Below are 133308 nucleotides of genomic sequence, written 5' to 3'. Positions count from 1 at the left end.
TGTATTTATACAGTTTCATCGATTATCTTAAGATATGACAAACCACTCACTGCCTGGTTTTCATACTTCATTCATTTAATTTCCATTACAAATGTATGCAAACAAACCACGTTATTGAAGATAATGGTGTTCATAAAATGAATAGCAGAACAAAGTAAATTCAATTTCATAAGCCTTATCATCAACTTTCCATTTGACTGCGTCAACATTCCTTTAGCTCCTGCGTATTTCCTTATCACAACTTATACTTAATACCAATACTTTTGCCAAAATTACGTGGACTTTCTATTCCCTGCTACAATTCTTACATTTATGCATTTGGAGCATTGTTAAATGTATGGTGATTACAATTATGCATTTGGAACATTGTTAAATGTTTGGTGATTACAATTATGCATTTTGAACATTGTTAAATGTTTGGTGATTACATTTATGTATTTGGAACATTGTTAAATGTGGTGATTACAATTATCACAGCAAACATTTAAATGTTGCATGTTTAAGTAATATGTAAATATCAGGTTCAAAATAAACCGTCAAGCGTTTGTCCTGTGTATTAAATGGATCATTTTAGCAGTCTAAAGGTCCTTATTCAACATACTACATAACATTTAATGTATAGAATGGCTTGAATGAAGCACCTTTACGTTGAATCTGTAAGATCATTTACAAAGCATGTTAAAATGGAATAAAATAAAATTTCTAGAAGCATATGTATCGTGTTTTTCACGTGTGTGCAGCAGTACATAATGATTTATGTCATTTTATGAGCATATATCTCATATATGAAATTGTTTAACTTGTTCTTTTGTTGGTGTATATACGTACATAGTCACGTGACAACAACTGCATTTGCACATGCTTAGCACCGATATGAAACATTTCTCTGTCTTAAATTGAATTAAATTTGTGTAGCTCTAGGGTGCCTACATCTGAGGTATTTATGCAAATTTTCAACAAAAAAAAATCACTATGATCATTTGTTTATATTTATGCATATTACCACGAAATGGGGTAGACAATCAGAACTTTAACAAAAAAAAAACATTTGATTTTTATTGACCTAGCATATTTTATATGCAATTTGTAATAAAAATGAAACAATCAGAGTGATTTCTACTTCAAGGTTTTAAAATGCTTACAAAATGTGGAACTCTGTGGTATCCCTCACAATTTGTCACATTGCTCTGATCAACTACCAAACATATTGACAAACTTGACTTACATGTATAAGTATCCAAGTAAAAATGAGGAGGGTAGCAGGGTCATGGGAAATTAAAATTCCTTTAAATGGGATCGCTAAACGACCTAAGGTGAATTACAAATTTCATTTTTCATAACTTATTTTTTTGATATAAAATATACATTGAATATAATAAAAAAAAATAGCACGAAGATGCCTGACTTTATCTTACTAGACAGTTTTATCGCCTATGAAATTCAGGCAACCATCTAGACAGTTAGTCATCAACATTTTTTTTTCAAAAAGTCACTACTGCTGCTTTAAGAAATATGATTTACTTCTATGCCGTCCTAGCTTGGCGTTTCAGGGACAGATACGATTTACAAGGATAATTTTTTTGTTATATTTATTAACATTATTTTTTCCCAAGTATCTACAGGATAACCATCGTCGTTACCATACCATCCAATCTGAAGGTATGAGGTAAGGAACCAGAAGATCAAGACAAGTTATAACTGCGTATGCTCGAACACGTAACTGAAGTTTTTTGACAACTTTTTTTTACAAATATCCACCAAAAGGAAGAAGATAAAATTCGTAATCAATTATTATATCCTCAAATATTATCAAACCTGAAGGTTTGATGATTTGGATGATCAGTAAAAGTATTTGTTAACAAGAAAAATATGAATAAAATTAATTTCGAACTCAAATAAATATGTTGATAATTTGTTTGGAGCATGCGCAGATAACAATAAATTTGTAGCAGCAGTAAATAATAAAAGCCAAAAGTTATGCACAGAATAAGGATTTGAGAGCTTTCATATTCAAACCCCGGAGTAAAAATTTCAGAAGTTGACGTTATTTCTATCTAAATTTGTTAGTTAGGATGTTGTAAGAATAATAAAAGGAACCAAGGTTATAGCGGTAATCAAAAGAATGTAATTCAAGAAAAAAAGACCAGACATGGAAAACAGACATACACAATAAAGTGATTTAGGAATGAAATGTTGGAGGACAATGAATTACTCCAGGATAGGAATTTTTAAAATCGAATTAATGGAAATGATTATTTCAGGGTGTAGTTAAGTTGCCGAAGATACAAATGCATTGAGTGGTATTATTTTATTTTCTAGTTTAATAGGTTATTAATTAGTTAATTAGCTGAAAAACCATTCACACATCATTAAAAAATTGCACGACGAAAATTCGCGTTTTTGACAACACTGCATTGTTTAAGAGAAATGATGATTTTGTTTTTTTAACATAGACTGGTTATGTTTAGCCCGAAATTATATCCCTACTCAACGATGTATACATGAATCAGCTTATCGGTCCGTGTGTTAAAATTCTGTGCCACAAAAATTTTCATCTACTTGACTGATTTACTTCAAAATAAATACAGTTTCTTTATTTAGGATATAAAGTCATTGATAAGGATCATCTGTATTTCTTGCTGTGTAATGTTAGGACATTCATATTGGCAAAAATTAAACAAGGGAAACAATACAGACTATTATCAAATTGTAAGGAAGTCTGTGGGTTTGAGACAAATTACATGTACATTCAATGCAACTACTATACTCAATGAAAATTACCTTGCTGAACAAATAAAAATATATGAACTGGTTAAGTCTCATTGAAGTACAGGTTTCGAAGACGAGTGAGATATTTCAATAAAACAATTAATTTCTTATGTCAAAACTGTGAAGTCACTTTTTCAAGATATGTTTCTAGTACATGTATACAAAAATGTTTCAAACGATCCTTAAAGTTAAATAACAAAGACGTGTAAATCATGTGTGTGTGTGTGTGTGAGAGAGAGAGAGAGAGAGAGCGAGAGAGAGCGAGAGAGAGAAATAATTTAAAAGCATTTAAATCAAGTTTATTTCAGTTTTTAAGTTGGTGGAATGGCAGTGGAAGAGTAATCGAGGCAACTAAGATTCTTTCGGAAATCGCACGAATGTAATCCATGGACAAAGACGTGACAGGGAAAACGGACACACACAACAAAGATTTAAAGAAAACGAAAAACAAATTCTTACAATCAAAGCAACAAAAGTAAATGAGCAGCTCGGACTAAAAAACTGTTAGCATGGACAAGGTGCACCGGTAGGATAAGCCTCCTGTAGTTTTTTTTTTAGAAACATCAGCAAGTTTTCTCATGAAAAGTTACGTCCGGGATAGATGAAAGAAGAAAGGAAAACTACGACATGTTGAACAAGTCTGTTTTCATAGTACAGATGGATACACCGTAAGTGTAGGTCAAGATATGACTTCACAGTGTATATAGTATCATTGATCTCAAGTTCTTTTGGATATAAGTAGAAAATGAGTAATGGAGGTGCTTAAAATATCCATGAAGGCATTAGGCAGCAATCACTAGGCACATGGGTGTGGATCTTTACGAAGTTATATGAGAAAAGGTTATGCCCTATATTAAGTAATTCAGGGTGACAATTCCTGAACTTTAGAAAAACTAATTGCGGCTATTCGTATATTCTAATTTCTAGATTCTTTATGTACATTTTTCAAGTTTCAATAGTGTAACATGTTTTGTTCTGTTATTTAATAATTGAGCGCCCAACGATGTTCTTTTTTGAGGACATTGGAACGAGGAACAGGATAAATGTATCCATAATCAAGAGAAAGCACCATAAATACTAAATTAGTCATGAAAATGACATATATAAATTTAAAGAATCATATTTAGCAACCATGGCTTGAAAAAAATATGGAGATGTTGACCATGTTTATTGCTAGAATATTAAGTTTAACGCTTTTTCTCTCCTTTCCTCTAGCGTCCGTCAATCTGTCTTTATATAAATGTAAAACGAAAATCTGGATGTGTGGCAAATTTCCGAGTAGTAGCTTTTTTATAATCTTCGCTAGGCATTGATTACGGTCTTGTCCCTACCTTTGTATAAATGGAGGGGCGGGCAGGCCCGTAACCCTTGGCTATCTAAGATTCTTTTATATTTGTGTAATATAAAACACATTCACTTTAATTTTGTTGGTATTGAGAATATGACCAATAAGAGTTCAAATGTTAAAATAAAATAAATGTGCAAACAACTTGTCACAAAGTGACAACATATGTAATGACACTTTCTTAAACCAATCAATTCGATGCAGAGAAAAAAAAACAAGCACAGTAATATTAATACACAATTGCTGGCACATTACTTTGCTCTCTATCTAAGAAGAGGAAATTAATGCAAAGATTAAGTCATCAGGAAAACGAATGAAATTTGATATCTGTGATGACATTCGTAAGAAATTAAATTCATAGTATGGATAATTTGTCTACTAGTTTCCCTATTTCCTTTGTAAGTATTTATTGACATGTATTATCATTTATTCAGTCAGGACATGGAACAAGTGAGTTGTTACATGTGTGTAACAAAATAAGTTAATTTATTTCAACTCTATACTTACTTTGTTTTTTTACACAATTGTTCTTCTTTTTGTATTTATTCATTCATTTATCATTTTGATTAGCCATACATGTAAGTGATGGTTTGATGTGTTTATACTGAACAGAGGGGTTTATTTTTTTTTTAAACTGCAGAAACTGTGCGTAATGTTAATTACTGATATTTTTACCATGTTTTGGATTGCTACTAAGCTTGATGAGCTGAAGCACATGTTCTGGGCCTCTGTTGTTACAGCTCCTCAAATCTATCAATCTTTTCAAGCTTACAATATATGGGCATACAGTCAAATGTATGGATGAATGATACATTAATTTTGCATTTTATTTGTGATAATAACAAATCCTTTCTAGGTGTACATTGCATGTAAAATAATATGATATGAAGTTCATGCCTATCGGTATGTACATATAATTTGAATGTACAACATAACCAGTTAAATTTTGAATTTCAGAATTGATAAAGTATGATTTTTGATTCATGTCCCTTTTTACTAGAGGTAGCAACTTTTGATATACATTATACAAGCTATGGTTGTTCTAACCATAAGAAGTCACACACACATGAAGTTGTATTAAATTAAAATGATAACTTCTTGAGTACGTTTCTTTCTACTTATTTTCCTGTGGTGTTGACTATATAAAACATATTGATTAACTTTCAATTACTTGAGTACTCAGTTGCTCAACTCTTACAAGTTAGAGCATATTTATGTATATATTTTCTAAAAAAATGAATTCATTCGCTTATTGAAATAATTGCCATCAATCTTAACTAATTATTTAGAAATTTCTGCAAACAAAATGTCCTATCTTGAGTGTGTGTGTATGAAAGAATCTGTTGTTTCTTTATTTTATTTGGTACAATTTGTTAAATGCACTGTCTTTATCTTGAGTGTGTGTGTATGAAAGAATCTGTTGTTTCTTTATTTTATTTGGTACAATTTGTTAAATGCACTGTCTTGTGTAAAACGTTATCAAATCTCATTTGTAGTAATGAGTAGTTGTGTAGAAATATTATCAATAAATATAAGAGGCTTACAATCAAATATTAAGAAGAGAGTAGACATTTTAATTGGTTAAAAGCAAAAATGCATCCATTATTTGTTTACACGAAACCTATAGCACTGAGGTGGTAGAAAAGAAGTGGGAAAATGAGTGGGGTCATTAGTGTTATTTCAGTCATGATGATGGTAAGAGTGCCGATGTATGTATTATGTTCGAGCCAGGTCTTCAATATGACGTCCATAATTCAATCATTGATCAACATGGTAGATATATCATATTAGATATAACTATCTTTGAGCACAGATTTACTTCTGTATGTTTGTATGGTTATAATTTAGATAGACCTGACCTGTTCGATGAAGTTCTGTTTCATGGTGTTAAATTCAACTATACAATCTATATATTCTGTGGAGACTGGAATGTAGTGCAGGACGGGTATAATGATATGTCGTAACTGGTTGTTTGCCATCGAACATACATTAATGACTTGGATAGAATGTTTTACAGTTTTATATGGGATGGAAAAACAGAAAAGATAAAACGTAAAACTAACATAGAAGATGGGGGATTAAAGATGGTCCATATATATTCTTTTATTATGTATTTAAAATTGGGTGGGTGAGAAGACTCTTTTTACAAAAAACAGGAGAGTTGCAAAGTTTGCTTAATAATGAATTGAAAGACTATGGGGGATGAGAGCCTTCTCTTTACAAAAGGGGACGTTATTAGAATTATAAAAAATATTAAAAATCTGTTTTGGAAAGATGTGTTTTATGCCTTATCGTTATATAAACCATTACAAAACCTTACAGATATTAACTAGTGTTTAAGCTTAGATATTTTGTGCCTTTACAAGATTTTTCTTACTATGGAGGCTTATTTCTGCCATCAAGATGTTGAGCTGTCGAGATAATTATCGAAACATGTCGACATAATTATTTCGACAAGTCGACTTAATTTTCTTGGAAAGTCGACTTAACGCCATTTTTATGTCGATTTGTCACGAAAAATATCTAAACAAGTCGACATATTTTTCTCGACAAGTCGACATCAAATATCTCAAATTCTCATCCTGAGGTCGAGATGTTGCTCGTAGCTGTCATCGTGAAGTTGCGTTGTCCAGATAATTATATCAACTTCATCAAGTTGTATTATCGAGATAATAATCGAAAGAAGTTGACTTCATTGTTTTATACATGTATTGTCAAAACATGTCGACATAATTATGTGGCCAATCGACAAACTAAATCATTTATTATAAAATTATCACATGTTAACATGGCATTTGACCAACCAGTCATTTAAGTAATTTTATACTACACGTGGACCGAGGAGGCACACGGACTAGCGTCGGAGAAAGGGAGCTCTTTGTATTTTATAATATTAATAAAGCAGATAGGACCACTCTGCACAATATTTGGAGGGCTTCAAATCAGGTAAGCTTAGCTAAGAAATGCATGTGGAAAATTAAAACAGGGCAACAAATATATTACAGCTGCGCCCCCCCCCTCCCCCAAAAAAAGAAAGTATGCAGGCAATTTACTCTTCTATCATCAGTTTCCGCGTGTCAAATGTAGCTAGATTTTACTGTCATTTATTGATTGGTGACTTAAAACACGGTGTATATTGCTCTTTGAAATATTTATTATACAAATATCCCATGTTATTGTCAATATACATGAATATTTTCAAGAGGTACCTTGAATTGCATGTTTGTTAAATTGCCCAACGACGTGGGCGGAGGGTAATATAACACTTACATGCAATTCAAGGTACCAAGGGAAAATGTTCTTGTATATTGAACAGATATCTAATGTGATGGAGGGGTATATGCAAAAAATATCAGTCTCAAAACTTTATATATTGCCTGGTGGCGTGGGCTTCGTCTTTCCTGCTTTGACGAAAACGGCAAAATATATTTTAGTAAATCTTACTTTAAAAAATATGGCATATGGTAGTGTTAACATCATACCTTTTATCATCACAGAGGGATAATATAAGGGTTGGCTAAAGGTGTCATGTAATTATTTGTGTATCATATACTTGTAAAGTAAAAAATACCCTCTGAAGAGGCCGGTAACCAGTATAATCATATACTTGGTAAAGATATGTTTTATTTTGCATATATGATATTGGTAGTGGTCGAAGAACGATATACCCAAGGGGTGTAATACGAATGCCATATAACAGCCCCTTCATGGTAAGAGATGGATGTACAAAACTTTTTCAATAGAAATCCACATCATGCCCTAAGGAATGATATGGATTTTCTATACATTTTCATCAACCAATCAAAACTTTATTAAACAAAAAGTGATTGTGACAAAAATACATTCAAATTGTACTATACATAAAATATATACAATATTTCAGTTACATGCATTAACATAGTAAATCGGTGTTAACAAGTAAATGTCTGCGAATCCCCTGTCCTTAGTGCTAAAGACGTTTTAATGAAGGAACTAGATTATTTACTTGTGATGGCGTTGATGGGCATAATATTACATCAAGTGTACCTATAAGGTGAACAATTCTTCGAAAATGTTGGAATTTTTCTAAGAAATTATCTCTGATTGTTGAGTTACATTTACATAACAATAAAAATTGATACTTATCTTCAACTGTATTACATTGGTGATCTCCATTTCTTACCCTGGAGTACAAATATATCGGGTATTTGGTTACTTTGGCCAATTTCGATTTTAATTTTGTACTAAAAATCCTTAAAAAGAATTAGAATTTATGAATATTTCAAGCTTAAGATTTATTGTGTGCTGACACTTCACTGAAAAACTACTGTAACCATAGATTTGAAAAAAGGCCGTAGAACTAAAAAGTAAAATGTATTTTAGTTAACTCGAACAACTTCAAAACCGCACGCAAGGGATCGCTGGTCTATATATACGTTGTAGGCTTTTGGCTTTTTACATGGCAACTTTTTTTTAAATTCTCGTTGTGATGTAAATTTATTCCACATCTCGTTATTATCTATTTCTTTCCAGTTATGTTGATTTAATTTTTAGCAAAATAAATTGTAAGGTTTATTGTGGAAATTACGTAATGATTCAGATATACTAGTATATATTTTCCTGAAATATTAATTTGCCATGGCCACTTCATCTTCCTGGGTTGGGAGGATTTAGTTTTACACATTTTTTCTAAATGTATTGTATGCTTAAGAAAGTTGCCATCTTTGATTTCTCAGACATTGTCAAACGGATATGCCAGCTCTTCTGCCTTTTTCCATTCCAAAATCTGTAAAATATTTTGCCCATGAACATCTACTCAGTATTCTTTTCATATTCCGAAAGCAACTACTTTAAGCGACTTTTTCTTACATCCGTTTGACAGTAACTTATTGTCACTATGGACACATTTCTTTTTATTTGTTCAAAATCTTATTAGTCTGAGAGAATATTTGAAATTTATGTACATCATAGATTAATGATATAGTCAATTATACAACATATTTCATTTACAGAACGGGTCTTTATACTCCTGCAAACCTCAGTGACCAGCAAATTGCAAGCCAAAGGTTAAGCAGAAACGAATTGATTGGAATATACTATCAGAATGGTTACGGAATAAGAGAAATAATAGGTTTTATGACTCTTCGACATGATAGTCCCATCAGCGAAAGACAAGTTCATCGTATATTACGCGGCATGAATCTACTTTGGAGGGGCAATGAATCTCCTCTTGCAGATATTATTCTAGCTGTTTCTCACGAGTTGGCTCGTCAGGATCAACATATTGGTTATCGCCTGATGCGAAGGCGTTTACAATCAACGCACCATTTAACAGTCACTGCCGAAACTGTACGTCAGGTACTTTGTGTCTTGGATAGGCAAGGTGTTGCGCAGAGAAGTCGTCGTTCAATTCGACGTCGTATTTATAGTAATCCAGGTCCGAATTTCGCAATTCACATGGATGGCGGGGACAAGTTGAAACCGTACGGTGTGTCAATACATGCCGCTATAGATGGATTTTCTAGAAGAATTATTTGGCTTAGAGCGTGTGATTCGAACAAAAACCCTCATTACGTCGCATTCTTTTATCTAAACTACATCAGAGAAATAAATGGGGTACCAGTTTTGGTATATAGCGACAGAGGAACAGAAAACTCAATTACTAGGGATCTACAATACACTCTTAGATGGAACCATAATGACCAGTATCAGGGTTTGTCAAGTTATAGATATGGCTCTTCAACAAGAAATACCAGGATCGAGCGGTTTTGGAGAGATCTTACAAGGATGTGTGGTGATACATGGATGGATTTTTTTAAACTGATGACAGATGATGGTTCTTTAGACACATCAGATAATTTGCACCTGGAGTGCATCCGGTATTGCTTCTTGCATTAAATAAATCTAGATTTAGTGTCTGTTGTGCGTCAGTAGAATGAGCATCCTATTAGATACAACCCTAGAAGCAACGGCCCCTTTGGAAAACCTGATGTTCTATATTTTCAACCTGAAACTTTTGGAACTGTGAATCAGAAGATGATGCTTCAAGGAAACGCTGACATACTTCAGAATGAATATTGCCAACGACCCAAAGAGCACGGGGTGTGTCAAGAATTTGAGTGGTTAGCAAATTATATCATTCGTCAACGAGGACTGTCATACCCGCCGAATTCCATTGATGAAGCGGCTCTACTTTATTATGAAATAATCAGTTACGTAAGGGATAACATTCAGTAAAACGTTTTTTCAAAGAACTGTTATTTTACTTGCATCCGCAAAATGATATTCATTAAAAGAATTTATCAATGGCATCGCTGCTTGATTTTAGATGATGTCGTTGTCAGAATTATTATATAAGCGTTTACAAATGCATATTGTTTTGTCATGTCTGATAATTCTTTGTTTTCAGAAAAAAACGTGATTGGTTGATTAGTTTATTCTAATAAATATTCTTAAAGTATTTAACTATTAGTGTTAAATTTACGACATTTTAAAAAATAATAATTAGGAATTCAAAGCTTAGTTATTGCTTTACTCCCTAACAGTGCATTTCGGCTACATCTTGTAGATTAACATGAAAGGGGTGATTAATAACAATGCATGAAAAATGATGATATAAGGTAGGATGGTAAACCTGTTTCTAAGGGGCCGACTATGTGACTTGAAAAGTGGGGTTGTTTTTTGGTCTGGATAGAATTATTTTCGCGCAGAGTGCGAAAAAAATTATTTACTTTTAACATTATTTTGTATGACATAAATCCTTTCTTTTCTTCACCTCTGGTACCAAAATAGAATCAGGGACCATTGATGTATAGTGCGTGCAGTTATAACGAAGAGTTTTTGATTGATCAACATATTATTACCGACGGAAAAAGCATACACGATTTTGCATGCTTTTTTCCTTTTAAAGAAATAATTTTTCATCAATATTCAAATGATGCATTTTAGATTCAGTAATGGAACGAGTAAAAATGGCCGGCTATAAATAAATGTAGATTATTAGCTCACCTGATCCAAAGAGTCATGTGAGCTATTGTCCACACTTGGTGTCAATCGTCTGTCCATCCGTCAGTTCAACTTTTCAAAAATCTTCTCCGCTTAAAATGCTGGGCCAAATGCAAGCCATGGCTAAGAGATGGAGAAAATCTTATGCAATCTTCCTTCTTAGGCATCAAAAGCTCTACAAAAGTCTTCATTGGGTCGAAGCTGTCAAATGACCCCTAATAGGGTTTATGGCCCTTTAAAGTCAAAAATTGCGTTTTTGTATGTTTGTGCTCTATAGAATGAAAACTATTGAAGATACAGAAAAGCTGTTGCTTGCTTAAATGTCCAGCTCATTAAGCTCTACAAAAGTCTTCATTGGGTCGAAGTTGTCAGATGACCCCTTATCAGGGTTATGGCCATTTATGGTAAAAATACGGTTTTTTCGTGGTTTAAGAAAAAAAGGAAGCTATTGAACATACAGAAATGCTGTTGCTTGCTTAAATGATTAGCTCGTAAAGCTCTACAAAAGTCTACATTGGGTCAAAGTTGTCAGATGACCCCTTGTAGGAGTTCTGACCCCTTAAACGTCGAAAATAGTTGTTTTTGCCATATAGATTTTAAACCATAGGAGAAGGTTAAAAGCTTTTGCTTGCTTAAATGTTCAGCTATTTGAGTTATACAAAATTGTTAATTGAATCGAATTTTTCAGATGACACCCTTATAGAGATTTAGCCTCTTAAACGTCAAAAATACTGGTTTTTGCCTTATAGATAAAGAACCACAGAAGATAGAGAAAGATTTTGCTTGCTTAAATGTTCAGCTAATTGAGCTCTACAAATTTGTCCTTGGTTCAAAATTGTTAGATGACTCCTTATAGGAGTTATGGCCCCCTAAAGTCAAAAATAGTCATTTTGCCTTGTACATTGTGAACCATAGAAGATAGGGAATAACTTTTGCTTGCTGAAATATGCAGCTAATTGAACTCTACAAAATTATCAATCTAATTAAAATTAGATCTCTCACTCCGCTCCCCCTTTTTTTCTATGTCGCTGCCTGGGAGATATAACAACATCCTATTAGGGGTTATGTCTAAGGTCAAATTCGGAACATTTCTAATACATCCATACCGCCAGTGCAATCATGTACGCTCTTTTTTATTGGCTAAAAGTAATAGAACATGACCCCTAATGAGATGTCGTTAGATGACCCACGTAGTGACAGAGAAAAAGTGGGAGCTGAGTGTGGAATCTAATTTTAATTAGATTGCAGAATTGTCTATTGTTCGGCTTTGTCAGATCACTTCTTATTGGTGTTATGGCCCCTTAAACATATAAAAATAACTCTTTTTACCATTTATTCGAAATTGTCAGATGACTGCTAACACGAGTTATGGCTCGTTAACCATAAAAAATCAGCCATTTTATGGTAGATTGTGAAAAAGGTAGGTAAAGCTTTAGTTTGCTTAATGCACAGCTATGTGAGCTCTACAACAACTCTAAAGGTGGGAAATGACCATTATCATTTACATATTATACATAGCTAATAAAGTCAGGTGAGCGATTCAGACTCCTGGGAGTCTCTTGTATCATAACTAATCACTTATGACGAATCTCAATCATATTTTTTCTCTCAAAAACATTCAACATAAAGTGTTTATCCCATATATATACTATGGCACGCCGTTTCAGTCAAACGTATGACAACAATCTAATTACACACTCAAAAATGAAATTCAACACTCAAAATTTGAAATTGCACACTCAAAGTTAAAATGTACACTTAAAATTTTACAAATTACATACTCAAAAACGTACATTACATACTTAAAATTTTAAAATACTCAAAACTGAAAATCACTCAAAATTGTGTACATATATTATATTTAAGCTATACTTCTGACAATAACCATGGCGTGCCATACATGTAATTTACCATTCAATGAATTATTTCTTAAATAAAAAATGAAAGGTGTAGTTCCTGTATAATATGCAAATGTTGCTTAACTTGTGTTACTACCGAAGTTAATACTACCGATGTGTCCACGGACCAAATGCCATATCTCTTATACTTGTGGTTGCTGAAAAATTTTAATGTAAAAGGTTTAAACCCAATGGAAGTCTCCATCAGGAAAAGATAGGTCTACGACCTAATTCTTTACAACTGTGATGAATCTACTGTCTAAATATCATACTACCATGAATTATAGTTGTAGAAAAAATGAACTCAATTGACAATCTAAATCATTCATTTCGAAAATGTATTGAAGGTGACCAGAGACGTATATTTTTATCAAATTCCATGAAATGTTGTAGACGGAGTTGCGCTTTAGTCCAAGTATCTCCCCTGAATGAAATCCAAGAGCAATTAAATTTCTTCATGCAAATCTGCAAATGATTTCCTTCCTTTTCATGTAGTTTCATCAATTTCCAGAAACGGTTAAGGAAAAGTTGTGCTTACAATATCCCATATGCAGTATGTAATGTAAATTGTAAGTCGAATGATCTCCCCTGAATGATATTGGAGAGCAATAAAATACCTTCATGTAAATCGACACATAATGTCCTGGCTTGGACACATATGTGAAATATGTAATAAAGATTGACAGTTTCATTAAATTCCAAGCAGTGATGTATGAGGAGCTGTAGATAAGATGTGTACCTCCTTGAGTTACGAACGAACAAACAGCCCCACCACTATGTCCCCTGTTTTCAAAGAGGGGGTAATCAAAATGGGTTAAGGTAACATAACTACAACAAAAACTGGGCGTATGACAATTTTGACCATGATGTCTTTTTAGTACAGCACAATTAGGAACAATTTTGCAATGCTAGCTTGTGACCTTACTATTATGGTTTCTGGATTTTTTTTGTAAACTCGAGGTTCCCAGGAGCCTGCACCGCTCACCCACCTACACCAGCAAACACAGGGCTCCCAAGGAGACGGAATCGCTCCCCTGGTATTAAGCTGTCTATATGAGTATCTTTTTGGGTCGTTATAGGCATTTTTTAACAAATAGAGCTCAATGAGCTGAAGGTTTAAGGAAGCAAGCCGCAACTTTCTTTATCTGCACAAGTATTAATTCATTCCATAGGCCAAAAAACATGAAAAAAACCTTTTCGCTGCCTTTAAGAGGTCATCTGAGAGCTTCAACCCATGGGGACTTTTGTAGAGCTCAATGAGCAGGTTTAATCAAGAACAGCTTTTCTCTATCTGCAATAGTTTTCATTCCATATGCAAAAACATGAAAAAACACTATTTTCCCCTTTAAGGGGCGTAACCCCTATAAGGGGTTATCTGACAACTCCAAGCTAATGAAGATTTTTGTAGAGCTCAATGAGCTAAATGTTAAAGCAACAACAGCTTTTCTCTATCTGCAATAGATTTCATTCTATTGGCTAAAAAGATGAAAAAAAACTTTTTTCACCTTTAAAGGGCTGTAACCCCTATTAGGGGTCATCTGACCACTTCGACCCAATGGAGACTTTTGTAGAGCTCAATGATTCTGAAGAGCCTAAGATCCTTTGGTTATTTTCTATCTCTTATACTTTCAGAGTGATAAGCCCTTAAAGATGGATTTAAAAACGAAACACAAACTTTGTGTAGAACACACTAAGGAATAATCATACCAAGTTTCATTAAATTCAGTTCAGTAGTTTTAGAGAAGATTTTTGAAAAATTGTTAACAGACGATGACAGAACTATGTGATAGCAATAGTTCACATGGGCCTTCGGTTCATGTTTGCTAAAAAATGACAGAAACTGCAAGACCTATATTCGTGGAGTTGTTTGTAGAGCTCTATCTGCTAAACAGTTATCCAATAATAATATGCTTAGCTTCCATTTTTTAAGACAAAATCACAACTTTCAACCTTTACAAGACAATAACTCAAAAAAGAGGTCATCTGGTATCTTGGACCATAAATTTTTTTAGGGCTAAATGAGCTGGATATTTAAGTTTCTCTATCTGCATCTGGCCAGGTGGTTTAAGAAGAGAAGAGTTTTTAGTCTAAATAACAAAAACAAAAAAACAAAAAAAAACAAATGTCAAAAAAGGACAATAACGCCAACATCAGTTATTAGATTTTTAGGAGAATTTGTCTCCTGGCAGATCTCATAATTCTGATCATTTTAACCTATTCCAGAATTTGGCTAAACCTTACCATTTTTGAGTTATTTCCAAAAAACTGCTTTTTGACCTCTATGTTTTATTTTTAGTAATGGTGGCCATCTCTTTAGACAAATAAAAAATGTGAATGATAATTTTGTACACCGTAACTGTGGCCATGTTTTTCGACCAATCAAAATTCAAACGACAATTTTTTAAAGACACCCTAAAGAACAATCACACCAAGTTTGGTTGTATTTGGCAAAGTGGTTTAAGACAAGATTTTATGAAATTTTTTGATTTTTTTGAAACAGTCAAAAAAAGCCAAAAAAAATGTCATAAAGGGCAATAACTCCAACATTGGTTATTAGATTTTTACAAAAATTTGTTTAATGGTAGATATCATAATTGCCATTTGCCAGAATTTGGCTAAACCTAACCATTTTTGAGTTATTTGCAAAACCTGCTTTTTGACTCCTATGTTCTATTTTTTGCAACGGCAGCCATGTTTTTTGACAGACGTGCTCCAAATGATGACAAAAGCTCATTCGACTCTTCAGGTTAGCTAAAAACTGTAAAATTGCCCATTTTGACAATTAAGTGGAAATAACTCCTTCAAGGGGCCATCCAATGGATAGTTTTGTAGAGCCCATCAAGCTGAAGGAGTACATTACCTTACGTTTTCCTCTGTCTATAATATTTTTCGAGTTAAAAGCCAAAAACTTTTTGACAGCCATGTTTTATTTGTAGTCACTCTCTATATGTCCATTGGTCAGTGATCATGATTTGTGCAATATTTGGAGAGGATGGTGTACAAATGATAGCAATAGCTCAAATGACCTTTCTTGTCATTGCAGGTTAGGTGAGCATATACAAGTAGTATATAAACACAATCATTTCTTTAAAGTATGGGTAAAAATGAACAAAATTGAATTTTTTATCGTTTATTGTAATATGCATTGTGTTTTTTTGGGAAAGATTAGAAATATTCAGACTTAAAATGATAAATTATGCAAGTTATGGCATTAGTAAACTACTGTAAAAAAAGCATACAATTATGTGTATGTACAAATAGGTTACAACTTGATACCACTAGTCTTCTCTGGGACATAAAAAAATTGGCAAACAATAATTGTTGAAGTTTTTACATCTTCTAAGTTAATTAACTTAAATAACACAGTTAGGCTTTACAAGTGTAAAATAATGTTTATCACAGATTCTTTTCTGTAAAACAACCTAAAATAATTAATACATGTAAATACAATAATTAAGTACAAAACAGTATTTAAAAAAAGTACCAGTAGAAATAAAAGTTGTTATTAATTTAAAGCAATTTCTTCTTGCTCATCTCGGATCATTGTTTTTCTTTTAATAAAAGAGTTTAGATACTTGTGAAAAATTTTTTCGGCACACTGGGCATTTTGACCCCCTCTCCTCCAATTCTGCAGCACAAATGAAACAAATTATATGACCGCAACTTAGAAAAGAATCACAAAATCTGTCTGTACAAACAGTACACTTTGGAATTGGTGGAGCCTTCACAACCTGTAACAAAAAATAATCTTAAATATAACATGTATCTAACCCATATCTTTATGGTTTCACCAATGTATCAATTACATTTTTTGTACCAGTAAGCAATCATATTTTTATCATAATTTCAGTGCAATAACAGATCATATTATAGCCTTTAAAGTTTCATTTCAAATTTAATTGAAAGCAGTGGTGTAGGAGGAGTTGTGTATAAGAGTTGAGTAACCCCTAGGATTGACAAAAGTACAGACACCCCAATCACTATATCCCCTGGCGGTACAATAACCTTACAGAGTTTTTTTCATTATAATGTCGGCCATTTTGAAAATTGCCACCGGTCAGAAGTTGACATTATATAGAAAAGACAAGTATATCATGTCCTATTTCTACAACCAAGTTTATAATCATTCTGTTGACCCACTGAATTGTAGATTTTTTTTCCAAACTTTAAAAAATTTTTAATGGTCACCATTTGAAAATGGCCAATGATCGTAAGTTGATATTATATGTAGATAGTCAGATAAACCATGTCCTGTTACTCAGCCAAGTTTGGAATTTATTAGTTGAGCAACTGATTTTTGAAGATTTTTTTTCAGTTTTTTTTATGTATTAGGTCTGCAATTTTGAAATGGCAGCCCACCTGGACTTGTTAATATGTGTCCTTAGTTAGACATTTCATCATCTTTATGTTCTATATTTCTACCAACTTGGAATTGATTGGTTGACCGGCTGATTTTTAGGAATTTTTTTATATTTTTTTTCTTCAAAATTTTGTCGATTGCCATTTTGAAACGTCGAACGACCAATGGTTCTGTGTCGATGTTGCACAACTTCAGGTGGGTCTTTTTTTTGTGCCAAGTATAGTAGCAATTAGTTCAACCATTTCAGAGGACACCAAGAACAATTTAGTGGTTAGAAGAATAACTAGAGGCTCCTAGAAGCCTGAATCGCTCGCATGAATCAAAGCCTAAAAATGTTAGCTATTTTAAAAATCACTGGTTAAAAATTTGGATAGAATATGGCCATTGTCACTAATTGCCAACTTCTAAAAATCTCCATTGGGACTTTTGAACATAAGAGCATGAAACAAATGTTCATGGTGTTTGTTTGCATTATTCATGATTAATATCACTAATACTTTTCTGGTTCCTTACCGCATCCAAGATTTCTTTGTTAAACCTTTCTATTATAAAACAATAATTTGTTTCTATCTAAAATGATAAGACAATAATTTGTTTCTATCTAAAATGATAAATAGGATTGGTGACAATCAGGTGAGAAGATGCAAGCGATCAACTTATAGCCACAGCGACCATGTTGGTTGGTCAGCAGCCATGATTGGTGCAATCGTGATAGAGGACATTCTTGAGATAATTCGATGTGTGCAAAATTTCAAAGCAATCCCTTCAGTGGTTTTATAGAAGAAGATTACATACAGACGACAGACAAAAGAGACAACAAGCTATGGCAATACCTTACATGAGCCTTTGGGTCAGATGAGCTTAAAATGTTCAAATCAATGTCACCAACACCCCCACTTCATTTGAGGAAATTAATAAATAAATGTTACCACTGGTGAAGACTCTGAACCATAGCTATGGATCACTGGATACTGTTACTGGATTAATATGTGGAGAATTTAATGCAGGAATTCCAGGTAGGACTTCCTGACTATTTTGGGAATTCAATACTGGGATGTCAGCTCCTTGTTCTTGGTTGCCAATTGGAGAATTAAAAATGGCAGTTTCAGGTAGGGCATCATCAGAACTACTATCTGTAACCACTACTGGGTCATCGTCAATTCCAGTTCCTAGCAGGTCAGGTAATTCAAAATCCTGACAAGAAAAAAATAAATACAAAATGTATAAAGTATATATAAAGTAAATATAAAGTAGCTCTTTATCTTTTCCCAATGTTATCATTCGCATTACACCTTACCAACAGAATGTCTTGTTATTTCCCATAACAATTGAAGATAGTATCACAAGATGTGAGCAGCATGACATGTGAACAAAGCTAGCCAGAATCATATGTGTTATTCCTGCATAGAATTGGCATTGTGCATCAAACCTTTAGCAATTTACATTTATTTGCAATAAGAAATCAACAATGTGCGGCTTGTGCCTATGAACAGTATTAAACTGAATTTTAAAATCACTGCTTATAGGGGTTGTGTCACATACACTTATTCAACATCTTATCATTATCTAAAATGTTTAATACCTTTCATTCAAATTTTAGGTAAAGTGCCAAAAATGTTATATCGTTTTCCTCGAAAGAGTTTTGCCTTGTCATGTTGTAACAATTGGCTGTTATGTCATAATTGCATTAAAGCTTCTAGCACAGAGTAAAAACAATAAAAGGAACAAACAACTGCATTCTAGTGATGCCTGTTTGATGGCAAGCCTTTACCATATTATTTATTTATTAGTTTGAATTTGTGTGTGTAGTATCAATGAACTAGGGAACCTAGAGGTGCCAAGTAGCCTGAATCTCTTACGTGACATACGTGTTGCAGGTAAAGTAGAAGGGGCAATAAGACCTGTTTTTGGTCTAAAACTTTGTACTCAAGCACGTTGGTTACTTCCTGACAAAATGTCACCCCTATACAATTTTAGTTGCTAAGATGTAGTTTTATCTAACAATGGAAGTTTATGTTTATCTTGAAATTACAGTTGTTTACAGAAGCAATGATTCTGATTGGTTAATTTTTTACCAAAAAGTATAAATGAATGTTGTAAAGGTTTTGAGGAAGTGAGACGTGGACTCATTATTTTCCAATATGTTTTAGTATTGTTTGCATTTTCAAGTATAATGTGGTCTAAATTCTGTTGCAATCTCTCCTTAGCAATCTTTTCCAAGTAATTCACCTTGTTTCTCTTTTTTTGTATTGTAGCATGGCAATGTCTATTTTTGATTTTAAAGATTTCCGTCTAAGTCTATCTCGAATTCTTATTTCTTTTCTAAGTTCATTATTAAACCAGGGTTTATCTCTGGTTCTGACAGTTACATATTTTGTAGGAATACATTCTCTAGCTATATCTATAATTTTGTCTGTAAAAATTGTGCACATATTATCAACATCATCAAAATGTAGGATTGTCTCCCGATCTACATTATCTAACTTATCGCCAAATCTAATCTTACCTCCATTATTATAGAGCCATATTTCCCTTTTAAAAGATTTAGAATGATTTATTTTCGTGATCACTGATTGTTCTAGGGACACATAATACATCAGAAAAATTGCAATTTAGTGTATTGCTGATTAAAATTAGGTCTAAAAGTGTGCTGCTGTGACCTATAAAGATCGTCAGTCCACTCAGGTCTATAGGTGTTACACAGAAAAAACTGTTCACCTTTAGTACAGATTTCAACCCAAATCATTTTGTCAAGCTGATTTCCAAGTTCCATTATACGCTTTATGTATAAATGGTCCTTAAAATATAAAGCTATTTCTGTCAAGTCTTATTGGATTTTGAGAGTTATTCATTATTTTTTATAAATGGATCTAAATGTGTTTCCGTGATTGCCAGAACACTATTTTCTTCTTTGAAGTAGTTAAGAAATTCAAGTTTATTTCGAATATTTATTGCACAAATACCTGAATTTGTTGTTTAGGTTGATTAGTGTGTTGTTAATGAACAATCTATTTTCATTTCTTTTTCAGCCGACTGTTTTAAATAAACTGCTATTTTACTACCTCACGTGCACTCCAAAACAATTCAACTGTCTGATTTCAGTAAAATTAGGTTATTATGCATACTTTGATGTAGTAATTGCAATAGAAAATTATCCAAGGTCACTTATTGGCAATTTGTCGTTGGCATCCAAACACATTTATTTCTTGTTTGATTCTAATATTTACCCGTTCTTCCAATATTTCCTTAGACATAAGGTAGATTCTAGGTTTCAATGTAAGACAGTGTCTTTGAATATATTGCTCAAGGCTAAATCCTGTAGATAGAATATTGTTCTGTTTGAAATCTCCAAGCTGATTTATAAAGGAATCCCAATGTCCCTTGGAAGAAACATCTGCATAAAAATAATATAAACTTTATTGAAAGTTTCAAGAAATTTGATTTAGTTATGACGATTTTCATTATGTAAAGTAGTTTTAGTAGGAGTTGCACACGATAATAGATTTTCAGAAAAATCCTAAGTTTAAAGGGCTACAACTCCTACAAAAATTAGAGGATCAAATTTTCCGTTCACAACTACATATGATGTATTTACTACAAACCAAGTTTCATTCAATTCTGATGATTAATTCAAAGGACTTGCATTGAATAACTTTGTTACGGATGGATAGACATGACAAAAATAATAAAAAACAATATGCCACCAAAGTAGGCAAAGACATCCCCCAAAGTGTGAGGACACATAATTTCTAAGGTTAAAAGGCAATATGCCTCCTGCAATGTATAAAAAAAATCAAACTTTCATGTTGATACGCACAACTACATATGTGTACTCACTATAAATGCCAAGTTTTATGAAATTCAGTTTATTAGTTTCAGATGACTAAGATTGACAATCTTTCAGATGGACAAAGGGACATGATAACAACAGTATGGCTCTCTACCAAACTTAGAAAGAAAAATTGTGAATACATTGGCATAGTTTAAAAAATTATAATTCTAAGAGGTTTTCAATTTTCATATTTTTAATTTATTATTTTACATGAAATAGACAAAACATTGGCCCAGGGGGCTTTAATCACTCTGAATGTTTAAGATACGATGTTTTGAAAGACAAGGTAATAGACAACATTGAACAGGTTTTGAAAATGCTTTGACCAATAGTGATGACCATTGTCCACTTAACCCTCCAGATCAAAGCATCTCTAAAACTACAGGATAAATCTATAATCTTATAAAATTTTACAGAACATGTTGACAGCTATTAGAAATCATTAAAACCTTCCAAAAAACAAGAGCCTCCCAAAATCCTGCATCACTTTCCTGACTTAAGAAACACTGTAAATGACAACCAAATGATCATTTGAGCAAGCAGAGCATTTTTTTTTTATAATATATCTGTAAATTGGTTTAAAATTTTAAGGCGAAAACTTCCACAGCACAGTTCTGATATTTCAAGAGCAATAATTTCTACCAAAACATAAAACAATTTTACCAAATGAATTAGCTTGACATTTAAGCAAGCAAAAGCTTTTTATTATCTCCAAAGGTTTTCAATTTATAAGGCGAAAACATTAAAAAATGTATTTTTAATCCAACACTTTCAGAGGTCATGTCAAAAAGTTTGATTCTGAACAATTTGTGCTTTGTAGTCAATTTGGATGTGCCTAACACTTACCATATGAATTTAAGCCTTTACAATTATGACAATAGGTTTTAATGTAGCCAGTAATTTTGCAAGATTCTATATTTTGCTATATTTCTAATGACCTTACAGTCACGAAAATAAAAACTCACTAAATGTAGGCTTGCCATACATTTGTTTTGGAGAATTGAAAGTCATCTTAAATGGAATACCCCCGTTTTTGTTAAAAATCATGAAATGTGTGGTCCGGAAAAAAACTAACTATACTGTAGTACAATTTAGGTACATTATTGGAAAAAATTTAAAAAGAAAAAAATCCATTACTCGAGCATGGACACTTAAAATAGTGTTAGTTGCAAGAGGAGAAGATGTGTACCAACATGGAAAGAGGAGGAATGGTACAAGTCACCGTGTTTGTGCTGTGTATCAAATTGGAAACCAACCCCTTCAGAGTAAAAGTAAGAAATCAGTTAAAAATATTTTTCCACACCTGCCTGCCACCTAATGTTCAATCAACTTCACCCACTTTGTGACAAAAACTGCATTTAATCACAGCTATGACACCCATGTTTTTGAAACCAATCAATAATTTTGTAAAAGACACAATAGAAAACAGCTGCACTAAATTTTAGTATATTTAACCAAGTGTTTTCTAGATTTTGAAAAAAAATTAGTAGAGGTATCAAGTGATGACAGAAGCTCACAGGGCTTTCTAATAACTTTTATTTAACTTACTATTTGGGAAAACACAATTCCTTTGCTTTTTGAAGTATATCTCCATATGTGCTATCCCATCTGAAATCAACAACTCTAGTTCCACCCCCATTTTGACAAAAACCATCATAATACAGCCATCCTAAACTAATCTTCACATACGTTTTTCTTTGTGGTGTCTTCCTATTTAGCTAAATAAGAATAATATACATATGACATAAAGAGGTGTAGTTCTTTTAGTTTTATTTTTTCACAAAATAGGACAAGGTATACAATTTTTTTACAACAGATTTGGCGATTATATTAAAGAAAATGAAAGAACCACAGTGAGCAAGATCACAGTACCCCCATACCTTCCAAAATATATTGTGGTGGTTACAACAATCTTCACCTTTACCTTTAACTTCCTGAAAATTTATACCTTTTGAAGAAATTAACTGAAAATCAATTACATCCAAGTCTGTACAATAATAAACCATTTCTCAAAGTTTTGTGAAAAAAATGCCAAAATACAAAACAGTTTCATACAAACAAGTTAAAACTTTCACTGTCTTGTGTTATATCCAATAAGGAGGTGCATGACATTGATCAAAATAAAACTTCAGACTATTGAAGAATTATTATAGAAAAGATTTCCAGGTTTCAAAATATTTGTTAAAACATTCTTAATTTTGTGTCTGTGACTTTGGTTTTGATCTTGGAGAAAATGAACAATTTTTCTAGTAATTGTTTATTTCAGTTGGTTAAAAAATGTCATTAACTGATTGAATTTTCCTGCAATATTGCTAAGGGAGGTAATTTGTGTCCAAATATGCCAATTTTGATTACTTTTGAAAACTAAACATCCTCTTTTTTTTCTAATGCAATGTACTAGTCAATGTAAAAAACTAACAAAATTTCAATGACAAAATTTTTATTAACATTTTTTTATTGAAATTTTCCATTTTCTTTAACATTTCAATGAAATTCAACCAACCCTTGGAGTTATTTATTATGAAACTGAGTTGGGAAGTCAAAATTCAAAAAACATGTCATGACATATTTAGTTTTAAAGAAAATTCAATGACAAGAAAAAAATTGCTTAAGGGTCATGTACCTCCTTAAACATGTTAAACACTCATCAGAGATGCTCAAGTCAAAAGTTGTAAGGCACCAGTAAACTGGAAGATGAGCACAATATAAAATCCAAAAAAAATGACAAACAGGGTGCCAAATTCTAAACTAAGAGCACCTTATGTCTGAGAATAGAATAATCTTACGATTTAAACAAGAGGCCCCTAGAAGCCTGAATCGCTCATCTGACTCAAAGTGCACAATTTGACTAAAAATTGTCAGTTATTGAAAAAATGACAAGTTGAAAATTTGAAGGGAAATGTCAAATTAAAAAAAAAATTGTCACTGCCATTCAACTTAGCATACCATGTTTTCGATGTATACCAAATTTCATTGAATCATGAGCAACATGAAAATATATGCAATTAAATGACTGCCAACTTGAAAATGGCAAATCAGAAAATAATGTTTCATCAGCATTCAACTTGGTATACCATGTTTCTTTAAAATCTGACTTACTTATCAATTTGGCAGGGAAAAGGGTAGCAATCTTGAAAATGAAGAGTTATATTCTATCTTTAGCTATGGTGGCCATCTTGGTTGGTCAGCAGCAATATATTTCAAAAACTTGGTACAAGACATCCTAATAATGAAGTACTCAAGTTATAAATGAATTCCTTCTGTGGTTTTAGAAAAGAAGATCTTTAATGTAAAGAAAAGTTAATGGACAGATAACGGATGACAGACCTCAATTGATGGCAATAGTTCACATGATTCTTTGGGTCATGTGAGCTAATTATAACTACATGTAGTTGTCATGTTACCATTAAAATTTTGGTGGTTCTATTTAAAATGTTTTTAAAATAAATGCTTTGTAATTATCATTGAGAAATTAACAAACGAAAACATGATACCAAGTACAGAATAATGTACATGCATATGTACATGATATACCCATAACAAATTTAAAGCCTAAAAATATATATGTACTGGGCTAAGTATTGGCCCAAAGTTCTAGTTTTGGATAGTGAGATAACAAAACAATGAGTAACATTATAAAGTTGAACACAAACTTTGCTGGCCACTTAATAATTGTCATGTCTTAATTGGTACAGGTATCTACCAATTGTGTCCACAGGACATCCCATTACAAATATATATTATAACACTTGGCTAGCAAATAAATTACCATGAGGAACATATTGTGGAACCCATCTTTCATCTCCTTGCAGGAGCATTAACTTTGTATTTCCTGCTAACAGTAGAAAATAATCCTCGTCTATTTCCACCCCATCACTGTTTAATACTATTGCTAATGTTTGATCAACAGTCATGAATTTTTCTTTGCCTGAATTGAAAACTACATAAATCATTCAGTATCTTTTTGTGCATCTGGTTCAATTACTTCCTTCAGTTCCCTTTATATACTACATGTATTTTACAAAACAAAAGATATCATTTACATAAATTTCAATGTCTTTTAATGAAAGCTGCTTAACTTTTGTTTTGTTTTAGATTAAAAAGTTCTTTTGAAAAGACTGGGTAATCTTGTTTGATTGGAATAATTATTTTGCCTTTTGGCCAGTGGAACCTACATGTATTTGAAAAAGATTAAACATTATTAAGCATCATCAAACTAGTTATTTTTAAAATCATTTTCATCAATGTTTTCTTCAGATTCTCCAATTTCAGTTTATATTTCTTACTGTACAAATGAATTACTCATTTTCCATTCATAAATCTGGCCAAACTAACTTTAATTTCTACATTTTTTTCCTCTATAATTTAAAACTCCTAACATCTGATATGCACCAAAAGGAACCTAATATCCAAAGCAGTTATGAAATTTAATTGTCTCAAAAATAGTACCCTGGGTGTAAATATGCAATATTTTCTCTATATTTCTATACAAATTATTCAAAAAATTGTTTAGTTTATCTCAACTTCAACTGCCTTGCAAAGTATGAAAAAATAGTTTGCAAAGAGTAGGCCAGGTCAACCTATTTTTTCATCCTTTGCAGGCAGTTGATGTTGAGATAAAGTCTGCAGAACAATTTAGGTTTGGTACTAAATTGTACTTATTTGTACCATACTGGAACATTATGAAAAACATCTGAATTATACTTAACTATACTTAACTAAAGTCTGAAAATTTTGAAAATAATTATGAAAGTATCCCTCATGTAGCAGCGGAGAAATTTATTAAGATATTTACAATAAGGTAAATACATCCTGAAAAAATAGGGCATCTAATGGGACATTATATGATATTCTGCCATGTAAAATCCAAAATTCAAAATCAATAATTACATGAAATTTTAAATATTTTTCAGATTAAGATGAAAATTTAACTTGGTCTTTATTTTATTGCATTTTACAGCTGTGTAAAATATAAGGCAATCCCTTAAAGGCCTTGACGTGCTTTAAAGTTATCACATAGACACTCAAAAATACATTCACTTTAGTTCTTCAAAGTGACCCAACTCAAAAAACATTTCTCAGATTAACCTGGAAATTAAACTTGACCTTTATCTAATTGTACTTTACAGCTGTGCAAAATATAATTCAAATCCCTTGACACGTTTCCAAGTTATCATCTGGAAACTGTGCGGGGGACAGATGAACAGACAGACACCGAACCAAACGGAGGATATAACATAATATCTCACCACTTGATGTGGCAGGGTATAAAAATACTAAGGCTAATGGTTAACAGGAAGTTGCTGTGCCTTTGACCCTAGAAGGGGGCTCAAGTCACCTAGTCAGTCACATACCTAATATGTCAGCTTTCCCTTTACCAGAAGTCGAGAAATCTGTTTAAGGTTTGTGGATGCATAAATTTGTGATTTAGACAACTTTATTATTCAAATCGATGAAAAATTTCCATTTCATTGGGTACTAAATTTTTGTGATTTTGTGAACTATATAAATACATGAAAAAAAAAACATAGGTAATCTGTCAATTACAAAGCTCACCTTGTTACATAGTATTTTTGATAAGCAGGAATGGACTTAAACCTTTCAAAGTTTTAATTGGTCATCCACGAAGAAAAAGGAGGTCGCAGTCTGCATTCAAAGCCTGCATTGTGCTTAAAGCTTTCCTTTTGACAGGCAGCATCCTAACATGTCGATTAACTCTCCTTGTTATTAAGTATGGAGTAACTATTTTTCAGTAGTAAAATATTGGTAATGTAAGTGGTCATCCATCCAGAAAATATAGATCACAGCCAGCATCCAAAGCATGCATTGTTGTGCTTAGCATCACTAGATGCACCTACCATACCAATATCATTTATGTGCCACTTGCCAGTCTTTAACCATTCTTCTGTAAGTGGTCATCCATCCAGAAAATATAGGTTGCAGCCAGCATCCGAAGCATGCGTTGTGCTTAGCATCACTAGGTGCACCTACCATACCAATATTATTGATGTGGCATTTGCAAGTAACCGTGTATGGATCTTAACCATTCTTCTCTAAGTGGGTGCGGACGCCAATGCCAGGGGTATCAGATAAGCCCCCTCCCCCTCACCTTCGTGAGGTGAGCTAAAATGTACTTACATTTGTTAATCAAGTCTTGAAATGAGTGCACGACAACTGCTTTTCTTGTCATTCTATTTTGACTGTATATTTTTAGCAGAATCTGTACTTTATCCTTGAATGAGAAAAAAGAGAACAAAACCTTGCGACGTTCCATGAAATCAAAACTACAATAAACATGTATAATTTAAGATACTGAACTTGAAGAGCTGAGAAGTAATGGCAGAAAATGCAAAAGCAAAAAAAAAATTTCTCAATCATGCAAAAATATGACAAACTTGTTAAAAATTGACAATTTTTACCTTTAAAAATCGAAACTGCAATAAAATTTCAGGCAACAACAAAATATTTGCTACGCCTGACACATATGTGTTGTCTATTTTAAACTCACCAGAGACCTCTATATATGAAGCCAAGAGTTGCAATTTTGATATCTTTACCATGATTACACCCAACCTGTATAACATCCCAATTGAGATATATTCCCATAGGGTTATTCCCAATCTGATGACCTACTTACAAAACAAACAAAACGATTTCCAGATGACTGTTAGCAGGGTTTTAAGACTTGGTTTAGCCTTGATAGGCAAATCGTTACCCCCAACTGGCCCCTTGATCACTTGAAGTATTTTTGGACATTTTAACCATTTATATGAAGTACTTTTGTGGTTTCCCTAAGTAGCAAATTATAAAAACTTTCCATGCGTTGTTATGGAACCCATATCTGTAATATGCACATGTATTTTTCATATTTTTTTTTAGAAATATGAACTCGTTCTAAATGCATTAATAAAAAAGGTTAAAAGTCTCTTGCCGCCTTACCATGATTAGTTCTGGAGTGAGGGTATACAAAGCAAGGGGACTGACACTGTAAGCGAAAGGATTTTTACTACGCATGACTGTGTTGTCTATTTAAAACTCATCAGAGGCGCTCTATGAAGCCAAGAGTTGCAATTAATCTAACTTTATCTAATTATCTTGATACTAACCATGATTACACCCATTTAACCTTTTTTATTAATGCATTCAGGTTATAGATAAGACGTGGAATGTTCAAATATAGTGATAACTTTTAAAAAAATGAACAGTACTTACATTTTAATTTTTTTATCTGCGCTGACTGTCATTCACGTCAGCAACAACCCGTTTTTGCAATAAAGTATCAATGATTTAAGTCGAAACCCTGCTTATGACATAAGGTTAAACGAACGACCTTGTTTATTATTTGGATAAAACAAGACCCTGTTTTGCGGCACATACATGTACTAGTACATTACCTATTGTAATGCACCCCCTCCCTTCCGGACACAAACACTCCTGGTAACCTTTCTTTATTTTACTTTAAAATAAAAAATTGTTGACATTTTTTTAATCATTTTTGATAAATGTCATTTGAATTTCTCTGGCGTCCTCCTAGCTACCTTAATTTGAACACCATTTTCGGACCTGCTTCCCCACGCTTTGTACAAAAAATATGGAAGTAATATCCAGGAGAGGGAGAGGGGTGACATGACATTTTTCACCTACCTGATTATCCATGGCGGTACTAGCACTGCACGTGTGCCTTCACCGTAGTAAAATTACGAGATAAACATCTTGCCGAAAATTCGAATATGTATGTCGACTTGTCGAGAAAATTATATAAACATGTCTTGATAATAAATAATTGAGCTGGTCGACATGTTGTGAAAATAGAGATTGAAATCGACTTTTTCAGATCATTATCTCGACAATCCGACTTCTTAATCCCGAAAAGTTAACATGATTATCTGGACAACGCAACTTCACGGTGGCAGCTACGAGCAACATCTCGACCTCAGGATGAGAATTTAAGATATTTGATGTCGACTTGTCGAGAAAAATATGTCGACTTGTTTGGATATTTTTCGTGACAAATCGACATAAAAATGGCGTTAAGTCGACTTTCCAAGAAAATTAAGTCGACTTGTCGAAATAATTATGTCGACATGTCTCGATAATTATCTCGACAGCTCAACATCTTGATGGCAGAAATAAGCCTCCATATCTTACTTTGTTAAGTGGGAAGACTCAAATGTCAAATATCTTAGTGATGTATTTGATATAGTGGGGAAAAAATTCCTCACCTTTACAGAACTGACATGCAAGGTACATACACAAAACTTTGTGAAATATTTTTCCTTAATATCAAGTATTCCTTCTGATTTAAGACAATATATTTTAAAAATGTAGACAACACGATGATACACACTTTTGAGGACTCATTTTAAAAAAAAATGTCCGTTAATAATAAATATATTGGATTTATTTATCGTCATTCGGTGACATTACAATGCTATCTTCCCCATGACCATTTTTGAAATGGGGAAGTGAATTATATACTGAAATTCCAGATTGGAAGACCTATTTTGTTCTGAATAAGAAGTGTTGTAGTAATGCTCATCTTGCCAATTTCCAATGCAAGTTTTTACATCGAGTTGTGCCTACAAATATTGTTTGTACAAGATTCATATTAAAGACTCAAATTTGTGTTCTTTTTGTAACCAGAGTATAGAGACTATGGAAAATCTGTTTTTTTACTGCTTAGTCACTTCAAATGTCTTATACTATTTTCAGATTTTTTTTAGAAAATATTATTCTGATTTTGTTGTGAAAAAAGCACTTTTTTTTGGCGGGGGGGGGGGGGGGAAGGTTCCTGAGGCAGATATCAAATTCAATCTTTTGTTATTTATTGGAAAAAAGTACATATTCAAGTGCAAATTGGAAGAAAAACTGCCCCACATTGTTGGTTTAAAGCAAAGAATTCGACATTACTACCACATTGAACATTTTATTGCCAAGAGAAATAATGTTTTGCATAAATGTGAGACGATATGGGCCCCTGTTAGAAATATTTCAGATATTTGATAACTAAAAATGTGTTTATTAGATTTTAAAATACAAGACAGTGTATTTCGTCTTATTTTATTTCAAATTGTAAATTGAAAGTGTGAGAGCGAGAGTGAATAAGTACGATAAGTGCAGTCTTTCAAATTTATATAATATAGTGAGGATTATATACATGTTTACAAAACCCCATTACACTCTAGTCAGGTAATGATGTATCGGGATGTTGTAAAATCCTGACTATATTCAAAAAGAAATAGAAAATAAAAAAAAAAAACAAGAAGAACTACAATCATCAGAGAAAAGAAAATAGACAGCGTCAGTTAAATTCACGTCTATACCGGAATGATAATTTACAGAACATGGCCATTGCCGAATTGTAATTATTTGCAATGTGACGGGTGCATGATGGGCATAACATGCTTACCCTTTCGGAATACCTGGCTATACTCACGGTTTAATGCAGGAGTTCACGCTGTAACTTTTTTTTTTTCGGTTTTCTGTTTTAATATGTAGGGGCATTTTTATTCTATTGCTTAAATTATATATGTGGATCGTATTTGTTTCCTGATTTCAAGTTTTATGTAATTGAACCATTCTTCTGCTATGATGCTTCAGTATTGTGTCCTTTGTCGACACTAAGTGTAAACATGAAAATTGTTCATCAAAGGACAGAGAAAGAATAACTTGTTTTCCAATCGAATATTGCATTTGTAATGCACCAGTATTCTATTCAATGTTTTAGTCCGCCTTTCAAATAAAAACTTTTTCGTTGCAAATGTTGCTTTGGAATTATGATTAGACAGGTTTAATTTACTTTATCATTTTGTTCATTGATTGATTGTTCTTGGATAGGTTCTTGTTCTATTTGTAGTGATGTCTTCCTAACTTTAAAGAAATCTAGTGAAAAAAATGAGCTACTTTGACTTGTGGAACCTCAATTCCAGGCGAGTTATTTAAAAAAACCTTATCTCTTCAGCATTTTAAATGATTTTATGCAAACAAGCTATTAAGGACCAAGCAGATTATCAGCTTTTCAATACGATAAAGATGTTAAGCTTGCTTTGATATTACTGTTTTCTCCTCACTACACAATTCGGTATGCTCCGTCCTATGCCGTTGACTTCTTGTAATAGCAAGAAAGCAAGTAACCCCGTCTAAAAAAATATTTGCTTAAGTAATCAAGGGAACTAAAGTTATAGCGGTGATCAACTACTTAAACTTTCATTTCTTTTCAAAATTAAAGACCTCACGGCCTTTAACCACTCTGGCAGAGAAACAATGTCTTCATATTTTCGTTTTATCCATTTTTTTACGCATTCCTCAACGGAATCCATAAGAACTTTAAAGTTATAATTCCAATTTATGGAGCGTGATTCACGGTACTTGGGACCTTTAAAAGGTAAACGTATGAAATTATGGTTTTCGTTTATAAATGACAATTTGATTAGAAACGAATTCATTTGCTAGAAACATTATACTTTTAAAAATATGATAGTTAAACATAAAAAATAACAATTTGAAAGAGAAGAAGGCATGCACATGTACTTTGATGATAAAGTTAAATTTCCTTGTTTCTTTGATTACAACTGCTATGGCCTTTATTGTCATTTTTACATACATTGATAAAGAATATAAACCTGATTTATTAAAACGAAAACAATTCAGTGGAATAGAAATACTAAAGTCCTTTAAATGTACTAAATTGTCTATACAGCGTAGTTGAATTGATACACAAACATTCTCAAAATTTTCCAAATTTGTGGTCGTCAAAGTCACATATCATGTATTTTTCGTTGATGTCTTCATAGACGTTCTCGCTCTTCCTGACATCAAAATGAATTTTCTCGAACATAACATTTCTTTCCAGTCTACGTAATTTAGGGTACCGACCCCTTAATGAGTTTGCTTTGCTAGCCATCCACTCCCTATTCTTGAACAGAGCGATACCAAACGCTATGGTTAATCCGATGGCAGCAATGCAAGACATGTAAATGATGATTTCTCGAGTATCTGTAAGACATGTCTGAATTAATACATTTCATTTCTAATACAAATAAATTAATGGTTGGTCTTGCGAGTTAAAATATGTATAAAGTAAGATCAAGTCATATACTGTTTAAAAAAAATTGCCTTTCATAATTTTTAAATGAAAAATGTAAAATTGATATGAATACCAGTACATCTGAATTTATAGCATCGTTTTATCTAATAAAAGCATAACTGGTAAAAGTCATGATTAATATGTAATTGTATTTCCTGCAACTGATATCAACACAGATTTTGTTTCTCGCGTACGACACACATTTGTGTTTTATGATCCTTTATTTGAATCACAGAGAGAGAGAGAGAGAGAGATAATGAGAGCAATGCAATCAAACAACGAACAAATAAATTAAACGTTGGACAAATATTGTTCTCCTTGCATATTTTTCTAGTTTGGGGTAGTTCAGGTTTATATTATATCTCTTTTCATATAATTGCATTCACTAATGTAGAAAAGCGAATGATGCGATTGGTTCCCTTTTCATATCTACCCTTTTGTTGCGTTTGTTTTTTCAAATGATTTAGGACCACAGTTTTAAGAACGGGCAATGCATTCTCTAAGGTAAAAATTTTCCTTCGCCATAACTTTCCTTATTCAAATGTTCATTGAATGTTTACATTCTCTGTGGTTCTCTTTAATATATTTTTGGTTTATTTTGTTTTGTTTTTATTTTTTTGTTTTTAATTGTTATATTTTCATGATACTTCAACAATAATTTTTCTGATTGATTTATCTTTATCTATTGCTAGTGTAATGCATTATGTAACTATTGTGTTCGTTCAGTGGAGTCATAAATGCTTGTTTTCCACATTGTAGTAGTTCATTCCTTTGGTCGGTGTTACTCTAGTGCACTCTTACGATGCTTGATTCGTTTAAACCGGTGGTGGGATCTACGGCTGGGTAGCGTCCTGTATTAAGGGATAAGTATGCGCATTGTCATCGCTAAAGGTCGAATAGACCATAGTTGGTAATAACTGGTAATTAATTTTGCTGTTAAATACAAAGGCCACATCGATGTACACGTGATTTGCCGACAACGTGTAAAAGAGGTTTTAGAGACTGCTATTTACACAAATATCCGCATTCGAAAATAGCAATCGGTCTACCTCTTATTCTGGACAGATTTGTACCAAAACATTTGTTTCCTGATCAGAATTGCTGGCGTGGAGAAACTAAACACAAAATCGTTCTCAGTATGGCCTTGTCATATCGTTGATTGTGGTAGCCAACAACACTACAATATCACCCGAATTGTGCACAAATGGCAGTTAGTGCTAAAACTTACACGCTGTGTATTTTCGTCTTTTTTTTTCAAAATGATGGTAGTTCGTTGATTATTTTATTTACCAGGTAGAGAACCTATAACAGATGGTTTACAGTACAAAATCGTGCATTAGGACGAACTTCAGACGAATTTTGTCGAAAGATTTTTTTCGATAAAATAATGATTGTAAATTGATATTATGTGTTTAATAATTATTAACAGAGATATACGATGATTTGAATAGTGGTATCACTAACGCCTGATATGAAATTATACCGCCAACGTATATGTGTGCGTATATTTGTGCTTAAAAAAGATGTTCGTTTACCTTTTTAAATCCAAATCCATTATAAATAATTCTTGTGAAATAAATCTCATATTTATGTTATTTTATTAAGCACTAATATTATACAACTGGACCATATCCCTTCCATTCTACAATTCAGTTTTGAAACAAAAAAAAACTGATCACAATAGACCCTTTTGTGGTAAGTTGGTGAGCAAGCTTTATATACACTTCCGCGAGGTAGAGCTTGGGTAGAACAAAAGAATTTTCCTTGCGGAAGTGTATATTGAGCATTCTCTACGCATGCTCATCGACTACCCCAACGTTAGTACAAAATAGTCTATTGAAAAGCCGCAGCAAATATTTTACTCAACACAGTCTAGAGGTTCGCGCTTCTGGCATTTGAATTGTCCACAAACATTAGTTTCCTATAGAGGGGTTGAACTCGTCAGTAGTACTCAAACTGAATCGTCGTGCTGAGCGAGTTTAACTTCTCTCTCTTCGTTGCTTAGAATGCACTTAATACGTTCAACCCCGTTGATTTCAGAGCTTTACTACATTTAATAGAGGTTAAGTGTTCAGGAATAACCTGTGGCAAACATAAGTATGAAATTGTACGCCTTGTATTTTAGGTTCCTATCGTGATGTGTTTCGCTCTCCTATACTCGGTGGTTAGGTTACAACTATCCTTCACTATAGAAGAGTTTACATTCAATGACTTATAAAATTGAGATATAAGATCTTGGTTATATTTTCCAATACTTCTTGCTTAATATATAGTACTAACGTCTTCGTCAATTCCTTGCTATTGACAAAATGATCTAGATGGTATGTGCTTCCGATTAGCTGCTGTGTATTGCTTGTCGAGCTGAACAACCCAGTTGCATTATTTACTGGGTTTAAATATCCTGTCGTGCCCCAAATTTTAATTTGGGATAATTTTACACATTTCGTCCAACAGAATAGGTACCCAATCCAAAACGTAGCCCCGATTAACACTTGATTTTCTCTGTGAACCATTCGCAGTAAGCATTAACCTCAAAGGAGTCTCTCATTGATTGCAATTGTTTTTAAAGGTAAGATTATTCTTCGGACACCCCAGTTTACTCTGCCTTGTGGTCGGCTCAGACTGCTTTCTTTGTACATCACAAGGCGTTTCATGAATTCCGACACAGGTTTTTGTTACTATAGTATTTTTTTCCTTTGCCTACAAGAGGATGTATATCTCTTGCTTCTTCGCCTCATCTTCAATGAATTCAATTTCAACTTTATTTTTTGGACTCCATATACATTAATAATCAGACTTGGATCGAAGGTGGCGATGTCTTTGCATATTTGGCATTCTAAAAGGTTAAGGATTTTTTTAACTTGGTAGTATTTGGTTACTCTTATGCACGTTTTCGGTCTACTTCCTCATGGAACGGTGCAAAATATATGGTCCGGTGAAAATACCCCGCATGTGATTTTCTTGCTGACAGGTCCATATAGTGATACATGTATACTGGACCCTACTCAGTAGCCAGGGTTTGTCTGTGTCGATTTCGAGTTGAAATTACATGTAATACTTAAAAACAAGCCATTATTCCTCTCTGTTATCTTTAACTAAAATCTAAGACCCTTTGACAACCACAGTCGTAACACACTATGGAAAGTCTGTTTGTCCAAACGTGTATCACTTATTGATGTTAGTTTCTAGGTAGTAATTGTCTCCTCTTTTAAGGCTTTTTATGGTTATTCTACTCACACATTCCGTTTGCTGTCTCTACTATTGTACTTTTTCCTGAACTGTTTCCAGCGTTTGATCTTTAAGGAGCCTGCTGATACTTTTTTTTAATTTTGCTGTATTTGTATGAACTACAATCTTAAGTAAAAAGAGAATTTTCCAACACCAGTTCTTAAGAATGGATTTTAATTTGTCCTTAACAGTACAATCATATGGTTAAAGTCGTTATGTTGTACTTGCCGGCATACAGAAATATTTCTACCCGGTCCAATCTTGTGTAGAAGTTTTAGATTTTATACATCGCATCCACCCCAAAGAATTTCAGATAAAGGAAACTTCAGAAACTGTGAAGTCAGCCTAATATCTTAACCTACACACAGAGATTGATGGTAAAGAAACATTATTGACCGAAATATACGACAAAAGCAATGACTTTTCCTTCCGGATTGTCAACTTTCCTTTTATTTCTGGCAACATCCCTTCAGCACCTGTGTGTGGAATTTCATATTACATATAATCATACGTTATGCCGTAACTACGCAGATGTTTTGTACCGCACTAGACTTCTTAAAATTGAGCTTCTGAAACAGGGTTATGTTGCTTCAAGATTGAAGTCATCACTACAGAAGAGCTATGGTCGTCATCATGAAGTCGCGATCGTGAATTGCTACGGTGTATCTATCTGCACCTTGATAACCGATTTGTTCAACTTTTCATAGTTTCCCTTACCAGATTTGATATGTTTTAAAGAACTCTTTAGGAAAACAGAGAACGCTTAACCTTCCGGTGCTCGTACATGGCCTCATTTACTTTTGTTATTTTGTATGTAGTATTTTTGGTTATTTTATGTTCTTTGTCATAGATGTCTGTTTTCCGTGTCATGTCTTTGTCCCTGGATTACATTCTTTAGATTTCTGCAAGATTCTTGATTATTCTGTTTCTATATATGATATTTCGTTTTGGACCCCACTTCCTGTGGTCAGTTTTCAGGGGACATTCCAGATTGACTTTCTTAGTTGTAAAATGACTTCATAATTTTACCCTTAGCTACCAGAGGCTTAATTCATATCCATTCTGTCACAGAATCGTGAGAGTCTGTTTACGGATTTTATTACCACTTTACCATAAATAAAAGGAATACAGTAAAATCTGGAATTGCTTGAATATTCATCTTACCTTCCGTGTTTTTTCTTTGTTCTTCGTTTTGTAGGCCTGTCACTTTATCACGTGCGACTAAAGTAAGTGAAAGCACTGGTCAGATGTGGATTAGCTAAAACCCTTGTTTTAAACATATTTATTGTACACGTATTTTTTTGTACAATCGTATCAATTCCACTTTGATACAAATGTTAATACAATTGTATGTATTTATACCTTGACAGCTACTGATTTTGTCCAAACACTTCTCTCAAAGGAACGATCACAATATGACCAGTTTAATTAGACACATGTTTTGTGAATCATATAGAGGCATGATAGTTTATAATACACCGAATGTAAAGATTTTTTTTATAACGAGTAACAATTCGTTGAAACCGAAAAACTGTTTCATTCTTGTCTTTAGATTCTATATTTTTGGAGCCGTAATATTTAAACGCATATGTAAAATGAAAAATGTCGCAAAAGAAATTAAGTTTAATTGTAAGTAGAAGAATCGGTAACTGAAAAAATACAACAAATTCACGTAAGTATAAAAATTATACACTTATTAAAGTTATAGTGATTTAAGCTAAATTGTAAGGAAAATTTTATCTTTTCTAGGAAACAAAAGAAATACACATTAAAAGTAATAGTACCTGGACCCCTTGTGGTTGTACTTATGTCCACGCAGCCATCCTTAAAATCACACCTGAAAAAAAAACTTAGAACATATAAATTCTGTCGATTATAATGATATTGAAAAAACAAAACTGACCAACGACTAATAAGCTACTTCAAGAAACCTTACGGATTTTCTGATAGAGAAGATAACATTATACTCGGCGTCACATAAATAAGATACTGTTAAAATTTAATAAAAATATTGTCTACGACTTTATTGACACTTACCGTCGTTTAAATTGTCTTAAATGACTTGCTCATTCGTTTAGCCGAACGGCTTCTCCCTAAACATTGAATCATTAAATTCCGGTGAGATTTTAATTCTCGGTCCCAATATTTACATTATCAAAAGTCGGCCATGTTTACAGTGATCGGGTTGCTAGGAGATGTTGTTTACGTTTAAATGGTTTGTCCAAAAACCTAAGAACCCAGAATGCATTTCGGCGCTAATTCGGATATCTCGGATTTATTCTACGCAAACATCGTACAACACCGAGAAGTTGATCAAGCAGACGATTGTCACCGGAGTTTGACGGGAACTTACGAACTTCGTTTGTAAACAAATCATCCCGTAGAAACCAACATGGTGGATATTAGTATAGGATTTTCCCGTAAGGATTTGTTACGCACGATTTCAGCCAATGAACGACTCGTTGGAACTATTACGTCATGCATATATGCGAACTATCTTCAGATTAAATAAAAGAGAGACAACTCTAGCCGTAAGTCCCGACAGTTTAAAAAATAGAGCTTCAAATCGAAAATGTGGTGTATGTGACTTCGAGTATAGATAAAAGTGACTTGGAATATCTGTGGCCTGTGGCTAACACTTTGTTGTGTTCATTTTTATTGTGATTTGATTTAGATTGAACAATTTTTTTAATTAATCAGTAGTTAAAGAAGAATGGTATAGCAGATATCAAAGGTTTGAAAAAAGAATTTGATAAATGAAATTCAAATGTTTTGCTCAGTAATTTGTCTAACTTTTTGCAGAATGATTTGTTATTTTACTACTGCACTCCTGACATTACTGTCATATTGTTTTTTTTTTTTTTTCATACAAGCGTCTCAGAATGTGATGACTTTATTCACTACACTGCTCAATTGGATCAAATTGATTCAGGGAAGATAATGTAAACTTATGATAGGGTCTGAAAAATTCCCAACAATGTAATAATTTTTTGGTCGTAGCTTGCCGAGTGGTCTAGGGCGCTGGACTTTGTGCAGGCGGTGTTCCGCAAAGGGAACGACCAAAAATTTGAATCGCAAATTCGACAGTTCTAAAACCGTTGGGAATTTTTCAGACCCTTCTGTAGGTTTACGTTAACTTCCCTGTAGTAATTTGGTCTAATGGAGCAGTGTAGCGAATAGAGTCGTCACATTCTGAGACGTCGATATATATATATATATATATATGTGTGTGTGTGTGTGTGTGTGTGCGTGTGTAAAGCAGTGCTACATTCCCTTGGTAACTCTAGGGTTTTTAAGTTAATTTCTGTGTTTAAAGTCTCTCTGTTATAATGATAGCATTCTTGTAATATATTGGAAATAAATATCAAAATGAATTTTACAGCACCTGGTATCGAACAAAAAAGTTAGTTGTCTTTAATTGTATCTGTCAGTCAGTTATTTGATGAATAGACTATACCCTGAATAAGTTAGAGTTACCTCTTTTGGTCAGTTTTAAATAGGTAATTTTATAGAAAACTCTTTCTGTTACAATAGCGAGAATTGAACTTTCTTTGTATTGTATGCATTTTATTGACACATCATTTTTTGCCAAATAATGTCATTGTAATCTGCCTAAGAATAAGACTTTTATTACCATTTTCTTATTTTTAACCAAATTTTGAATGCTATTGTATCTTTGTCTGAGTGAAAATAGGTTTGTAACTTTAATGAAAAAATAATTGAAATTTGCAATTCAAAATATTTTTCCATCTTATTTTCAGTGTAAATGTGTTGTACAAGTAGCATTGCCTTATTAAGTCATAAGCTGTTATGGAGTCCTCTGTGTTTTCCTTCTCTTTTGGAGGGTGGGGGTGATGAAGTTATGGCATTTATTTTATGTTTCAGTATGGTTGCAAAAATACTAGTGAAACAAAATAGTAATGGCAAGAGAAAAGAGTATATAAAGGTATTTTAAATTGAAAGAATTTAAGATCATATAAAACAAGTATATATTTACCTTTCATTACGCTGACAGTTACAGGGTGACTGACAGTCTTTACCATAGTGTCCATAAGAGCAATTTTGGCAGAAACCTATTTCTGGTTTATATCTTTGGCCATACGGACACCCTTAAAGAAATAGGCATATGCTAACTAATTTAGTTGTGTGAACGAATTCATGAATTAAAACAAAAACATATTACGACAAAGACAACCCTTACCAAACAGAAAACAAAACTAATACAATTACAGGAACCAATGTACAACTAGGTTACAAAACACTAACTTACCACAAACTCCCTGTGTCTCTACGAAAGGACGACAACAGTAATAGATCGTTATTTCGTTTTCACCATTTCTCCTGTAAAGAGTTATTATGTATATATACTTTCTTGTATACTTTATTTCTGCTAAACCTATGTAGAAACATTGGTATACATATAAACATGCATATTTTACAATATTAATGTACAAATACCCAACTGACAAAAAAGTAAGAAAGATAAAATAGTGAGGAACATCGTTTGAAGTATAAATGACTAACTTACAAAAAAATTAATGTAATTTCACAATTTCCAACGTTACACCGTGTTGAACCAGACTCCATGAATAATTGGCCCGAACATGCCCAAGTTATCATTAATGGCGATCAAGAGTACTAAAAGGTTTGACCTGTGGTAGGATGTTAAACAATCAATCAATCAATTTAATTCGCAGGACAACATTCACCTGATAACACTGCAGATGGGACCAAATGATTACTATGAGCGAAAAGATTGATTCTTGTGAAATATACAGGAAAATATAAGATATGTGAATTATTTTTTTGATGAATAATAACACAAAAGGTAAATTGTTATAATTCTTCTTATTATGTTATCCACACGTGAACACGTGTTATCTTTGTAGGTATCATTTACAGGTTGAGACAGTGACGTCAGTCAGCGGTATCAGTGTTCTTGTAAGTTTTTTGTATTAAGCATGGTAAAATCTAACCTTCGAATTACTATTAATTCCGATAATCCGTATCATAACCTCTAAGTAATCATTATCATTATCCTTGAACAAACCATTCCGCATTTTGTCTCCCACATATATTGTCTTATATCAATACTTAATAAAATGTTGGATGGGCTCGATGTTCAGAGGGAAAACTAGTATGGATTTAAAGTGAAGTGTGAACAGATATAAACAAGATTCTAAATAACAGCACACAACTAAGAAATGTTTTATGTTTGAAAGCATAGTGGATTCTGCATAATGTTCGCTTGCAATATCACAAAATATACATGGTTTTGAATATGGAATAACCATGATGCCGATTGATCTGCCATTTAGATAATTGTTTATTATTTATGCGAGGTATTTGACTTCTTGGTTTTGTCTTGAAAATTAGTTCCTTCTGTCGATTGAAGTGTTTTGTGAATGTTTTACGAGCTTGTAGTTTCGAAAACCTTGTTGAAGTAAAACCAAATTGATAATTAATAATAATGAATAAAAAATTATCCATTTTATCGTAAAATTTAGTAATAAGCTTGCCATTATTAATTTCAGTACTGAGATCAAGACACGCGCCTCACTTGGGTTGATATTTTCATCCAGGTGGAATTGTTGTCCCTTTGACAAACCTATCATCTTTATATGTTGATTATTATCATTATCATCAAACAGTTTCAAATTTTGGACGGCTAATGGAAATTCGAAAAATTTTACATTCCTCCAGAAAAGTGTGTTATCTATTGACTTGTATTTTACATAGTTTGGTTAAGAGTTGATAAAGGCCATTTTTGTTTTTAAAAAAGCAATTTCTTCACTTGTCAAAAACATCAAAAATATAATTTTTTAAAGCACACTTTCTCCGCTTTATATTGGCTATTTTTGATGAACATACACACATATCATGAATTTACAATCATGTATATATTAAGATTAAATGAGTTCTAATAATTCACAGAGAAACTGTAATTTAACCCAACAGTTTTAAGTAGTGAAATTGGCAGTAAAAGCAACAAATGCAAAAGCATATAACATAAATCAAACAGTTAATACTGTTGAGAGAAACAAGAAAGACTCCACATCAAAGGTAAAATCCATGGAAAACAAAACGATGATAATCCTTTGAAATCAAACTAAAAGTAAACATTTCCTGAATTTTTTTCTTCTAGTACGTTGATGACAAAGAGCACAAGAATATTAATTTAAAAAAAAAAACTGTGACTTATAAATTAGTACAACAGTAATCGTACGTGTGTCCTTCTGTTCGACTAGTATCCAATTCTCCTGACCTTCTTCCAAACATCTGCGTATTTTGAGGGAGATATACGACCAGACATACCAACATAACTCTAGTTATGGGGATTATTAAAAAAAGATAAAAAGTGAAGTTTTGCCTGAGGGATTTTCCTAAATGTTACTAAATACTTTATGTCCCCCTTCCCCGTGTAATGCGAAAGAAAAATAAATGACAAAGGAAATTTATTTAGGAACAAATTTGACTTTTATTTGTTTTGTGAGTTCAGAATGGTCCAATTTTATCCATCGCAGAATACTTAAAAAGTGCTTAAAAAGTAAATGACCTTATTATTTAAAACCAAAAAACAATGATAAAATAAATGTAAAATACAAAAGTACCAGTCTCATAATGTTGCGAATTTCGATATGCTCTACACGTATTTCAAGGTGTAATCTCCCATTGAATACAAATGACGATTTTAATCTAAAAAATTATTACCAAGAAGTTCTAAAATCCAAAAGTATAGAAATAGAAAGCAAATTCGAGAACTTCTACCTTGTGCTATCCAAGAGATTAAGTCATGGTGTTTCATGAATTTGAAATATGTATTACTGCAAATAAAGTATATATAAATGATTTGTGGTCAGACAAATCTGACTACTGGGTTGGTGAATAGCCTCGGGACCTTGGGTCCACCAGCAGTGGCATCGATCCAGTGGTTATAAAATTCGAAAGTACTAATCATATAAAATTGCAAATATTCTGTACACGTGTTTCAAGGAGTACAGTACCTGTATGGGATAAACTTCCCATTTTATAGGGTATGGGGCAGTGGGGCATTGGGAATGGGGCAATGGGAAATGGAGGATGGGGCAATAGGGAATGGGGCAATGTGGAATGTGGCAATTGAAATGGGGTAAATGAGTAGGGTAATGGGAATGGGGCAAAGAAAAAAATTTGATTGGTTAATCAAACAAATTGTCCTGCCTTTTTCCGCAAGCAACGTTCCTATCATAATGCCAGGACAGCAATTAAAATGATGTTTAAACAAGCTTGTTTTAGAGTAATTTTTAATTATTACAGGTGTCGCAGATTTTTGGCTACAATATGAGTGTCGCAACCACCAACTGGATAAAAATATTACCAGTTTCAATATTTTTAACAATAATTTGGAACCATTATTGAAATTAAAATTGTTCGCACCTTTACAATCTGAAGAAATATGTTATTTTTGAGAAATTTGATTGAAATAAATGTATCACAGCCACAAATGATGCTTATTTGGACAATTTTAACATTTTAAACAATACTATAAGACCATTAAGGACATTTCAAGTATATGCAATCATTCAATTTGCAAATAATATCTCATTTTCAAGAATTTGGTCTGAAATATATGTATCAAAGCCATCAACATAATAATGATATAGACAATTTGAACATTTTTACAATAATTTTAGACAAACAGGTATATTAAAAAAAGTTCGCACAAATTCACTTAGCAAAAATATGTCATTTTGCAGATTTTTGACTGAAATATGAGTGTCGCAACCACCAACTGGATAAAAATATTGCCAGTTTTAATATTTGTAACAATAATTTGGGACCATTATTGAAATTAAAATTGTTCGCACCCTTACAATCTGAAGAAATATATTATTTTTGAGAAATTTGATTGAAAAAAATGTATCAATTTTAAAATTTTAAAACAATTATATAGGACCATTAGGGTAATTTTATGTGTTCGCACTCATTTACATTGTAATATGCACAAATATCTCATTTTCAAGAATGTAGTTTGAAATATATATAGAACAACAATCAACAAAAATCTTATCTGGACAATTTTCACATTTTTAAAAATAATTTTAGAAATCAAATTCATTCACAATTTATACATGTATCTATAGTTTTAAGAATATTTTGCATGATTATTTCTCATGCAGCTCGGAGTGGCGATAATACATGTAAACAATGCAAATATCGCGAGATTTCGATAATTCCCGAGTTCGCCGTCGAGATTCTAAAATCAATATTGATTGCACAAAAATTTCTACATCCTAATGCATTATATGTATTTGATAAAACATTTACTCTTTTTTTTCCTTTCGGAATGGGAAAAGGCATTGGACAACGGGAAATAAGTCGATGCAATGAGGATGGAGCAATGGGGAATGGGGCTATAGGGAATAGGGTATGGGGCAATGGGGAATGAGCAATGGGGGATGGGGAATGGGGCACGGGGCAAGCGGGATGTTTATACCATACAGGGACTGTAACCTCTCATCAGCAGCATTGAAATCAAATATAAATAAATAAAGATCTTTTCGCTCAAAAACAAATCATGTGTATATGTTTTGTTTTATGTTTGTTTTGTTGTTTTTTTTTTCACAATGACAATTAAAGAACATAGCAATAAAAAAAACTCATTGAACCACATACAAACTCTACTTGTCGTCAGTTTGTGAGAAATTTAAGGTGTTATAATATCCAATGCGGAAGATGTATACGTCAAAGGGAAACTTTTCAAGACCTGCCAGTTCGTAGGGATATTAAGGAAGTAAACAATATCGATTATCACAAAATCAATTATCAATTATTTCCTGGTTAACGAAAGCTATTATATGTAGTCAAATTGGCCTAGTGGCAGGGATTGCAAATAAAGAACACTCTATGTAGCTAAAAAGAATAATTTTGCCACCTCTGAAAAATTCAATTAGTTTCATAGACTTTCAATTGTTTGCAAAATTACAACTACTATTGTCTAACTAAGTTCGTGTCGTTCCTGCCTATGCTTCATTTGATGAGTGCCCAAACTAATGAGATTTTGCTCATAAATGAGATATTTTCAACCGAATCAAAGATGAAAATATTTCATCAGCGTGTCACATTCTCAGACAAGCTTCTCATTTTAAATAAAACGACAGCGAAAAATTATCAGTTGATCGCCATTTTATGATAAAATCTGTATATTGACAGAATATCTACATTTTACCCAAACATCTCAAATGCTTCAGCAAAACTACAGTAAGTGCAAGAAGTGGAAAAGATGACGCCAAGATAAAATGAGGGCCTGTCATCTGAGACACACTTTGCAATGTCAGTAATAAAAAAAATATTAACACAGGAGCTTACTACAACCATCAAATGTGCAGACAATCTAGTATGTAACTAGTCGAGTTGCATATTTGACAGTGGAAGCAAGTCTTTGTCCATGAACATTCAAGTGATCTGTCCTTTCTACTTTGGTGATACCCTTTTGACTCTGATCAAACCTTCCGCGTAAATCATCCCATCAATGTACTCGAAGTAAATATATAAATATATATTAATAAATACCTTTGTACAATTTTGTGAAATAAAATGTTGTCTAACTGTCCTTGTTAAATAACACTATAACAATAAAGTTGAAAAAGATTACACTTTCTGTGTGTCCGTTACACCCTTAATTTCGTGCATTATAAATCTGTGATAATTGGTTTGCACTCATATGTGGTATTTTTAATACATAATGGACTGAGGGGTTTCTTAACGCCCTTTGCTATCATTTGTGGTCTCTCATGGACAGTGTAAAGCATCGAAGCGTTCACACAGTCCCTGGGCAAAGTCATACAATGTACCTGTAAATGAAGGTCATGGTGTTTTCGGGGAAATTAGTTCTAGAATTCTAGTAGTCTTTCTGAAATTTACATAGAATGTACCACATGATTTAGTATTGTCTCATATGGTAAAACAAGGGTTATGCGATAAATTAAAACAGTCATGCTGTAAGAAAGTTTTTGATACTGCTAAATGTTTGAATTTTAGAACAGTTAAATGTAGTCATAATTTAAAATAATATATATTTTATTGATCGGCCTTTTGACCTAAGAAAAAGTTTTTGTAAGTATAGTTGTTTGCATCACATAACGCTTCATTCAAAAGAAATATTTATTGGACATTTGTATTAAATGTAAAAAACATGTATTTTTGATGTCTTATTCTGTGTGTGGTAGATTTTATTGTTAATCTGTATATATTATACTCCCTTGCTTGAAAACCAGGATGTTTATGGTGATCGTGCTGTCCGTCCGTTTGTGCGTCTTCAGTTTTCATGCTAGTAACTTATTTCAATTCATTTAATTACCATTGCATCAAGACATCCCTAAAGTCATTCATTTTGCGAAACAAAATTAGAGGCATTCTAACATAGAAAAAGCGGTAGCCATTCATTCATACACAAGAAAAAGTTCATTGTCACAACTGAGGTACAGTACTTAACAACTCAAACTGCCCTAACACTTTTTAACAGTATGTACTACATTGTATCAATTAACAGATATGAATGTATAACTTCTGTTATCAACAGGAGACTGGTAGTAAGACACCAACTTAAGAAACATATTTTTTACCTGGATTTGGTTAGGGGGGTGGTCATTTCTAAAAAAGTTTCTGATTTTTTTATCCCCGTGATATTTTTTATCTCCAATGTACTTTTGCATAAAAACTCGATCCACCTGATACCAAAAATTATAAGGTCCCTGATTTTCCAAAATTGTAGAGCCATTTATATAACTTACCTCTGTCTTGATCAGAGCACTCACCAAGATTATTCATTTCTACAGAAACGGATAACAATATTCTCTAGGGGATAATTTACATATATTCAAAATAAAACTAAGTGACTTAAGGTAGATCATACATATTTTTAGTAGATAAATTTGCCTAGTTTTTTCTTAAAGATGGCATTAAATGAACATACTTTAGAATTTTAATCTTAAAAAACATAGATCACTGAACCTAATTTTGAGATACTTGAGCCTTCTCACTATATATATATTATATGGCTTTTTAAGGGAATTTTCAATATTTCGCAAACTTCTAAATGGTGGTAGATAACATTTCTTATAACTTTATATGAAGAACACTTAGTTGACATTCTTGCATATTCAAAACGAAAATGTGCGTTACAAACTTTTTTTGCAATATTAAATAAACTTAAATTTCAAATGGACATTTTCCTTCCAATTATCTACCTTTGAAAGATTTTCCCGCGATTTATCTCCCCTTGAAAGAAGCTATTGTAAAAAAAAGTTTTTAATTTTACCATTCTAATTTTCACTTCATTTCAAACACTATTAGTTTATAGAAAACGTATATGTCTGTATGATTTCGCAAGATGACAGAAAAGAATGCTCCGTGTAATAGGTATGATCTACCTTAAGTACTAAAGGATTATAGACTATAAGACCGAGACAAGAAAGACATGTTTGTTTGTTTGTTGGGGTTTAACGTCCGAGCAGCAATATTTCAGCTATATTCAGCCGATGAACATGAAATTGATGATAAAATGAACATGAAATGATGATGAAATGAAATAGGGATGGGACACAAGGACAATGGGGTCCACAAATTTTGATTGCCACTGGAAATAGGGAGAGATGGGTAGGGACGGGCAATTTAGCCTCTTGTAGCGGAGCCTTATGGTTCCTACTCCGGGAGAATACCACAGTATTGTTCTTTGACATGCAAGGAATGTGGCATCTTTCGCAACACAGTCCACCACTATGGTTTGCGGTCAGGTTTTCCGTATTTAAGCCTGACAACCCCAGCATGCAACACGCCAGGGGTACCACATTCCACCACCTGGGGCCCACATCCCAGTTGCTCTGGTGCAGAGTGCCCTAACCCCCGGTTAGGGTTCTGAGCACTATGCAGTCGCCTTTTACGACAAGCTTAGCGCTGCTGCAGGGGCAGAGAGAAATGTAGCAAAAATATGACTTCTTGTCGTTACTTTGACAAAGAGACAGCAAAATATTTTAAATCACATTTTACAAAAACAAAACAAAAATCAACAATACCATGGGAGAAATTAGCATTTCTAACACATGCACAGACGATAGAACAGAAAAACCAGATTGTATATCCAGCGAGAAAGAACCGAAAAAGACATTCTTGGTGACAGTTCTTATGGGGATAACTCCGACCTCTTTGATTTTATAACTGTACAAATTTAAGCATCAGATGGATAATAGTTGAATAAATGAAAGTATATACAAGGCAAGTGATATATGTACATTGTTCTAACTGTAAAAAAAGTTGTATGGCTTGATTGACAATTCTTCATTAGAGATGCCTTTTTAATGAGAATTATCAAAAATAAGTTCTTATCTTTCTTGAGTTGCTGCATCGTGTGATTAAAAAAATAATTACCCCCTCCTTTTGCCATTTAAACGAAACTAAATAATATAGATAAATAATTGAAACCCCCCACCAACCCCCATACTACAAAATAAGTCAAACAACACTTATCCCATTTTTCCATCACAGAAAAAAACTGTATCCCCTATATTTTGACCTATCCCCGCATCACAGATAAAAAAAATGACCCCCTACATTTTGACCTGCCCGGCCCTACCCCATACCAATTGAAAAATGATACGTCCGTGAATTGTGAAAGCCAAATGTCTAAAAATACGAACTGGGTTACATGAACTATCTGAGATTGTGAATAACTTCAAATCATTCAGTAGTTAAACATTTTTTAAATTAAATGACCGAGAAAACATCTACATCCAATCGGCCGTGCAGGTCCGGGTGTTAAAAGAATAAGCCTGCAGCAGCGCTAATCTTGTCGTATAAGGCAACTAAATAGTGCTCAGAAACCTAGCCGGGGGCTAGGCGCTCTGCCCACAGAGCAACTGGGATGTATACCCCAGGTGGTGGAATGGGGTACCCCTGGCGTGTTGCATGCTGGGGTTGTCAGGCTATAATACGGAAAACCTGACCGCAAACCATAGTGGTGCACCGTGTTGGGAAAGATGCCACGTTCCTCGCACGTTAAAAAACCCTGCTGTGGTATTCGATAGGAGTAGGAACCTTTGCGCTCCGCCACAGGAGGCTAAATTGCCCAACCTTACCCATCCCCCCTTTTTCCAGTGGCCATCAAAATTTGTCGACCCTATTATCCTTGTGACCCCTCTTTTTTTCTTCATTTCATTTCATTTTATCATCCATTTCATGTTCATTGTCTGAATATAGCTGAAATAATGCTGCTCGGACGTTAAACCCCAAACAAACAAACAAACCAATCGGTTTCAAAAAATAATCCTGGAAAACAAACTCAAAAACTAAATGACAACGGTACGCAAGCTTTTTTGGAAAGCTTATACTTGTATTATGGATATTATATCAAGTTGTGTGACTATTAAACCCAGCGTTAGCAAGAGTAAAACTAAAATTTATCGTATTGCCATATCGCAATTGCATGTTCCTTGTCAACTCTTGTATTCATATATTTCCCACATTTGCAACATGCAAGTTCAAGTACACATTTACAACGATTCTTAGTGAACAACTAAGTAGATATTTCTAAAATTCCAGGAGGCGCTTTGCATTCCGGTACACTAAGTGCACGATCCTGGTTGTATTTTCTTGTAAAGGGCCAAACATCCATTGATTGTTTCCTTGGTTAAATATACAAATTGAAATTGGCCAAACGATTCAAATACAACATAAACTATATACAGAGAAATTATAATACCAGTAAAACAAGATTACCTTCTTCTTGAGCAAACACGGGATTGTTCGTCTGTTCGGGAACAACAAACAACGAAAAGAAATATGTACAATCGCATTGAACGAACAACCATTTTGAAATTTTAATTTGATAAGGAAATTTTTCCTTGTACTTGGCTAAGCAAATTAATTGCACACTCAAATTGTGTGCGGAAATAGTACATTGTATGTTTATCTATTGTTCAATAAATAAGGCTTTTGGTTATGTTGCCGGTTTGAATTCTTACCATGCATGAAATGACTGCTTCCCCGCACTCTTGAAAAAGTGATTTTTAATTTTATTCAAATTCCAACTACAACTACTTTGGTATAACACAACGCGTAAAATCAATAAATGACGATCATTGGACTATCCGAAATGCTTCCAAATACAGGCGGGCATATATCTAGAATCATCAAACGGGTCGTTATTCACAGCATGCAAGACGATACATTTAAAATGGTGAAGTCTGTCGTTTCATTTTTTAAATTGTTTTCACGGCACCAGTAAGTATTAGTAAGTAAGTAAGAATAACCAGTAAAAGGAAATCAATTTAAGTTATATCTAGACGACCATAAACATTATATCCTATGAATTCTTCAAAATGGACAAAGAGCAGCATTATATTTCTTGGATGCTCAAACGTTTCCTATATTTCATTTCATGCCCGCAAGATGAGTTCATTCTATACTTTTTAATTCAATCGAGTACTAGATTTAGTCCACAAATGAGTCCACGTTTGTGAAATGTAAGTGGCGCAAACTCAACACTGGTACAAATAGATTGTGGCGCAAAAGGACGCAAATTTGTCATGGACGGATATTGCCATTATGAAATAAAAAAACATGTACTTTTCTGTTGAATCACATTTACTAAGAGTTTAAAGTTTCAAGAAATTTTTGTCATTAATAATATCCTCAGATGTCTGTAATGGCTCTCGGTGCTGCATCGGGACATCAGAGGCCATTATCAATACCTTGGGCATGTTACAGGGTCAATATGGAAAATGCCGTATATTAATACTATAATACCAGTTTATGTGTATATATCGCAAATTATCGTTAGGTTCATATAAACATGAACGCATAATGCACAGATGCATATCAATCATCAATCTTGAAAACCGTTGACGCATGCATAAACCATAGTCGTTTAAACCATTGACGCATAAACCATAAAATAATTGACATGAAAATTACAAGGAAAATATAAAATATACGCAAGTCACAATATTAAAACACAAACAAACCTAAAAACAACAAAGAACATAAAAATAACCAAAATAATTCGTACAAAGTAACAACTACAGGTAGCTTTTGTAACACCCACCTAGTGGATCAAAAAAATTCGAGGCCGAGTTAGACGAAAGTGGGAAGAAACCATGATATGCTGAACACATCGGTTCTCATTTTACAGATGGATACGTTGCAAAGGCCCACGAAAGAGTTCATGATTTACTTGAAAGTTTTCTTATACTTTTGATCTTGTCATTGCACCAGTAAGGTAATGCAGCACCTTGCCTCCGTATCCAGTCCTAAGTATTTCTCTCTTTCCCTTAGGGCAGGACTATTCGTTGGATGGTAGACTTATTTTGTAAAGGGAGTATAGTAAAGTGAGAGGTAAAGAAAAGAGTTTATTTTGAATGACTGTGATGAACTCAAAGAGATTTTTGTACGAAAGGAAGAAGACCATCTATGGAGACATCATGTATCTTACATGTAGGTAATTAAGGTATAGTTGCGACGGCTATGACTCCTTATCTGTCTTCGGTATGTTTTCTAGGTAAATGTGTGTATTTAACAACAATTTAGAATTTCGGCTAATTTCAGAATATTATGTTTATCTTATGAGAGGCTTTCATCTTTATTCTTTTATTTAGCAAAAAGGCGGGGTAGGAGTAACGTGAGAGATAGTCATATCATATATACATGCAGTATTATTCAAATGTTTTAGTTCGTTTGATGGTATGAGAACCGATTAATTCTTAGAAACTGATGGTAAAAGAAAACTATTGACCAAACTTTACGACAAACGTGATGACTTTTCATTCAGAATTGTCAACTTTCCTTTCATCTGTGGCAACATCCCTTCGGCTCCTGCATATGGAGGGTTCATATAACAACTCATACGTTAAGCCAGAGCTTGCCGAAACTACGCAGACTTTTTGTGTCGCGTTAGAACTCTAACAAATAGGTTTCTGGAACAAGGTTATGTTGCTACAAGATTGAAGTCATCACTACAGAAGTTTTTGGTCGTTATCATGAACTCGTGGATCGTTATGGTGTATCCATCTGCACCATGAGAACTGATTTATTCAACGGGTCATAGTTTTCCTTTCCTCGTTTGTCTACTCCGGACTTGACTTTTTATGAGCAACTCAGCGGGTGTTTCTAGAAAAGCAGAAGACGCTTACCCTACTGGTGCACCTGGTCCATGCTCCCAGTTTTTAGTGGAGTCCGAGTTGCTCATTTGCTTTTGTTACTTTGTATGTATGATTTTAGTTACTTTGTTGTGTATGTCTGTTTCCCATGTTTGGTCTTTGTCCCTGGATTACATTATTTTGATTACCGCTATAACGTTGGTTCCCTTGATTACTCTCCGTAGTCAAGATCAAGCTTTGTAACCTGTTTGTAATTTTTGACCGAGTATTATTTTGTGATACAATTCGCTATTCCACCATTTTTTTTATTTAGTTCTGACATTTTCCCGAAACTCGATTTTACTTGTTTTCAGTCATATGCATTCTTCGGATTGTTTTCACTTAAATTGTTGTCGTTTTCATCATGCATGCTGGTCCTATTTAAAGTTCTAATTTTATTCTTTGAACTGGACTTTTTTTCATTGCCTTATATGGAGAGATGTTTCCATAAACAAATAGCTTCATTAGTGGACTTTTAGATATAATGAGATGTCGAATTGTCATGTGTTTTTAATAATTATTCCTGCCAATAACCACTTTAGAATTCTGAAATAGGTGAAGTACCAATCATATGATCGGATGTTAAAAAAAAACAACAATACGGAAGGAAATAATCCTGTGCATACGGCACTCTTTACAGTAATGTTGTGACATCAGCTCTGGAAGTTTAACAATGTTTTTTTGCACACGACACCTAATCTATAAAATCAAAACAAACAAAGTCAAACAATGCTCATATCATGGCTACACACGATAGTTAATAGTCCCTTTTATAATCGGAGGCTCTTACAATCTTTAGAACTATGTTCTTATTCAATATGTACATGTCTGAAGATGTGTTCTCTTTCAATCATATTTAAGGACTTGTTAATATTTTTATCTTCTTCCGTTAATTACTTACTATACATACTTATATTGTTTGTCGTTTTAACACACTTCCCGGTACTTAAAAATAAATATATATATAAATTAAGAAAAAAAATGTATAGAGTGGTCAGTAGAATAGAAAATTAAATTTTGACAAAAATGGTACATGCGTAGCGCTTTAAACGAAATAAGAAAACTGGCGCAAAAGGATAACTGGTTTAAAAGAGTCTCTTTTTGGCACGAAATGAGATCACTCAACATTTCTGGGTTCTACATCCATGTTTTTGTAATAAGTTTCCCCTACAAAAGAGGCGTTTATACAGCAGCAAAGAATAGCCCTGGAGTTTAGGTGTGCATCATTTGGATATGTCGAAAACCATAACTCAAAATGAGTTGTACATAGCTTAATCAAACTTATGTATTATAAAATAGTTTTTTATAGAAATATTTCAACAGGAAATTAGAAGATCTGTATTCAGTATAGTATAGTTTAATAAATCACGTATCATATCTCGCGAGACCTAATATAGTGTACTTCCCTTCCTAAATGTAAGACGGAAATCAATTGTATTTTTTTTTACTTCCACTATACAAAATGTATACAGCCCAACATTTTAAGGAATGGGTTCAAAGAAACATGAAGAGAAACACTAAGTAACACTATGAATCACTTTATAAAAAATATAGTTCAAAATATTAAATGCATTTGTATGAATACTGTTCATAGAAAATCAATGGCCTCAATATTAATATCCATCACACAAATATGTACAGTAATTACACGCTTATTGGCAATCAGTACGCACAAGCATATGTTCATGATGAATTCAATTGAATGAATGACAGAAAATGTCAGATATTTTCCTGTTTCAAACGCCCAAAATCACGGATCATTTCTTTCTCATTGATGTCGTCATAACAATTCTCACTTTTTCTGACATTATTCTTCATCTTCTCCACTTTGGTTGGTATATCCAGCCTAGGAAACGTCGAAAACATTCCACTTCATGCCCTGATTTTACCGATCAACCATTCTCTATTCCTGAAGGCTGCGATACCGAAGGCTATAGTTAATCAAATAGCAGCAATGCATGACATAAATATGATAACGGCAGGGGTGCCTAAAACGAATTTTCAAATACATCAGTTACGACAAACATTTTGTCTTCCCGCTACAAATCGAACAAAGAGAGAAACATTTCTGTTTTGTTTTTTGTTTTGTTTTGTTTTTTTTTTTTTTTTTGAATGTCGCAAAATATAATTATATGAAAAGCTACTATTACAAATGCAAGAAAATAAAGAGGTCTGTATAAATGGACCTGGAAAATATGGGAATAATTTGACATTTTTTTTTTTTGTGTGTAAATACAAAAATAATTTAGCTACATGTACTATAACATGTAAGTTCATGTATTTTGCTTTTGTTTTCTTGTAATAGGTGTCTGAGGACTTATTATCTGGCGACACTATGTGCTATTGAGTTATAAACATTTTGCGTACGACTGTGATACACTAGCACTTATTAATCCGTCCTACCTGTAGATCCAAATCCACTTTCCGCTGTTGAAAGAAAGCACAGAGTGTATGTAGTAATGTAGTGAATGCATTCTTTTTGAATTTCCAAGGGAAATGTTATTCTTTTATTTTATTTTATTTTATTTTATTTATTTTTTTATTTATTTTTTTTTTTTTTTTGTCTTAAAAGGATCACTAACCTATAAAATGATTTATAACAAAGTTTTTATTTCAGGTGTTCACCAGTAAATGCCAATTTTCTGAATTTGTACGAAAAAGACCGTTGTAGGAAACCAACAGCTGTGCTATTATTGCACATTATACGCCCGTTTTTAAAGACCAATAATTCGGAAATTGAAATTTATATTCTGAAAAGGGAGACGGGAGGTCCGAAGATAGGAAGAACTTATTGATACAAAATTAATTTACATTTACAATCTACCTGTGTTATTCTTAGGCGTAGAAATGCAACCATCAACAGGATCACATCTACAGAAAAAAAATCATAACACATTTGAGGAAGAAACACGTCCGTGATATATGAAAAAATGATAACTCATACGTAAGGGGATCAACGACCATTTAGAGCATTGTATATGGAAATCTGTAAAATGACTAACTACAGTACGTCGATTTTGCATTTTGCATTATTAACACACAACACAATTCTAATAAATTTTGCGTCTTGTACAAGCTTCATATACATTGTATTACAAAAGACCCACATATATAAAAGATGGAAATAGACGAACACAAAGACGAGAAAAAAAAGTGATCTTAGATTTGTAAATACAATCTTAATGAAAAAATATCATTGAAAACAATTTTGCTTTTCGTAAATATATCATGACAACCACATTGCGAAGGCAGCGTAGGACTGGAATAATGATTTAAAATCGTCACAAAATGAACTCTAAGCTATATGTCCATGGGCGGATCAAAACACTTCGAAAAGAAGGTGCGATTCCTTAGAAAAAGGGGATGCTAGGTAATTATTTACCGTTTATTATGCTCCCAGTTTTTAGTGAAGTCCGAGTTGCTCATTTGCTTTTGTTACTTTGTATGTATGATTTTAGTTGCTTTGTGTTCTTTGTTGTGTGTGTTTGTTTTCCATGTCTGGTCTTTGTCCCTGATTACATTCATTCTTTTGATTACCGCTATAACCTTGGTTCCCATGATTACGCTTTTACACATGAAAATGACAAATTTTCCGAAACAGGCAAAGGGAGTGTCAACTGATGTCATTGTTTTAGTTTTAGATTTATTTATATAAAGAAAATATATCAGATGTTATAGTTACCGCTGGGTCGGTCCACATTCACATGTTCCTGTACAATCAACTCCATAAGCGCCAGCTGTGCACTTAACACATGCCTTACCTTGTGTTTCACTGAATACAAATCCAGGTTTGAATCCTAAATCATTAAACATATATGTCGAAGTATGAAGTTCAAGATTTAGTGCAGACTTCTAATTTCTCGGTCTCCATACATGTACACTTCTATTATAATGCATCTTTAATGTTCATTCATAATTAACACGTGTTGCAAAACCTCAAAATTCGTATAAGGTCTATAAGTACAAAAGCAATACCAATTTTGAAAGACTATGACACATTCTACCTAAATAAAAAAAAATATGCTAGTGTCCTTGGTGATAGAAGACAAATAGCCTATATCTGTACATTTATCAGTTACAATCACTACACTATTAGTTCCATAACGGAACTAGCAATGAGAACGAGATAAAAAGACCAGACGTGCAGTAAAAGCGCTATAGAAAGACGAAATCATAAATGATTATACTCGGTTACGGACAAAGATGGTGATATCTCGTTTTTGTACTGGAAAGATGTGCCTATCCTTTTTAGTACCAATACAAAAGTAATTTTTTGTCCGAGTGCATTTTCATATTATTTTTAGAGATGCGTACTTTTATCTAAACAAATATATATCCTGGAGGGACCAACAGTCCTGATCTTAAAGCCAAATTTCTGTCTGCATTTTTAGGGCCAAAAATCCAATTCTTACAACAAATGTCATTGGTGTATCAGATTTCATCAGTTGAATTAATATTTTAAAGACAAATATTCTTACTTTTATAACAGCACTCACCACAAGTTGAATTTGCTATTTCAATTAGGGGATGACAGCAAAAATAGGCAGTAACAAGTCTATTGTTCATTCTGTAATAAAAAAAAATGAAAACAATTCTACCCATGTCTTCGCAACCTTTATTTTTGTTATAAAGTAATCAAGGAACGATCCACGAGCTTATGAAGACGACCGTAAATTTTCTGTAGTGATTATTCAACCTTGTACCAATATAAACCTGTTTCAAAAGCCTAGTTGTAATAAATCTAGCGCGGTACAAAAAGTCTGCGTAATAACGGCAAGCTCCTATATAACGTATGAAAACTCCGTACGCAGGTGTTGAAGTGATGTTGCAACAGATTAAAAGACAGTTGACAATACGGAATAAAAAATCATCGCTTTTATCGTATAGTTTGATCAATAGTTTTCATTTAAAATCGATCTCTAATTGTTGGTCAAGATATCAGACATCACAGTGTCTGTAATATGCTTTATCTCATGTTCTGTTGGGTAGATGCGCAGTACAAATCCCAGAAACTAAGATTGTTTAACGATAATACGTCATCTATATAGCAGAAACATAGGTCATAGAATCTGGCCAAACAATGTTCCTTTCTTTGAATTATATCAACTATAAAGTCAGACTCAAATGAGTAAAGGAATAGGTCAGCAAGTATAGGAGCACAATTTGTTTCCTTCGGAATGCCGAACGTTTGTTGAAAAACGCGCCCGCCACACTGGAAAAATATATTGTCGATCAACATAAATTCCAGCATTTAGATAACATCTATTTCCGTGTATTTGAAAGAAGTTTTGAAATAGTATTTTTAAAGAATGGGAAATCTTTAATAAGAAATACATCTGTATATAGGTAAACCGTCATTTTTGGAGTAACAAAGATGCACATTGTTTTTGAGTCGGGATAGAGAATAGAAGTATAAAGAGTTGAAAAAGCATAGGTTTTTTTATGTTTTTGTGTTCTGATAATAATCTTGAAATGAGGATTTCAAGAAGATCTTTCGAATTTTTCACGTAGTACGACCGGTGACCCTCCTTGACAGCTGTGAGCATTAGAGCTAAGAGATTTGAAAGAAAGAGGTTTGGTGGTACATTTGCAGATCCAGCTATTTAGCGTTCTTGTATGGAGTTACGAAATCAAGTACATAGATGGTAGATCACAATCATCGTCTTTGGTAAAGAGACCAAAAGAGGATAGCACATATTTATGGTTTTCTACTATCTCTTCTTTGGAGAATGGTTAAAACACACTTACTTGTTGAAAGTTTTGAAAAATTTTGACACTGATTTGTGTACAGTAGAGTAATCAAGGGAACCTAAGTTATAGTGGCGATCAAGATTGTAATCCAGTTACAAAGACCAGACATTGAAAACAGACATACACAACAAAGAACATTAAGTGACTACAATCATACATACAAAGTAACAAAAGCAAATAATAGAATAACATGCATGAATTCTATACGATAACGACAGCATACTACCTTGTGAAATAATTCCTTCATACTTCATTATAATTTTAATCATTACACAATTACAGTTGTTAATGTTCTGAGTATATTTTTTTATTTATTATTATTGTAGGCTTTACCTTTTATAAATGGAACACTTTTTCATTCCTTAAATCACCGTACTATAAACAATTAAGTATACACAGTTGTTGATAATATAGAGACTGGCCATTTTAATTCTATTTGAGGAAACATTTTAATTATATTACCATTTTATACTGTATAACTCAGGAAATCGGTTAGGAAATAGAGTTGAAATTATTTCCGTTTTTCCGTATTGAGATACGAGAAGAGCAGCAGATTCGTTATAATAATGCAACATGTATAAAAATGAAAAAAAAAAAAAATAAAGTAATAGAAACAAACGAAATAAAGTTATCTAGAAAAAGAAAATATATTAAATATAATGACAGAATTAACATTAAAAAAAACACAGAGAGCAAATGAGAAGTTTCAATGATGTAAAAACGGCGTTGAGAATCTTTTGGAAAGGTTTGCTAGATATGTCATATTACATGTAATATTATTTGACCTTCGAACGAAAGACAACATTTATTTGATTTTGATGATATGAAGTTAGAAATTCAGATCAAGATACAATTAGCATTACACTGATATCCGATGAAAGGGAAATTAAGGGAACCATGATTAGAACGGTTATAAAAAAATGATCCAAAGATAACGACTTGCAATAAAAAAAAAGACACTATCAACTAAGTTTAAGAAAACCCAAACCAAACGTAAATTATCAATCGTGACTCCACTAAAAATGTAACATTAAACGGATGAATGCTAGCGTAAGCATTCCATGTTTTTCTAAAATCATGTAAAGATGCGTGCTCGTAAGATAGAAAATGTAAAATAATTTTTGGCTAGTGAGTTGAATGAATGTTCCTAACAGTTTACCTGAGAAGATGTTACCGATAATTTACATTCACCTTAGATATAGCAGATTCACAAAATGATTTATACACAATACGATATACCTGAATAAAAGGGAAAACAAAATTTGATACTTATAGCAATCCTTTCAGTAGTGAGCGTCTTAGTTGTACCATTATACCCAAGGAAAATTCTTATGGAATACCTAGACTCACATTGGTAAAAAAATGGCAAATACATATGAACCTTTGTAAAGGCCCGAGGCCTAAATGTCCATTTTGATTTGATAATTCATTGAGAGGTTTGGATATCAAAATATATATCAGTAAGCAGCGTCAGCGAAAGACCTATAGACCAACTGATAATTTGTGCACAAGATGACAGAATTGAAAAAAAAATATTTAAACTGCAACCTCTCTTCTTGAACAGCCAAAATGTATTGACCATATATTTTCTAGTGATTTATGGGTCACTGACTAAATATAACTTTTGCGACATCACAAACGTTAAATTGTTTTGAAGTTGCCAGGATGTCTAACGCTTCGAATAAAAACGTTGTTTTCCTTCGTTAAAGAACGTCATTTTTCGTTTGAACATTTTGGTGCTGATATCAACTATGATAATGCACGGACTTGACAGTCATTCGTCTCGAAACAGTGAAAGTAATCTACACAGCCTTGCAATACCCGCGGTTCTAATCCTCAGCCGTATACTAGTTTTATGTCAATTCAATGCACTGTTTTTGTTTTTGTAAATATTCACTTCAAAGAAGATATACTGACTGATTGCAATAATTAATACGATTAAATGACTAAATATTTGGGTGATATTTCATGATAAGATCTACATATGATGCAAGCTTTTCAGTATTGAGAATTCTATACACTCCAATGACTCCTGTGTTCGTTGGTTGCAATCGGTAAAACCATTAACGTGCACAAAATGTAAATGAATAGAGACGTATGGTAAAACAATCTCGTTGATATGCCTTGACATGAACATTTAAATAATTGGTTGTGTTGTTGAAAAAATACATCTTAACTGTACACGCTGAAGTCTTATTGATACTGGTTTTGGTCACACAAACAAATTTTACCGATAAACTGACTGTGCAATATCCCGCATTTTAAATCAGACTATACTAAGATACCTAGACAAATAATTCCAAATTGAAAGATTTGTTGAATGTAAACTTTCGAAATGTTTCTATAATCAACCAATTTACAGGAACTTCTCTGTGACTCGTGTCGAAGAGCTGCATTATTGTTGCTAGACTATTACTGGATTATTCTCCTTTGCAATATGACAAGTACTGCTAGTGGAACAGGACCTGCTTACCTCTTCGGAGCACCTAATACCACTCCTGTTCTTTTTATTGAGTTTATTTTGCTAGTGCTTTGATTTTTTTGTTATAGTCTTGTTTTTCTCTGTTCTTGAGTCTGTATATGTTTTCTGTTATTTTAAGTTTGCAGCATTGTTTATGTGGATCGTCATAAACTACTGTTTTACCCCAGTCAATGATTTGAATTTTGACATTATTCAAACGCCGGCGCTTTGGCATTACAATGTATTTTTGCCGATATTTAGTGTTAAAATTAACAAAAATCATTTTAAATTTAACTTTGAAAAAAAAATAATGTCAGACTTTGATATCAGTGAAACCTGTCTAAACCGAACCCTGAATAATTCGAAAACCTGCCTTAACCAGATACTTCTTGACGTCCTCTTGTATCAATTTTAATATGATTTAATCTGGGTAAACCGAACACCTTTCGAAACCGAATAAATGTTAAGTCTGAAAGGGATTCGATTTAGACAGTTTTCACTGTACTTGTCAGTAATAAATACCATAACGGAAATATTTTAACATGACATCCGTTTACATAAAATTAGTTTTGCCCCATAAAGATATGTCAATGTCTAAGTGGCGTAAGCGTTACCATGAATTGCACACCTTCTGCATACCTACTGAAAAAAGAATGAGTAAGGCACCACCTACTACCAACCAAGCATCGGACTTCTACATTTTTGTTACGTTTATTAAGTAATTGAAAAAAGGGACGATAACTGAAACAGGCGAGATAGGTTTGGTACATTTTTTTGTAAAACGGTTGTCCATTAAAACATTGAATACCTAAGCTTACTGATAATGTAAATATAACTTTCTTTAGTTATTAACTGCATATCTTAATTAAATGCCATTTTGACTTTGCATTTACTTTCCTGACGCATTTCTGTGCTCCTATCTGGATGAACATAGTAGTATATCGTTAGTCTGGCATGCGACGCTGGTAATACGAATACTCAATATTTCAGACAATAAAGAAACACTTTAGTCAAATGCACCAACTCACTGTAGTAAGTATAGTACAGTATTTGTTTGGCTTTTGTATACGATTTAAGAAATAAATTCTTTCCTTAAACACGATAAAAGCACCTTCATTAACTGAGCTGACATGATTATATAACTTAGATTATTTTTCGTAATCTAGTATTTGAATACAAAGCTGCGCACAGGAAGTTCATTTTTGTCCAATATATATATATCAATCATTTGAATTTAATATATAGATGATTAACTAATCTACATAATCATTATATGCATTATTGTGCATAGTGGCTAGTGACAAAGTGAATTTGATTTGGTAAGGGTAACTTCCGCCGATTCTCTGTCACTTGCGAGATGACATATGCGATAGAAAAATTCTGTGGAACTACTACAACTCTTTTTGTTTTGTTTTGTTTTTATTTTATTTTATATAAACAAAATGTATTTACACTGTTACGATATCTGGACGGAAAAGTTAAAATAAAAAAGAGAGATAAAAATACAATACTATTTTTATTTTTTGTGACCAAAAAATGCAAATACTGCGATAAATGTTGGAAAGAAATGAACGATAAAAAGGGCCCTCCGACACCACCTGTCTCAAGAACAGGTCATATACAATAACTCCTTACTCACTGAGATATGACTCTGTATATTCATGAGATTCAGCTGAACCCTTTAGAATAGGCATATATGGATAAAGATAGTCAGAGGTTATATCAGCGACTGATCCGGAGTTGCTGTTCTCAGAAGTCTGAGAAAAGAGTTTTGGTGTCATGTAATGAACAACTGGGTCAAGATATCCATCATCTTTATTTTCTATTGCGTCAGTGTTGTTAATTTCTAAATTATCGACCTGTGCTGGTATTTCTTGTTGAAGATTTCTTTCTAGTACATTTTCTTCAATTTCCTCATACTGGTTTTCATACTCCAAATCATTGCTGTTTGTTTGTTGGACGCTTGTCTGTTGTTTTCTACCTCGATGTAATATTATATGTATGGCAATATGTATCATGATGGAAATAACGATGACAATTACTAAAATACCACTTATATAAATATACGATGAGTGTGTGGTCCAAAAGGATTCTATAATGAAATCATTCATATCAATAAACATACATGGATAATATTCTAAATGTACTTAAAGTAATGTTGTGTTATATCTCTGTAAATTTTATCCCACTGAAATGTTTTTTTCCAATGTAGTGTTTTTATCAAATGTGGGTCGAATAATAAGATTTGTTTATATTGAAATTGGAAGTTTCAGAAAATAATTATAAGTTCCATAAGAAAGCAGCCACATTTTGCACAAAATAAAAGAGTTGTGTCTTTTCATTGAATTTTAGTGCTTTCTTTATAATTTTTTTTCTTTAACCGTTGCAGTTATTCAAAAACCAACATTCATTTGTGAGGAAGGATGCATTTGTGGTATGGAATCGATGAAACAAAATTTTGCTGTGCCAATTACTGCATAGGTTCTGCATGGACGCCCTCTTAAAATTTGTGTAATGGTGTTTAAGTGAAGTGCGGGCAATATTCATTTCCTAAAACACTTGAGTTGAATAGGTTGAAAGAATAATTTACTTTTGTTACTTTGTATGTATGATTTTAGTTACTTTATGTTCTTTTTTGTGTATGTCTGTTTTCCATGTCTGGTTTTGTCCCTGGATTACATTCTTTTGATTACCGTTATAACCTTGGTTCCCTTGATTACTCTTTTAAATCAAACAATTTAAAATTATCATGTTTATTATAACATCTTCCTAGAATATGATAAGATCATATGTTCTTGATCTTGTTAAACATAAAGGTTGCACCTGAAGGATAAAACACATACTTAGAAGACATAGGACTTATGGCGATGAAGCTTAGTGTCAAATATGACACCACCCCCTACAAATTAGAAGCTAAGAAAATGTTACCACAACTGTTCGAACGTACAGACGGATCTATTGATGATATAATAGTTGTTGATAAACTGGTCAATATCGTGATATTTAGACTGACTGTCCTACGGGCATTCTTAATATCACGATATTGACCAGTCTGTCAACAACTATTATGTTTATTTCATTGAGGAACCATTTCCTTGACTCTTTTTTCAAATAATTCTTGTGAAATAAATCTCATATTTATCTTATTCTGTTAAGCACTAATGTTATACAACTGGACCATATCTCTTCCGTTCTAAAATACAGTGTTGAAACCAAAACAAACTTCTCACAATAGTACTAGCGTCTTCGTCAATTCCTTGCTGTTGACAAAATGATCTAGATAGTATGTGCTTCCGATTAGCTGCTGTGTATTGCTTGTCGGGCTGAACAAGCCAGTTGCATAATTTACTGGGTTTAAATATCCTGTCGTGCCCAAATTTTAATTTGGGATAATTTTACAGCATTTCGTCCAACAGAATAGATAACCAGTCCAAAACGTAGCCCCGATTAACACTTGGTTTTCTCTGTGAACCATTCGCAGTAAGCATAAACCTCAAAGGAGTCTCTCATTGATTGAAATTGTTTTTAAAGGTAAGCTTATTCTTCGGACACCCCAGTTTACTCTGCCTTGTGGTCGGCTCAGACTGCTTTCTTTGTACATCACAAGGCGTTTCATGCTTTCCGACATAGGTTTTTGTTACTATAGTATTTTTGTCCTTTGCCTACAAGGGGATGTATATCTCTTGCTTATTCGCCTTCAATGCATTCAATTTCAACTTTATTTGTTGGACTCCATATACATTATTAATCAGACTTGGATCGAACTTGGCGATGTCTTTGCTTATTTGGCATTCTAAAAGGTTAGGGATTCTTTTGACTTGGTAGTATTTGGTTACTCTTATGCACGTTTTCGGTCTACTTCTTCATGGATCGGTGCAAAATGTATGGTCCGGTGCAAATACCCCCACATGTGATTTTCTTGCTGACAGGTTCATATAGTGATACATATATACTGGACCCAACTCAGTAGCCAGTGTTTGTCTATGTCGATTTCGAGTTGAAATTACATGTAATAATTAAAAACAAGCCACTATTCCTCTCTGTTATCTTTAACTAAAATCGTATCTAAGACCCTTTGACTTATATCAACCACAGTCGTAACACACTATGGAAAGTCTGTTTGTCCAAACGTGTATCACTTATTGACGTTAATTTCTAAGAAGTTATTGTCTCCTCTTTTAAGGCTTTTTATGGTAATTCTTCTCACACATTCCACTTACTGTCTCTCTACTATTGTACTTTTTCCTGCACTGTTTCCAGCGTTTGATCTTCAGGGAGCCTGCTGATACCGTTTTTTTTAAATTTTGCTTTATTTGTATGAACTACAGTCTTAAGTAAAGAGAGAATTCTCCAACACCAGTTCTTAAGCATGGATTTTAATTTGCCGTGAACAGTACAATCACATGGTTAAAGTCGTTATGTTGTACTTGCCGGCACACAGAAATATTTCTACCCGATCCAATCTTGTGTAGGAGTTTTAGATTTTATACATCGCATCGCATCCACCCCAAATAATTTCAGAAAAAGGATACTTCAGAAACAGTGAAGTCAGCCTAATATCTTAACCTACACACAGAGATTGATGGTAAAGAAAAATTATTGACCGAAATATACGACAAAAGCAGACTTTTCCTTTCCTTTTATTTCTGGCAACATCCCTTCAGCACCTGTGTGTGGAATTTTATATTACATATACTCATACGTTATGCCGTAAATACGCAGATGTTTTGTACCGCACTAGACTTCTTAAAAGTGAGCTTCTGAAACAAGGTTATGTTGCTACAAGATTGAAGTCATCACTACAGAAGAGCTATGGTCGTCATCATGAACTCGCAATCGTGAATTGCTACGGTGTATCTATCTACACCTTGATAACAGATTTGTTCAACTTTTCATAGTTTCCCTTTCCACTTTAGTCTTAACCAGATTTGATATGTTTTGAGGAACTCTTTAGGAAAACAGAGAACGCTTAACCTTCCGGTGTTCGTACATGGCCTCATTTACTTTTATTATTTTGTATGTATTATTTTTGGTTATTTTATGTTCTTTGTCATAGATGTCTGTTTTCCGTGTCATGTCTTTGTCCCTGGATTACATTCTTTAGATTTCTGCAAGATTCTTGATTATTCTGTTTCTATATATGAGATTTCGTTTTGAAATCCACTTCCTGAGGTCAGTTTTCAGGGGACATTCCAGATTGACTTCCTCAGTTGTAAAATGACTTCATAATTTTACCCTTAGCTACCAGAGGCTTAATTCATATCCACTCTGTCACAGAATCGTGAAAGTCTGTTTACGGATTTTATTACCACTTTACCATAGATAAAAGGAGTACAGTAAAATCTGGAATTGCTTGAATATTCATCTTACCTTCCGTGTTTTTTCTTTGTTCTTCGTTTTGTAAGCCTGTCACTTCATCACGTACGACTAAAGTAAGTGATAGCACTGGTCAGATGTAGATTAGCTAAAACCCTTGTTTTAAACATATTTATTGTACACGTATTTTTTGTACAATCTTATCAATTCCACTTTGATACAAATTTTAATGCAATTTTATGTGCTTATACTTTGACAGCTACTGATTTAGGCTTTAATGTTGATTTTATTTGTCCAAAAACTTCTCTCAATGGAACGATCACAATACGACCAGTTTAATTAGACACATATTTTGTGAATCATACAGGGGCATGATAGTTTATAATACACCGAATGTAAAGATATTTTTATAACGAGTAACAATTCGTTGAAACCAAAAAAAATGTTTCACCCTTGTCTTTAGAGTCTACATTTTTGGAGCCGTAATATTTAAACTCATATGTAAAATGAAAAATGTCGCAAAAGAAATTAAGTTTTATTGTAAGTAGAAGAATCGGTAACTAAAAAAATACAATAAATCACGTAAGTATCAAAAATTATACACTTATTAAAGTTACAGTGATTTAAGCTAAATTGTAAGTAAAATTTTATCTTTTCTAGGAAACAAAAGAAATACACATTAAAAGTAACAGTACCTGGACCCCTTGTGGTTGTACTTATGTCCACGCAGCCATCCTTAAAATCACACCTGAAAAAAAAAACTTAAAACATATAAATAAGCTACTTCAAAAAACCTTACGGATTTTCTGAAAGAGAAGATAACATTATACTCGGCGTCACATAAATAAGATACTGTTAAAATTTGAATAAAAATATTGTCTACGACTTTATTGACACTTACCGTCGTTTAAATTGTCTTAAATGACTTGCTCATTCGTTTTGCCAAACGGCTTCTCCCTAAACATTGAATCATTTAATTCCGGTGAGATTTTAATTCTCGGTCCCAATATTTACATTATCAAAAGTCGGCCATGTTTACAGTGATCGGGTTGCTAGGAGATGTTGTTTACGTTTAAATGGTTTGTCCAAAAACCGAAGAACCCAGAATGCATTTCTGCGCTAATTCGGATATCTCGGATTTATTCTACGCAAACATCGTACAACATCGAGAAGTTGATCAAGCAGACGATTGTCACCGGAGTTCGACGGGAACTTACGAACTTCGTTTGTAAACAAATCATCCCGTAGAAACCAACATGGTGGATATTAGTATAGGATTTTCCAGTAAGGATTTGTTACGCACGATTTCAGCCAATGAACGACTCGTTGGAACTATCACGTCATGCATACATGCGAACTATCTTCAGATTAAATAAAAGAGAGACAGCTGTAGCCGTAAGTCCCGACAGTTTAAAAAATAGAGCTTCAAATCGAAAATGTGGTGTATGTGACTTCGAGTACAGATAAAATTGACTTGGAATATCTGTGGCCTGTGGCTTACACTTTGTTGTGTTCATTCTTATTGTAAATTGATTTAGATTGAACAATTTTTTGAATTAATCAGTAGTTAAAGAAGAATGGTATAGCAGATATCAAAGGTTTGAAAAAGAATTTGATAAATGAAATTCAAATGTTTTGCTCAGTAATTTGTCTAACCTTTTTGCAGAATGATTTGTTATTTTACTACTGCACTCCTGACATTACTGTCATATTGTTTTTATGTATACAAGCGTCTCAGAATGTGATGACTCTATTCACTACAATGCTCAGTTGGATCAAATTGATTCAGGGAAGATAATGTAAACTTATGATAGGGTCTGAAAAATTCCCAACGATGTAATAATTTTTTGGTCGTAGCTTGCCGAGTGGTCTAGGGCGCTGGACTTTGTGCAGGCAGTGTCCCGCAAAGGGAACGACCAACAATTTGAATCGCAAATTTGACAGTTCTAAAACCGTTGGGAATTTTTCAGACCCTTCTTTAAGTTTACGTTAACTGTAGTAATTTGATCTAATGGAGCAGTGTAGCGAATAGAGTCGTCACATTCTAAGACGTCTATATATATATATATATATATATATGTGTGTGTGTGTGTGTGTGTGTGTGTGTGTGTGTGTGTGTGTGTAAAGCAGTGCTACATTCCCTTGATAACTCCAGGGTTTTTAAGTTAATTTCTGTGTTTAAAGTCTATCTGTTATAATGATAGCATTTTTGTAATATATTGGAAATAAATATCAAAATGAATTATACAGCACCTGGTATCGAACAAAAAAGTTAGTTGTCTTTAATTGTATCTGTCAGTCAGTTATTTGATGAATAGACTATACCCTGAATAAGTTAGAGTTACCTCTTTTGGTCAGTTTTAAATAGGTAATTTTATAAAAAAAAAAACTCTTTCTGTTACAATAGCAAGAATTGAACTTTCTTTGTATTGTGTGCATTTTATTGACACATCAATTTTTGCCAAATAATGTCATTGTAATCTGCCTAAGAATAAGACTTTTATTACCATTTTCTTATTTTTAACCAAATTTTAAATGCTATTTTATCTTTGTCTGAGTGAAAATAAGTTTGTAACTTTAATGAAAAAAAATAATTGAAGTTTGCAATTCAAAATATTTTTCCATCTTATTTTCAGTGTAAATGTGTTGTACAAGTAGCATTGCCTTATTAAGTCATAAGCTGTTATGGAGTCCTCTGTGTTTTCCTTCTTTTTTGGAGGGTGGGGGTGATGAAGTTATGGCATTCATTTTATGTTTTAGTATGGTTGCAAAAATACTAGTGAAACAAAATAGTAATGGCAAGAGAAAAGAGTATATAAAGGTATTTTTAGAAGAAAAAAAAATTAAAAAATGATTTTTTTGGCAGATCGAAACATACTTTAAATTGAAAGAATTTAAGATCATATAAAACAAGTATATATTTACCTTTCATTACGCTGACAGTAACAGGATGACTGACAGTCTTTACCATAGTGTCCATAAGAGCAATTTTGGCAGAAACCTATTTCTGGTTTATATGTTTGGCCATACGGACACCCTTAAAGAAATAGGCATATGCTAACTAATTTAGTTGTGTGAACGAATTCATGAATTAAAACAAAAACATATTACGACAAAGACAATCCTTACCAAACAGAAAACAAAACTAATACAATTACAGGAACCAATGTACAACTAGGTTACAAAACACTAACTTACCACAAACTCCCTGTGTCTCTACGAAAGGACGACAACAGTAATAGATCGTTATTTCGTTTTCACCATTTTTCCTGTAAAGAGTTATTATGTATATATACTTTCTTGTATACTTTATTTCTGCTAAACCTATGTAGAAACATTGGTATACATATAAACATGCATATTTTACAATATTAATGTACAAATAGCCAACTGACAAAAAAGTAAGAAAGATAAAATAGTGAGGAACATCGTTTGAAGTATAAATGACTAACTTACAAAAAAATTAATGTAATTTCACAATTTTCAACGTTACACCGTGTTGAACCAGACTCCATGAATAATTGGCCCGAACATGCCCAAGTTATCATTAATGGCGATCAAGAGTACTAAAAGGTTTGACCTGTAGTCGGATGTTAAACAATCAATCAATCAATTTAATTCGCAGGACAACATTCACCTGAAAACACTGCAGAAGGAACCAAATGATTACTATGAGCGAAAAGATCGATTCTTGTGAAATATACGGGGAAATTATAAGATATGTAAATTATTTTTTTATGAATAATAACACAAAAGGTAAATTGTTATAATTCTTCTTATGATATTATCCACACGTGAACACGTGTTATCTTTGTAGGTATCATTTACTGGTTGAGAAAGTGACGTCAGTCAGCGGTATCAGTGTTCTTGTAAGTTTTTGTATTAAGCATGGTAAAATCTAACCTTCGAATTACTATTAATTCCCATAATCCGTATCATAACCTCTAAGTAAGCATTATCATTATCCTCGAACAAACAATTCCGCATTTTGTCTCCCACATATATTGTCTTATATCAATATTTAATAAAATGTTGGATGGGCTCGATTTCCTTAGAGATCCGTTCAGAGGGAAAACTAGTATGGATTTAAAGTGAAGTGTAAACAGATATAAACCAGATTCTAAATAACAGCACATAACTAACTAAGAAATGTTTTATGTTTGAAAGCATAGTGGATTCTGCATAATGTTTGCTTGCAATATCACAAAATATACATGGTTTTGAATATGGAATAACCATGATGCCGATTGATCTGCCATTTAGATAATTGTTTATTATTTATGCGAGGTATTTGACTTCTTGGTTTTGTCTTGAAAATTAGTTCCTTCTGTCGATTGAAATGTTTTGTGAATGTTTTACGAGCTTGTAGTTTCGAAAACCTTGTTGAAGTAAAACCAAATTGATAATTAATAATAATGAATGAAAAATTATCCATTTTATCGTAAAATTTAGTAATAAGCTTGCCATTATTAATATCAGTACTTAGATCAAGACACGCGCATCACTTGGGTTGATATTTTCATCCAGGTGGAATTGTTGTCCCTTTGACAAACCTATCATCGTTATATGTTGATTATTATCATTATTATCAAACAGTTTCAAATTTTGTACGGCTAATGGAAATTCTAAAAAATTTGCATTCCTCCAGAAAGGTGTGTTATCTATTGACTTGTATTTTACATAGTTTGGTTAAGAGTTGATAAAGGCCATTTTTGTTTTTAAAAAGCAATTTCTTCACTTTTCAAAAACATTAAAAATATAATTTTGTAAAGCACACACTCTCGGCTTTATATTGGCTATTTTTGATGAACATACACACATATCATGAATTTACAATCATGTATATATTAAGGTTAAATGAGTTTTAATAATTCACAGAGAAACTGTAATTTAATCCTACAGTTTTAAGTAGTGAAATTGGCAGTAAAAGCAACAAATGCAAAAGCATATAACATAAATCAAACAGTTAATACTGTTGAGAGAAACAAGAAAGACTCCACATCAAAGGTAAAATCCATGGAAAACAAAACGATGATAATCCTTTGAAATCAAACTAAAAGTAAACATTTCCTGAATTTTTTTCTTCTAGTACGTTGATGACAAAGAGCACAAGAATATTAATTTAAAACAAAAACTGTGACTTATAAATTAGTACAACAGTAATCGTACGTGTGTCCTTCTGTTCGACTATTATCCAATTCTCCTGACCTTCTTTCAAACATCTGCGTATTTTGAGTGAGATATACGACCAGACATACCAACATAACTCTAGTTATGGGGATTATTAAAAAAAGATAAAAAGTGAAGTTTTGCCTGAGGGATTTTCCTAAATGTTACTAAATACTTTATTTCCCCCTTCCCCGTGTGATGCGAAAGAAAAGTAAATGACAAAGGAAATTTATTTAGGAACAAATTTGACTTTTATTTGTTTTTTGAGTTCAGAATGGTCCAATTTTATCCATCGCAGAATACTTAAAAAGTGCTTAAAAAGTAAATGACCTTATTATTTAAAACCAAAAAACAATGATAAAATAAATGTAAAATACAAAAGTACCACTCTCATAATGTTGCGAATTTCGATATGCTCTACACGTATTTCAAGGTGTAATCTCCCATTGAATACAAATGACGATTTTAATCTAAAAAATTATTACCAAGAAGTTCTAAAATCCAAAAGTATAGAAATAGAAAGCAAATTCGAGAACTTCTACCTTGTGCTATCCAAGAGATTAAGTCATGGTGTTTCATGAATTTGAAATATGTATTATTTATCAAAGATGAAAATATTTCATCAGCGTGTCACATTCTCAGACAAGCTTCTCATTTTAAATAAAACGACAGCGAAAAATTATCAGTTGATCGCCATTTTATGATAAAATCTGTATATTGACAGAATATCTACATTTTACCCAAACATCTCAAATGCTTCAGCAAAACTACAGTAAGTGCAAGAAGTGGAAAAGATGACGCCAAGATAAAATGAGGGCCTGTCATCTTTGCAATGTCAGTCATAAAAAAAATATTAACACAGGAGCTTACTACAACCATCAAATGTGCAGACAATCTAGTATGTAACTAGTCGAGTTGCATATTTGACAGTGGAAGCAAGTCTTTGTCCATGAACATTCAAGTGATCTGTCCTTTCTACTTTGGTGATACCCTTTTGACTCTGATCAAACCTTCCGCGTAAATCATCCCATCAATGTACTCGAAGTAAATATATAAATATATATTAATAAATACCTTTGTACAATTTTGTGAAATAAAATGTTGTCTAACTGTCCTTGTTAAATAACACTATAACAATAAAGTTGAAAAAGATTACACTTTCTGTGTGTCCGTTACACCCTTAATTTCGTGCATTATAAATCTGTGATAATTGGTTTGCACTCATATGTGGTATTTTTAATACATTATGGACTGAGGGGTTTCTTAACGCCCTTTGCTATCATTTGTGGTCTCTCATGGACAGTGTAAAGCATCGAAGCGTTCACACAGTCCCTGGGCAAAGTCATACAATGTACCTGTAAATGAAGGTCATGGTGTTTTCGGGGAAATTAGTTCTAGAATTCTAGTAGTCTTTCTGAAATTTACATAGAATGTACCACATGATTTAGTATTGTCTCATATGGTAAAACAAGGGTTATGCGATAAATTAAAACAGTCATGCTGTAAGAAAGTTTTTGATACTGCTAAATGTTTGAATTTTAGAACAGTTAAATGTAGTCATAATTTGAAATAATATATATTTTATTGATCGGCCTTTTGACCTAAGAAAAAGTTTTTGTAAGTATAGTTGTTTGCATCACATAACGCTTCATTCAAAAAAAAATATTTATTGGACATTTGTATTAAATGTAAAAAACATGTATTTTTGATGTCTTATTCTGTGTGTGGTAGATTTTATTGTTAATCTGTATATATTATACTCCCTTGCTTGAAAACCAGGATGTTTATGGTGATCGTGCTGTCCGTCCGTTTGTGCGTCTTCAGTTTTCATGCTAGTAACTTATTTCAATTCATTTAATTACCATTGCATCAAGACATCCCTAAAGTCATTCATTTTGCGAAACAAAATTAGAGGCATTCTAACATAGAAAAAGCGGTAGCCTTTCATTCATACACAAGAAAAAGTTCATTGCCACAACTGAGGTAAAGTACTTAACAACTCAAACTGCCCTAACACTTTTTAACAGTATGTACTACATTGTATCAATTAACAGATATGAATGTATAACTTCTGTTATCAACAGGAGACTGGTAGTAAGACACCAACTTAAGAAACATATTTTTTACCTGGATTTGGTTAGGGGGGTGGTCATTTCTAAAAAAGTTTCTGATTTTTTTATCCCCGTGATATTTTTTATCTCCAATGTACTTTTGCATAAAAACTCGATCCACCTGATACCAAAAATTATAAGGTCCCTGATTTTCCAAAATTGTAGAGCCATTTATATAACTTACCCCTGTCTTGATCAGAGCACTCACCAAGATTATTCATTTCTACAGAAACGGATAAAAATATTCTCTAGGGGATAATTTACATATATTCAAAATAAAACTAAGTGACTTAAGGTAGATCATACATATTTTTAGTAGATAAATTTGCCTAGTTTTTTCTTAAAGATGGCATTAAATGAACATACTTTAGAATTTTAATCTTAAAAAACATAGATCACTGAACCTAATTTTGAGATACTTGAGCCTTCTCACTATATATGTATTATATGGCTTTTTAAGGGAATTTTCAATATTTCGCAAACTTCTAAATGGTGGTAGATAACATTTCTTATAACTTTATATGAAGAACACTTAGTTGACATTCTTGCATATTCAAAACGAAAATGTGCGTTACAAACTTTTTTTGCAATATTAAATAAACTTAAATTTCAAATGGACATTTTCCTTCCAATTATCTACCTTTGAAAGATTTTCCCGCGATTTATCTCCCCTTGAAAGAAGCTATTGTAAAAAAAAGTTTTTAATTTTACCATTCTAATTTTCACTTCATTTCAAACACTATTAGTTTATAGAAAACGTATATGTCTGTATGATTTCGCAAGATGACAGAAAAGAATGCTCCGTGTAATAGGTATGATCTACCTTAAGTACTAAAGGATTATAGACTATAAGACCGAGACAAGAAAGACATGTTTGTTTGTTTGTTGGGGTTTAACGTCCGAGCAGCAATATTTCAGCTATATTCAGCCGATGAACATGAAATTGATGATAAAATGAACATGAAATGATGATGAAATGAAATAGGGATGGGACACAAGGACAATGGGGTCCACAAATTTTGATTGCCACTGGAAATAGGGAGAGATGGGTAGGGACGGGCAATTTAGCCTCTTGTAGCGGAGCCTTATGGTTCCTACTCCGGGAGAATACCACAGTATTGTTCTTTGACATGCAAGGAATGTGGCATCTTTCGCAACACAGTCCACCACTATGGTTTGCAGTCAGGTTTTCCGTATTTAAGCCTGACAACCCCAGCATGCAACACGCCAGGGGTACCACATTCCACCACCTGGGGCCCACATCCCAGTTGCTCTGGTGCAGAGTGCCCTAGCCCCCGGTTAGGGTTCTGAGCACTATGCAGTCGCCTTTTACGACAAGCTTAGCGCTGCTGCAGGGGCAGAGAGAAATGTAGCAAAAATATGACTTCTTGTCGTTACTTTGACAAAGAGACAGCAAAATATTTTAAATCACATTTTACAAAAACAAAACAAAAATCAACAATACCATGGGAGAAATTAGCATTTCTAACACATGCACAGACGATAGAACAGAAAAACCAGATTGTATATCCAGCGAGAAAGAACCGGAAAAGACATTCTTGGTGACAGTTCTTATGGGGATAACTCCGACCTCTTTGATTTTATAACTGTACAAATTTAAGCATCAGATCGATAATAGTTGAATAAATGAAAGTATATACAAGGCAAGTGATATATGTACATTGTTCTAACTGTAAAAAAAGTTGTATGGCTTGATTGACAATTCTTCATTAGAGATGCCTTTTTAATGAGAATTATCAAAAATAAGTTCTTATCTTTCTTGAGTTGCTGCATCGTGTGATTAAAAAAATAATTACCCCCTCCTTTTGCCATTTAAACGAAACTAAATAATATAGATAAATAATTGAAACCCCCCACCAACCCCCTTACTACAAAATAAGTCAAACAACACTTATCCCATTTTTCCATCACAGAAAAAAACTGTATCCCCTATATTTTGACCTATCCCCGCATCACAGATAAAAAAAATGACCCCCTACATTTTGACCTGCCCGGCCCTACCCCATACCAATTGAAAAATGATACGTCCGTGAATTGTGAAAGCCAAATGTCTAAAAATACGAACTGGGTTACATGAACTATCTGAGATTGTGAATAACTTCAAATCATTCAGTAGTTAAACATTTTTTAAATTAAATGACCGAGAAAACATCTACATCCAATCGGCCGTGCAGGTCCGGGTGTTAAAAGAATAAGCCTGCAGCAGCGCTAATCTTGTCGTATAAGGCAACTAAATAGTGCTCAGAAACCTAGCCGGGGGCTAGGCGCTCTGACCACAGAGCAACTGGGATGTGTACCCCAGGTGGTGGAATGGGGTACCCCTGGCGTGTTGCATGCTGGGGTTGTCAGGCTATAATACGGAAAACCTGACCGCAAACCATAGTGGTGCACCGTGTTGGGAAAGATGCCACGTTCCTCGCACATTAAAAAACCCTGCTGTGGTATTCGATAGGAGTAGGAACCTTTGCGCTCCGCCACAGGAGGCTAAATTGCCCAACCTTACCCATCCCCCCTTTTTCCAGTGGCCATCAAAATTTGTCGACCCTATTATCCTTGTGACCCCTCTTTTTTTCTTCATTTCATTTCATTTTATCATCCATTTCATGTTCATTGTCTGAATATAGCTGAAATAATGCTGCTCGGACGTTAAACCCCAAACAAACAAACAAACCAATCGGTTTCAAAAAATAATCCTGGAAAACAAACTCAAAAACTAAATGACAACGGTACGCAAGCTTTTTTGGAAAGCTTATACTTGTATTATGGATATTATATCAAGTTGTGTGACTATTAAACCCAGCGTTAGCACGAGTAAAACTAAAATTTATCGTATTGCCATATCGCAATTGCATGTTCCTTGTCAACTCTTGTATTCATATATTTCCCACATTTGCAACATGCAAGTTCAAGTACACATTTACAACGATTCTTAGTGAACAACTAAGTAGATATTTCTAAAATTCCAGGAGGCGCTTTGCATTCCGGTACACTAAGTGCACGATCCTGGTTGTATTTTCTTGTAAAGGGCCAAACATCCATTGATTGTTTCCTTGGTTAAATATACAAATTGAAATTGGCCAAACGATTCAAATACAACATAAACTATATACAGAGAAATTATAATACCAGTAAAACAAGATTACCTTCTTCTTGAGCAAACACGGGATTGTTCGTCTGTTCGGGAACAACAAACAACGAAAAGAAATATGTACAATCGCATTGAACGAACAACCATTTTGAAATTTTAATTTGATAAGGAAATTTTTCCTTGTACTTGGCTAAGCAAATTAATTGCACACTCAAATTGTGTGCGGAAATAGTACATTGTATGTTTATCTATTGTTCAATAAATAAGGCTTTTGGTTATGTTGCCGGTTTGAATTCTTACCATGCATGAAATGACTGCTTCCCCGCACTCTTGAAAAAGTGATTTTTAATTTTATTCAAATTCCAACTACTTTGGTATAACACAATGCGTAAAATCAATAAATGACGATCATTGGACTATCCGACATGCTTCCAAATACAGGCGGGCATATATCTAGAATCATCAAACGGGTCGTTATTCACAGCATGCAAGACGATACATTTAAAATGGTGAAGTCTGTCGTTTCATTTTTTAAATTGTTTTCACGGCACCAGTAAGTATTAGTAAGTAAGTAAGAATAACCAGTAAAAGGAAATCAATTTAAGTTATATCTAGACGACCATAAACATTATATCCTATGAATTCTTCAAAATGGACAAAGAGCAGCATTATATTTCTTGGATGCTCAAACGTTTCCTATATTTCATTTCATGCCCGCAAGATGAGTTCATTCTATACTTTTTAATTCAATCGAGTACTAGATTTAGTCCACAAATGAGTCCACGTTTGTGAAATGTAAGTGGCGAAAACTCAACACTGGTACAAATAGATTGTGGCGCAAAAGGACGCAAATTTGTCATGGACGGATATTGCCATTATGAAATAAAAAAAACATGTACTTTTCTGTTGAATCACATTTACTAAGAGTTTAAAGTTTCAAGAAATTTTTGTCATTAATAATATCCTCAGATGTCTGTAATGGCTCTCGGTGCTGCATCGGGACATTACAGCCATCAGAGGCCATTATCAATACCTTGGGCATGTTACAGGGTCAATATGGAAAATGCCGTATATTAATACTATAATACCAGTTTATGTGTATATATCGCAAATTATCGCTAGGTTCATATAAACATGAACGCATAATGCATAGATGCATATCAATCATCAATCTTGAAAACCGTTGACGCATGCATAAACCATAGTCGTTTAAACCATTGACGCATAAACCATAAAATAATTGACATGAAAATTACAAGGAAAATATAAAATATACGCAAGTCACAATATTAAAACACAAACAAACCTAAAAACAACAAAGAACATAAAAATAACCAAAATAATTCGTACAAAGTAACAACTACAGGTAGCTTTTGTAACACCCACCTAGTGGATCAAAAAAATTCGAGGCCGAGTTAGACGAAAGTGGGAAGAAACCATGATATGCTGAACACATCGGTTCTCATTTTACAGATGGATACGTTGCAAAGGCCCACGAAAGAGTTCATGATTCACTTGAAAGTTTTCTTATACTTTTGATCTTGTCATTGCACCAGTAAGGTAATGCAGCACCTTGCCTCCGTATCCAGTCCTAAGTATTTCTCTCTTTCCCTTAGGGCAGGACTATTCGTTGGATGGTAGACTTATTTTGTAAAGGGAGTATAGTAAAGTGAGAGGTAAAGAAAAGAGTTTATTTTGAATGACTGTGATGAACTCAAAGAGATTTTTGTACGAAAGGAAGAAGACCATCTATGGAGACATCATGTATCTTACATGTAGGTAATTAAGGTATAGTTGCGACGACTATGACTCCTTATCTGTCTTCGGTATGTTTTCTAGGTAAATGTGTGTATTTAACAACAATTTAGAATTTCGGCTAATTTCAGAATATTATGTTTATCTTATGAGAGGCTTTCATCTTTATTCTTTTATTTAGCAAAAAGGCGGGGTAGGAGTAACGTGAGAGATAGTCATATCATATATACATGCAGTATTATTCAAATGTTTTAGTTCGTTTGATGGTATGAGAACCGATTAATTCTTAGAAACTGATGGTAAAAGAAAACTATTGACCAAACTTTACGACAAACGTGATGACTTTTCATTCAGAATTGTCAACTTTCCTTTCATCTGTGGCAACATCCCTTCGGCTCCTGCATATGGAGGATTCATATAACAACTCATACGTTAAGCCAGAGCTTGCCGAAACTACGCAGACTTTTTGTGTCGCGTTAGAACTCTAACAAATAGGTTTCTGGAACAAGGTTATGTTGCTACAAGATTGAAGTCATCACTACAGAAGTTTTTGGTCGTTATCATGAACTCGTGGATCGTTATGGTGTATCCATCTGCACCATGAGAACTGATTTATTCAACGGGTCATAGTTTTCCTTTCCTCGTTTGTCTACTCCGGATTTGACTTTTTATGAGCAACTCAGCGGGTGTTTCTAGAAAAGCAGAGGACGCTTACCCTACCGGTGCACCTGGTCCATGCTCCCAGTTTTTAGTAGAGTCCGAGTTGCTCATTTGCTTTTGTTACTTTGTATGTATGATTTTAGTTACTTTGTTGTGTATGTCTGTTTCCCATGTTTGGTCTTTGTCCCTGGATTACATTATTTTGATTACCGCTATAACGTTGGTTCCCTTGATTAATCTCCGTAGTCAAGATCAAGCTTTGTAACCTGTTTGTAATTTTTGACCGAGTATTATTTTGTGATACAATTCGCTATTCCACCATTTTTTTTATTTAGTTCTGACATTTTCCCGAAACTCGATTTTACTTGTTTTCAGTCATATGCATTCTTCGGATTGTTTTCACTTAAATTGTTGTCGTTTTCATCATGCATGCTGGTCCTATTTAAAGTTCTAATTTTATTCTTTGAACTGGACTTTTTTTCATTGCCTTATATGGAGAGATGTTTCCATAAACAAATAGCTTCATTAGTGGACTTTTAGATATAATGAGATGTCGAATTGTCATGTGTTTTTAATAATTATTCCTGCCAATAACCACTTTAGAATTCTGAAATAGGTGAAGTACCAATCATATGATCGGATGTTAAAAAAAAAACAACAATACGGAAGGAAATAATCCTGTGCATACGGCACTCTTTACAGTAATGTTGTGACATCAGCTCTGGAAGTTTAACAATGTTTTTTTGCACACGACACCTAATCTATAAAATCAAAACAAACAAAGTCAAACAATGCTCATATCATGGCTACACACGATAGTTAATAGTCCCTTTTATAATCGGAGGCTCTTACAATCTTTAGAACTATGTTCTTATTCAATATGTACATGTCTGAAGATGTGTTCTCTTTCAATCATATTTAAGGACTTGTTAATATTTTTATCTTCTTCCGTTAATTACTTACTATACATACTTATATTGTTTGTCGTTTTAACACACTTCCCGGTACTTAAAAATAAATATATATATAAATTAAAAAAAAAATGTATAGAGTGGTCAGTAGAACAGAAAATTAAATTTTGACAAAAATGGTACATGCGTAGCGCTTTAAACGAAATAAGAAAACTGGCGCAAAAGGATAACTGGTTTAAAAGAGTCTCTTTTTGGCACGAAATGAGATCACCCAACATTTCTGGGTTCTACATCCATGTTTTTGTAATAAGTTTCCCCTACAAAAGAGGCGTTTATACAGCAGCAAAGAATAGCCCTGGAGTTTAGGTGTGCATCATTTGGATATGTCGAAAACCATAACTCAAAATGAGTTGTACATAGCTTAATCAAACTTATGTATTATAAAATATTTTTTTTATATAAATATTTCAACAGGAAATTAGAAGATCTGTATTCAGTATAGTATAGTTTAATAAATCACGTATCATATCTCGCGAGACCTAATATAGTGTACTTCCCTTCCTAAATGTAAGACGGAAATCAATTGTATTTTTGTTTACTTCCACTATACAAAATGTATACAGCCCAACATTTTAAGGAATGGGTTCAAAGAAACATGAAGAGAAACACTAAGTAACACTATGAATCACTTTATAAAAAATATAGTTCAAAATATTAAATGCATTTGTATGAATACTGTTCATAGAAAATCAATGGCCTCAATATTAATATCCATCACACAAATATGTACAGTAATTACACGCTTATTGGCAATCAGTACGCACAAGCATATGTTCATGATGAATTCAATTGTATGAATGACAGAAAATGTCAGATATTTTCCTGTTTCAAACGCCCAAAATCACGGATCATTTCTTTCTCATTGATGTCGTCATAACAATTCTCACTTTTTCTGACATTATTCTTCATCTTCTCCACTTTGGTTGGTATATCCAGCCTAGGAAACGTCGAAAACATTCCACTTCATGCCCTGATTTTACCGATCAACCATTCTCTATTCCTGAAGGCTGCGATACCGAAGGCTATAGTTAATCCAATAGCAGCAATGCATGACATAAATATGATAACGGCAGGGGTGCCTAAAACGAATTTTCAAATACATCAGTTACGACAAACATTTTGTCTTCCCGCTACAAATCGAACAAAGAGAGAAACATTTCTGTTTTGTTTTGTTTTTTTTTTTTTTTTTGAATGTCGCAAAATATAATTATATGAAAAGCTACTATTACAAATGCAAGAAAATAAAGAGGTCTGTATAAATGGACCTGGAAAATATGGGAATAATTTGACATTATTTTTTTTTTGTGTGTGTAAATACAAAAATAATTTAGCTACATGTACTATAACATGTAAGTTCATGTATTTTGCTTTTGTTTTCTTGTAATAGGTGTCTGAGGACTTATTATCTGGCGACACTATGTGCTATTGAGTTATAAACATTTTGCGTACGACTGTGATACACTAGCACTTATTAATCCGTCCTACCTGTAGATCCAAATCCACTTTCCGCTGTTGAAAGAAAGCACAGAGTGTATGTAGTAATGTAGTGAATGCATTCTTTTTGAATTTCCAAGGGAAATGTTATTCTTTTATTTTATTTTATTTTATTTTATTTATTTATTTTTTTTTTGTCTTAAAAGGATCACTAACCTATAAAATGATTTATAACAAAGTTTTTATTTCAGGTGTTCACCAGTAAATGCCAATTTTCTGAATTTGTACGAAAAAGACCGTTGTAGGAAACCAACAGCTGTGCTATTATTGCACATTATACGCCCGTTTTTAAAGACCAATAATTCGGAAATTGAAATTTATATTCTGAAAAGGGAGACGGGAGGTCCGAAGATAGGAAGAACTTATTGATACAAAATTAATTTACATTTACAATCTACCTGTGTTATTCTTAGGCGTAGAAATGCAACCATCAACAGGATCACATCTACAGAAAAAAATCATAACACATTTGAGGAAGAAACACGTCCGTGATATATGAAAAAATGATAACTCATACGTAAGGGGATCAACGACCATTTAGAGCATTGTATATGGAAATCTGTAAAATGACTAACTACAGTACGTCGATTTTGCATTTTGCATTATTAACACACAACACAATTCTAATAAATTTTGCGTCTTGTACAAGCTTCATATACATTGTATTACAAAAGACCCACATATATAAAAGATGGAAATAGACGAACACAAAGACGAGAAAAAAAAGTGATCTTAGATTTGTAAATACAATCTTAATGAAAAAATATCATTGAAAACAATTTTGCTTTTCGTAAATATATCATGACAACCACATTGCGAAGGCAGCGTAGGACTGGAATAATGATTTAAAATCGTCACAAAATGAACTCTAAGCTATATGTCCATGGGCGGATCAAAACACTTCGAAAAGAAGGTGCGATTCCTTAGAAAAAGGGGATGCTAGGTAATTATTTACCGTTTATTATGCTCCCAGTTTTTAGTGAAGTCCGAGTTGCTCATTTGCTTTTGTAACTTTGTATGTATGATTTTAGTTGCTTTGTGTTCTTTGTTGTGTGTGTTTGTTTTCCATGTCTGGTCTTTGTCCCTGATTACATTCATTCTTTTGATTACCGCTATAACCTTGGTTCCCATGATTACGCTTTTACACATGAAAATGACAAATTTTCCGAAACAGGCAACGGGAGTGTCAACTGATGTCATTGTTTTAGTTTTAGATTTATTTATATAAAGAAAATATATCAGATGTTATAGTTACCGCTGGGTCGGTCCACATTCACATGTTCCTATACAATCAACTCCATAAGCGCCAGCTGTGCACTTAACACATGCCTTACCTTGTGTTTCACTGAATACAAATCCAGGTTTGAATCCTAAATCATTAAACATATATGTCGAAGTATGAAGTTCAAGATTTAGTGCAGACTTCTAATTTCTCGGTCTCCATACATGTACACTTCTATTATAATGCATCTTTAATGTTCATTCATAATTAACACGTGTTGCAAAACCTCAAAATTCGTATAAGGTCTATAAGTACAAAAGCAATACCAATTTTGAAAGACTATGACACATTCTACCTAAATAAAAAAAAATATGCTAGTGTCCTTGGTGATAGAAGACAAATAGCCTATATCTGTACATTTATCAGTTACAATCACTACACTATTAGTTCCATAACGGAACTAGCAATGAGAACGAGATAAAAAGACCAGACGTGCAGTAAAAGCGCTATAGAAAGACGAAATCATAAATGATTATACTCGGTTACGGACAAAGATGGTGATATCTCGTTTTTGTACTGGAAAGATGTGCCTATCCTTTTTAGTACCAATACAAAAGTAATTTTTTGTCCGAGTGCATTTTCATATTATTTTTAGAGATGCGTACTTTTATCTAAACAAATATATATCCTGGAGGGACCAACAGTCCTGATCTTAAAGCCAAATTTCTGTCTGCATTTTTAGGGCCAAAATCCAATTCTTACAACAAATGTCATTGGTGTATCAGATTTAATCAGTTGAATTAATATTTTAAAGACAAATATTCTTACTTTTATAACATCACTCACCACAAGTTGAATTTGCTATTTCAATTAGGGGATGACAGCAAAAATAGCCAGTAACAAGTCTATTGTTCATTCTGTAATAAAAAAAAATGAAAACAATTCTACCCATGTCTTCGCAACCTTTATTTTTGTTATAAAGTAATCAAGGAACGATCCACGAGCTTATGAAGACGACCGTAAATTTTCTGTAGTGATTATTCAACCTTGTACCAATATAAACCTGTTTCAAAAGCCTAGTTGTAATAAATCTAGCGCGGTACAAAAAGTCTGCGTAATAACGGCAAGCTCCTATATAACGTATGAAAACTCCGTACGCAGGTGTTGAAGTGATGTTGCAACAGATGAAAAGACAGTTGACAATACGGAATAAAAAATCATCGCTTTTATCGTATAGTTTGATCAATAGTTTTCATTTAAAATCGATCTCTAATTGTTGGTCAAGATATCAGACATCACAGTGTCTGTAATATGCTTTATCTCATGTTCTGTTGGGTAGATGCGCAGTACAAATCCCAGAAACTAGGATTGTTTAACGATAATACGTCATCTATATAGCAGAAACATAGGTCATAGAATCTGGCCAAACAATGTTCCTTTCTTTGAATTATATCAGCTATAAAGTCAGACTCAAATGAGTAAAGGAATAGGTCAGCAAGTATAGGAGCACAATTTGTTTCCTTCGGAATGCCGAACGTTTGTTGAAAAACGCGCCCGCCACACTGGAAAAATATATTGTCGATCAACATAAATTCCAGCATTTAGATAACATCTTCTTCCGTGTATTTGAAAGTAGATTTGAAATAGTATTTTTAAAGAATGGGAAATCTTTAATAAGAAATACATCTGTATATAGGTAAACCGTCATTTTTGGAGTAACAAAGATGTACATTGTTTTTGAGTCGGGATAGAGAATAGAAGTATAAAGAGTTGAAAAAGCATAGGTTTTTTTATGTTTTTGTGTTCTGATAATAATCTTGAAATGAGGATTTCAAGAAGATCTTTCGAATTTTTCACGTGGTACGACCGGTGACCCTCCTTGACAGCTGTGAGCATTAGAGCTAAGAGATTTGAAAGAAAGAGGTTTGGTGGTACATTTGCAGATCCAGCTATTTAGCGTTCTTGGATGGAGTTACGAAATCAAGTACATAGATGGTAGATCACAATCATCGTCTTTGGTAAAGAGACCAAAAGAGGATAGCACATATTTATGGTTTTCTACTATCTCTTCTTTGGAGAATGGTTAAAACACACTTACTTGTTGAAAGTTTTGAAAAATTTTGACACTGATTTGTGTACAGTAGAGTAATCAAGGGAACCTAAGTTATAGTGGCGATCAAGATTGTAATCCAGTTACAAAGACCAGACATTGAAAACAGACATACACAACAAAGAACATTAAGTGACTACAATCATACATACAAAGTAACAAAAGCAAATAATAGAATAACATGCATGAATTCTATACGATAACGACAGCATACTACCTTGTGAAATAATTCCTTAATACTTCATTATAATTTTAATCATTACACAATTACAGTTGTTAATGTTCTGAGTATATTTTTTTATTTATTATTATTGTAGGCTTTACCTTTTATAAATGGAACACTTTTTCATTCCTTAAATCACCGTACTATAAACAATTAAGTATACACAGTTGTTGATAATATAGAGACTGGCCATTTTAATTCTATTTGAGGAAACATTTTAATTATATTACCATTTTATACTGTATAACTCAGGAAATCGGTTAGGAAATAGAGTTGAAATTATTTCCGTTTTTCCGTATTGAGATACGAGAAGAGCAGCAGATTCGTTATAATAATGCAACATGTATAAAAATGAAAATAAAATAAATAAAGTAATAGAAACAAACGAAATAAAGTTATCTAGAAAAAGAAAATATATTAAATATAATCACAGAATTAACATTAAAAAAACACAGAGAGCAAATGAGAAGTTTCAATGATGTAAAAACGGCGTTGAGAATCTTTTGGAAAGGTTTGCTAGATATGTCATATTACATGTAATATTATTTGACCTTCGAACGAAAGACAACATTTATTTGATTTTGATGATATGAAGTTAGAAATTCAGATCACGATACAATTAGCATTACACTGATATCCGATGAAAGGGAAATTAAGGGAACCATGATTAGAACGGTTATAAAAAAATGATCCAAAGATAACGACTTGCAATAAAAAAAAGACACTATCAACTAAGTTTAAGAAAACCCAAACCAAACGTAAATTATCAATCGTGACTCCACTAAAAATGTAACATTAAACGGATGAATGCTAGCGTAAGCATTCCATGTTTTTTCTAAAATCATGTAAAGATGCGTGCTCGTAAGATAGAAAATGTAAAATAATTTTTGGCCAGTGAGTTGAATGAATGTTCCTAACAGTTTACCTGAGAAGATGTTACCGATAATTTACATTCACCTTAGATATAGCAGATTCACAAAATGATTTATACACAATACGATATACCTGAATAAAAGGGAAAACAAAATTTGATACTTATAGCAATCCTTTCAGTAGTGAGCGTCTTAGTTGTACCATTATACCCAAGGAAAATTCTTATGGAATACCTAGACTCACATTGGTAAAAAAAGGGCAAATACATATGAACCTTTGTAAAGCCCCGAGGCCTAAATGTCCATTTTTATTTGATAATTCATTGAGAGGTTTGGATATCAAAATATATATCAGTAAGCAGCGTCAGCGAAAGACCTATAGACCAACTGATAATTTGTGCACAAGATGACAGAATTGAAAAAAAATATTTAAACTGCAACCTCTCTTCTTGAACAGCCAAAATGTATTGACCATATATTTTCTAGTGATTTATGGGTCACTGACTGAATATAACTTTTGCGACATCACAAACGTTAAATTGTTTTGAAGTTGCCAGGATGTCTAACGCTTCGAATAAAAACGTTGTTTTCCTTCGTTAAAGAACGTCATTTTTCGTTTGAACATTTTGGTGCTGATATCAACTATGATAATGCACGGACTTGACAGTCATTCGTCTCGAAACAGTGAAAGTAATCTACACAGCCTTGCAATACCCGCGGTTCTAATCCTCAGCCGTATACTAGTTTTATGTCAATTCAATGCACTGTTTTTGTTTTTGTAAATATTCACTTCAAAGAAGATATACTGACTGATTGCAATAATTAATACGATTAAATGACTAAATATTTGGGTGATATTTCATGATAAGATCTACATATGATGCAAGCTTTTCAGTATTGAGAATTCTATACACTCCAATGACTCCTGTGTTCGTTGGTTGCAATCGGTAAAACCATTAACGTGCACAAAATGTAAATGAATAGAGACGTATGGTAAAACAATCTCGTTGATATGCCTTGACATGAACATTTAAATAATTGGTTGTGTTGTTGAAAAAATACATCTTAACTGTACACGCTGAAGTCTTATTGATACTGGTTTTGGTCACACAAACAAATTTTACCGATAAACTGACTGTGCAATATCCCGCATTTTAAATCAGACTATACTAAGATACCTAGACAAATAATTCCAAATTGAAAGATTTGTTGAATGTAAACTTTCGAAATGTTTCTATAATCAACCAATTTACAGGAACTTCTCTGTGACTCGTGTCGAAGAGCTGCATTATTGTTGCTAGACTATTACTGGATTATTCTCCTTTGCAATATGACAAGTACTGCTAGTGGAACAGGACATGCTTACCTCTTCGGAGCACCTAATACCACTCCTGTTCTTTTTATTGAGTTTATTTTGCTAGTGCTTTGATTTTTTTGTTATTGTCTTGTTTTTTTCTGTTCTTGAGTCTGTATATGTTTTCTGTTATTATAAGTTTGCAGCATTGTTTATGTGGATCGTCATAAACTACTGTTTTTACCCCAGTCAATGATTTGAATTTTGACATTATTCAAACGCCGGCGCTTTGGCATTACAATGTATTTTTTGCCGATATTTAGTGTTAAAATTAACAAAAATCATTTTAAATTTAACTTTGAAAAAAAAAATAATGTCAGACTTTGATATCAGTGAAACCTGTCTAAACCGAACCCTGAATAATTCGAAAACCTGCCTTAACCAGATACTTCTTGACGTCCTCTTGTATCAATTTTAATATAATTTAATCTGGGTAAACCGAACACCTTTCGAAACCGAATAAATGTTAAGTCTGAAAGGGATTCGATTTAGACAGTTTTCACTGTACTTGTCAGTAATAAATACCATAACGGAAATATTTTAACATGACATCCGTTTACATAAAATTAGTTTTGCCCCATAAAGATATGTCAATGTCTAAGTGGCGTAAGCGTTACCATGAATTGCACACCTTCTGCATACCTACTGAAAAAAGAATGAGTAAGGCACCACCTACTACCAACCAAGCATCGGACTTCTACATTTTTGTTACGTTTATTAAGTAATTGAAAAAAGGGACGATAACTGAAACAGGCGAGATAGGTTTGGTACATTTTTTTGTAAAACGGTTGTCCATTAAAACATTGAATACCTAAGCTTACTGATAATGTAAATATAACTTTCTTTAGTTATTAACTGCATATCTTAATTAAATGCCATTTTGACTTTGCATTTACTTTCCTGACGCATTTCTGTGCTCCTATCTGGATGAACATAGTAGTATATCGTTAGTCTGGCATGCGACGCTGGTAATACGAATACTCAATATTTCAGACAATAAAGAAACACTTTAGTCAAATGCACCAACTCACTGTAGTAAGTATAGTACAGTATTTGTTTGGCTTTTGTATACGATTTAAGAAATAAATTCTTTCCTTAAACACGATAAAAGCACCTTCATTAACTGAGCTGACATGATTACATAACTTAGATTATTTTTCGTAATCTAGTATTTGAATACAAAGCTGCGCACAGGAAGTTCATTTTTGTCCAATATATATATATCAATCATTTGAATTTAATATATAGATGATTAACTAATCTACATAATCATTATATGCATTATTGTGCATAGTGGCTAGTGACAAAGTGAATTTGATTTGGTAAGGGTAACTTCCGCCGATTCTCTGTCACTTGCGAGATGACATATGCGATAGAAAAATTCTGTGGAACTACTACAACTCTTTTTGTTTTGTTTTGTTTTTATTTTATTTTATATAAACAAAATGTATTTACACTGTTACGATATCTGGACGGAAAAGTTAAAATAAAAAAGAGAGATAAAAATACAATACTATTTTTATTTTTGTGACCAAAAAATGCAAATACTGCGATAAATGTTGGAAAGAAATGAACGATAAAAAGGGCCCTCCGACACCACCTGTCTCAAGAACAGGTCATATACAATAACTCCTTACTCACTGAGATATGACTCTGTATATTCATGAGATTCAGCTGAACCCTTTAGAATAGGCATATATGGATAAAGATAGTCAGAGGACATATCAGCGACTGATCCGGAGTTGCTGTTCTCAGAAGTCTGAGAAAAGAGTTTTGGTGTCATGTAATGAACAACTGGGTCAAGATATCCATCATCTTTATTTTCTATTGCGTCAGTGTTGTTAATTTCCAAATTATCGACCTGTGCTGGTATTTCTTGTTGAAGATTTCTTTCTAGTACATTTTCTTCAATTTCCTCATACTGGTTTTCATACTCCAAATCATTGCTGTTTGTTTGTTGGACGCTTGTCTGTTGTTTTCTACCTCGATGTAATATTATATGTATGGCAATATGTATCATGATGGAAATAACGATGACAATTACTAAAATACCACTTATATAAATATACGATGAGTGTGTGGTCCAAAAGGATTCTATAATGAAATCATTCATATCAATAAACATACATGGATAATATTCTAAATGTACTTAAAGTAATGTTGTGTTATATCTCTGTAAATTTTATCCCACTGAAATGTTTTTTTCCAATGTAGTGTTTTTATCAAATGTGGGTCGAATAATAAGATTTGTTTATATTGAAATTGGAAGTTTCAGAAAATAATTATAAGTTCCATAAGAAAGCAACCACATTTTGCACAAAATAAAAGAGTTGTGTCTTTTCATTGAATTTTAGTGCTTTCTTTATAATTGTTTTTCTTTAACCGTTGCAGTTATTCAAAAACCAACATTCATTTGTGAGGAAGGATGCATTTGTGGTATGGAATCGATGAAACAAAATTTTGCTGTGCCAATTACTGCATAGGTTCTGCATGGACGCCCTCTTAAAATTTGTGTAATGGTGTTTAAGTGAAGTGCGGGCAATATTCATTTCCTAAAACACTTGAGTTGAATAGGTTGAAAGAATAATTTACTTTTGTTACTTTGTATGTATGATTTTAGTTACTTTATGTTCTTTTTTGTGTATGTCTGTTTTCCATGTCTGGTTTTGTCCCTGGATTACATTCTTTTGATTACCGTTATAACCTTGGTTCCCTTGATTACTCTTTTAAATCAAACAATTTAAAATTATCATGTTTATTATAACATCTTCCTAGAATATGATAAGATCATATGTTCTTGATCTTGTTAAACATAAAGGTTGCACCTAAAGGATAAAACACATACTTAGAAGACATAGGACTTATGGCGATGAAGCTTAGTGTCAAATATGACACCACCCCCTACAAATTAGAAGCTAAGAAAATGTTACCACAACTGTTCGAACGTACAGACGGATCTATTGATGATATAATAGTTGTTGATAAACTGGTCAATATCGTGATATTTAGACTGACTGTCCTACGGGCATTCTTAATATCACGATATTGACCAGTCTGTCAACAACTATTATGTTTATTTCATTGAGGAACCATTTCCTTGACTCTTTTTTCAAATAATTCTTGTGAAATAAATCTCATATTTATCTTATTCTGTTAAGCACTAATGTTATACAACTGGACCATATCTCTTCCATTCTAAAATACAGTGTTGAAACCAAAACAAACTTCTCACAATAGTACTAGCGTCTTCGTCAATTCCTTGCTGTTGACAAAATGATCTAGATAGTATGTGCTTCCGATTATCTGCTGTGTATTGCTTGTCGGGCTGAACAACCCAGTTGCATAATTTACTGGGTTTAAATATCCTGTCGTGCCCAAATTTTAATTTGGGATAATTTTACAGCATTTCGTCCAACAGAATAGATAACCAGTCCAAAACGTAGCCCCGATTAACACTTGGTTTTCTCTGTGAACCATTCGCAGTAAGCATAAACCTCAAAGGAGTCTCTCATTGATTGAAATTGTTTTTAAAGGTAAGCTTATTCTTCGGACACCCCAGTTTACTCTGCCTTGTGGTCGGCTCAGACTGCTTTCTTTGTACATCACAAGGCGTTTCATGCTTTCCGACATAGGTTTTTGTTACTATAGTATTTTTGTCCTTTGCCTACAAGGGGATGTATATCTCTTGCTTATTCGCCTTCAATGCATTCAATTTCAACTTTATTTGTTGGACTCCATATACATTATTAATCAGACTTGGATCGAACTTGGCGATGTTTTTGCTTATTTGGCATTCTAAAAGGTTAGGGATTCTTTTGACTTGGTAGTATTTGGTTACTCTTATGCACGTTTTCGGTCTACTTCTTCATGGATCGGTGCAAAATGTATGGTCCGGTGCAAATACCCCCGCATGTGATTTTCTTGCTGACAGGTTCATATAGTGATACATATATACTGGACCCAACTCAGTAGCCAGTGTTTGTCTATGTCGATTTCGAGTTGAAATTACATGTAATAATTAAAAACAAGCCACTATTCCTCTCTGTTATCTTTAACTAAAATCGTATCTAAGACCCTTTGACTTATATCAACCACAGTCGTAACACACTATGGAAAGTCTGTTTGTCCAAACGTGTATCACTTATTGACGTTAATTTCTAAGAAGTTATTGTCTCCTCTTTTAAGGCTTTTTATGGTAATTCTTCTCACACATTCCACTTACTGTCTCTCTACTATTGTACTTTTTCCTGCACTGTTTCCAGCGTTTCATCTTCAGGGAGCCTGCTGATACCGTTTTTTTTTAATTTTGCTTTATTTGTATGAACTACAGTCTTAAGTAAAGAGAGAATTCTCCAACACCAGTTCTTAAGAATGGATTTTAATTTGCCGTGAACAGTACAATCACATGGTTAAAGTCGTTATGTTGTACTTGCCGGCACACAGAAATATTTCTACCCGGTCCAATCTTGTGTAGGAGTTTTAGATTTTATACATCGCATCGCATCCACCCCAAAGAATTTCAGAAAAGGGATACTTCAGAAACAGTGAAGTCAGCCTAATATCTTAACCTACACACAGAGATTGATGGTAAAGAAAAATTATTGACCGAAATATACGACAAAAGCAGACTTTTCCTTTCCTTTTATTTCTGGCAACATCCCTTCAGCACCTGTGTGTGGAATTTTATATTACATATACTCATACGTTATGCCGTAAATACGCAGATGTTTTGTACCGCACTAGACTTCTTAAAAGTGAGCTTCTGAAACAAGGTTATGTTGCTACAAGATTGAAGTCATCACTACAGAAGAGCTATGGTCGTCATCATGAACTCGCAATCGTGAATTGCTACGGTGTATCTATCTACACCTTGATAACAGATTTGTTCAACTTTTCATAGTTTCCCTTTCCACTTTAGTCTTAACCAGATTTGATATGTTTTGAGGAACTCTTTAGGAAAACAGAGAACGCTTAACCTTCCGGTGTTCGTACATGGCCTCATTTACTTTTGTTATTTTGTATGTATTATTTTTGGTTATTTTATGTTCTTTGTCATAGATGTCTGTTTTCCGTGTCATGTCTTTGTCCCTGGATTACATTCTTTAGATTTCTGCAAGATTCTTGATTATTCTGTTTCTATATATGAGATTTCGTTTTGAAATCCACTTCCTGAGGTCAGTTTTCAGGGGACATTCCAGATTGACTTCCTCAGTTGTAAAATGACTTCATAATTTTACCCTTAGCTACCAGAGGCTTAATTCATATCCACTCTGTCACAGAATCGTGAGAGTCTGTTTACGGATTTTATTACCACTTTACCATAGATAAAAGGAGTACAGTAAAATCTGGAATTGCTTGAATATTCATCTTACCTTCCGTGTTTTTTCTTTGTTCTTCGTTTTGTAAGCCTGTCACTTCATCACGTACGACTAAAGTAAGTGATAGCACTGGTCAGATGTAGATTAGCTAAAACCCTTGTTTTAAACATATTTATTGTACACGTATTTTTTGTACAATCTTATCAATTCCACTTTGATACAAATTTTAATGCAATTTTATGTGTTTATACTTTGACAGCTACTGATTTAGGCTTTAATGTTGATTTTATTTGTCCAAAAACTTCTCTCAATGGAACGATCACAATACGACCAGTTTAATTAGACACATATTTTGTGAATCATACAGGGGCATGATAGTTTATAATACACCGAATGTAAAGATATTTTTATAACGAGTAACAATTCGTTGAAACCAAAAAAAATGTTTCACCCTTGTCTTTAGAGTCTACATTTTTGGAGCCGTAATATTTAAACTCATATGTAAAATGAAAAATGTCGCAAAAGAAATTAAGTTTAATTGTAAGTAGAAGAATCGGTAACTGAAAAAAAATACAATAAATCACGTAAGTATCAAAAATTATACACTTATTAAAGTTACAGTGATTTAAGCTAAATTGTAAGTAAAATTTTATCTTTTCTAGGAAACAAAAGAAATACACATTAACAGTAACAGTACCTGGACCCCTTGTGGTTGTACTTATGTCCACGCAGCCATCCTTAAAATCACACCTGAAAAAAAACACTTAAAACATATAAATAAGCTACTTCAAAAAACCTTACGGATTTTCTGAAAGAGAAGATAACATTATACTCGGCGTCACATAAATAAGATACTGTTAAAATTTGAATAAAAATATTGTCTACGACTTTATTGACACTTACCGTCGTTTAAATTGTCTTAAATGACTTGCTAATTCGTTTTGCCAAACGGCTTCTCCCTAAACATTGAATCATTTAATTCCGGTGAGATTTTAATTCTCGGTCCCAATATTTACATTATCAAAAGTCGGCCATGTTTACAGTGATCGGGTTGCTAGGAGATGTTGTTTACGTTTAAATAGTTTGTCCAAAAACCGAAGAACCCAGAATGCATTTCGGCGCTAATTCGGATATCTCGGATTTATTCTACGCAAACATCGTACAACATCGAGAAGTTGATCAAGCAGACGATTGTCACCGGAGTTCGACGGGAACTTACGAACTTCGTTTGTAAACAAATCATCCCGTAGAAACCAACATGGTGGATATTAGTATAGGATTTTCCAGTAAGGATTTGTTACGCACGATTTCAGCCAATGAACGACTCGTTGGAACTATCACGTCATGCATACATGCGAACTATCTTCAGATTAAATAAAAGAGAGACAACTGTAGCCGTAAGTCCCGACAGTTTAAAAAATAGAGCTTCAAATCGAAAATGTGGTGTATGTGACTTCGAGTACAGATAAAATTGACTTGGAATATCTGTGGCCTGTGGCTTACACTTTGTTGTGTTCATTCTTATTGTAAATTGATTTAGATTGAACAATTTTTTGAATTAATCAGTAGTTAAAGAAGAATGGTATAGCAGATATCAAAGGTTTGAAAAAGAATTTGATAAATGAAATTCAAATGTTTTGCTCAGTAATTTGTCTAACCTTTTTGCAGAATGATTTGTTATTTTACTACTGCACTCCTGACATTACTGTCATATTGTTTTTATGTATACAAGCGTCTCAGAATGTGATGACTCTATTAACTACAATGCTCAGTTGGATCAAATTGATTCAGGGAAGATAATGTAAACTTATGATAGGGTCTGAAAAATTCCCAACGATGTAATAATTTTTTGGTCGTAGCTTGCCGAGTGGTCTAGGGCGCTGGACTTTGTGCAGGCAGTGTCCCGCAAAGGGAACGACCAACAATTTGAATCGCAAATTTGACAGTTCTAAAACCGTTGGGAATTTTTCAGACCCTTCTTTAAGTTTACGTTAACTGTAGTAATTTGATCTAATGGAGCAGTGTAGCGAATAGAGTCGTCACATTCTAAGACGTCTATATATATATATATATGTGTGTGTGTGTGTGTGTGTGTGTAAAGCAGTGCTACATTCCCTTGATAACTCCAGGGTTTTTAAGTTAATTTCTGTGTTTAAAGTCTATCTGTTATAATGATAGCATTTTTGTAATATATTGGAAATAAATATCAAAATGAATTATACAGCACCTGGTATCGAACAAAAAAGTTAGTTGTCTTTAATTGTATCTGTCAGTCAGTTATTTGATGAATAGACTATACCCTGAATAAGTTAGAGTTACCTCTTTTGGTCAGTTTTAAATAGGTAATTTTATAAAAAAAACTCTTTCTGTTACAATAGCGAGAATTGAACTTTCTTTGTATTGTATGCATTTTATTGACACATCAATTTTTGCCAAATAATGTCATTGTAATCTGCCTAAGAATAAGACTTTTATTACCATTTTCTTATTTTTAACCAAATTTTAAATGCTATTTTATCTATGTCTGAGTGAAAATAAGTTTGTAACTTTAATGAAAAAATAATTGAAGTTTGCAATTTAAAATATTTGTCCATCTTATTTTCAGTGTAAATGTGTTGTACAAGTAGCATTGCCTTATTAAGTCATAAGCTGTTATGGAGTCCTCTGTGTTTTCCTTCTTTTTTGGAGGGTGGGGGGTGGGGTGATGAAGTTATGGCATTCATTTTATGTTTTAGTATGGTTGCAAAAGTACTAGTGAAACAAAATAGTAATGGCAAGAGAAAAGAGTATATAAAGGTATTTTTAGAAGAAAAAAAATAAAAAATGATTTTTTTTTGCAGATCGAAACGTACTTTAAATTGAAAGAATTTAAGATCATATAAAACAAGTATATATTTACCTTTCATTACGCTGACAGTTACAGGATGACTTACAGTCTTTACCATAGTGTCCATAAGAGCAATTTTGGCAGGAACTTATTTCTGGTTTATATCTTTGGCCATACGGACACCCTTAAAGAAATAGGCATATACTAACTAGTTTAGTTGTGTGAACGAATTCATGAATTAAAACAAAAACATATTACGACAAAGACAACCCTTACCAAACAGAAAACAAAACTAATACAATTAAAGGAACCAATGTACAACTAGGTTACAAAACACTAACTTACCACAAACTCCCTGTGTCTCTACGAGAGGACGACAACAGTAGTAGGTCGTTATTTCGTTTTCACCATTTCTCCTGTAAAGAGTTATTATGTATATATACTTTCTTGTATACTTTATTTCTGCTAAACCTATGTAGAAACATTGGTATACATATAAACATGCATATTTTACAATATTAATGTACAAATACCCAACTGTCAAAAAAGTAAGAAAGATAAAATAGTGAGGAATATCGTTTGAAGTATAAATGACTAACTTTTAATGTAATTTCACAATTTCCAACGTTACACCGTGTTGAACCAGACTCCATGAATAATTGGTCCGAACATGCCCAAGTTATCATTAATGGCGATCAAGAGTACTAAAAGGTTTGACCTGTGGTCGGATGTTAAACAACCAATCAATCAAATTAATTCGCAGGACAACATTCACCTGAAAACACTGCAGAAGGAACCAAATGATTACTATGAGCGAAAAGATCGATTCTTGTGAAATATACGGGGAAATTATAAGATATGTAAATTATTTTTTTATGAATAATAACACAAAAGGTAAATTGTTATAATTCTTCTTATGATATTACCCACACGTGAACACGTGTTATCTTTGTAGGTATCATTTACAGGTTGAGACAGTGACGTCAGTCAGCGGTATCATTGTTCTTGTAAGTTTTTGTATTAAGCATGGTAAAATCTAACCTTCGAATTACTATTAATTCCGATGTTCCGTATCATAACCTCTAAGTAAGCATTATCATTATCCTCGAACAAACAATTCCGCATTTTGTCTCCCACATATATTGTCTTAAATCAATACTTAATAAAATGTTGGATGGGCTCGATTTTCTTAGAGATCCGTTCACAGGGAAAACTAGTATGGATTTAAAGTGAAGTGTGAACAGATATAAACAAGACTCTAAATAAATGGTTTTGTCTTGAAAATTAGTTCCTTCTGTCGATTGAAGTGTTTTGTGAATGTTTTACGAGCTTGTAGTTTCGAAAACCTTGTTGAAGTAAAACCAAATTGATAATTAATAATAATGAATAAAAAATTATTCATTTTATCGTAAAATTTAGTAATAAGCTTGCCATTATTAATATCAGAACTGAGATCAAGACACGCGCATCACTTGGGTTGATATTTTCATCCAGGTGGAATTGTTGTCCATTTGACAAACTTATCATCGTTATATGTTGATTATTATCATTATTATCAAACAGTTTCAAATTTTGGACGGCTAATGGAAATTCTAAAAAATTTGCATTCCTCCAGAAAGGTGTGTTATCTATTGACTTGTATTTTACATAGTTTGGTTAAGAGTTGATAAAGGCCATTTTTGTTTTTAAAAAGCAATTTCTTCACTTTTCAAAAACATTAAAAATATAATTTTTTAAAGCACACTTTCTCGGCTTTATATTGGCTATTTTTGATGAACATACACACATATCATGAATTTACAATCATGTATATATTAAGGTTAAATGAGTTTTAATAATTCACAGAGAAACTGTAATTTAATCCTACAGTTTTAAGTAGTGAAATTGGCAGTAAAAGCAACAAATGCAAAAGCATATAACATAAATCAGAAACAGTTAATACTGTTGAGAGAAACAAGAAAGACTCCAGATCAAAGGTAAAATCCATGGAAAACAAAACGATGATAATCCTTTGAAATCAAACTAAAAGTAAACATTTCCTGAATTTTTTTCTTCTAGTACGTTGATGACAAAGAGCACAAGAATATTAATTTAAAAAAAAAAACTGTGACTTATAAATTAGTACAACAGTAATCGTACGTGTGTCCTTCTGTTCGACTATTATCCAATTCTCCTGACCTTCTTTCAAACATCTGCGTATTTTGAGGGAGATATACGACCAGACATACCAACATAACTGTAGTTATGGGGATTATTAAAAAAAGATAAAAAGTGAAGTTTTGCCTGAGGGACTTTCCTAAATGTTACTAAATACTTTATGTCCCCCTTCCCCGTGTGATGCGAAAGAAAAGTAAATGACAAAGGAAATTTATTTAGGAACAAATTTGACTTTTATTTGTTTTTTGAGTTCAGAATGGTCCAATTTTATCCATCGCAGAATACTTAAAAAGTGCTTAAAAAGTAAATGACCTTATTATTTAAAACCAAAAAACAATGATAAAATAAATGTAAAATACAAAAGTACCACTCTCATAATGTTGCGAATTTCGATATGCTCTACACGTATTTCAAGGTGTAATCTCCCATTGAATACAAATGACGATTTTAATCTAAAAAATTATTACCAAGAAGTTCTAAAATCCAAAAGTATAGAAATAGAAAGCAAATTCGAGAACTTCTACCTTGTGCTATCCAAGAGATTAAGTCATGGTGTTTCATGAATTTGAAATATGTATTACTGCAAATAAAGTATATATAAATGATTTGTGGTCAGACAAATCTGACTACTGGGTTGGTGAATAGCCTCGGGACCTTGGGTCCACCAGCAGTGGCATCGATCCAGTGGTTATAAAATTCGAAAGTACTAATCATATAAAATTGCAAATATTCTGTACACGTGTTTCAAGGAGTACAGTAACTGTATGCGATAAACTTTCCATTTTATGGGGTATTGGGCAATGGGGAATGGGCCAACTGGGCATGGGGCAATGGGGCATGGGGAATGGGGAATGTGGCATTCGGAATGGGGTAAATGAATAGGGCAATAGGAATGGGGCGAGGGAATAATTTTGATTGGTCCATCAAAAAAATTGTTCTTCTTTTTCCGCTGGCAATGTACCTATCATGATTCTATGACAGCAATTGAAATAATTTTTAAACAAACTTGTTTTAGAGTAATTTTTAATTATTACAAGTGTCGCAGATTTTTGGCTAAAATATGAGTGTCGCAACCACCAACTGGATAAAAATATTACCAGTTTCAATATTGTTAACAATAATTTGGGACCATTATTGAAATTAAAATTTTTCGCACCTTTACAATCTGAAGAAATGTGTTATTTTTGAGAAATTTGATTGAAATAAATGTATCACAGCCACACATGATGCTTATTTGGACAATTTTAACATTTTAAACACTACTATAAGACCATTAAGGATATTTCAAGTATATGCAAGCATTCAATTTGCAAATAATATCTCATTTTCAAGAATTTGGTCTGAAATATATGTATCAAAGCCATCAACATAATAATGATATATACAATTTGAACATTTTTACAATTATTTTAGACTAACAGGTATATTAAAAAAGCAAATTCACTTAGCAAAAATATGTCATTTTGCAGATTTTTGACTGAAATATGAGTGTCGCAACCACCAACTGGATAAAAAAATTGCCAGTTTTAATATTTGTAACAATAATTTGGGACCATTATTGAAATTAAAATTGTTCGCACCCTTACAATCTGAAGAAATATATTATTTTTGAGAAATTTGATTGAAAAAAATGTATCAATTTTCACATTTTAAAACAATTATATAGGACCATTAGGGTAATTTTATGTGTTCGCACTCATTTACATTGTAATATACAAGAATGTAGTTTGAAATATATGTATAACAACAATCAACAAAAATCTTATCTGGACAATTTTAACATTTTTAAAAATAATTTTAGAAATCAAATTCATTCACAATTTATACATGTATCTATAGTTTTAAGAATATTTTGCATGATTATTTCTCATGCAGCTCGGAGTGGCGATAATACATGTAAACAATGCAAATATCGCGAGATTTCGATAATTCCCGAGTTCGCCGTCGAGATTCGAAAATCAATATTGATTGCACAACAATTTCTACATCCTAATGCATTATATGTGTTTGATAAAACATTTACTCTTTTTTTCCTTTCGGAATGGGAAAAGGCATTGGACAACGGGAAATAAGTCGATGCAATGAGGATGGAGCAATGGGGAATGGGGCTATAGGGAATAGGGTATGGGGCAATGGGGAATGAGCAATGGGGGATGGGGCTATGGGGAATGGGGCATGGGGCAAGCGGGATGTTTATACCATACAGGGACTGTAACCTCTCATCAGCAGCATTGAAATCAAATATAAATTAATAAAGATCTTTTCGCTCAAAAACAAATCATGTGTATATGTTTTGTTTTATGTTTGTTTTGTGTTTTTTGTTCACAATGACAATTAAAGAACATAGCAATAAAAAAAATCGTTGAACCACATACAAACTCTACTTGTCGTCAGTTGTGAGAAATTTAAGGTGTTATAATATCCAAAGCGGAAGATGTATACGTCAAAGGGAAACTTTTCAAGACCTGCCAGTTCGTAGGGATATTAAGGAAGTAAACAATATCGATTATCACAAAATCAATTATCAATTATTTCCTGGTTAACGAAAGCTATTATATATAGTCAAATTGGCCTAGTGGCAGGGATTGCAAATAAAGAACACTCTATGTAAAAAGAATAATTTTTGCCACCTCTGAAAAATTCAATTAGTTTCATAGACTTTCAATTGTTTGCAAAATTACAACTACTATTGTCTAACTAAGTTCGTGTCGTTCCTGCCTATACTTCATATGATGAGTGCCCAAACTAATGAGATTTTGTCATAAATGAGATATTTTCAACCGAATCAAAGATGAAAATATTTCATTAGCGTGTCACATTCTCAGACAAGCTTCTCATTTTAAATAAAACGACGGCGAACAATTATCAGTTGATCGCCATTTTATGATAAAATCTGTATATTGACAGAATATCTACATTTTACCCAAACATCTCAAATGCTTCAGCAAAACTACAGTAAGTGCAAGAAGTGGAAAAGATGACGCCAAGATAAAATGAGGGCCTGTTACCTGAGACACACTTTGCAATTTCAGTCATAAAAAGAAAATATTAACACAGGAGCTTACTACAACTATCAAATGTGCAGACCATCTAGTATGTAACTAGTCGAGTTGCATATTTGACAGTGGAAGCAAGTCCTTGTCCATGAACATTCAAGTGATCTGTCCTTTCTACTTTGGTGATAAACTCTTGATCAAACCTTCCACGTAAGTGATCCCATAATTGTAATCGAAGTAAATATATATTAATAAATACCTTTGTACAATTTTGTGATATAAAATGTTGTCAAACTGTCCTTGTTAAATAACACTATAACAATAAAGTTGAAAAAAAAATACACTTTCTGTGTGTCCGTTACACCCTTAACTTCGTGCATTATAAATCTGTGATAATTGGTTTGCACTCATATGTGGTATTTTTGATACATAATGGACTGAGGGGTTTCTTAACGCCCTTTGCTATCATTTGTGGTCTCTCATGGACAGTGTAAAGCATCGAAGCGTTCACACAGTCCCTAGGCAAAGTCATACAATGTACCTGTAAATGAAGGTCATGGTGTTTTCGGGGAAATTAGTTCTAGAATTCTAGTAGTCTTTCTGAAATTTACATAGAATGTACCACATAATTTAGTATTGTCTCATATGGTAAAACAAGGGTTATGTGATAAATTAAAACAGTCATGGTGTAAGAAAGTTTTTGATACTGCTAAATGTTTGAATTTTAGAACAGTTAAATGTAGTCATAATTTAAAAAATATATATATTTTATTGATCGGCCTTTTGACCCAAGAAAAAGTTTTTGTAAGTATAGTTGTTTTCATCACAAATTGTCTGATAACGCTTCATTCAAAAAAACATTTATTGGACATTTGTATTAAATGTAAAAAACATGTCTTTTTGATGTCTTATTCTGTGTGTGGTAGATTTTATTGTTAATCTGTATATATTATACTCCCTTGCTTGAAAACCAGGATGTTTATGGCGATCGTGCTGTCCGTCCGTTTGTGCGTCTTCAGTTTTCATGCTAGTAACTTATTTCCATTCATTTAATTACCATTGCATCAAGACATCCCTAAAGTCATTCATTTTGCGAAACAAAATTAGAGGCATTCTAACATAGAAAAAGCGGTAGCCATTCATTCATACACAAAAAAAAAGTTCATTGCCAAAACTGAGGTACAGTACTTAACAACTCAAACTGCCCTAACACTTTTTAACAGTATGTACTACATTGTATCAATTAACAGGTATGAATGTATAACTTCTGTTATCAACAGGAGACTGGTAGTAAGACACCAACTTAAGAAACATATTTTTTACCTGGATTTGGTTAGGGGGGTGGTCATTTCTAAAAAAGTTTCTGATTTTTTTATCCCCGTGATATTTTTTATCTCCAATGTACTTTTGCATAAAAACTCGATCCACCTGATATCAAAAATTATAAGGTCCCTGATTTTTCAAAATTGTAGAGCCATTTATATAACTTACCCCTGTCTTGATCAGAGCACTCACCAAGATTATTCATTTCTACAGAAACGGATAAAAATATTCTCTAAGGGATAATTTACATATATTCAAAATAAAACTAAGTGACTTAAGGTAGATCATACATATTTTTAGTAGATAAATTTGCCTAGTTTTTTCTTAAAGATGGCATTAAATGAACATACTTTAGAATTTTAATCTTAAAAAACATAGATCACTGAACCTAATTTTGAGATACTTGAGCCTTCTCACTATATATATATTATATGGCTTTTTAAGGGAATTTTCAATATTTCGCAAACTTCTAAATGGTGGTAGATAACATTTCTTATAACTTTATATGAAGAACACTTAGTTGACATTCTTGCATATTCAAAACGAAAATGTGCTTTACAAACTTTTTTTGCAATATTAAATAAACTTAAATTTCAAATGGACATTTTCCTTCCAATTATCTACCTTTGAAAGATTTTCCCGCGATTTATCTCCCCTTGAAAGAAGCTATTGTAAAAAAAAGTTTTTAATTTTACCATTCTAATTTTCACTTCATTTCAAACACTATTAGTTTATAGAAAACGTATATGTCTGTATGATTTCGCAAGATGACAGAAAAGAATGCTCCGTGTAATAGGTATGATCTACCTTAAGTACTAAAGGATTATAGACTATAAGACCGAGACAAGAAAGACATGTTTGTTTGTTTGTTGGGGTTTAACGTCCGAGCAGCAATATTTCAGCTATATTCAGCCGATGAACATGAAATTGATGATAAAATGAACATGAAATGATGATGAAATGAAATAGGGATGGGACACAAGGACAATGGGGTCCACAAATTTTGATTGCCACTGGAAATAGGGAGAGATGGGTAGGGACGGGCAATTTAGCCTCTTGTAGCGGAGCCTTATGGTTCCTACTCCGGGAGAATACCACAGTATTGTTCTTTGACATGCAAGGAATGTGGCATCTTTCGCAACACAGTCCACCACTATGGTTTGCGGTCAGGTTTTCCGTATTTAAGCCTGACAACCCCAGCATGCAACACGCCAGGGGTTCCACATTCCACCACCTGGGGCCCACATCCCAGTTGCTCTGGTGCAGAGTGCCCTAGCCCCCGGTTAGGGTTCTGAGCACTATGCAGTCGCCTTTTACGACAAGCTTAGCGCTGCTGCAGGGGCAGAGAGAAATGTAGCAAAAATATGACTTCTTGTCGTTACTTTGACAAAGAGACAGCAAAATATTTTAAATCACATTTTACAAAAACAAAACAAAAATCAACAATACCATGGGAGAAATTAGCATTTCTAACACATCAAGGACGATAGAACAGAAAAACCAGATTGTATATCCAGCGAGAAAGAACCGGAAAAGACATTCTTGGTGACAGTTCTTATGGGGATAACTCCGACCTCTTTGATTTTATAACTGTACAAATTTAAGCATCAGATGGATAATAGTTGAATAAATGAAAGATATACAAGGCAAGTGATATATGTACATTGTTCTAACTGTAAAAAAAGTTGTATGGCTTGATTGACAATTCTTCATTAGAGATGCCTTTTTAATGAGAATTATCAAAAATAAGTTCTTATCTTTCTTGAGTTGCTGCATCGTGTGATTAAAAAAATAATTACCCCCTCCTTTTGCCATTTAAACGAAACTAAATAATATAGATAAATAATTGAAACCCCCCCCCACCAACCCCCTTACTACAAAATAAGTCAAACAACACTTATCCCATTTTTCCATCACAGAAAAAAACTGTATCCCCTATATTTTGACCTATCCCCGCATCACAGATAAAAAAAATGACCCCCTACATTTTGACCTGCCCGGCCCTACCCCATACCAATTGAAAAATGATACGTCCGTGAATTGTGAAAGCCAAATGTCTAAAAATACGAACTGGGTTACATGAACTATCTGAGATTGTGAATAACTTCAAATCATTCAGTAGTTAAACATTTTTTAAATTAAATGACCGAGAAAACATCTACATCCAATCGGCCGTGCAGGTCCGGGTGTTAAAAGAATAAGCCTGCAGCAGCGCTAATCTTGTCGTATAAGGCAACTAAATAGTGCTCAGAAACCTAGCCGGGGGCTAGGCGCTCTGCCAACAGAGCAACTGGGATGTGTACCCCAGGTGGTGGAATGGGGTACCCCTGGCGTGTTGCATGCTGGGGTTGTCAGGCTATAATACGGAAAACCTGACCGCAAACCATAGTGGTGCACCGTGTTGGGAAAGATGCCACGTTCCTCGCACGTTAAAAAACCCTGCTGTGGTATTCGATAGGAGTAGGAACCTTTGCGCTCCGCCACAGGAGGCTAAATTGCCCAACCTTACCCATCCCCCCTTTTTCCAGTGGCCATCAAAATTTGTCGACCCTATTATCCTTGTGACCCCTCTTTTTTTCTTCATTTCATTTCATTTTATCATCCATTTCATGTTCATTGTCTGAATATAGCTGAAATAATGCTGCTCGGACGTTAAACCCCAAACAAACAAACAAACCAATCGGTTTCAAAAAATAATCCTGGAAAACAAACTCAAAAACTAAATGACAACGGTACGCAAGCTTTTTTGGAAAGCTTATACTTGTATTATGGATATTATATCAAGTTGTGTGACTATTAAACCCAGCGTTAGCACGAGTAAAACTAAAATTTATCGTATTGCCATATCGCAATTGCATGTTCCTTGTCAACTCTTGTATTCATATATTTCCCACATTTGCAACATGCAAGTTCAAGTACACATTTACAACGATTCTTAGTGAACAACTAAGTAGATATTTCTAAAATTCCAGGAGGCGCTTTGCATTCCGGTACACTAAGTGCACGATCCTGGTTGTATTTTCTTGTAAAGGGCCAAACATCCATTGATTGTTTCCTTGGTTAAATATACAAATTGAAATTGGCCAAACGATTCAAATACAACATAAACTATATACAGAGAAATTATAATACCAGTAAAACAAGATTACCTTCTTCTTGAGCAAACACGGGATTGTTCGTCTGTTCGGGAACAACAAACAACGAAAAGAAATATGTACAATCGCATTGAACGAACAACCATTTTGAAATTTTAATTTGGTAAGGAAATTTTTCCTTGTACTTGGCTAAGCAAATTAATTGCACACTCAAATTGTGTGCGGAAATAGTACATTGTATGTTTATCTATTGTTCAATAAATAAGGCTTTTGGTTATGTTGCCGGTTTGAATTCTTACCATGCATGAAATGACTGCTTCCCCGCACTCTTGAAAAAGTGATTTTTAATTTTATTCAAATTCCAACTACTTTGGTATAACACAATGCGTAAAATCAATAAATGACGATCATTGGACTATCCGAAATGCTTCCAAATACAGGCGGGCATATATCTAGAATCATCAAACGGGTCGTTATTCACAGCATGCAAGACGATACATTTAAAATGGTGAAGTCTGTCGTTTCATTTTTTAAATTGTTTTCACGGCACCAGTAAGTATTAGTAAGTAAGTAAGAATAACCAGTAAAAGGAAATCAATTTAAGTTATATCTAGACGACCATAAACATTATATCCTATGAATTCTTCAAAATGGACAAAGAGCAGCATTATATTTCTTGGATGCTCAAACGTTTCCTATATTTCATTTCATGCCCGCAAGATGAGTTCATTCTATACTTTTTAATTCAATCGAGTACTAGATTTAGTCCACAAATAAGTCCACGTTTGTGAAATGTAAGTGGCGCAAACTCAACACTGGTACAAATAGATTGTGGCGCAAAAGGACGCAAATTTGTCATGGACGGATATTGCCATTATGAAATAAAAAAACATGTACTTTTCTGTTGAATCACATTTACTAAGAGTTTAAAGTTTCAAGAAATTTTTGTCATTAATAATATCCTCAGATGTCTGTAATGGCTCTCGGTGCTGCATCGGGACATTACAGCCATCAGAGGCCATTATCAATACCTTGGGCATGTTACAGGGTCAATATGGAAAATGCCGTATATTAATACTATAATACCAGTTTATGTGTATATATCGCAAATTATCGCTAGGTTCATATAAACATGAACGCATAATGCACAATTGCATATCAATCATCAATCTTGAAAACCGTTGACGCATGCATAAACCATAGTCGTTTAAACCATTGACGCATAAACCATAAAATAATTGACATGAAAATTACAAGGAAAATATAAAATATACGCAAGTCACAATATTAAAACACAAACAAACCTAAAAACAACAAAGAACATAAAAATAACCAAAATAATTCGTACAAAGTAACAACTACAGGTAGCTTTTGTAACACCCACCTAGTGGATCAAAAAAATTCGAGGCCGAGTTAGACGAAAGTGGGAAGAAACCATGATATGCTGAACACATCGGTTCTCATTTTACAGATGGATACGTTGCAAAGGCCCACGAAAAGGTTCATGATTCACTTGAAAGTTTTCTTATACTTTTGATCTTGTCATTGCACCAGTAAGGTAATGCAGCACCTTGCCTCCGTATCCAGTCCTAAGTATTTCTCTCTTTCCCTTAGGGCAGGACTATTCGTTGGATGGTAGACTTATTTTGTAAAGGGAGTATAGTAAAGTGAGAGGTAAAGAAAAGAGTTTATTTTGAATGACTGTGATGAACTCAAAGAGATTTTTGTACGAAAGGAAGAAGACCATCTATGGAGACATCATGTATCTTACATGTAGGTAATTAAGGTATAGTTGCGACGACTATGACTCCTTATCTGTCTTCGGTATGTTTTCTAGGTAAATGTGTGTATTTAACAACAATTTAGAATTTCGGCTAATTTCAGAATATTATGTTTATCTTATGAGAGGCTTTCATCTTTATTCTTTTATTTAGCAAAAAGGCGGGGTAGGAGTAACGTGAGAGATAGTCATATCATATATACATGCAGTATTATTCAAATGTTTTAGTTCGTTTGATGGTATGAGAACCGATTAATTCTTAGAAACTGATGGTAAAAGAAAACTATTGACCAAACTTTACGACAAACGTGATGACTTTTCATTCAGAATTGTCAACTTTCCTTTCATCTGTGGCAACATCCCTTCGGCTCCTGCATATGGAGGGTTCATATAACAACTCATACGTTAAGCCAGAGCTTGCCGAAACTACGCAGACTTTTTGTGTCGCGTTAGAACTCTAACAAATAGGTTTCTGGAACAAGGTTATGTTGCTACAAGATTGAAGTCATCACTACAGAAGTTTTTGGTCGTTATCATGAACTCGTGGATCGTTATGGTGTATCCATCTGCACCATGAGAACTGATTTATTCAACGGGTCATAGTTTTCCTTTCCTCGTTTGTCTACTCCGGACTTGACTTTTTATGAGCAACTCAGCGGGTGTTTCTAGAAAAGCAGAGGACGCTTACCCTACCGGTGCACCTGGTCCATGCTCCCAGTTTTTAGTAGAGTCCGAGTTGCTCATTTGCTTTTGTTACTTTGTATGTATGATTTTAGTTACTTTGTTGTGTATGTCTGTTTCCCATGTTTGGTCTTTGTCCCTGGATTACATTATTTTGATTACCGCTATAACGTTGGTTCCCTTGATTACTCTCCGTAGTCAAGATCAAGCTTTGTAACCTGTTTGTAATTTTTGACCGAGTATTATTTTGTGATACAATTCGCTATTCCACCATTTTTTTTATTTAGTTCTGACATTTTCCCGAAACTCGATTTTACTTGTTTTCAGTCATATGCATTCTTCGGATTGTTTTCACTTAAATTGTTGTCGTTTTCATCATGCATGCTGGTCCTATTTAAAGTTCTAATTTTATTCTTTGAACTGGACTTTTTTTCATTGCCTTATATGGAGAGATGTTTCCATAAACAAATAGCTTCATTAGTGGACTTTTAGATATAATGAGATGTCGAATTGTCATGTGTTTTTAATAATTATTCCTGCCAATAACCACTTTAGAATTCTGAAATAGGTGAAGTACCAATCATATGATCGGATGTTAAAAAAAAAACAACAATACGGAAGGAAATAATCCTGTGCATACGGCACTCTTTACAGTAATGTTGTGACATCAGCTCTGGAAGTTTAACAATGTTTTTTTGCACACGACACCTAATCTATAAAATCAAAACAAACAAAGTCAAACAATGCTCATATCATGGCTACACACGATAGTTAATAGTCCCTTTTATAATCGGAGGCTCTTACAATCTTTAGAACTATGTTCTTATTCAATATGTACATGTCTGAAGATGTGTTCTCTTTCAATCATATTTAAGGACTTGTTAATATTTTTATCTTCTTCCGTTAATTACTTACTATACATACTTATATTGTTTGTCGTTTTAACACACTTCCCGGTACTTAAAAATAAATATATATATAAATTAAAAAAAAATGTATAGAGTGGTCAGTAGAACAGAAAATTAAATTTTGACAAAAATGGTACATGCGTAGCGCTTTAAACGAAATAAGAAAACTGGCGCAAAAGGATAACTGGTTTAAAAGAGTCTCTTTTTGGCACGAAATGAGATCACCCAACATTTCTGGGTTCTACATCCATGTTTTTGTAATAAGTTTCCCCTACAAAAGAGGCGTTTATACAGCAGCAAAGAATAGCCCTGGAGTTTAGGTGTGCATCATTTGGATATGTCGAAAACCATAACTCAAAATGAGTTGTACATAGCTTAATCAAACTTATGTATTATAAAATATTTTTTTTATATAAATATTTCAACAGGAAATTAGAAGATCTGTATTCAGTATAGTATAGTTTAATAAATCACGTATCATATCTCGCGAGACCTAATATAGTGTACTTCCCTTCCTAAATGTAAGACGGAAATCAATTGTATTTTTGTTTACTTCCACTATACAAAATGTATACAGCCCAACATTTTAAGGAATGGGTTCAAAGAAACATGAAGAGAAACACTAAGTAACACTATGAATCACTTTATAAAAAATATAGTTCAAAATATTAAATGCATTTGTATGAATACTGTTCATAGAAAATCAATGGCCTCAATATTAATATCCATCACACAAATATGTACAGTAATTACACGCTTATTGGCAATCAGTACGCACAAGCATATGTTCATGATGAATTCAATTGTATGAATGACAGAAAATGTCAGATATTTTCCTGTTTCAAACGCCCAAAATCACGGATCATTTCTTTCTCATTGATGTCGTCATAACAATTCTCACTTTTTCTGACATTATTCTTCATCTTCTCCACTTTGGTTGGTATATCCAGCCTAGGAAACGTCGAAAACATTCCACTTCATGCCCTGATTTTACCGATCAACCATTCTCTATTCCTGAAGGCTGCGATACCGAAGGCTATAGTTAATCCAATAGCAGCAATGCATGACATAAATATGATAACGGCAGGGGTGCCTAAAACGAATTTTCAAATACATCAGTTACGACAAACATTTTGTCTTCCCGCTACAAATCGAACAAAGAGAGAAACATTTCTGTTTTGTTTTGTTTTTTTTTTTTTTTTGAATGTCGCAAAATATAATTATATGAAAAGCTACTATTACAAATGCAAGAAAATAAAGAGGTCTGTATAAATGGACCTGGAAAATATGGGAATAATTTGACATTATTTTTTTTTTGTGTGTAAATACAAAAATAATTTAGCTACATGTACTATAACATGTAAGTTCATGTATTTTGCTTTTGTTTTCTTGTAATAGGTGTCTGAGGACTTATTATCTGGCGACACTATGTGCTATTGAGTTATAAACATTTTGCGTACGACTGTGATACACTAGCACTTATTAATCCGTCCTACCTGTAGATCCAAATCCACTTTCCGCTGTTGAAAGAAAGCACAGAGTGTATGTAGTAATGTAGTGAATGCATTCTTTTTGAATTTCCAAGGGAAATGTTATTCTTTTATTTTATTTTATTTTATTTTATTTATTTTTTTTTTTTTTTTGTCTTAAAAGGATCACTAACCTATAAAATGATTTATAACAAAGTTTTTATTTCAGGTGTTCACCAGTAAATGCCAATTTTCTGAATTTGTACGAAAAAGACCGTTGTAGGAAACCAACAGCTGTGCTATTATTGCACATTATACGCCCGTTTTTAAAGACCAATAATTCGGAAATTGAAATTTGTATTCTGAAAAGGGAGACGGGAGGTCCGAAGATAGGAAGAACTTATTGATACAAAATTAATTTACATTTACAATCTACCTGTGTTATTCTTAGGCGTAGAAATGCAACCATCAACAGGATCACATCTACAGAAAAAAATCATAACACATTTGAGGAAGAAACACGTCCGTGATATATGAAAAAATGATAACTCATACGTAAGGGGATCAACGACCATTTAGAGCATTGTATATGGAAATCTGTAAAATGACTAACTACAGTACGTCGATTTTGCATTTTGCATTATTAACACACAACACAATTCTAATAAATTTTGCGTCTTGTACAAGCTTCATATACATTGTATTACAAAAGACCCACATATATAAAAGATGGAAATAGACGAACACAAAGACGAGAAAAAAAAGTGATCTTAGATTTGTAAATACAATCTTAATGAAAAAATATCATTGAAAACAATTTTGCTTTTCGTAAATATATCATGACAACCACATTGCGAAGGCAGCGTAGGACTGGAATAATGATTTAAAATCGTCACAAAATGAACTCTAAGCTATATGTCCATGGGCGGATCAAAACACTTCGAAAAGAAGGTGCGATTCCTTAGAAAAAGGGGATGCTAGGTAATTATTTACCGTTTATTATGCTCCCAGTTTTTAGTGAAGTCCGAGTTGCTCATTTGCTTTTGTTACTTTGTATGTATGATTTTAGTTGCTTTGTGTTCTTTGTTGTGTGTGTTTGTTTTCCATGTCTGGTCTTTGTCCCTGATTACATTCATTCTTTTGATTACCGCTATAACCTTGGTTCCCATGATTACGCTTTTACACATGAAAATGACAAATTTTCCGAAACAGGCAACGGGAGTGTCAACTGATGTCATTGTTTTAGTTTTAGATTTATTTATATAAAGAAAATATATCAGATGTTATAGTTACCGCTGGGTCGGTCCACATTCACATGTTCCTGTACAATCAACTCCATAAGCGCCAGCTGTGCACTTAACACATGCCTTACCTTGTGTTTCACTGAATACAAATCCAGGTTTGAATCCTAAATCATTAAACATATATGTCGAAGTATGAAGTTCAAGATTTAGTGCAGACTTCTAATTTCTCGGTCTCCATACATGTACACTTCTATTATAATGCATCTTTAATGTTCATTCATAATTAACACGTGTTGCAAAACCTCAAAATTCGTATAAGGTCTATAAGTACAAAAGCAATACCAATTTTGAAAGACTATGACACATTCTACCTAAATAAAAAAAAATATGCTAGTGTCCTTGGTGATAGAAGACAAATAGCCTATATCTGTACATTTATCAGTTACAATCACTACACTATTAGTTCCATAACGGAACTAGCAATGAGAACGAGATAAAAAGACCAGACGTGCAGTAAAAGCGCTATAGAAAGACGAAATCATAAATGATTATACTCGGTTACGGACAAAGATGGTGATATCTCGTTTTTGTACTGGAAAGATGTGCCTATCCTTTTTAGTACCAATACAAAAGTAATTTTTTGTCCGAGTGCATTTTCATATTATTTTTAGAGATGCGTACTTTTATCTAAACAAATATATATCCTGGAGGGACCAACAGTCCTGATCTTAAAGCCAAATTTCTGTCTGCATTTTTAGGGCCAAAATCCAATTCTTACAACAAATGTCATTGGTGTATCAGATTTCATCAGTTGAATTAATATTTTAAAGACAAATATTCTTACTTTTATAACAGCACTCACCACAAGTTGAATTTGCTATTTCAATTAGGGGATGACAGCAAAAATAGCCAGTAACAAGTCTATTGTTCATTCTGTAATAAAAAAAAATGAAAACAATTCTACCCATGTCTTCGCAACCTTTATTTTTGTTATAAAGTAATCAAGGAACGATCCACGAGCTTATGAAGACGACCGTAAATTTTCTGTAGTGATTATTCAACCTTGTACCAATATAAACCTGTTTCAAAAGCCTAGTTGTAATAAATCTAGCGCGGTACAAAAAGTCTGCGTAATAACGGCAAGCTCCTATATAACGTATGAAAACTCCGTACGCAGGTGTTGAAGTGATGTTGCAACAGATGAAAAGACAGTTGACAATACGGAATAAAAAATCATCGCTTTTATCGTATAGTTTGATCAATAGTTTTCATTTAAAATCGATCTCTAATTGTTGGTCAAGATATCAGACATCACAGTGTCTGTAATATGCTTTATCTCATGTTCTGTTGGGTAGATGCGCAGTACAAATCCCAGAAACTAGGATTGTTTAACGATAATACGTCATCTATATAGCAGAAACATAGGTCATAGAATCTGGCCAGACAATGTTCCTTTCTTTGAATTATATCAGCTATAAAGTCAGACTCAAATGAGTAAAGGAATAGGTCAGCAAGTATAGGAGCACAATTTGTTTCCTTCGGAATGCCGAACGTTTGTTGAAAAACGCGCCCGCCACACTGGAAAAATATATTGTCGATCAACATAAATTCCAGCATTTAGATAACATCTTCTTCCGTGTATTTGAAAGTAGATTTGAAATAGTATTTTTAAAGAATGGGAAATCTTTAATAAGAAATACATCTGTATATAGGTAAACCGTCATTTTTGGAGTAACAAAGATGTACATTGTTTTTGAGTCGGGATAGAGAATAGAAGTATAAAGAGTTGAAAAAGCATAGGTTTTTTTATGTTTTTGTGTTCTGATAATAATCTTGAAATGAGGATTTCAAGAAGATCTTTCGAATTTTTCACGTGGTACGACCGGTGACCCTCCTTGACAGCTGTGAGCATTAGAGCTAAGAGATTTGAAAGAAAGAGGTTTGGTGGTACATTTGCAGATCCAGCTATTTAGCGTTCTTGTATGGAGTTACGAAATCAAGTACATAGATGGTAGATCACAATCATCGTCTTTGGTAAAGAGACCAAAAGAGGATAGCACATATTTATGGTTTTCTACTATCTCTTCTTTGGAGAATGGTTAAAACACACTTACTTGTTGAAAGTTTTGAAAAATTTTGACACTGATTTGTGTACAGTAGAGTAATCAAGGGAACCTAAGTTATAGTGGCGATCAAGATTGTAATCCAGTTACAAAGACCAGACATTGAAAACAGACATACACAACAAAGAACATTAAGTGACTACAATCATACATACAAAGTAACAAAAGCAAATAATAGAATAACATGCATGAATTCTATACGATAACGACAGCATACTACCTTGTGAAATAATTCCTTAATACTTCATTATAATTTTAATCATTACACAATTACAGTTGTTAATGTTCTGAGTATATTTTTTTATTTATTATTATTGTAGGCTTTACCTTTTATAAATGGAACACTTTTTCATTCCTTAAATCACCGTACTATAAACAATTAAGTATACACAGTTGTTGATAATATAGAGACTGGCCATTTTAATTCTATTTGAGGAAACATTTTAATTATATTACCATTTTATACTGTATAACTCAGGAAATCGGTTAGGAAATAGAGTTGAAATTATTTCCGTTTTTCCGTATTGAGATACGAGAAGAGCAGCAGATTCGTTATAATAATGCAACATGTATAAAAATGAAAAAAAAATAAATAAAGTAATAGAAACAAACGAAATAAAGTTATCTAGAAAAAGAAAATATATTAAATATAATCACAGAATTAACATTAAAAAAAACACAGAGAGCAAATGAGAAGTTTCAATGATGTAAAAACGGCGTTGAGAATCTTTTGGAAAGGTTTGCTAGATATGTCATATTACATGTAATATTATTTGACCTTCGAACGAAAGACAACATTTATTTGATTTTGATGATATGAAGTTAGAAATTCAGATCACGATACAATTAGCATTACACTGATATCCGATGAAAGGGAAATTAAGGGAACCATGATTAGAACGGTTATAAAAAAATGATCCAAAGATAACGACTTGCAATAAAAAAAAAGACACTATCAACTAAGTTTAAGAAAACCCAAACCAAACGTAAATTATCAATCGTGACTCCACTAAAAATGTAACATTAAACGGATGAATGCTAGCGTAAGCATTCCATGTTTTTCTAAAATCATGTAAAGATGCGTGCTCGTAAGATAGAAAATGTAAAATAATTTTTGGCCAGTGAGTTGAATGAATGTTCCTAACAGTTTACCTGAGAAGATGTTACCGATAATTTACATTCACCTTAGATATAGCAGATTCACAAAATGATTTATACACAATACGATATACCTGAATAAAAGGGAAAACAAAATTTGATACTTATAGCAATCCTTTCAGTAGTGAGCGTCTTAGTTGTACCATTATACCCAAGGAAAATTCTTATGGAATACCTAGACTCACATTGGTAAAAAAAGGGCAAATACATATGAACCTTTGTAAAGGCCCGAGGCCTAAATGTCCATTTTTATTTGATAATTCATTGAGAGGTTTGGATATCAAAATATATATCAGTAAGCAGCGTCAGCGAAAGACCTATAGACCAACTGATAATTTGTGCACAAGATGACAGAATTGAAAAAAAGTATTTAAACTGCAACCTCTCTTCTTGAACAGCCAAAATGTATTGACCATATATTTTCTAGTGATTTATGGGTCACTGACTGAATATAACTTTTGCGACATCACAAACGTTAAATTGTTTTGAAGTTGCCAGGATGTCTAACGCTTCGAATAAAAACGTTGTTTTCCTTCGTTAAAGAACGTCATTTTTCGTTTGAACATTTTGGTGCTGATATCAACTATGATAATGCACGGACTTGACAGTCATTCGTCTCGAAACAGTGAAAGTAATCTACACAGCCTTACAATACCCGCGGTTCTAATCCTCAGCCGTATACTAGTTTTATGTCAATTCAATGCACTGTTTTTGTTTTTGTAAATATTCACTTCAAAGAAGATATACTGACTGATTGCAATAATTAATACGATTAAATGACTAAATATTTGGGTGATATTTCATGATAAGATCTACATATGATGCAAGCTTTTCAGTATTGAGAATTCTATACACTCCAATGACTCCTGTGTTCGTTGGTTGCAATCGGTAAAACCATTAACGTGCACAAAATGTAAATGAATAGAGACGTATGGTAAAACAATCTCGTTGATATGCCTTGACATGAACATTTAAATAATTGGTTGTGTTGTTGAAAAAATACATCTTAACTGTACACGCTGAAGTCTTATTGATACTGGTTTTGGTCACACAAACAAATTTTACCGATAAACTGACTGTGCAATATCCCGCATTTTAAATCAGACTATACTAAGATACCTAGACAAATAATTCCAAATTGAAAGATTTGTTGAATGTAAACTTTCGAAATGTTTCTATAATCAACCAATTTACAGGAACTTCTCTGTGACTCGTGTCGAAGAGCTGCATTATTGTTGCTAGACTATTACTGGATTATTCTCCTTTGCAATATGACAAGTACTGCTAGTGGAACAGGACATGCTTACCTCTTCGGAGCACCTAATACCACTCCTGTTCTTTTTATTGAGTTTATTTTGCTAGTGCTTTGATTTTTTTGTTATTGTCTTGTTTTTTTCTGTTCTTGAGTCTGTATATGTTTTCTGTTATTATAAGTTTGCAGCATTGTTTATGTGGATCGTCATAAACTACTGTTTTTACCCCAGTCAATGATTTGAATTTTGACATTATTCAAACGCCGGCGCTTTGGCATTACAATGTATTTTTTGCCGATATTTAGTGTTAAAATTAACAAAAATCATTTTAAATTTAACTTTGAAAAAAAAAATAATGTCAGACTTTGATATCAGTGAAACCTGTCTAAACCGAACCCTGAATAATTCGAAAACCTGCCTTAACCAGATACTTCTTGACGTCCTCTTGTATCAATTTTAATATAATTTAATCTGGGTAAACCGAACACCTTTCGAAACCGAATAAATGTTAAGTCTGAAAGGGATTCGATTTAGACAGTTTTCACTGTACTTGTCAGTAATAAATACCATAACGGAAATATTTTAACATGACATCCGTTTACATAAAATTAGTTTTGCCCCATAAAGATATGTCAATGTCTAAGTGGCGTAAGCGTTACCATGAATTGCACACCTTCTGCATACCTACTGAAAAAAGAATGAGTAAGGCACCACCTACTACCAACCAAGCATCGGACTTCTACATTTTTGTTACGTTTATTAAGTAATTGAAAAAAGGGACGATAACTGAAACAGGCGAGATAGGTTTGGTACATTTTTTTGTAAAACGGTTGTCCATTAAAACATTGAATACCTAAGCTTACTGATAATGTAAATATAACTTTCTTTAGTTATTAACTGCATATCTTAATTAAATGCCATTTTGACTTTGCATTTACTTTCCTGACGCATTTCTGTGCTCCTGTCTGGATGAACATAGTAGTATATCGTTAGTCTGGCATGCGACGCTGGTAATACGAATACTCAATATTTCAGATAATAAAGAAACACTTTAGTCAAATGCACCAACTCACTGTAGTAAGTATAGTACAGTATTTGTTTGGCTTTTGTATACGATTTAAGAAATAAATTCTTTCCTTAAACACGATAAAAGCACCTTCATTAACTGAGCTGACATGATTACATAACTTAGATTATTTTTCGTAATCTAGTATTTGAATACAAAGCTGCGCACAGGAAGTTCATTTTTGTCCAATATATATATATCAATCATTTGAATTTAATATATACATGATTAACTAATCTACATAATCATTATATGCATTATTGTGCATAGTGGCTAGTGACAAAGTGAATTTGATTTGGTAAGGGTAACTTCCGCCGATTCTCTGTCACTTGCGAGATGACATATGCGATAGAAAAATTCTGTGGAACTACTACAACTCTTTTTGTTTTGTTTTGTTTTTATTTTATTTTATATAAACAAAATGTATTTACACTGTTACGATATCTGGACGGAAAAGTTAAAATAAAAAAGAGAGATAAAAATACAATACTATTTTTATTTTTGTGACCAAAAAATGCAAATACTGCGATAAATGTTGGAAAGAAATGAACGATAAAAAGGGCCCTCCGACACCACCTGTCTCAAGAACAGGTCATATACAATAACTCCTTACTCACTGAGATATGACTCTGTATATTCATGAGATTCAGCTGAACCCTTTAGAATAGGCATATATGGATAAAGATAGTCAGAGGTTATATTAGCGACTGATCCGGAGTTGCTGTTCTCAGAAGTCTGAGAAAAGAGTTTTGGTGTCATGTAATGAACAACTGGGTCAAGATATCCATCATCTTTATTATCTATTGCGTCAGTGTTGTTAATTTCTAAATTATCGGCCTGTGCTGGTATTTCTTGTTGAAGATTTCTTTCTAGTACATTTTCTTCAATTTCCTCATACTGGTTTTCATACTCCAAATCATTGCTGTTTGTTTGTTGGACGCTTGTCTGTTGTTTTCTACCTCGATGTAATATTATATGTATGGCAATATGTATCATGATGGAAATAACGATGACAATTACTAAAATACCACTTATATAAATATACGATGAGTGTGTGGTCCAAAAGGATTCTATAATGAAATCATTCATATCAATAAACATACATGGATAATATTCTAAATGTACTTAAAGTAATGTTGTGTTATATCTCTGTAAATTTTATCCCACTGAAATGTTTTTTTCCAATGTAGTGTTTTTATCAAATGTGGGTCGAATAATAAGATTTTTTTATATTGAAATTGGAAGTTTCAGAAAATAATTATAAGTTCCATAAGAAAGCAACCACATTTTGCACAAAATAAAAGAGTTGTGTCTTTTCATTGAATTTTAGTGCTTTCTTTATAATTTTTTTTCTTTAACCGTTGCAGTTATTCAAAAACCAACATTCATTTGTGAGGAAGGATGCATTTGTGGTATGGAATCGATGAAACAAAATTTTACTGCATAGGTTCTGCATGGACGCCCTCTTAAAATTTGTGTAATGGTGTTTAAGTGAAGTGCGGGCAATATTCATTTCCTAAAACACTTGAGTTGAATAGGTTGAAAGAATAATTTACTTTTGTTACTTTGTATGTATGATTTTAGTTACTTTATGTTCTTTTTTGTGTATGTCTGTTTTCCATGTCTGGTTTTGTCCCTGGATTACATTCTTTTGATTACGGTTATAACCTTGGTTCCCTTGATTACTCTTTTAAATCAAACAATTTAAAATTATCATGTTTATTATAACATCTTCCTAGAATATGATAAGATCATATGTTCTTGATCTTGTTAAACATAAAGGTTGCACCTGAAGGATAAAACACATACTTAGAAGACATAGGACTTATGGCGATGAAGCTTAGTGTCAAATATGACACCACCCCCTACAAATTAGAAGCTAAGAAAATGTTACCACAACTGTTCGAACGTACAGACGGATCTATTGATGATATAATAGTTGTTGATAAACTGGTCAATATCGTGATATTTAGACTGACTGTCCTACGGGCATTCTTAATATCACGATATTGACCAGTCTGTCAACAACTATTATGTTTATTTCATTGAGGAACCATTTCCTTGACTCTTTTTTCAAATAATTCTTGTGAAATAAATCTCATATTTATCTTATTCTGTTAAGCACTAATGTTATACAACTGGACCATATCTCTTCCATTCTAAAATACAGTGTTGAAACCAAAACAAACTTCTCACAATAGTACTAGCGTCTTCGTCAATTCCTTGCTGTTGACAAAATGATCTAGATAGTATGTGCTTCCGATTATCTGCTGTGTATTGCTTGTCGGGCTGAACAACCCAGTTGCATAATTTACTGGGTTTAAATATCCTGTCGTGCCCAAATTTTAATTTGGGATAATTTTACAGCATTTCGTCCAACAGAATAGATAACCAGTCCAAAACGTAGCCCCGATTAACACTTGGTTTTCTCTGTGAACCATTCGCAGTAAGCATAAACCTCAAAGGAGTCTCTCATTGATTGAAATTGTTTTTAAAGGTAAGCTTATTCTTCGGACACCCCAGTTTACTCTGCCTTGTGGTCGGCTCAGACTGCTTTCTTTGTACATCACAAGGCGTTTCATGCTTTCCGACATAGGTTTTTGTTACTATAGTATTTTTGTCCTTTGCCTACAAGGGGATGTATATCTCTTGCTTATTCGCCTTCAATGCATTCAATTTCAACTTTATTTGTTGGACTCCATATACATTATTAATCAGACTTGGATCGAACTTGGCGATGTTTTTGCTTATTTGGCATTCTAAAAGGTTAGGGATTCTTTTGACTTGGTAGTATTTGGTTACTCTTATGCACGTTTTCGGTCTACTTCTTCATGGATCGGTGCAAAATGTATGGTCCGGTGCAAATACCCCCGCATGTGATTTTCTTGCTGACAGGTTCATATAGTGATACATATATACTGGACCCAACTCAGTAGCCAGTGTTTGTCTATGTCGATTTCGAGTTGAAATTACATGTAATAATTAAAAACAAGCCACTATTCCTCTCTGTTATCTTTAACTAAAATCGTATCTAAGACCCTTTGACTTATATCAACCACAGTCGTAACACACTATGGAAAGTCTGTTTGTCCAAACGTGTATCACTTATTGACGTTAATTTCTAAGAAGTTATTGTCTCCTCTTTTAAGGCTTTTTATGGTAATTCTTCTCACACATTCCACTTACTGTCTCTCTACTATTGTACTTTTTCCTGCACTGTTTCCAGCGTTTCATCTTCAGGGAGCCTGCTGATACCGTTTTTTTTTAATTTTGCTTTATTTGTATGAACTACAGTCTTAAGTAAAGAGAGAATTCTCCAACACCAGTTCTTAAGAATGGATTTTAATTTGCCGTGAACAGTACAATCACATGGTTAAAGTCGTTATGTTGTACTTGCCGGCACACAGAAATATTTCTACCCGGTCCAATCTTGTGTAGGAGTTTTAGATTTTATACATCGCATCGCATCCACCCCAAAGAATTTCAGAAAAAGGATACTTCAGAAACAGTGAAGTCAGCCTAATATCTTAACCTACACACAGAGATTGATGGTAAAGAAAAATTATTGACCGAAATATACGACAAAAGCAGACTTTTCCTTTCCTTTTATTTCTGGCAACATCCCTTCAGCACCTGTGTGTGGAATTTTATATTACATATACTCATACGTTATACCGTAAATACGCAGATGTTTTGTACCGCACTAGACTTCTTAAAAGTGAGCTTCTGAAACAAGGTTATGTTGCTACAAGATTGAAGTCATCACTACAGAAGAGCTATGGTCGTCATCATGAACTCGCAATCGTGAATTGCTACGGTGTATCTATCTACACCTTGATAACAGATTTGTTCAACTTTTCATAGTTTCCCTTTCCACTTTAGTCTTAACCAGATTTGATATGTTTTGAGGAACTCTTTAGGAAAACAGAGAACGCTTAACCTTCCGGTGTTCGTACATGGCCTCATTTACTTTTGTTATTTTGTATGTATTATTTTTGGTTATTTTATGTTCTTTGTCATAGATGTCTGTTTTCCGTGTCATGTCTTTGTCCCTGGATTACATTCTTTAGATTTCTGCAAGATTCTTGATTATTCTGTTTCTATATATGAGATTTCGTTTTGAAATCCACTTCCTGAGGTCAGTTTTCAGGGGACATTCCAGATTGACTTCCTCAGTTGTAAAATGACTTCATAATTTTACCCTTAGCTACCAGAGGCTTAATTCATATCCACTCTGTCACAGAATCGTGAGAGTCTGTTTACGGATTTTATTACCACTTTACCATAGATAAAAGGAGTACAGTAAAATCTGGAATTGCTTGAATATTCATCTTACCTTCCGTGTTTTTTCTTTGTTCTTCGTTTTGTAAGCCTGTCACTTCATCACGTACGACTAAAGTAAGTGATAGCACTGGTCAGATGTAGATTAGCTAAAACCCTTGTTTTAAACATATTTATTGTACACGTATTTTTTGTACAATGTTATCAATTCCACTTTGATACAAATTTTAATGCAATTTTATGTGTTTATACTTTGACAGCTACTGATTTAGGCTTTAATGTTGATTTTATTTGTCCAAAAACTTCTCTCAATGGAACGATCACAATACGACCAGTTTAATTAGACACATATTTTGTGAATCATACAGGGGCATGATAGTTTATAATACACCGAATGTAAAGATATTTTTATAACGAGTAACAATTCGTTGAAACCAAAAAAATGTTTCACCCTTGTCTTTAGAGTCTACATTTTTGGAGCCGTAATATTTAAACTCATATGTAAAATGAAAAATGTCGCAAAAGAAATTAAGTTTAATTGTAAGTAGAAGAATCGGTAACTGAAAAAAATACAATAAATCACGTAAGTATCAAAAATTATACACTTATTAAAGTTACAGTGACTTAAGCTAAATTGTAAGTAAAATTTTATCTTTTCTAGGAAACAAAAGAAATACACATTAAAAGTAACAGTACCTGGACCCCTTGTGGTTGTACTTATGTCCACGCAGCCATCCTTAAAATCACACCTGAAAAAAAAAACTTAAAACATATAAATAAGCTACTTCAAAAAACCTTACGGATTTTCTGAAAGAGAAGATAACATTATACTCGGCGTCACATAAATAAGATACTGTTAAAATTTGAATAAAAATATTGTCTACGACTTTATTGACACTTACCGTCGTTTAAATTGTCTTAAATGACTTGCTCATTCGTTTTGCCAAACGGCTTCTCCCTAAACATTGAATCATTTAATTCCGGTGAGATTTTAATTCTCGGTCCCAATATTTACATTATCAAAAGTCGGCCATGTTTACAGTGATCGGGTTGCTAGGAGATGTTGTTTACGTTTAAATGGTTTGTCCAAAAACCGAAGAACCCAGAATGCATTTCGGCGCTAATTCGGATATCTCGGATTTATTCTACGCAAACATCGTACAACATCGAGAAGTTGATCAAGCAGACGATTGTCACCGGAGTTCGACGGGAACTTACGAACTTCGTTTGTAAACAAATCATCCCGTAGAAACCAACATGGTGGATATTAGTATAGGATTTTCCAGTGAGGATTTGTTACGCACGATTTCAGCCAATGAACGACTCGTTGGAACTATCACGTCATGCATACATGCGAACTATCTTCAGATTAAATAAAAGAGAGACAACTGTAGCCGTAAGTCCCGACAGTTTAAAAAATAGAGCTTCAAATCGAAAATGTGGTGTATGTGACTTCGAGTACAGATAAAATTGACTTGGAATATCTGTGGCCTGTGGCTTACACTTTGTTGTGTTCATTCTTATTGTAAATTGATTTAGATTGAACAATTTTTTGAATTAATCAGTAGTTAAAGAAGAATGGTATAGCAGATATCAAAGGTTTGAAAAAGAATTTGATAAATGAAATTCAAATGTTTTGCTCAGTAATTTGTCTAACCTTTTTGCAGAATGATTTGTTATTTTACTACTGCACTCCTGACATTACTGTCATATTGTTTTTATGTATACAAGCGTCTCAGAATGTGATGACTCTATTCACTACAATGCTCAGTTGGATCAAATTGATTCAGGGAAGATAATGTAAACTTATGATAGGGTCTGAAAAATTCCCAACGATGTAATAATTTTTTGGTCGTAGCTTGCCGAGTGGTCTAGGGCGCTGGACTTTGTGCAGGCAGTGTCCCGCAAAGGGAACGACCAACAATTTGAATCGCAAATTTGACAGTTCTAAAACCGTTGGGAATTTTTCAGACCCTTCTTTAAGTTTACGTTAACTGTAGTAATTTGATCTAATGGAGCAGTGTAGCGAATAGAGTCGTCACATTCAAAGACGTCTATATATATATATATATATATATATATGTGTGTGTGTGTGTGTGTGTGTGTAAAGCAGTGCTACATTCCCTTGATAACTCCAGGGTTTTTAAGTTAATTTCTGTGTTTAAAGTCTATCTGTTATAATGATAGCATTTTTGTAATATATTGGAAATAAATATCAAAATGAATTATACAGCACCTGGTATCGAACAAAAAAGTTAGTTGTCTTTAATTGTATCTGTCAGTCAGTTATTTGATGAATAGACTATACCCTGAATAAGTTAGAGTTACCTCTTTTGGTCAGTTTTAAATAGGTAATTTTATAAAAAAAACTCTTTCTGTTACAATAGCGAGAATTGAACTTTCTTTGTATTGTATGCATTTTATTCACACATCAATTTTTGCCAAATAATGTCATTGTAATCTGCCTAAGAATAAGATTTTTATTACCATTTTCTTATTTTTAACCAAATTTTAAATGCTATTTTATCTTTGTCTGAGTGAAAATAAGTTTGTAACTTTAATGAAAAAAATAATTGAAGTTTGCAATTTAAAATATTTGTCCATCTTATTTTCAGTGTAAATGTGTTGTACAAGTAGCATTGCCTTACTAAGTCATAAGCTGTTATGGAGTCCTCTGTGTTTTCCTTCTTTTTTGGAGGGTGGGGGGTGGGGTGATGAAGTTATGGCATTCATTTTATGTGTTAGTATGGTTGCAAAAATACTAGTGAAACAAAATAGTAATGGCAAGAGAAAAGAGTATATAAAGGTATTTTTAGAAGAAAAAAAAATAAAAAATGATTTTTTTTTTTGCAGATCGAAACGTACTTTAAATTGAAAGAATTTAAGATCATATAAAACAAGTATATATTTACCTTTCATTACGCTGACAGTTACAGGATGACTTACAGTCTTTACCATAGTGTCCATAAGAGCAATTTTGGCAGGAACTTATTTCTGGTTTATATGTTTGGCCATACGGACACCCTTAAAGAAATAGGCATATACTAACTAATTTAGTTGTGTGAACGAATTCATGAATTAAAACAAAAACATATTACGACAAAGACAACCCTTACCAAACAGAAAACAAAACTAATACAATTAAAGGAACCAATGTACAACTAGGTTACAAAACACTAACTTACCACAAACTCCCTGTGTCTCTACGAGAGGACGACAACAGTAGTAGGTCGTTATTTCGTTTTCACCATTTCTCCTGTAAAGAGTTATTATGTATATATACTTTCTTGTATACTTTATTTCTGCTAAACCTATGTAGAAACATTGGTATACATATAAACATGCATATTTTACAATATTAATGTACAAATACCCAACTGACAAAAAAGTAAGAAAGATAAAATAGTGAGGAATATCGTTTGAAGTATAAATGACTAACTTTTAATGTAATTTCACAATTTCCAACGTTACACCGTGTTGAACCAGACTCCATGAATAATTGGTCCGAACATGCCCAAGTTATCATTAATGGCGATCAAGAGTACTAAAAGGTTTGACCTGTGGTCGGATGTTAAACAACCAATCAATCAAATTAATTCGCAGGACAACATTCACCTGAAAACACTGCAGAAGGAACCAAATGATTACTATGAGCGAAAAGATCGATTCTTGTGAAATATACGGGGAAATTATAAGATATGTAAATTATTTTTTTATGAATAATAACACAAAAGGTAAATTGTTATAATTCTTCTTATGATATTACCCACACGTGAACACGTGTTATCTTTGTAGGTATCATTTACAGGTTGAGACAGTGACGTCAGTCAGCGGTATCATTGTTCTTGTAAGTTTTTGTATTAAGCATGGTAAAATCTAACCTTCGAATTACTATTAATTCCGATGTTCCGTATCATAACCTCTAAGTAAGCATTATCATTATCCTCGAACAAACAATTCCGCATTTTGTCTCCCACATATATTGTCTTAAATCAATACTTAATAAAATGTTGGATGGGCTCGATTTTCTTAGAGATCCGTTCACAGGGAAAACTAGTATGGATTTAAAGTGAAGTGTGAACAGATATAAACAAGACTCTAAATAAATGGTTTTGTCTTGAAAATTAGTTCCTTCTGTCGATTGAAGTGTTTTGTGAATGTTTTACGAGCTTGTAGTTTCGAAAACCTTGTTGAAGTAAAACCAAATTGATAATTAATAATAATGAATAAAAAATTATTCATTTTATCGTAAAATTTAGTAATAAGCTTGCCATTATTAATATCAGAACTGAGATCAAGACACGCGCATCACTTGGGTTGATATTTTCATCCAGGTGGAATTGTTGTCCCTTTGACAAACTTATCATCGTTATATGTTGATTATTATCATTATTATCAAACAGTTTCAAATTTTGGACGGCTAATGGAAATTTTAAAAAATTTGCATTCCTCCAGAAAGGTGTGTTATCTATTGACTTGTATTTTACATAGTTTGGTTAAGAGTTGATAAAGGCCATTTTTGTTTTTAAAAAGCAATTTCTTCACTTTTCAAAAACATTAAAAATATAATTTTTTAAAGCACACTTTCTCGGCTTTATATTGGCTATTTTTGATGAACATACACACATATCATGAATTTACAATCATGTATATATTAAGGTTAAATGAGTTTTAATAATTCACAGAGAAACTGTAATTTAATCCTACAGTTTTAAGTAGTGAAATTGGCAGTAAAAGCAACAAATGCAAAAGCATATAACATAAATCAAACAGTTAATACTGTTGAGAGAAACAAGAAAGACTCCACATCAAAGGTAAAATCCATGGAAAACAAAACGAAGATAATCCTTTGAAATCAAACTAAAAGTAAACATTTCCTGAATTTTTTTCTTCTAGTACGTTGATGACAAAGAGCACAAGAATATTAATTTAAAAAAAAAACTGTGACTTATAAATTAGTACAACAGTAATCGTACGTGTGTCCTTCTGTTCGACTATTATCCAATTCTCCTGACCTTCTTTCAAACATCTGCGTATTTTGAGGGAGATATACGACCAGACATACCAACATAACTCTAGTTATGGGGATTATTAAAAAAAGATAAAAAGTGAAGTTTTGCCTGAGGGATTTTCCTAAATGTTACTAAATACTTTATTTCCCCCTTCCCCGTGTGATGCGAAAGAAAAGTAAATGACAAAGGAAATTCATTTAGGAACAAATTTGACTTTTATTTGTTTTTTGAGTTCAGAATGGTCCAATTTTATCCATCGCAGAATACTTAAAAAGTGCTTAAAAAGTAAATGACCTTATTATTTAAAACCAAAAAACAATGATAAAATAAATGTAAAATACAAAAGTACCACTCTCATAATGTTGCGAATTTCGATATGCTCTACACGTATTTCAAGGTGTAATCTCCCATTGAATACAAATGACGATTTTAATCTAAAAAATTATTACCAAGAAGTTCTAAAATCCAAAAGTATAGAAATAGAAAGCAAATTCGAGAACTTCTACCTTGTGCTATCCAAGAGATTAAGTCATGGTGTTTCATGAATTTGAAATATGTATTACTGCAAATAAAGTATATATAAATGATTTGTGGTCAGACAAATCTGACTACTGGGTTGGTGAATAGCCTCGGGACCTTGGGTCCACCAGCAGTGGCATCGATCCAGTGGTTATAAAATTCGAAAGTACTAATCATATAAAATTGCAAATATTCTGTACACGTGTTTCAAGGAGTACAGTACCTGTATGGGATAAACTTCCCATTTTATGGGGTATGTGGTAATGGAGCATTGGAAATGGGGTAATGGGGAATGGGGCATGGGGGATGGGTCAATGGGGAATGTGGCATGGGGAATGGGATAAATGAATAGGGCAGTGGGAATTGGGCGAGGGAATAGTTTTGATGGGTCAATTAAACAAATTGTTCTGCCTTTTTCCGCTAGCAATGTACCTATCATAATTCTATGACAGCAATTAAAACAATTTTTAAACAAGCTTGTTTTAGACTAGTTTTTAATTATTACAGGTGTTGCAGATTTTTGGCTAAAATATGAGTGTCGCAACCACCAACTGGATAAAAATATTACCAGTTTCAATATTGTTAACAATAATTTGGGACCATTATTGAAATTAAAATTGTTCGCACCTTTACAATCTGAAGAAATGTGTTATTTTTGAGAAATTTGATTGAAATAAATGTATCACAGCCACACATGATGCTTATTTGGACAATTTTAACATTTTAAACAATACTATAAGACCATTAAGGATATTTCAAGTATATGCAAGCATTCAATTTGCAAATAATATCTCATTTTCAAGAATTTGGTCTGAAATATATGTATCAAAGCCATCAACATAATAATGATATATACAATTTGAACATTTTTACAATTATTTTAGACTAACAGGTATATTAAAAAAGCAAATTCACTTAGCAAAAATATGTCATTTTGCAGATTTTTGACTGAAATATGAGTGTCGCAACCACCAACTGGATAAAAAAATTGCCAGTTTTAATATTTGTAACAATAATTTGGGACCATTATTGAAATTAAAATTGTTCGCACCCTTACAATCTGAAGAAATATATTATTTTTGAGAAATTTGATTGAAAAACATGTATCAATTTTCACATTTTAAAACAATTATATAGGACCATTAGGGTAATTTTATGTGTTCGCACTCATTTACATTGTAATATACAAAAATATCTCATTTTCAAGAATGTAGTTTGAAATATATGTATAACAACAATCAACAAAAATCTTATCTGGACAATTTTAACATTTTTAAAAATAATTTTAGAAATCAAATTCATTCACAATTTATACATGTATCTATAGTTTTAAGAATATTTTGCATGATTATTTCTCATGCAGCTCGGAGTGGCGATAATACATGTAAACAATGCAAATATCGCGAGATTTCGATAATTCCCGAGTTCGCCGTCGAGATTCTAAAATCAATATTGAATGCACAACAATTTCTACATCCTAATGCATTATATGTGTTTGATAAAATATTTACTCTTTTTTTCCTTTCGGAATGGGAAAAGGCATTGGACAACGGGAAATAAGTCGATGCAATGAGGATGGAGCAATGGGGAATGGGGCTATAGGGAATAGGGTATGGGACAATGGGGAATGAGCAATGGGGGATGGGGCAATGGGGAATGGGGCATGGGGCAAGCGGGATGTTTATACCATACAGGGACTGTAACCTCTCATCAGCAGCATTGAAATCAAATATAAATTAATAAAGATCTTTTCGCTCAAAAACAAATCATGTGTATATGTTTTGTTTTATGTTTGTTTTGTGTTTTTTGTTCACAATGACAATTAAAGAACATAGCAATAAAAAAAATCGTTGAACCACATACAAACTCTACTTGTCGTCAGTTGTGAGAAATTTAAGGTGTTATAATATCCAAAGCGGAAGATGTATACGTCAAAGGGAAACTTTTCAAGACCTGCCAGTTCGTAGGGATATTAAGGAAGTAAACAATATCGATTATCACAAAATCAATTATCAATTATTTCCTGGTTAACGAAAGCTATTATATATAGTCAAATTGGCCTAGTGGCAGGGATTGCAAATAAAGAACACTCTATGTAAAAAGAATAATTTTTGCCACCTCTGAAAAATTCAATTAGTTTCATAGACTTTCAATTGTTTGCAAAATTACAACTACTATTGTCTAACTAAGTTCGTGTCGTTCCTGCCTATACTTCATATGATGAGTGCCCAAACTAATGAGATTTTGTCATAAATGAGATATTTTCAACCGAATCAAAGATGAAAATATTTCATTAGCGTGTCACATTCTCAGACAAGCTTCTCATTTTAAATAAAACGACGGCGAACAATTATCAGTTGATCGCCATTTTATGATAAAATCTGTATATTGACAGAATATCTACATTTTACCCAAACATCTCAAATGCTTCAGCAAAACTACAGTAAGTGCAAGAAGTGTAAAAGATGACGCCAAGATAAAATGAGGGCCTGTCACCTGAGACACACTTTGCAATTTCAGTCATAAAAAGAAAATATTAACACAGGAGCTTACTACAACTATCAAATGTGCAGACCATCTAGTATGTAACTAGTCGAGTTGCATATTTGACAGTGGAAGCAAGTCCTTGTCCATGAACATTCAAGTGATCTGTCCTTTCTACTTTGGTGATAAACTCTTGATCAAACCTTCCACGTAAGTGATCCCATAATTGTAATCGAAGTAAATATATATTAATAAATACCTTTGTACAATTTTGTGATATAAAATGTTGTCAAACTGTCCTTGTTAAATAACACTATAACAATAAAGTTGAAAAAAAAATACTGTGTGTCCGTTACACCCTTAATTTCGTGCATTATAAATCTGTGATAATTGGTTTGCACTCATATGTGGTATTTTTGATACATAATGGACTGAGGGGTTTCTTAACGCCCTTTGCTATCATTTGTGGTCTCTCATGGACAGTGTAAAGCATCGAAGCGTTCACACAGTCCCTAGGCAAAGTCATACAATGTACCTGTAAATGAAGGTCATGGTGTTTTCGGGGAAATTAGTTCTAGAATTCTAGTAGTCTTTCTGAAATTTACATAGAATGTACCACATAATTTAGTATTGTCTCATATGGTAAAACAAGGGTTATGTGATAAATTAAAACAGTCATGGTGTAAGAAAGTTTTTGATACTGCTAAATGTTTGAATTTTAGAACAGTTAAATGTAGTCATAATTTAAAAAATATATATATTTTATTGATCGGCCTTTTGACCCAAGAAAAAGTTTTTGTAAGTATAGTTGTTTGCATCACAAATTGTCTGATAACGCTTCATTCAAAAAAACATTTATTGGACATTTGTATTAAATGTAAAAAACATGTCTTTTTGATGTCTTATTCTGTGTGTGGTAGATTTTATTGTTAATCTGTATATATTATACTCCCTTGCTTGAAAACCAGGATGTTTATGGCGATCGTGCTGTCCGTCCGTTTGTGCGTCTTCAGTTTTCATGCTAGTAACTTATTTCCATTCATTTAATTACCATTGCATCAAGACATCCCTAAAGTCATTCATTTTGCGAAACAAAATTAGAGGCATTCTAACATAGAAAAAGCGGTAGCCATTCATTCATACACAAAAAAAAGTTCATTGCCAAAACTGAGGTACAGTACTTAACAACTCAAACTGCCCTAACACTTTTTAACAGTATGTACTACATTGTATCAATTAACAGGTATGAATGTATAACTTCTGTTATCAACAGGAGACTGGTAGTAAGACACCAACTTAAGAAACATATTTTTTACCTGGATTTGGTTAGGGAGGTGGTCATTTCTAAAAAGTTTCTGATTTTTTTATCCCCGGGATATTTTTTATCTCCAATGTACTTTTGCATAAAAACTGGATCCACCTGATACCAAAAATTATAAGGTCCCTGATCTTCCAAAATTGTAGAGCCATTTATACAACGTACCCCTGTCTTGATCAGAGCATTCACCAAGATTATTCATTTCTACAGAAACGGATAAAAATATTCTCTAGGGAACGATTTACGTATATTCAAAATAAAACAAAGTGACTTAAGGTAGATCATAAATAGTTTTAGTAGATAAATTTGCCTAGTTTTTTTTTTCTTAAAGATGGCATTAAATGAACATACTTTAGAATTTTAATCTTACTGAACCTAATTTTGAGATACTTGAGTCTTCTTAAAGCTAACATTTTACTATATATATATTATATGGCTTTTTAAGGGAATTTTCAATATTTCGCAAACTTCTAAATGGTGGTAGATAACATTTCTTATAACTTTATATGAAGAATACTTAGTTGACATTCTTGCATATTCAAAACGAAAATGTGCGTTACCAAACGTTCTTTGCAATATTAAATAAACTAAAATTTCAAATGGACCTTTTTCCTTCCAATTATCTACCTTTGAAAGATTTTCCCGCGATTTATCTCCCCTTGAAAGAAGCTATTTTACAAAAAAGTTTTTAATTTTACCATTCTAATTTTCACTTAATTTCAAACACTATTAGTTTATAGAAAACGTATATGTCTGTATGATTTCGCAAGATGACAGAAAAGAATGCTCCGTGTATTAGGTATGATCTACCTCAAGTACTAAAGGATTATAGACTATAACACCGAGACAAGAAAGAAATGTTTGTTTGTTTGTTGGGCTAGGGTTCTGAGCACTATGCAGTCGCCTTTTACGACAAGCTTAGCGCTGCTGCAGGGGCAGAGAGAAATGTAGCAAAAATATGACTTCTTGTCGTTACTTTGACAAAGAGACAGCAAAATATTTTAAATCACATTTTACAAAAAGATCAAGAATCAAGAAGTTAGCATTTCAAAGACATGCACAGACGATAGAACAGAAAAACCAGATTGTATATTAATAGTTGAATAAATGAAAGTATATACAAGGCAAGTGATATATGTAGATCGTTCTAACTGTAAAAAAAGTTGTATGGCTTGATTGACAATTCTTCATTAGAGATGTCTTTTTAATGAGAATTACCAAAAATAAGTTCTTATCATTCTTGAGTTGCTGCATCGTGTGATTAAAAAAATAATTACCCCCTCCCATTGCCATTTAAACGAAACTAAATAATATAGATAAATAATTGAATCCCCCCCACCCAACCCCCTTACTACAAAATAAGTCAAACAACACTTATCCCATTTTTTCATCACAGAAAAAAAAACTGTCTCCCCTATATTTTGACCTACCCCCGCATCACAGGTAGAAAAAACAGACCCCCTACATTTTGACCTGCCCGGCCCTACCCCATACCAATTGAAAAATGATACGTCCCTGAATTGTGAAAGCCAAATGTCTAAAAATACGATCTGGGTTACATGAACTATCTGAGATTGTGAATAACTTCAAATCATTCAGTAGTTAAATATTTTTTAGATTAAATGACCGAGAAAACATCAACATCCAATCGGTTTAAAACAATAATCCTGGAAAACAAACGGTACGCAAGCTTGTTTGGAAAGCTTATACTTGTATTATGGATATTATATCAAGTTGTATGACTATTTAACCCAGCGTTAGCACGAGTAAAACTAAAATTTATCGTATTGCCATATCGCAATTGCATGTTCCTTGTCAACTCTTGTATTCATATATTTCCCACACTTGCAACATGCAAGTTCAAATACACATTTACATTTAGTGAACAACTAAGTAGATATTTCTAAAATTCCAGGAGGCGCTTTGCATTCTCTGCGCGATCCTAGCTGTATTTTCTTGTAAACGGCCAAACATCCATTGATTGTTTCCTTGGTTAAATATACAAATTGAAATTAGCTAACCGATTCAAATGCAACGTAAACTTTATACAGAGAAATTATAATACCAGTAAAACAAGATTACCTTCTTCTCGAGCAAACACGGGATTGTTCGTCTGTTCGGGAACAACAAACAACGAAAAGAAATATGTACAATCGCATTGAACGAACAACAATTTTGAAATTTTAATTTGATAAGGAAATTTTTCCTTGTACTTGGCTAAGCAAATTAATTGCACACTACAATTATGTACGGAAATAGTACATTGTATGTTTATCTATTGTTCAATAAATAAGGCTTTTGGTTATGTTGTCGGCTTGAATTCTTACCATACATGATATGATTGGATTCCCGCACTCTTGCAAAAAGTGATTTTTTAACTAGTTTGGTAAAACACAATGCGTAAAATCAATAAATGACGATCATTGGACTATCCGAAATGCTTACAAATACATACGCGCTTATATCTAGAATCATCAAACGGGCCGTTATTCACAGCATGCAAGACGATACATTTAAAATGGTGAAGGTTTGGCGTTACATTTTTAAAATTATTTTAACGGCACCAGTAAGTATTAAGAGTAACCAGCAAAAGAAAGGCAACATAAATTATATTTGGACGACCATAAACATTATAGGCTACGAATTCTTCAAAATGGACAAAGAGCAGCATTATATTTCTTGGATGCTCAAACGTTTCCTATATTTCATTTCATCCTCGCAAGATGAGTTCATTCTATTCTTTTTAATTAGAATTGGCTCAATTGAGTACTTAATTTAGTCCACAAATGAGTTCACGTTTGTAAAATGTAAGTGGCGCAAACTCAACACTGGTACAAATAAGTTGTGGCGCAAAAGGACGCAAATTTGTCATAAACGGATATTGCCATTAAAAAAGAAAAAAAAAACATGTACATGTACTTTTCTGTTTTGTATATGTATCAAGTTAATCATTATATCAGTATTTATTTCTAGTCAGTATTAATATTCTTCATTGGACGGGTTTCCTCCTGGATGAATCACATTTACTAAGAGTTTAAAGTTCCAAGAATATCTTGTTATTAATAATGGCATCGGATGGCTGTAATGGCTCTAGGCGCTGCCTCGGGACATTACATCCATCAGAGGCCATTATCAATACCTTGGGCATGTTACAGGACCAATATAGAAAAGGCTGTACATTAACACTATAATACCAGTTTAAATGTATATATCCAAAAGTATCGCTAGGTTCACATAAACATGAACGCATAATCCATAATACACATATGCATATAAATCATCAATCTTGAAAGCCGTTGGCGCATGCATAAACCATAGTCGTTTAAACTATTGACGCATAAACCATAAAATCATTGACATGCAAATTACAGGGAAAACATAAAATATACGAAAGTCACAATATTAAACCTCAAACAAACCTAAAAACAACAAATAACATAAAATAACCAAAATAATACGTACAAAATAACAACTAGTGCTTCACTAAAACTAGTAGCATAGACCAGGTAGGGTAAACTTCCCCTGCTTTTGTAACACCCACCAAGTGCATCATTAAAATTGAAGGCCTGGGTAGACGAAAGAGGGAAGAAAAACTATGATATGTTGAACACATCGATTTTCATTTCTCTCCTTCCCTTAGGACAGTACTATTTGTTGGATGGTAAACTTATTTTGTAAAGGGAGTATAGTAAAGTGAGAGGTAAAGAATAGAGTTTATTTCGAATGACTGTGATGAACTCAAAGAGGTTTCTGTACGAAAGGAAGAAGACCATCTATGGAGACATCATGTATCTGACATATGTATGTAATTAAGGTATAGTTGCGATGGCCATGATTCCTTATCTATCTTGGGTATGTTTTCTAGGTACATGTGTGTATTTAACAACAATTTAGAATTTCGCTTAATTGTAGAATATTATGTCTATCTTATGAGAAGCTTTCATCTTTATTATTCTTCAATAGTTGAGAAAAAATTATCACCAAATCACTACTTTTAGTGATGATGGCCTTGTTTTTCAACCGATGAAAGATTTTAAACGATCAGTT

At 33.1% G+C, this 133308-nt stretch overlaps 8 protein-coding genes across 13 annotated transcripts; all 8 read right to left on the bottom strand.

Annotated features, from left to right (window-relative positions):
* Positions 1–16110: 16110 nt before the first annotated feature.
* On the bottom strand, positions 16111–27551 carry LOC148604514 (uncharacterized). The gene is made up of 8 exons (XM_088550166.1): positions 27327–27551; positions 24958–25116; positions 22737–22906; positions 21515–21567; positions 20584–20750; positions 18312–18550; positions 18195–18216; positions 16111–16727 (listed from the first exon to the last, which is right to left on the bottom strand). The coding sequence occupies exons 2-8, from the start codon at positions 24988–24990 to the stop codon at positions 16551–16553; spliced, it is 861 nt and encodes a 286-aa protein (XP_088406292.1). The 5' UTR covers positions 24991–25116; positions 27327–27551; the 3' UTR covers positions 16111–16550.
* Positions 27552–31798: 4247 nt separating this feature from the next.
* LOC148604513 (uncharacterized) lies at positions 31799–49390 on the bottom strand. Its single transcript, XM_088550993.1, has 6 exons — positions 49255–49390; positions 39773–39843; positions 39500–39611; positions 37287–37339; positions 36667–36723; positions 31799–32183 (listed from the first exon to the last, which is right to left on the bottom strand). Exons 1-6 carry the CDS (start codon positions 49344–49346, stop codon positions 31915–31917), a joined length of 654 nt encoding a protein of 217 aa, XP_088407119.1. The 5' UTR covers positions 49347–49390; the 3' UTR covers positions 31799–31914.
* Positions 49391–53193: 3803 nt separating this feature from the next.
* On the bottom strand, positions 53194–58263 carry LOC148604512 (uncharacterized). 3 transcript variants are annotated; one of them, XM_088551017.1, is made up of 6 exons: positions 57756–58263; positions 56150–56238; positions 55354–55468; positions 54496–54542; positions 54075–54098; positions 53194–53659 (listed from the first exon to the last, which is right to left on the bottom strand). In XM_088551017.1, exons 1-6 carry the CDS (start codon positions 57779–57781, stop codon positions 53613–53615), a joined length of 348 nt encoding a protein of 115 aa, XP_088407143.1. In that variant the 5' UTR covers positions 57782–58263; the 3' UTR covers positions 53194–53612. The 3 variants fall into 3 exon arrangements, with proteins under 3 accessions (XP_088407143.1, XP_088407144.1, XP_088407145.1); XM_088551018.1 differs by having other exon boundaries at positions 56168–56238; positions 57756–58036; XM_088551019.1 differs by lacking the exon at positions 54075–54098.
* A 3123-nt stretch (positions 58264–61386) lies between these two features.
* On the bottom strand, positions 61387–75756 carry LOC148604511 (uncharacterized). Its single transcript, XM_088550973.1, has 6 exons — positions 75644–75756; positions 68398–68468; positions 68125–68236; positions 65895–65947; positions 65254–65310; positions 61387–61975 (listed from the first exon to the last, which is right to left on the bottom strand). The coding sequence occupies exons 1-6, from the start codon at positions 75733–75735 to the stop codon at positions 61515–61517; spliced, it is 846 nt and encodes a 281-aa protein (XP_088407099.1). The 5' UTR covers positions 75736–75756; the 3' UTR covers positions 61387–61514.
* Positions 75757–79406: 3650 nt separating this feature from the next.
* LOC148604510 (uncharacterized) lies at positions 79407–84365 on the bottom strand. Of its 2 annotated transcripts, XM_088551008.1 has the most exons (6): positions 84125–84359; positions 82537–82607; positions 81724–81838; positions 80867–80913; positions 80460–80483; positions 79407–80053 (listed from the first exon to the last, which is right to left on the bottom strand). In XM_088551008.1, exons 1-6 carry the CDS (start codon positions 84148–84150, stop codon positions 79938–79940), a joined length of 399 nt encoding a protein of 132 aa, XP_088407134.1. In that variant the 5' UTR covers positions 84151–84359; the 3' UTR covers positions 79407–79937. The 2 variants fall into 2 exon arrangements, with proteins under 2 accessions (XP_088407134.1, XP_088407135.1); XM_088551009.1 differs by lacking the exon at positions 80460–80483 and having other exon boundaries at positions 84125–84365.
* A 3318-nt stretch (positions 84366–87683) lies between these two features.
* On the bottom strand, positions 87684–104120 carry LOC148604509 (uncharacterized). The gene is made up of 6 exons (XM_088550969.1): positions 104020–104120; positions 94740–94810; positions 94467–94578; positions 92265–92317; positions 91622–91678; positions 87684–88343 (listed from the first exon to the last, which is right to left on the bottom strand). The coding sequence occupies exons 1-6, from the start codon at positions 104109–104111 to the stop codon at positions 87883–87885; spliced, it is 846 nt and encodes a 281-aa protein (XP_088407095.1). The 5' UTR covers positions 104112–104120; the 3' UTR covers positions 87684–87882.
* A 3660-nt stretch (positions 104121–107780) lies between these two features.
* LOC148604508 (uncharacterized) lies at positions 107781–112749 on the bottom strand. Of its 3 annotated transcripts, none has more exons than XM_088551000.1 (6): positions 112498–112739; positions 110892–110980; positions 110097–110211; positions 109240–109286; positions 108831–108854; positions 107781–108427 (listed from the first exon to the last, which is right to left on the bottom strand). In XM_088551000.1, exons 1-6 carry the CDS (start codon positions 112521–112523, stop codon positions 108312–108314), a joined length of 417 nt encoding a protein of 138 aa, XP_088407126.1. In that variant the 5' UTR covers positions 112524–112739; the 3' UTR covers positions 107781–108311. The 3 variants fall into 3 exon arrangements, with proteins under 3 accessions (XP_088407126.1, XP_088407127.1, XP_088407128.1); XM_088551001.1 differs by having other exon boundaries at positions 110910–110980; positions 112498–112730; XM_088551002.1 differs by lacking the exon at positions 108831–108854 and having other exon boundaries at positions 112498–112749.
* Positions 112750–116053: 3304 nt separating this feature from the next.
* Positions 116054–123180, bottom strand: LOC148604507 (uncharacterized). Its single transcript, XM_088551011.1, has 5 exons — positions 123114–123180; positions 122841–122952; positions 120625–120677; positions 119984–120040; positions 116054–116717 (listed from the first exon to the last, which is right to left on the bottom strand). The coding sequence occupies exon 5, from the start codon at positions 116641–116643 to the stop codon at positions 116257–116259; it is 387 nt and encodes a 128-aa protein (XP_088407137.1). The 5' UTR covers positions 116644–116717; positions 119984–120040; positions 120625–120677; positions 122841–122952; positions 123114–123180; the 3' UTR covers positions 116054–116256.
* Between the last annotated feature and the right edge of the window lie 10128 nt (positions 123181–133308).

Source organism: Perna viridis, chromosome 10, assembly GCF_037379345.1.
Source record: "Perna viridis isolate PV_CMFRI_1.1 ecotype Kerala chromosome 10, ASM3737934v1, whole genome shotgun sequence".
Lineage (NCBI taxonomy): Eukaryota > Metazoa > Mollusca > Bivalvia > Mytilida > Mytilidae > Perna > Perna viridis.
The sequence above is the reverse complement of the archived record's forward strand: the minus strand, read 5'-3'. Positions and strand labels throughout refer to the sequence as shown.

What these genes read in the sequence shown, in the direction of transcription:
- LOC148604514 (XM_088550166.1), bottom strand. Translation starts at nt 24,990, where the DNA reads ATGAAAGATGGGTTCCACAATATGTTCCTCATG. An exon ending in ACAGTATCCAGTGATCCATA is followed by an intron (nt 18,217 to 18,311) that starts GCTATGGTTCAG and finishes GAACATTTTAAG; the next exon opens with CTCATCTGACCCAAAGGCTC. An exon ending in CATCTGACCCAAAGGCTCAT is followed by an intron (nt 16,728 to 18,194) that starts GTAAGGTATTGC and finishes TTTTTGTTACAG; the next exon opens with GTTGTGAAGGCTCCACCAAT.
- LOC148604513 (XM_088550993.1), bottom strand. Translation starts at nt 49,346, where the DNA reads ATGGTTGTTCGTTCAATGCGATTGTACATATTTCTTTTCGTTGTTTGT. An exon ending in AACTGTCAGCGTAATGAAAG is followed by an intron (nt 37,340 to 39,499) that starts GTAAATATATAC and finishes TTTTTTTTTCAG; the next exon opens with GTGTGATTTTAAGGATGGCT. An exon ending in TACAACCACAAGGGGTCCAG is followed by an intron (nt 36,724 to 37,286) that starts GTACTATTACTT and finishes CACTTACTTTAG; the next exon opens with TCGCACGTGATAAAGTGACA.
- LOC148604512 (XM_088551017.1), bottom strand. Translation starts at nt 57,781, where the DNA reads ATGAAAAAGTGTTCCATTTATAAAAG. An exon ending in TGGTGAGTGCTGTTATAAAA is followed by an intron (nt 55,469 to 56,149) that starts GTAAGAATATTT and finishes TTAATGATTTAG; the next exon opens with GATTCAAACCTGGATTTGTA. An exon ending in TACGCCTAAGAATAACACAG is followed by an intron (nt 54,099 to 54,495) that starts GTAGATTGTAAA and finishes TTCTTTCAACAG; the next exon opens with CGGAAAGTGGATTTGGATCT.
- LOC148604511 (XM_088550973.1), bottom strand. Translation starts at nt 75,735, where the DNA reads ATGGTTGTTCGTTCAATGCGATTGTACATATTTCTTTTCGTTGTTTGT. An exon ending in TACTGTCAGCGTAATGAAAG is followed by an intron (nt 65,948 to 68,124) that starts GTAAATATATAC and finishes TTTTTTTTTCAG; the next exon opens with GTGTGATTTTAAGGATGGCT. An exon ending in TACAACCACAAGGGGTCCAG is followed by an intron (nt 65,311 to 65,894) that starts GTACTGTTACTT and finishes CACTTACTTTAG; the next exon opens with TCGTACGTGATGAAGTGACA.
- LOC148604510 (XM_088551008.1), bottom strand. Translation starts at nt 84,150, where the DNA reads ATGAAAAAGTGTTCCATTTATAAAAG. An exon ending in AATAGCAAATTCAACTTGTG is followed by an intron (nt 81,839 to 82,536) that starts GTGAGTGATGTT and finishes TTAATGATTTAG; the next exon opens with GATTCAAACCTGGATTTGTA. An exon ending in AAGTGGATTTGGATCTACAG is followed by an intron (nt 80,054 to 80,459) that starts GTAGGACGGATT and finishes AATTCGTTTTAG; the next exon opens with GCACCCCTGCCGTTATCATA.
- LOC148604509 (XM_088550969.1), bottom strand. Translation starts at nt 104,111, where the DNA reads ATGGTTGTTCGTTCAATGCGATTGTACATATTTCTTTTCGTTGTTTGT. An exon ending in TACAACCACAAGGGGTCCAG is followed by an intron (nt 91,679 to 92,264) that starts GTACTGTTACTG and finishes CACTTACTTTAG; the next exon opens with TCGTACGTGATGAAGTGACA. An exon ending in ACAAAGAAAAAACACGGAAG is followed by an intron (nt 88,344 to 91,621) that starts GTAAGATGAATA and finishes ATTTCATTATAG; the next exon opens with AATCCTTTTGGACCACACAC.
- LOC148604508 (XM_088551000.1), bottom strand. Translation starts at nt 112,523, where the DNA reads ATGAAAAAGTGTTCCATTTATAAAAG. An exon ending in TGGTGAGTGCTGTTATAAAA is followed by an intron (nt 110,212 to 110,891) that starts GTAAGAATATTT and finishes TTAATGATTTAG; the next exon opens with GATTCAAACCTGGATTTGTA. An exon ending in AAGTGGATTTGGATCTACAG is followed by an intron (nt 108,428 to 108,830) that starts GTAGGACGGATT and finishes AATTCGTTTTAG; the next exon opens with GCACCCCTGCCGTTATCATA.
- LOC148604507 (XM_088551011.1), bottom strand. Translation starts at nt 116,643, where the DNA reads ATGATACATATTGCCATACATATAATATTACATCGAGGTAGAAAACAA.